Source organism: Talpa occidentalis, unplaced genomic scaffold, assembly GCF_014898055.3.
Source record: "Talpa occidentalis isolate TD23 unplaced genomic scaffold, MPIMG_talOcc4v2.1 talOcc4.14, whole genome shotgun sequence".
In the NCBI taxonomy this organism is placed as follows: Eukaryota; Metazoa; Chordata; class Mammalia; order Eulipotyphla; family Talpidae; genus Talpa; species Talpa occidentalis.
In genome coordinates this window covers 49,762,315-49,906,493 of record NW_023601433.1, presented here as the reverse complement: position 1 = coordinate 49,906,493, position 144,179 = coordinate 49,762,315, and the positions used below count along the sequence as shown (strand labels likewise).

Below are 144,179 nucleotides of genomic sequence, written 5' to 3'. Positions count from 1 at the left end.
TTATAGCAGCACTGTTTACAATAGCTAAGCTTTGGAAACAACCCAAATGCCCAAAAATAGATGACTGGATCAAGAAGATGTGGTACATATATACCATGGAATATTACTCAGCATTCAAAAAAGATAAACACATGCAATTTGCAGCAACATGGATGGCACTGGAAGGGATCATGCTCAGCGAAATAAGCCAAAAAGAAAAAGAAAAATACCGGATGGTCTCACTCATAGCAGGAATCTAGAAAACTTAAATAAGGGACCAGGAAAATGAATATAAGAAAGTGAAAATCAAAATCAACAAAAAAACTATGAACCAGAGACACTTTTGGGGGTTGGGGGGCGGGAGGGGAAGGATTGGGGTCAGAATGGGCGTTTGCAATTGTATGGGGGAATATAAAAATAAATTTAATAAAAAAAAAAAAAAAATGTGTTGGTATTAAGAAAATAAAATCTTTAAGAAAATAAAATCCTTTAACTCTGGAAAGACTAGAAATGTCCACTTTTGCCTTGAGATTTCAATTTCCTTTTGTTATCCTTTCACTTTGATTTTTTCAACCCCCAGCTTCATAATTTTTCCTGTGAATCATTTAGCAAGCTAAAAAAAAAAAAAAGCTGAACATAGTAGGAGGAAACAAAAGAGAAAGATCTATAATGGCTAATATTTATGGAGTATCTATATGTCCCATCAGTGTATAATGTCATTTAATCCTTGCAACTGAGTAAGGTAAGTGCTGTTATAATCTCCATTTCACACAGAAGGCAGGCAGGGAACAGGAGACTAAGTCAAGTGTCCCATGTCACACAGCCTCTGAGTTGTAGTATCAAGATTTGAACCCATACTCCAAAAGCCACTATCATAACCACTGATAAGTAAAGAGTTTCATATAATACGGCACAAATAACGCAAGAAGCAGAGCATTAGAAAGTCTAAGATACGCACATTTTTGCTCCAAAAAACTGATGTCAATGTCAGGGTGCCTTCACTCTTTCCCAGCCTGCATCCACATAGATATTTCTTTCTTTTTTAAGGTGCTCATTATGATCCATTAAATTCATATGGTGACCCATAAAAGGATTGCTACCCTGAAAAACACTAGTTGATATCCAAAATATAAAAATGTCAGTATAAAATATATAAGGGTGATTTTTTCCAAAACATAAATTTTGGGAAACTAGTGTTAGAGTAATATGTGTGTATTCTGGTTGCTGTGTTAATGTACTTCTGACTATGGATCTAAATCAAAAATATTTGAAAGACACTATTATAATCACCCCTTGCCAGAACTTCTCTGTATATTTCATCCTTCAGAATTAAAACCAAGGAAAGAAAATCCCACTTTTAACTTCTTTGCATCTTTCTCAGCTCCAGGATCTGGTTTAAGAGATTTCAAATGCAAGAGTATAATAATATAATAAACATACATTAAACAAGAATTACACAGAATAAAAAAGAGATTGTTCTGAGAAAGAAATAGAGATACAAGTTTAATGGAAGGAAAACCTGGGACAGAGATTGGAGAGCTGGGGTGGGGAGATGAGAGAGCTGTATATTTAATAACCATACACACAATCTTACACATGTCTGCTGTTACAGATTGCAAAATGTTTTATATCTTATTTTGTCACTGCTGCCCCCATCCTTTACTTAGCTAATTTTCCCATCCTTTTATCTCTACTTAGCAGAAACTGCCTCTGAGACACATTCCCTAAGCTGCCTTTGCTGTCAGCCCTGGAAATGACTTTAATTTCCTCTTCTGCTAGACTGTAAACTCTAAACTCTGAGAACTGGGACAAGGTAGGTGGTCTTGTTAAACCTCAAATCCTCTACTTGTAGGTGAGTACCATTCCCTAAGTTGGTACTCAGTAAATATGTGTGGAGAAATGCGTGGGTGGAGGAACTCTAAGACTGGCTATGTTTCTTACTCAAGATGCTCCCTTTTTTCTAAAAGGGGAGGGCACTGTGTCAAAGGAAATAACATTAAGAGAAAATGTCCTTGGGACTCCCCAGTGGCACAGCGATTGAGCACTGGGTTGCGAAGCTGCCAGCAGCCTCTGCAGCGCTGGTTTGATCCCTGGCTGCTCCCCGGCCACTGGAGGAGGGTCCCACATGGCACGCAGACCTCTCCTGCCGCCCGCTGCTCCCCTCAGCAGTGTACTTCGTCAGTCTGCCTGCTCTGCTCTCTGCGCTGGCTCTGGTGAATTCTCTCACCCTCCTGCGCTTCTGACTGTACCCAGTGCTTGTATAAATAAATAAATAAATGTTAAAAAAAAAGAGAGAGAGAGAAATGTCCTTTAGGAGGAGAAACATTTTGGATGACAATAGACCATAATAAAACAAACAAACAAAAAAAAAACTAGACAGTGTCAGCTCTGTTATTAACTATTGTAATATTTCATGCAAGTTGAATAATCTCTCCTAACTTCAAAGGAGGTTAGTCTCACTTAATGTTATTGGTGGTGAATGTCCTAATAGAGTGTTATCTACCAGGTAGACTCTGGGAACTCAGGACAGGCCACCTGGAGCCATATTTGCATGAAGTCCCCTGAAAGAAATTGACAGGCACTGGGAGCTAGCAGTTAATCCACTTAAACAAAGGATGTTGGACAAAGGCCCCCCAAACAAGAAAGAGGCATAGGGAAGTGAGGAGAGAAATGGAAGACAAGTCACTATTGTCATTGCTCATGAGGAACCAAATTCATTGTTGAGTACAAGGCCAGGTGTGCACTTTTGAGTATAAGACTGAAAAAATTAAATAACCAGGTGGTTTGTGTTGGGTTTGGAGGAAAGGGAAGGGAGGTTCCAGAAGGTGAAAAGATTTACAGTTACTCAAGGAAAAAAAAAAACACAACACCTCTCCTAGTAAGCATAGCACTCAGGCAGAATGTTCCAGAAACAGACTTCCAGCTCTTTGTGCATTCTGTTCTTCCCTGAAACCTATTTTCTCTCTCACATCTTAGAAAAGATCTACTCTTTCTTCAGCTGCACATACTATCATTAATGACCTCTGCAAATAATAACCAACTTTTATTGAGCACCTACCTAGACCTAAAACACTGCTGAGTATTCTTAGTGAAATCTTTATTTAATCTTTACAACAAATCTATAGGATGATTACTATAATTACCTTATTTTACAGATGAGGGAGAAAAAAGGCTGAGTGTCTTGCCCTGTGTTACATGCTTAAAGTAATCTGACTAATTTTACCCTTAAATACTTCACTGTAGCTCCTTGGTTTGCCCAGGTGGTCAGATCTCCTTAATGAAACTTTGATAATACATGAGGTTTTAATACATCTGAGATCAGAGTATATATTAAAATCAGAATAATATAAATCAGAATAGTATCATAGTCAACTGATTTTCTTAAAGGTACAAAGCATAATGGTGTACCTTACAATTAATCTTCCATTTAATAACACATAGAATATTACGTTACAGTTATTTAGGCTTCTTTCTCCCCCGCTAAACTCTAAATTCTTTGAAGCCAAAGATTGATTTACTCAACTTTGTGTCCTTGGTACCTAGCACAGTTCCTGGTATGTGAAAGGTATTTGACAAATTTCTTGGATTTGATAAACCTAATAGTTAAAGGTGGGTGCAATCTAGAAGACAAATGTCACCACTGTTGTCATGAAAACTCTTGATTATCCCCAACTGTTGGCCTGGAAAAGCAGAGCCACAATACTCTGTTTTACCCCAATTAAGTTCTATCTGAACTCAAAGGTATGTATGTGATAGTTCCCTTGAGCAATTATTTCAACATGTTTCTTCCTGAATATTTAATTATGTATCCTTTATGTTGATGAATGGGTATTCTGAGGCCAGTTTCCAATGTAGGGAGTGAGGTGTTCCCCACACTGTTGACTTCAAATAAAAGGTGACCCATTATTTTACCAATGAATTGGTTTTATTCAGAAAAAAACATCAAAAAGACAATTTGGGAAATATAGTCTCATAGTGAGACATCAGTGTTCTTCCTACAATCAAAGTTGGTGCCCTGTTATATAACCTCTATTTAAAGGGGTTAGTACTGCACTGGGAAGTGTCTCCTTCCTTCTGATGAGACCGAGAAGCAACATCCTTCCATCAGAGATACAAGGTGTAGGGGCAGGAATGGCACAGGGCAGGTTTTCTGACCCAGGAGACCGGGTAAAGGAGGAGTCCTGGAGCTCTCAGTGGCTTTTTCAGGCTTTTATTGGGATTTACCAGGTACATGGCAGGCAGGGGTGCTGAGGGGGCCGGGAGGCTGGTAGGCCTCCCAGCCCTCAGCAAGACTTCATTCTGTCTGGGCTCTCTGGCGTTCTCTCATCTTCCGTTCATTCTTGGCTTCTGCTGGTGTCCCCGTGATGCCGCCCTTATAAACTCATTCTCTCAGCCCAGGTGTACCCACTTCACGTGCCCGCCATCAGGCATGCATTCAGGACCACAGGTTTCCCTCATCTGTCCTAATGGCAGGAGGGCAGAAAAGCCTGATACTTTTACTTTACCCTACACAAGGCATTTTGCGTCCTGTACTGTAAGTCCTTACTTAAAATTACTGATAAGTTATTGGAACCTGTGACTTTAAGTGGAATGATGTAGAACAAAAGCAGGTCCTTGAATAATGTCACTTTGGTCATTGTCAGCTAGGATTGGTTTTTCTATGTTACAATGAAATGTCGAACAAACTGTATTAATCAAGGGCCTACTTTTTGCTGATTGTGCATGTGTGAGAAGTCTTCTAGGCTCCTATTCCATTTAAGCACGATTTATGTCTTAATTTTCACGTTTCCCCTTTTGATCAAGATCTTTCTCTGAAAGCATTGCTGATTAAGAGTCAGGTTTATTCCCAGGTTCAATGACATTGTTGTCCTTCAGTTCCAGGAAGGGTCTTTCAGAGGTCTCATGTCTCATATTGAAGAGAGAATGCACAGATAAAGAATCTATCGAGATCACATTAAATAACAAGGAGTGGTAAAGGAGACATGTCTTAGGCATTATTCATCTCAATCTATATCCTTCTAATAGACTTAATCCTGACATCTTGGAAAACTGTCTCACCAAATGTTAATCTATTTTAATTGCAGAAAATCTTTATGTTCAGGTTATCAGATGGTGTACAGGTTCAGTGAGATTTGGTGCTTTCTTAAAATGTGTCATGTGAATCCAAGAGTTTATACCCTAAAGTCTGACTGCTGAAGAGTTTGTTACCAATACTTTATAGAAGTTGTTGCAACAAAGTTGAAGCGAATCTTTCTGGAGGTTTCTTTTCTGATAGACAAAATATCCAGGTTGCAGGTTCGGGTTATGTTGCTTAAGGTCTTTGTCTCCCTGGAGCATTCTGTGAAAAGATTGCTCAATCAGAACATGATTATTTTTGTTAGAAGTAATTAGGTTTTTACAGTATTGATATATATTTTCGTTAATCAACTGCAGATCAAAGAAACAGGCTAGGTACGTTGGGCACACCCTGTGACTATCACAAAGGGTGAGAATTCATGAATTTCAAGAGGGACAGAACTGAAAGTTAAAAGGACCAACACCAATGCTTTTGGCCAAGGTAATTGGAGGATCTCTAAAAACTTGGTCACTTGTGTATTAATAATACTATTGGTGTGACCTGTTGAACCAGAGTTGAGGGTAGCAAACACAGTGAAAATATTATAAAACTGGCCAAATGGCAACTTACCAGAGCACCTAGTCAGTAAAATGGGTTGCTTGGTCACTATAAAGTTCAAGATTCACTTTCCAGGTAAGGATAGGTTTCTCCAAAAGACCTTTGGCTACAGAAGAAACAATAGCCTGTTTGCAAGGGAAAGCATCAGTCCAGTGAAAAACATGCAGATCATGACTAAAACATTATTTATATCCATGAGACAGGGCAATAGCATGAAATCTAATTAACAAGGCTTGAATGACCCACAGGGTAATTTAAAATGTCCAGAAGGACAAACCTGCTTTCCTAGGTTGTATTTTAGACAGAGGAACATATAAAATAGGTATCTTTTACAGCTTTTTAATATAATGTGAATTAACCCATGTTGATCCACAAATACAATCAATTTATCAGTGGGCTAAAGCTTTAATACATATTTGGAGTTGTTAGGATCGAAGAGGTTCTCCATCAACAAGCAACTCTTAGATACCAGCAGAGTGTCTAAGAATTCAACTTAAGTCTGTCACTACACAGAGATAGCATTAGATTCCACAGTTTAGGGCTTAGTCTTATAGGACAGTAACAGTGTGATAGCCACAGAAAGGGAAGGCTCCAGGTTTCCTGCCCCTCCCAAAGAAGGGCGGGGCTGAGCAGGGATGAGAAGCTGAAGAAGAGGAAAGAGAAGGAGAGAGATATGAGGAAAGAAGAGGACTGGAGGAGGCACATGGAGCAGAGAGACGTGAAGAATCTCTGCCTACTTCTCAGCCTTGAACTTGTACAAGGGACTTGGGAAACATGGAAGGGACACTTGAAATAGAAACATGGGAGGAAGGACCCATGGGAGGTTGACAATGGCAGCCTTTTTCTTGACTTGGCTTTTGATTTTGGTCCTTTCCTTTAGACTTGCCTGGCCCCTTCTGCTCCTTTCCTATAGACTCCCACCAGAAGGTGCCTTAGGCCTGTGGCAAGCTTTCTGGCCTCAGTGGCCTTATTTTGGGTCAACCCTGTTTGACTGGGCATTTACCCAGGAGGGGATAAGAAACTTTTGGTGTTTGATGGGCAAAGTATTTTAACCATACTCTTTCTCTGTTCTTTATTGTACACTAATTGTTGCACACTAATTATATTAAAGTTCTTTTCTATTGAAGGTCTTACTAAAGTACATTTTGCCTTTATGCAATAGATGGCAGAACCTGTTTAGAGCATGCAGGTTTGGGGGCCGGGGTTACCCCTCATTCTGCCTGCTAACAGGACCACCCCACCTCCATCCACACTTCAGACAGATGTCAGATTTAAGCCCAGGTAGATACCTGAGCTTCTAACCAACTGACTACTGCATCCCCTCCTTAGAAAAATCAGATGCCAGTAGCAAGCCCAGTTTGTTGGCTGAGCTTCTGACCAACTAGCTATAAGTCAGAGGTTCCAAGGACACTCTCTGTGGTTCTATTAATTTGCTAGATTGGCTCACAAAACTCAGGGAACCTGTTTACATGTGAGATTATTAGTTTATTATAAAAGGGTATAACTCTGTAACAGCCAGATGGAAGAGCTGCATGGGGCAAGGTATGGTGAAAGGGTGCAGAGCTTCCATGTCCTCCCCAGGCAAGGAACTACTCTCTCTCAGCATCTCTATCTGCTCACAACCTGAAAGCTCTCTAAACCCTGTCCTTTGGATTTTTATAGCAGCTTCATTACATAGACATGATTGATTGAATCACTGACCTTTGGTGACTGAACTCAATTTCCAGCCCCTCTCCCCTCTCCAGAGAACTGAAAGTTCCAACCCTCTAATCACATGGTTGACTCTCCTAGCAACCAGCACCCATTCTTAGGTGGAGTCCGAAAGTCACTCATTAACTAACAAAAGACTCTCTGCACTTAGGAAATTCCAAGTCTCTTGGGAGTTGTGAGTCAGGAACCAACCATAGACAAAGACCAAATATGTGTGAGAAATAGATTTTAGTCATCCGAATGACCAAATATATTTTTCTTATAAATCACAAGATTACAGTTGGATATTGGCATGTTTTAATTAATCAAAACAGCTATATTGAGGCCAAATAAATTTTTAAAATTTGATTTTACCTCCCCCCAAATTTTCCTATTGTACTTAGACTTTAAACTCAAATGATACTCAGTTCACAGAGAAGTTTGACTTGGTTCACATTATGTTTTTAAATTTTGTAACTGAATATCAGGAGGTAACATATTTTAAAAGTATGCATTTTAATTTCTTCCAAAAAATCAAAAGCTTGGATGATAACTGATCTTCCACCCCCACCCAGGGCATTCATCACTGGAGTGAAACTACCCAATTCAGAGGCACAGATGTTCCCTATTTTCCCATAAAACCACCTGGGGACTATTTAACCTGGCTCCTTGTCCCTGGAGGTATTTGAGATTATGATCAATCTTGAAGGGAAGGCCTTGATCACCTAAGCCTCTAGATTAAGAGAAATCATAAAACCTGTAAAATGAACAGCTTTACCCAGAAATTTGGTAATGCTGTTAGTAGATGACCGAGAATTATCCAGGGACCCAAAACTATAAAAGAGTGCATCCTCTAATGGGATCCAGCCGCTTATGCACACAAAGGCAAAGGAAGTAGACTCTTAGCATGAAAGATCTTTAATAGAGCTATTGTGCATAGAGAGAAGAAAATGATAGTCCTAATAATAGATTCCCAATAAAAATTTGAAAACTCCCCACCCCCTTGAGAGCAAATGCCCAGCCAAACAGGCTAAGACTGAAGCAGTGCCAATGAGGCCAGAAAGTTTGATACAAGTCTAAGATACTTTCTGGTGAAGAACCACAGGGAATGGGTGAAACGGGCCGGGGATGTCCAGGGCAGAAGAGTCAAAAAATATATAAATCAAGATAATGAGGAAAATGTTTCTCAAGTGATGACTTCTGCTTTAGGATCTATACTTGGAGAAACAACTACAACAGTGAAATGTTGACCAGAGGTGTTCACACTAGTTGTACTTTCTGTCAGTGGCTTACTTATACACAGCACCCTAAGTAGTATGCATACCAAAGGAAGCTAGACCTCAGAAAGCCCAGTTTGAGATGCTGGAAAGTACTGAGGCCAAACTTTGTTTCAGGGGCATGAGGCTTTCTTCCTCTCTGTAAATGGGCTACACCAGCCCATTGGGGAAGAGATGAAAAGAATGACAATCACCAATCACTGAATAAGAGAGGTTCTTCCTCATGATTTTAGGTTTGTGTATATCTCCAAGGAAAAGAACAAGAGCCAGAAAGATAAGATTAGATAGGTAGACAGACATAGAGAGATTTAGATTGCTTTGCATCTAAATATTGCTATTGCATTTGATGCCTCTGTAGTGTGAAAACTGAGTCAGATTTAATTTAGAATAATTAAAGAAATTTGATAGATGTGACTTGGGTGTCATGTAACAAAATTGTCAACATGACAAAAACTGATATGTGGTGTAGCAGCAGGAAGGGATGGAGCAGGTTTTCTGATCCATTAGACTGGGTAAAGGAGGAGCCATAGAGCCCTCAGTGGCTTTTCAGGCTTTTATTGTGATTTACCAGGTACACGGCTGGCAAGGGGTGCCAGGGGGCCGGGAGGCTGGCAGGCCTCCCAGCCCCCAACAAGTCTTCATTCATCTGGGCTCTCCAGCATTCTCTCTGCTTCTCTCATAGTTCTCTCTGCTTTTTCTGTTCCTGATTCTCTCTTTCCGCTGGCATCCCCATGACGCTGCCCTTAAAAGCCCAGTCTTAGCCCAGGTGAATCCTATCCACATATGTCCACACCCTATTCCAGGTGCCCGCCATCAGGCATGCATTCAGAACCGCAGGGTTCCATCATCTATCCTAATGGCGGGAGGGCAGAAAAGCCTGATACTTTTACCTTACCCTACATAAGGGGAGAAAAATACCTTATATTTGAATAACACTTAATTTTCATATTTAAGTTCTCATGCTCTACTTATATCTGATTACTATAAAGTTACTCTTTAAGGTTACTGCAAAGCAGAGAAGTAGAGTAATCTCAGTAGAAATTTTGGATGATACCTAAAGAGGTCCAGCAATAAATGGTAAAACCCTCACCTAGACAGGTGAGTACATACACATGTGTGCGCATGTGTGTGTGCACATGCATGTGTTCTGACTCTGTGTAGAGTAAGAGGAGGGAAGAGGGGGTGAGGAGGAAAAGGGAGGTTACCATTACACTTAGTGTAGAGAAAAATGTCCTCATTAGGCATTTTCCTTGCTATCATTAGCTTTGTACTTGCAGAAGCAAAAATAGTTCTTTCCAGTTTGAATTTTTCATTCTTGCCATATCTACTCAATTAAGTGGGTGCCTATTACATTGTCACTTGCACACACGCATACATATAAAATCTAGGTAAAGAGATGCCCAGTTTGGGCCTCCACAGTGGCACAGCAGTTGAGCGCTGGGCTGCGAAGCTGCCCGCATCCTCTGCAGCGCCTGTTCGATCCCTGGCCACTGGCAACGGTCCCATATGGCAGGCAGACCTCTCCTGCCACACCCACTGCTCCCCTCAGCAGTGTACTTCGTCAGTCTGCCTGTTCTGTTCCCCACTCTGGCTCTGGTGAATTCTCTCATCCTCCTGCACTTCTGACTGTACCCAGTGCTTGTATAAATAAATAAATAAATCTTTAAAAAAAAAAAAAAAAGAGATGCCCATTTTACATACTAATACTAAGTTGCTTTGAATTTTTCTTTCATATGTTATTTTTAAAGTTTCTTTTTTAGTTTAAAATATTACATAACCCTTGTCATACAAAATAAACCAGTTTCTTAATATGGGCTTGGTGATCAATTTACCAGTAGTGAAGCATTAAAATGACAGCTGTTAAATTCCTAGATTTCCCTCTCTTTAAATAAAATTGAGCCATTTATAAAAAGCAGGGAACCTGGTACAGTGTCAGTACTCATTTCATGGATGACTAGTGAAGCTTATATAAAAGTACTTTCTCTGAGAAACTAAGGCCTGGTGGGCATGTAAGTGCTGCTCATTTATTTTTATGTTTCATTTTAAGTGTGACATAAAAGAAAATAATAAATGTACAATTCAGTGAGTTTTAACCGATATCTATAGCCACATACCATACCACACAATTTTGATGTATACTATAGACTTTTCCCATCACCCAAAAAGTCCCCTGTACAACTTTGTAGTCAATCCTCTTCCCAACCTTGGTCCCTAGTTTCACCATTATAGATTAAACAGCTATTAACTTTGGAGTACATTTCTTAAATTTTCATTTGTCTTGGATAAATACTTGTAGTGAGACTTGACTTCATGGATTGTGTATCCTTTCGTAGGAAACCACAAAGTTGCTTTGCAAAGCAACTGTAAAATTTTACATTCTCATCAGTAATGTATGACAGTTATAGTTCCCAACAGTCTCATTAACATTTCATATTGTCAATCTTTCAACTTTTACCATTTATTTTCTAGTGTTCTGTCTGAAAAAACTTGGACTAACCAAAGGTCACAAAGATTCTCTTTTGATTTCTTCTGGAAGTTTTATAGGACTATAATCAATTTCAGGTTAAGATTTTATAAGAATTAGATAAAAGGTGAGTTTTTTTTCATATAGATAGCTAATTGTTCCAGCACCATTTATGAAAAGACAGTATTTCCCTCCACTGAATCACCATGGCATATTTGGCATCATCTTTGATAACATCCATTTTCACAAAATCTCATCTAACCAACATTTCCTCACTCAAAACCATTCTTATCACTACGATCAGGTTTAGATTAAAAGAATGAACTAACAACTACAACAAAAATAAAACATAAAACCCCTATAGTGGATTTTGTGACTCATGCTTAGTTCAGTCTTAAGGATGGAGATACTCATTGCAGATACTGGAAGTTTGTGTTGGTGATAGCTCCCAACTATGTTGGGAGCTATTGCTCCCAGGAATTGCTCTCAACTTCAGGAATCAGCCTTACCATAGGGTACCTCTCTCCCCCAGTACAGCTAATATCCACTGACTATGGCTATTATACCCACTGACTGCCTGGAACAATTTAGAATGTTCATTTCAGTCCGCAGAGTTAGTTAACAACGAGAAACTTGACACCCTCTGATGCATTTGTATCACAGCTGAACTTCCCTCTCCTCCCCTTCCCTTCAGTCAATTCCAGGTATTGTTCCCAAAATTATTTCCCATATAAATTGCTACATGCAAACCAAGATTTCAATGATTATCTCTTAGGAAGTCTGCTATCTGATCATCTTAAAGCTGATTATATTATTGCTCTAATGATGTGGGTGAAAAAATTTCAGCCATCAACATTTTGTTTACAGCAGATATATTTAAACTGAAAGATAAATCAAACCTAAAATAAAGGTTAAGGTCATACATGCTAATAACTTACAGAATAAATCAGGAATTGTTATTCTTATATCTAGACTTTTTGCTTATATCTAGACTTTTTGCTATTCTTATATCTAGACTTTCAACTAAAAAAGGTAATCAGGGACAAAATGAACACTAAATAATGATCAAGGGAACAATTCACCAAGAAGTATAACTGTTATTAATATTTGTGCTCCAAATATAGGCACACCTTTTTAATAAAGCAGCTATTAACAGATTTAAAATATTATTGTCAGCAAAAATACAGTCATTGTTGGAGACTTCAGTACATCACTGACACAAAGCAATTGATCATCCAGACACAAAATTAATGAGGAAAATAAATATCTTAAAGGAAGTGATAGAACAGATGGATTTACTGGGCATTTGTAGAGCTTTCCACCCTAAATGTAATGAATATACCCTCCTCTCCAGTATGCATGGATCATTCTTAAGAATAGATCATATACTAGGACATATAATATGTCTCATAAAATATATGAAAATAGAAATTATATCAAGAAGGGCCTCCCTGGTGGCGCAAGGGGTTAAGACATAACCTATGAAGCTATCCGTAGCCACTGCAGCACAAATTTGATCCCCGGCCAGAAAGCTACCCACATGCATAGCAGACTTCTCCTGACTCACCCACTGCTCCCCTCAGCAGTGTATTTCAGTCAGTCTGCCTGTTCTGTTCCCCACTCTTTCTTGTGAATCCTCTCAATGCCCCCCACACCTCTGGCCTGTACCCCAGTTCTTATATGCATAAATAAATGAATCTTTAAAAAAAAAGAAAAATTATATCAAGCACCTGCACAAGCTACAATGCTATAAAGCAAGAAAGTAAACATGAAAGGAATATTGGAACAAACCAAAGCATGTGAAAACTAAACAAAATGCTTCTAAAACAATTCTGGGCCAATGAAGAAATCAAAGTAGAGATAAGAAAATATCTATAGACTAATGAAAATGGAGTGACAAGCTATCAGATCCTATGTGATGCTGTAAACGTAGTACTACATGGAAAGTTTATAGTAATATAGGCCCGCATGGAAAAAAAAAAACCCAAATATTTAAATTTAACAATATAACTCTGAAGTTGAAGAAACTAGAAAAAGAACAACAAAAGCATCCCAAAAACAGTAATAGTAAAGAAATATTTTTAAAAAGAGCAGAAATAAATGAAATAGAAAACAAAAAGATAGTCAAAAAAGATCAGTGAGACCAAGAGTTGGTTTGAAAAAATAAAATCGACAAGCCATTAGCTACAATTATGAAGAAAAGAAGAAAGAAAACCTGACTTAGTAGAATCAGAGATGAAAGAAGCAAAATTACAATCACAGAAAATACATAGACTCATAAGAACCTACTGCAAAAGTCTCTATGCAAAGAAATTGGACAACCTAGAAGAAATGGATACATTTTTAGATTCATACAACCTCCCAAAATTGAACCAGGATGAAATAGAGAGCTTAAACTGTCCAATCCCGAGTGCTGAAATTGAATGAGTAATAAAATGTCTACCTTTGAACAAAAGCCCAGGACCAGAAGGCTTTACCAGTGAATTCTACCAAATCTTCAAAGAAAATCTAATAGCTATCTACTCAAACTTTCAAAAAAAATGAAGAGGGAGGAAAATTCCCCAACATATTCTATGAAGCAAGCATTATCCTGATCCCAAAATCAAACAAAGATAGTACAAAAAAAGAAAAGTATAGACCAATATCTTTGATGAACATAGATGTAGAAATCCTCAACAAAATCCTAGCAAATCAAATAAAACAACATATCAAAAGAACCATTCACCACAGTTCAAGTAGTCTTTATCCCAGGGAAGTAATGCTGGTTCAACATACACAAATCATTGTTATCCACCAGAACAACAAAAAGGAAGGTAAAAACTATATGATCATCTCAATCAATGCGGAAAAAGCATTCAACAAGATCCAACATCCATTTATGATAAAAACTCTATCAAAAATGGGAATAAATGGAACTTATCTAAATATTATAAAAGTCATACATGACAAACCTAGAACCAACATCATACTCAATGGTGAAAAGCTAAAAGCATTCCCATTAAGATCAGGAACAAGATAGTGATATTTGTTTTACCACTGTTATTCAACATAGTTTGGGAAATCTTAGCTGTTACGACTAAGCAAGAAAAAGATATGAAGGGAATCCAAATTGGAAAAGAAGTGGAAATTTCACAGATGACATGTAAATATACTTAGAGAACCAAGAGGCTCTACAAAAGAAAAAAAACTTCTAGAAATAATAAATGGGTACAGTAAAGTGGCAGGATACAAAATCCATACACAAGTGTTGTTAAGGTTGTGGTGAAAAATGAACTCTTCCACTGTTGGTGGGACTGAAAGTTGCTACAGCTCCTGTGGATAACAGTATAGAGATTCCTTAAGAAAATAAAAATGGAAATTCTAGATTGCCTAGAAATGCCTCTATTAAGAATTTACCCAATAATATAAAGACTCTTATATGAAAAGATCTACGTACATAACAGCACTGTTCACAATTGCTAAGTCATGGAACAAACCCAAGAGCCCTTCAACAGATGAATGGAGAAAGACATTGTGGAACATGTACTCAACAGAGTATTACACAGCTGTGAAGACTGATAAAACAGTGGTATTTGGGACAAAATGGATGGACTTCAAGGGGATTATGTTTCAAAAGTGAAAGATAGCGATGTGTTTTTTTTTTTTTGTCTGCCCATTTTTCTATACTAGATGTTCCTGGAATTTAGTACTCTCCAGCAATAGCAAATTGGAAGCTACAGGGAAAGCCCACAGAGCACACGGGGAGGGATGTGGCTGGGTACAAGTTCTGACACCCCAACCTAGTCACCAGCAACCAGGAATCACTTTGTTACAGTGTTTCTACTCTCTGGTTACATGTAGTTTCTGACCGCACACTCTAGAATTGGTCTAGAGTTCCTGGAGAAGGGACTCAGTCCTTTTGAAGCCTGATGTTCAGAAGTTCCTTGCTGAAAAGCTTATTATGGCAACATGAATGCTCATCCCCCTAAACTAGGGCTATACAGGAGTCTTTGTAGACTTTTTGTGAACACAATCCAGAGGTCATCGGTGGGCAGGAGAGGAAGTAGTGGCCTAGAATACCCATGCTGAAAAGTCTATGCATGGGATAAGTTTGACAATGCTATGCTTTCACCAGTGATGGAGCAAGATATGCTCCTGTACTCACAGTTTGTTTGTGAGTACAGGCAGTAGTGATGAGCAGCTAAGATGGCAAGTGGCATATGTGCCACAGGTCTCTGGAAGCCCACTGTCTAAAAGCCCTCTGCAGAAATGTCTATAATATACTCCATGCAATGCTGAATAAGCTCCCCAGCAGACCTGTTGCTTCCCAGTAAACGCCAGTTGGAGGCTGCGTAGGTAGAGAGGGAGGGCTGAAAGTCTTCCTGGGCTCCCCAAGGGCATCACAGACACTCTTGGGAGCCAGACCTGCCGTTTGGGGATGACCACATAGCTGTCTCCATTGCTGAACCCAGCCCCTCATCTGGGTGTCCCTATGGGACAGACTATCCCCTCACAGTAAATAAGGAGTAAACTCCTTTGTAAGCTGGTGTGAGAGTCGGGAACTGTTGGGGGAAAGATAACCGCATCAGGGAACTGGCACCATTTCTAATTTACTGTTTCTCAGTCTTTCCTTTCCTTTCCGATGGTTTCTGACTCTCCTTCATTCTGAGACACTGATCCTCACATTTCCTGATCCTGTTGGTGTGGCTGCTCCTTCCTAGAACTTCTCCTTTATATTCTTGAGGGAAGCAATGACTCAAGGATCCTGTCTGTCCGCCATCTTTACCCCTCTCGACTAATTTAGCATACACAATTTCTCATGGATTAGCTCCAATCATCTCTCTATTCAGCTTCCTCTGTCACCATTGACTTGGGCTTTTCAGATAAGGTCATATATCTATATCCTCAAATTCCCCATGTGCATTTCTTTGCATGTGGTCTTTCTGCTAAGGCTGTAGTTCTACTATCTGCTTACCCTTCCTTTTTGTCATGTCTGCTGAAAAGTCTTCATTTTTTTCCATCACAACATCATGTAACACTTTTTGTAAGAACTTACCATCTAATTTTCAAGCTTACTTGTTTACTTCCCTGACTCTTCTACTAAATTATGAGCTCCTCTAGGCAGGGACTGTATCCTGGTCCCTGTATAATCTTCAGTGCATTACAGATTTTCAGTGTATTTTAAGAATGAGAAATAAGATAAGCTGTGCATTGTGCTAGATAGTTAAAATTTGAAAAATTTTGCTGTACTTCTGTAGCTGTTTTTGCTATTTCATGTGTCTGTATTTTTAAAAATTCTTTTTTTTTTTTAATTCTGTACTACTCTGTTGATTGGCAACAAATTCAAGCAAGTTCTTCAAAATAAAATGAAATCAAAACCTCAAATCTTTAAAATTAGGGGGGGAAATACCAGTTATTTCAGGATATTAAAAATAAGAGAGAAACTTGATTAAATTGGAGTGACTGGTGAAAGACTGGAAACTTTCTTGCCAGTCCCAAGAGGCTTATATTTTATCTTCCTTTTTCACACTGTAGAGTGACAAATTAAATTGCAAAGTTAATTCTCATCACTAAAGAAGGGATTCTAAATGTATTAATTAAAACTGGGTGTTTAAATTTTATTCATAAGACCTAAAAATTTTAAATAATTAGACAATTATCTGTTCTCTTTTACATATTTGTTATTATAGAATATTGAAATTTAACATTGGTATTTTAGACTCTATTTTCTAGAGACTATCATAAAGTAAGAACTATGCTTATTGATATATTTGATTTTATGAATTATAATACTAAAGTTCCCTTGAGAAATATGTTATTTTTTTTTCCATCAAAGATAAAGTCCTTAGCCGAATAAGATTTTATCTTGCAGGAAACCATGAATTCACTGTGGAGAAGAATAATTTGGATTTCATTCTGGAAGAACATGAAGTACTTTTTGAATTCCTTACTGTCTCTTTCAATGATTTATCTTATGCATGAAAATAATTTTTAGCATTCTTCAAAACAGATAAATCTATCTTTATAGAAAATGAACAGTTGCCCTGCAAGAATATCTAAGAGAAAGGGAAACAATATAATTTCATTTTGGTAAGTTACAATAAATAGGCAAGGTGAAAATAAACCAAAAAAAAAAAAAAAAAACACCACATTTTGACTGAAAATGCAGATGTTAATGTTTACATAAAGGTTCTTATTTTAAATGGTGAAGTATTCATTGAAAAAGTTGGAATTGTCCTTTTTATAAATAAACGTTGAGATTATAAATTTTAAATTATGAAAATGTACTCTGAAAAATTATAATCCAGCATAATATTTTTCTATTTCCAAATTTGCTTTGCCTGTTAACATGTATTTTGGACCTGTCTGCCACTTACTGTCAGTAAATAAGCTACTCTAATTCATAGGTAATATTAATTAATTCCATAGAACAAAACCACTGAAAGTTAGAAGTACTTCAGGTATAGCTAAATTGCACTGTTTCAAATGCCACTAACAATTAGAGGATTTTTAATTGTATCATAGGTTTTATTAACAAAATAAAAAGCCTTAGCTTTTTACACATACAGAGAAAATATGTGTATAGATGTACATTGTCCCCTTGGTACCTTGACAGACAGAGATTATTATTAACAATAGTGTAATACAAGCATACAGAGTCTGAAATTCTATTAAGATTTAGAGCCTGCCAGTGGGTAGCAGCTGCTTTAAATTTAAGAGGACAGGAGTGAGTTAGCGACATTTTGTTAGAAATAAATGAGCCCTCAGCACACACCAATTGCTGGCAAATTCAGAAAATGATAAACATTCTTCCTTGAACAAGAAAGCAAGATAGGAAACACACCTGCAAAGACTTATTTTCAAAATAGAAGATGTTGCTGTGGAACCAAGACATTTGCTGAAATTTCTCCATTATTCTATTTTAACTTTTCCCTCATCATTTTTCATTCAGGACCTTCTCCTGATTTCAGTCATTCTCATAAGATCTTAGAGATATTGATTTAACTTAAAAAAACAAACAAAAAAAAAAAACTAAACTAAATAACCCACAAAACAGCGCACAACTCCAAAGTGTTGACTTTAATTTTAAAAACCAGAAAAGTATCCTAAGTAATTTTCCATTAACATTTGCTCAACATGATTTTCTTCCTTTGGTTTATGGTTTTCTGTATTTTTCCCTGTAAAGATACAATCAACATTTAAAAAAATAAAAAACAAAAACATCAAGCAAATAAAAACCATGAAAAAGCAATCAAACCCAGTCCTTAATACAATAAAGGGGCTGCTAATACCATATGAAAAATGGGGAGCATGATTTATGCTTTATCTCATTGTTGGCATTAAGGTGTTGGTGAAAAACTTTGAACAAACCTCTTCCTTAAGTAAATTATGTGAAATTTTAAACTACCAATTTTGTAGTATTTTAAAATAGGTTATAATTAATGTGGATGAGAAAATTCACATTTCTTAATAAATCTAATTTAAAATAAATATATATCTCCCAAGTTGCCATTTTAATTTCCTGAAATAGATCCTCCTGTCACTTAGAGCTGTATAAACTATTTGTATTCCTTTTATCATTGTCTTTAAATCATAATCCAAGAAAACCTTTGAAGAAAAGATCTATATTTAGAGGTCAACTGAAAACTGTGATAAAAATATATGATAGAAGGGCCTCCCCGGTGGCGCAGTGGTTGAGCGCTGGGTTGTGAAGCTGCCCACAGCCTCTGCAGCACTGGTTTTATCCCCAGCCACCGGGCGAGGGTCCCACATGGCGCAGACCTCTTCTGCCGCCCACTCTTCCACTCGGCAGTGTACTTCGTCAGTCTGCCTGTTCTGCTCCCCTGTTTGGCTCTTGTGAATTCTCTCACCCTCCCATGCTTCTGACTGTACCCAAAGATTGTATAAATAAATAAATAAATAAATCTTAAAATATATATATATATATGAGACAGTAATGAGATTCTACTCAATATAATCAAATTATTGGTCTGTGTCATAATTTACTTCTAAAATCAGATGACTGTCAACAAAATAGTACCCTATATTTGGGGTTTCAAAACTTTTATAGGTTTCTACCATTATCAGGAGTATGATGCACACATAAGGAAATCACATAGGTTGAGGTAAATAAACTGAATTAAAGTGGTAGAATGAATTTTGGCCTTCTGGCTACATAATAAAATAAAATACTATATATTACTAAATAAATCCTGTTCAAGCTTTATAAAATGTTTCAGTGAAAAGAATACATATTTTTCATTCCTTATAATGAAAATTAAATTATAAACATTAGGATAGTAGAGAAGGTAAATAAAAATGGTAGTAAAATAATTCTTACTATCATGATTTACATTACTGCTTCTAAATATGACACGAGAAGCATTAGGAAAAGATCTTCATGTACTGTGATTATAAATGTCCACGCATTATCTCCCCCAAAGCACTTAAAACCAGAACTGAAAATTAAAGTAACAACAAAAGCAAATACATAAAATCTCTCAGGAGACCACGTCAGCATTGTGATCCTATCATTTTGATAGTTTTTTTATTCCCATGGCCATCGGAATTAAAAAAAAATTGTCCTAAACTGTTATTTCTGTATAAACACAGACCTGCATGTGGCCATTCCCTATTATTGCACAATCCTTGGTGATAGAGGATGTATTTTTACTTACCTGTCTGCTAGTATGTTGCTATGCACACCAAAGTTCCTTTAAACGCAATTTTAATAAACACAAATAAATAACAGCACATTTTGTCTTTAAAATTAATCACAAAAACATATTAACTGTTGCTTTGAAGGGAAGTATTTAAGCAAAACTAAAAGACAGAAAATGTTACCAAATCCTTTAGCTGATGCCTGGAAGGGTCAACATGATAACCTTTGATGTCTAGTTCAAGTTTTGAATCCACTGGAACAAAGTTTTATAAGCCCTGAAGCCTCAAAGCATGGAAATCCAATTTTGACTTCAATAAAAAGCATTTTGTTGAAAATGGTTTCATACATTAAGAGTCTTTGATGCATATCTTCTAGTAATTTGTTTTTAATCTTCTGGAATAAGAAATAATTTGATATAATCTGTATCATAAAACATCACACAATGACAAAAAGTATACAAATGTAATTATTTCTATTAACTAAATTAGAAGATTTAAAAACTCCATGTAGAGATCTTTATGGCAGTAGGATCAGTAACAATTTAAAAACTGCCTGTTATGCAAAAGGTCAAGAAAAAACAAAACTCACAAGTTGACCATAGATCTGAGGCACACAGCAAGGGAAGGTGGGGTGGGGGGAGCAAACCAGAGGAGGGAAGAACACAAGAGACTATGGTCATGGTTCAGGGGTAATATGGTGGCAGGAGAACTATGGTGACTATACCAGAGGGGAGAAACCAATTACTATACAAAAATGAACAATGGGGCTTCCCTGGTGGTGCAGGCGGTTGAGCACAGGGCTGTGAAGCTGTCCACAGCCTCTGCAGTGCCAGTTCGTTCCCCACTGGCCGTGGAGATACCCACATGGCATGGCAGACCCCTCCTGTCTCACCCTTAGCAGTATATTTCAGTCTGTCTGCCTGTTCTCTTTCCACACTCTGTCTCTGGTGAATCCTCTCACCCTCCATACTTCTGGCCTATACCCCACCTCTTGTATGCATAAATAAATCTTTAAAAAAAAGAACAATGATATAATAAAAATAATTAAAAGATAAAACTTGCCAGTTATGAAATTAACACATATTTCTAGTTAAAATAAGTTGACAATATTAAATTTATTGTTATGTAGCTTAATTTCTTTAAAATATTTAAATTTGTGAAATTAAAACCTGTGTTATAGAATAAGTGATACTTTTCAAAAAATATACTCTAAGATGTATTAAATGTGTTTATTCAACACAGTAACATGTTCTTTTAAGATACTTTGATATTGACTGTATAGGAGGAAAATAGTAATAAGGCATTGATTTTCAAGGATTTTTTCAATTCAATAGAGGTGATAATATAGTAGAAAATAAGTAATATAAGTAACACAACATATAAAACTCTAAGCATTGTTCAATTTCAGTTATGAATATAAGTTCTAAATAAACATTTGGCAATGTAATGAAAAGCCATGGCCAAATAGGTTTATTAAGTGAATTATCCTCTCATATACACATACATGTATATATACATATACTATATATATATTATATTAAATATACAGTTCTTAGAATGTATGTATTAAGTGTTTCAACTGTATTAACTAGTAGTTACTTATTCCACAAATATAAATGATTCAACTTATGAAAAATATCTAGTTTATTAACCATTAAGAAAGAAAAAGGTATTTGTCAATGTATACAAGGAACATATTTGATAAACTTCAGCAGCAATTAATTGAAGATGAAAAAATCAGAAATTATAAAACTAGAAGGCAAATGGCTAAAGCTGTCATTGTTAAAATCAAAAAATAAATAGGAATACCTACTTTATCAATCAGGAGTCAGTCAGTTGGAAACCATAACAATTATGTTAGCAGAGAGAATTTAATAAAATGAATTTTTTTAATTAGTGCAACCACTATAGAAAGCAGTATGGAAAGACTTCAAAAAGTTGATGATCCAACTAAAAGATCCAACAATCCTCCTTTTGGGTATTTGGTCAAAGAAAATGAAAACACTAATTCAGAAAAATATATGCACCCCCATGATCATTGATTGCAGCATTATTTACATTAACCAACCCATGGACACAGCCTCATTGTGTATCAGTGGATAAAAGGATAAACAAATGGATAAATGAATTATATATATGTATTATATGTATAAAATTATATATGTGATTAAATATTATTCAGCCACAAAAAAGAAAGAAACTTGCTATTTGTGACAAACTTGAATATATTATGCTAAGTGAAATAAGTCAGGCAGAGAAAAACAGATTTCATATGATCTCACATGTGGAACCTTAAAAAAAAAAAACACCCAAACTCATAACCCAGAGAACAGATTGGTAGTTGCCAGAGCTGAGGGTGGGAGGTAAAATGTGTAAAAGGGGTCAAAAGGTATAATCTTACACTTGTGAAGTATATAGTTAGGGAGATATAGTGTAGAGCATGGTGACTATAGGTTCTAATATTGTATTTTGTATTTTGAAGAAAGTGAAGCCAATAGATTTTCAGAATATTACTATCATAAGCAAGAAATAAAAACTGACCTAAACTATTAAAGCCATACTGAGAGAAAAAAAGAAAGGAAATTCTAATAAGTGATGTTACAGAAGAACTTATCTTTCTTGTTATTTATCCTTAGTATCCAGAGCAGTATCTAACACAAGCAGACATTTAATGAATATTTAAGTAGCATATTAACTTAATAATTGAGAAAGTATGAGTAATACAAGTAATGAAATAACCAGAAAATCTGTAATTGTCAAGTTATTGTTTATTATTGTACCTACATATATTTGGGTTTATTTTTATACCTGGAAGAATAAAGAGATTGAACACGCTAAAAACAAGAAATTTGTAACTATGGTGATGATTGTTAACTACCGTTTTTATTGTGTTGTCTTGGGTTAGATAATCTTGCAATATATGCAAATATTGAATCAAGTTGTACACTTGAAACTAATATAATGTGTTATGTCAATTATATCTCAGTAAAAATAAAGTTAAAAAAGAGAACTTCATTTGCAGTGTTTCAGCTCTAGCATCAGAAGCATTAATATACATAATTGTTTTAATATACATTAATATACATAATTGATGTATATTATACAATATTAATATACATTAACATACATAATTGTTTTAGGGAATGGGTTAATGCTAAAGGTAATATAACAAATAATTATATAAATTCTGGGGATTAACTTTATTTGCAGAAGATGTCATGATACCGCAAAAACCCAAGAAACTGTATAAAATTATTTTTAGGAGAATTAGATAAGATGGCAGACTATAAGATAAATATACAAATATATCCTCTTTCTTTGAACTTATTGAATCAATTAATTTTGTTACGTAACAAAGCACTCTAGTATTGCAGTGACGTAGAGAGCAAACATTTAGATCTCATTGATGTTCCATGAGCGCTGAGAGCTGGTGTTGGTAGACACTCCTTGAATCTCTCATTTTCTTGTCTGTCTTTCTGAGTTTGCTAAACTTTTAAGATCCTAGTCATCTTTTTACCAGCCATTTTTCAGGATTGTATTTGAGGGAGGAGATAATTTTTGCCTGTGGGACAAGGAGCAGACTTGCTTACTGTTTGATAGAAATTGATGGGATTTCAGATTCAGTGATTCTCTCCTAATGCAATCTACTGTGTGTTCAGGCATCCATCTGGGCCCATTCACATCACTAATATGGGAATGGAGACTCAGGGAATCAACACAAACGTGCTGACACTCTGGCTACTGTCTTTTGTCTCTGATCCAGGAGATTACACACATAAAACTGGCAAGTTAACACTTTAGCTTCAAAGTGAGATAAAATATGAGATCCTTCAGTTTTTGACAGTTGGCTGCTACTGTGCACCAAGCCATGGGTTGGCTTCTGATCTATTTGACAAGAATTCTCTTTTCAGGATCTAGCCTGAAGGAATAGCAGTACCTTGACATGTGAATGCCAGAGAACAGAAGCTCAAGAGGCCAACTGAGATCATACAATCATCCAAACTTCTGTTGGGACATCATTTTGTTATGTTCACTCACACTCAGTGGCTGAAACAAGTCACACGGCCAGCCCAAATGGGAAGAAATATGCTTCATATTTAAGAAAATGTTTCAAACTTTCTACAACATGCATGGTTGTATAAAATCTTCTTACCTACATTATCTACTCCTTCAATAAATGAAAATCCATGTCATGTTACTAGATAGAAATATAGAATATCCAAGTAGTCAAACTGATGACTAACACTGGAGTATATGCCTAACTTTGTGAATATTTGAATGTTGATGACAAAGTACTTATGTTCTGTCCTGAAGTTCATTAAAGGATTTTTGGCTGAAGAATGCAGTGACCTTATTTTTTTTTTTTTTTTTTTTTTTAATTTATTTTTTTATTTTTTTTTTTATAGAGGCATGTTTTTTATTTATTTATTTATTTTATTTGTTTGTTTGTTTGTTTTTGTTTATACATGCACTGGGTACAGTCAGAAGCGTGGGAGGGTGAGAGAATTCACCAGAGCCAGAGTGGGGAGCAGAGCAGGCAGAAGGACTGAAGTACACTGCTGAGGGGAGCAGCGGGCGGCAGGAGAGGTCTGCGCACCATGTGGGATCCTCCTCCGGTGGCCGAGGAGCAGCCGGGGATCGAACCGGCGCCGCAGAGGCCGCGGGCAGCTTCGCAACCCAGCGCTCAACCGCTGCGCCACCGGGGAGGCCCCAGTGACCTTGTTTTTAGAACATCAACGAAACTACCAATTACTTTAACCTTTTAAAATTATTAACTTTCATTGGGCTTTGGCAAACTGAACAGATATATTTGGAATTTTATATGTAGAACCTGAAATTTTAAGAGGTAAACACCAATATTAATGTCTGTTAAGTATGCTTCAGGCAATTACAACCCAAAACCTGCTATAAGGAAAGCAAATTGCTGTTTTGAAAAATAGCCTCTTCTCTTTCTGACTTCATTAATGAAAATGATTTCAGGGAAAAAAACGTAAAATTTCATTTGATTTGCTTGCAGAATAAATTCAGGTAATAATTTTCTGATATAGTTACAGAAAATTCTATTTGGAAGTTTGACAGGAAATTTTTATTCACTCACATTTTGTACTTCCCAAACCATCCCCCATTGGAGGTTTGAGGAGTTAACTCTGAATTGAAGAGTTGTAGTTCCAGAAAGCTATTTGGAAAATTTTTAGATTAAAAACAAGGTTTTTTATTTAATTCAGACGTGATCAGGTCTTTACATGCTCTCATCTAATTCTCACTGACTATGGTTGTGACACTTTTTTCTTTAATTTTTACATTTCTTTTCTTTTTTTAAAAAAAAAAAAGATTTATTTTTTTATTTATACAAGCACTGGGTACAGTCAGAAGCACGGGAGGGTGAAAGAATTCACCAGAGCCAGAGCGGGGAGCAGAGCAGGCAGAAGGACCAAAGTACACTGCTGAGGGGAGCAGCGGGCAGCAGGAGAGGTCTGCGCGCCAGGCGGGACCCTCCTCTGGTTGCCAGGGCCACGGAGGCTTCGGGCAGCTTCGCAACCCAGCACTCAACTGCGGCGCCACCGGGGAGGCCCAATTTTTACATTTCTTAATGTGAAAATAAGGCAGCATGATAGACTTGATGTTAAAAAATGGCCTGTATTGGGTTCTTGCTTCCAAAGTTCAATAGCATGCACATAAAATCACAATACTAAGATGAATAATATAGATCTTAATTTTAAACTCTTCAAAAATACAATTGCTTGGTTTTAGTTGTTGTTTTCATTAATTTTTTTTTTAAAGATTTATTTATTTATTCATTCATTCATTTATTTATTTATTTATTTATTTATTTATTTATTTATACAAGCACCGGGTACAGTCAGAAGCGCGGGAGGGTGAGAGAATTCACCAGAGCCAGAGCGGGGAGCAGAGCAGGCAGAAGGACCGAAGTACACTGCTGAGGGGAGCAGCGGGCGGCAGGAGAGGTCTGCGCGCCATGTGGGACCCTCCTCTGGTGGCCGGGGAGCAGCCGGGGATCGAACCGGCGCCGCAGAGGCCGCGGACAGCTTCGCAACCCAGCGCTCAACCGCAGCGCCACTGGGGAGGCCCTGTTTTCATTAATATTATCATTAAAGGAAACCATGGATTTGAATCAAGGGAATCAGAATGATTCTTCCCTTGTCTTTTGTGTTTTGTTTTGTTTTTTGCTACTTCAGAAAATGCAACTTTTTCTGTAGCTGATTACAGTTCCCTGTACACACAGGCCTGTGAGCCTTCTTTGATTATGCTTTTCTTCCCGGAAGTTCACTTCTTCTCAATTTATTAATAAAGCTAATTCCCTCTTCTTCCAGTTTCAGATCAAGTAATTCTTGCTCTAAAATCCTGTGTCAGATGGAGTTCTTTCTTCTATTCTCCAAAACACCCTGCTCAACCTTTCATCCTAGCATTTCCCACAAACTATGCACTCCACACTGCCAAAGAACACATTTTATTTTATTCTATGTTCTATGTGCAGCCCCATGCACAGTGTCTGTTGCATGCTTGTCTCTCAATATTCATTGGTTACCACATATTTATAGATAACTATATGCAGGTACATATGTCATAGGTTTTGATGATTTTGGACAATCAAGAAAATCTATACTGAAGGAGGACTTCAAAAAGGATTCTAAAGTGAATAGACTATGCCACATGGAGGGTGAGTTTGAAGCAAGATGAGGGGAGAGACAGGGAAAGAATATATAAAAAGGAAGGGAGAGAAGAGAGGATTGGATGTAGGTAAGGGTGTCAAGATAAGATAGATGGGGATTATTAAGGCAATGGGGAGTGGTAGAGGTTGTATTGAACTAGAAGATACATGCTTCATTTAAAGAGGGGCGCTATTACCAAGCATTTATATATTCTTCTCATGTAGGTATTTGGAAACTAATATCAACGTATCTTTTTTTGAGGGAAACTAGAAAATCAGATATTGGTAAGTAGTTCTTAACATAGGCCAGAACACACATCTTGGACTGAATTTGTCTGCCATTTCTGTCATTGTTGCCCATAACAAGCATGTAAACAAGCTGTCGTGACACATCAGAAAAGTGGCCAGGTGGTGGGCAGGGGATGACAGAGAAATAACCATTTGATTTCTGTGGTGTTTCCTGTTGGACAGCACTTTGTCATCAGTGTCCTCATTGCTAATGTTCTCTCTCACTGAGAGCACTGCCAAATTTGTGGGGAGCCCTGAGAAATGTCACACTCCTGACTGAAATGGAAAGATCTGGAAAAGCCCCTGCAGATAGTTTAATTGACACTACAAGTAAATTACCAAGGGAGACGGCAAAGGGGGAATAATAAAAGGCCCAAGATCTGGAAGAATACCTAAGTTACATTCAGGGCACTTGAGGAGGAAGAAAAGGAAGGTAGAACAAGGATAACAAGGAGAGTTTGCCATAGAAGCTGAGGGAATAAAGTCTATTATTAAAATTTTTCATTGGTTAACAAAAACAGTTGTTTTTGTTAATCAAGTGACATGAAATGTAGTTTTAATGACTGTTAAACTGTTTCTGCAGCATTTTTTTGCCTGTAGGTTCAAGAGTTAACATTCCCTGACAAATAATACAGTATGAGAAAAGAGATTGGAGGCAAGTTTCACATCTGCTTTACTTTAATCTTTCTAACAGGAAAAACAATCCTGATGACTTTGCCCAGTTTTTAAACTTGGAATTGTCTTACATGGAACTGAAAAGTCCTCATACACGATGAGATTAATCTCATGGTGTCGAAACTTTTGGAAACCTGGGATGGAATTTTTTCCTAAGATTCGAAATTCACCAAAGAAAGATCCACGATTAATAAACAAAGATGGGGAAATGTTCAACCTCATCTGCAATCCAAGATACACAAATAAAAGCAGCAACAAGATAACCTTAATAGTTTGGAATAATGCTGGTTTCTAGAGCTGGCTGCTTTGCTGTTACTTCTGCTTTGAAACATTGCTGGAGGTAGTTCAATTGGGACAAACCCTACAAAAATAATTTGGCAAAGCATTTCAAGAACCACAAAATATCCTAGTTTTGTATATTTTGGAATTGGATTTTGAAATCTACAAAGTAAGGGAAAAAATACATGTCTAAACCTTAGGGTTTTTATGTCATTTTGTAAGATAGTCAGTGTACGTAGAATAGCTAATTTATGAGTTCAGTAGATTATCTGAAGTTCGTGTCCCTATAAGCAGAGCCTAAGATGGCAGTTGCTGTGCAGTGATTTAATGAGAGTGCTGGTAGGTAATACATAGAAGGGAGACTGGGACCCAGAATAGGGCTGAAGAAGCAGCTCCATGAATAGTCTCTCATTAGTCTGAACCCACAGAGAGCTCTGGAATGTGAACAGCCCAACAGCATTGTCCCACCTTCAACAGTGTCAGTCATTAGCTGAATGTCATCTCTGAGGTAGGGTATAATTTCCCTACTTTTCTAGGTGTGGCAGCTCCTATGAATGCTGGAGAAGGGTTCAGCTCATGATCCCTGGGCAATGAATGCACTGGCTTGGTATAGGGGTCTACACACTGGCAAGTACCCCTCTTCCATCTAGCTTGGACAATAGGATTGATGTGTAGAACCCAGCTCAGTTTGTAGAGTCCAGGTTTCATCCTAGATGAATGAAGGATGAATCATCTAGGATGAATCCTGGACTCCAGTCAGGCTTCATCAGTTGACCCCTATCTCTTTTTCTTTTGGGAACAGGGTGTCCCTATATCTGAAAATGGCTTCTTCTAGTGGGAATTGCGCAATTGTTTCTCCAGCACATCCCACCGCTTTCCACCCCACCTTTCTAACACTCTGACCATAGATGAATAGCTGAAGAGATTAACAATAAGAAGGAGACATTGGTAAGAGGAAGGCAGAAGTGTGGCTTTTACTACTTTAAATGTGGAGGACTATGCCTGTTTTTCTTATTAGTATCAAATCACAGTAACAGAATGGATGAGTCAGATCCTGGTCCAGTCACCTTTGGGAGCATCTGTCCAGTTCTGTTGCAGGATGTGGGGTGTGACTTGTAATCCAAAAATGTGCTCCCTTCTGCAACCGTTGAATGACACAGGTAGTGGAGAATCAGGCTGGTCTTCTGCAAAAGAGCTTCTTAGCATTAATTCCTACATCTAATCCTTTTATTTATCTTCCAGGTAGTTTTATTTTTCTTTATTGAGGCTTAAATGAAATTTTAAAGTAAAATTGGGAGGAATCTCCAGCTATCAGGAATGGTCAGCTTTCTGTCAAGTTAATTCAGAAGAGTTGTTAAATGGGAAAAATAGTATTTGCTAATTTGAGAACTCAATTAAATTGATGTCTTTTTTTTCTAAAGACATCTTATTTAAAACAGACATTCTTATTTCTACATGCGCTTTAAAAATTTAAAAATGATAAACATGCAAATTCAAAAATAAATGAAAAGCATGGAGGTTTTTTTTTTGTTTGTTTGTTTTTTGTTTTACCTAAACACTTAAAAAATATTTAAGAGACAGGAGAATCCAATAAAACTTGAGATGATAAAGAAGCATAAATATTGTACTAAGGTATTATTAAAACACTAAATCTTTCCAAGTCTCAGTTTCTTCAGTCATATAATGGGAATATTTCTTTCCTCCCTGGGGCAACAGGGCTGTGGTGACAGCTGGAGTTGTTTATCCTGAAGACTCTTGAGCTCGAATGCTTGGCTGTGAATGTTGGCTTCACACACACCAGCAATATGACCTTCAGTGCATTAGCCCCCCTATGCCTCAGTTTCCTTTCCTGAAAAAAAAAAAAAGCATAATAAAAGTATTTCTTTTCTGGGGATGGATTTGAGGATTAGATGAATTAATACCTGAATCACTAAAACATTTAGTTGAATACTTGGTGCACAGAGGCATTAAAGTAATGTTGGCTACTAATTTCTCAGATATCATTATGATTTTTAAATTAAATAATGCATATAAAGAAAATAATGAGCATTCAATAAATGCTATTACAAAGATTTGATCTGTATGTATTGTTTAGCAAGGGGTACATGCTATATGAACCCACGTTTTTCCAACTTGAGGTCATCATCATTTATAGCGAATGGATCACCCTCCAATGGACAATTAAATGGAGGGTTTACATGTGAAATATCAAAAGATCTCTCTGAGTTCATATTATTAGTATCATGTATCTTATTTCTTCATTTTTGTTCAAGAACTACAAAATGTCCACTTAGCATAATGGATCATACTGAAAACACAAAAAGAGAATAATGACTAAGAAATGGGCTTTAATAGAATCTGTTCTTCTCCCCAAAAATTACAAGAAAAAGGAAGGAAGGACAGAGAGAGGAAAGAAGGAAGGAACAGAGGAAAGATGGGAGGAAAAAGAGAAAGCATGAGCATGAACAAATAGGTCATAAAAATAAAATGGCTTCATAAAATTTAAAATCTAAGATGTAGCTCAATGGGAATATGTGCTGAGAAACTGCCATGTAGCCAGTACTTGCAGTTCATCCTAGAACCAGTCAACACTGAATCAGTGCTATCTAGCATGAAAGGGCAGAACATCATCTCATTCATTTCCAGACCAATGACCATCTAAGTTTTTTTTTTTTTTTTTTTTTTTTTGCCATTTCAAGTATTAGAGTAAGGACTTGAAATTTATTTACAAGATAACATAGATACATTGAAATGAAGTGTTTCTGAAATCAGGTGTTTCTTCTCTAGTTGATGTTTCCCTATAAAACCTGTGTTCTGCAAAACTATGTACAGAGTAATTGAGTTGATGAAGAAATAAGGTTGGAGCAGGCCACTGGAACTATACAATTGTAACCAGAGCAATATAAGAACAAAAATTGGTTCCTGGAGCCATAACCTCAAGAGCCCAGTTAGGCAGCTCTTGGGGAGTCTAGAAAATGCACAGTGAACAAAAGTGTGGCCACGAGCTGAGGAGGCAGGGCTGTGGCAGTGCAGGCGGGGAGAGCTGTGTGCTGTGAAAGGTGCACCCCAGGGAGGCACTGCTACCTGACCTGAGGTGGAGCCATACTGGCTGGCTTTACTTCTCTGGGGAGGGTGCCCCAGTGGCTGGCAATGTTTATTTTCTTAAAAATACTTTTTATTGGTTCCTAGCACTAGTGTTGTAATCAAGCTGAGTTTTTGTTTTCCTTTTTTCTGCTGTTTATTGCTGTTAAAACAGTACCCCTTGCCTAGAGAAAGATCATGAACCAATGTACTTTCTCACTACTCTCATTTCCTGTTGATCAATTGCAAATGAGTTAATTTGCACTAATATAATCAAAATGGTGTTCAGAAATTTCATACTTTTCTAGACACACTGAAAACAATTTATAAAGAAAACATTGCTTTTGACTATCTGAAAGAAAGTTATAATTAAAGTGTTGGGGATCTTTGAGGGAACTGAGAAATAAGCAAAGGAGTCAGGTAAAAGAAAGCAAAATGATATTACTAAGGCCCATGCTTAGATATCTGTGTCTGACGTAATCTGGGCAGGTTCTAAATGTTTTTTATGGATTAACCCACTTAATACAGCAATCCTTGCAAGGCAGTTTTTTACTACCCTGCTTTTACAGATGAGGAAGCTGAAAGGTAAAATCACTGGCCCTGAAGCCAGAGACTGCACAGCTTGCCACATGGATCATCCTTCCACAAAGCTGCCTAACTCCTGCAGTGGCTGCATTTGTTGTGGTTTTTGCATGCAGGCTTGCAGTAAACCCCTGAATTAGGCAGAAGTAGCTCCCCCCAGGCCACAACAGAGAGATGAATTAAGAGGGAGCAGCTGTGAGAGAGATTTTGTTACCTGAAGCAAGGAGGAAGAGAAAGTATGCTGTGTGCTTTGTCACCTGTCACTTCTTGTTCTTTATAGATGCCAGTCCAGAAAGTTCTATGCTTTTTCATACTTAATACCAGCCGTGGCTCCTGGGAAGAAGAGAGTATAGCCTTTTTTTTGATTGCTGTTTAAATAGACACGGAAACAGTTTTTCTCTAAAATACAAAGGAATCTTTCTAGAGATCTTTAGAAGTCTCTAGATCCAACATTAGTATTGTCCCAATTTCCTTCTCTCTTGGGGAGGTGGGCTGGGATGTGAGGAGCACGAAATGAAGTAATTAAACTGATCTAGGAAGAAGCACTGCTAGAGAACCCAGTAGTGCCCAAAAGGATGAGTCCTGGGATTTGAGCAGAAAGGGTTTGTATGGGCCTCCTAGGAAAATGGAGAATACAGATTAGCATCCAGGCCTCAGGTCCAGTCGCACGCATGCTGAGGAGGCTGAAGGAACAGAGGGCCTTGAAGACTTCAGACTTACCATCCATGGATCTTTGTTCTTTTACCCTCAGCCTATTTCCAGCTGTTTCCAACTTCAAAAGGATTAAAGGATTGTGGCTAACTTCAGGAGTTGGAGAGTAGGAGGGTATTTATGACTGATCCCAAGGCTTAGGAGTCAGAGAAGGAAGGAAACCTTGATCCCAAGAAACAGGTGGGTACAGTGAAAATCAAAGCAATGGGAAAAACCCAAGAATTCTTGGAAGAAATGGAATTAATTGATCCAAGGCAAAGGAGCAACCCAGAGGACAGCCATCTGGAGGCTAAGCCCCCACAATGCCCCGCAGGGAAAAGAGACTCTGGAATCTCAATTTAGAACTGGAAAGCATTTTCCAAAAGAGAATTGGGATATACAAATGCAAATAATGTAAAAAAGGAAGAACCTGCAGGGCACCAATTTTAGTTCAATGACGTAAAATGAGGAGGTAAAATGGAAAAATAAAGGATATAATAGGAAAGAATGGAACTTAGATTTAAAGGAGGTGATACTTGAGCTACCAGATGTGCTCTAAATTTGAGGATGGGAAGCAGGAAGTACCACTCTAAAATGGGAGATGGGCATTTGTAAGGTGTACCTTGGCAGCTGGCAGAGGGGTGGGGTTAGGCCAGTGTCTTTCCATGCCCCTCTGACCACAAGCATCATACTCGCCTGGTATCCTGGTTAACAGGACAAAATCCTGTACTTCTTCCCAGACTTCCTAACCTAGACCTTCTGCTGGTGAGGCCCAGGCACCTGCATTTTAACAAACACTCCAAGAGTGTAAAATTCTCCTATGTACTACTACTGGAGAACCAGTAATCTAGGTTTTCTTATCTAGAAATATTGGTGCCTGGATGATAAATGAGAACAATGATCCAATTATTTTCCAGAACTATGAAGACTAAACCTCCATGAACAAATCATGTGTTAAAACTGAAAAAACCTCAGGGCCTCCCTGGTGGCACAAAGGGTTAAGACACAACCTATGAAGCTGTCTGCAGCCTCTGCAGCAGACCTCTCCTGTCTCACCCACTGCTCCCCTCAGCATGCACTTAGGTCAATCTGCGTGTTCTGTTCCCCACTCTGTCTCTGGTGAATCCTCTCACCTCCACCCCCCCTCCTCTGGCCTGTACCCCAGCTCTTGTATGCATAAATAAATAAACCTTTTGAAAAAGGAGGGGAGGGACTGAAAAAACCTCATTACAATTACAATGTCCCTAATGCAAATAACTGGTGTTCTGGTGCATGTAATTAGCGGAATGTGATCTGTTTACCTAAATGATTGTAATTCACATTACCTTAAAATATTTCAAGCCTGAATTTTCAATTCAACAGGAGAAAGACAAGCAGGAGCTGGAGAAGTGTTGTAAGGATACAGTTGAGGAACACCAACTCTTACTAGCATAGGATCCAGGCAGTTAAGTGTGCTGTTCCTACAGTTGAGTTGCCAGGGAGATGAAAAGTCTTAATCTCTTCCCTCTCTCCCCTATCCCATGAGGGTGTCCTCTAAGAACCCTAACTCCTGATTCCTTTCCAGAAGTCCAGCACACTCACCACTGAACTTCCCGGGGCCCTGCTACTCTCTTCTCACAGCCTGGGCGGCTATCACGAGCAGGACAGCAGTGACTTCACATCCCAGGAGAGAAGAGCCATACGCTACCCTTCCCAAATCTCTCAATTTGCTGGTAAAAAATGAGGTTCACAAAATTTACGTGTCTTACTTGAGAACAGGACTCATTGAGAGCCTCTCTGTACCTTAAACTTAGGTCTCCTAACTTCTAACACACTCCTTCTTTTCCATCATGTGCTTGAATTTAGCTCCCACTGTGCAGAAGGTGAGCAGGTGGTTTTGGGGAATTGTCAGCCAGGCACTGGTGAACCTGCTCTTTCCAGCACCACCAACTAGCATATTTTTTTTTTTTCTCCTAGGGATTATACCATTTTCCTGGCATATTCATTTATTTACTTTTTACTGGCATAGTTAAATCACAACTCATTTTGAATCATTATTGGTGGCAGGATCTTACCCACTGATGAGAGCAGCAAGGCATGTCTGTTTCTCTTATGTGATTGTTGAACATCACTCTTTTGACTCCTGCTTGCTAGTTTCTAGCACTGTAACCACTGTAGCCAAGGGGACCAAAACCAACATTGCTTGTGGTAATTTTGAAAGGCTGAAGTAATGTAATTTGGAAATAAAACGAGGGTCGGGGGGCAGACGTGACTACACTCAGTCCAGATGGGCTCAGCATCCATGTGTTGAGGTAATCAGCAAGGGTTGGGAACTTCCTGGGACTATACTTGGTCCCTGCCCATGAGTACTGTGTTTCCAGAGAAGTTTATGGATTGTACAAGAGTGTCCTCAAGCTTATAGGAACTTTACACTTAAGAATAGCCATGTCCCATAAGTTTAACAGAGAATTTGGGAGAAAATAATCAAAGCCTTTGTTACATCTCTACTCAGTAGCCAAGTAGCGCAGGAAACCATGAGGCATATGTATAAAAAAAAAGTCACATCTGTTCTTCTCTATATATATGACCTTTGTTTCAGCATGACTAAGTGGACATGAGGCTGTCTAGCTGTCGGTTGAAACAGGTACTTTACAAGGCTTTGTCCTCAGCCTGACAACTCCCTGAGACATCACATAAGTGTGCTTAGCGCCTGTCAAGTGATCTTCTATTGCTCTGTGGAGGGAAAGCAGGCCTTCACACACCCTTCTTTCTAGCCAAGTACGAGCAATTTGGCAAGTTTACCAGGGCAGACTGCTAGATAATTCTCCTGGAAGTTGTCCTGGGATGGTGAAAGCTTCGACTCTGAAGGCCTTATCCAAGAAATCCCCGAAGGTCCCACACCATGAACTTTACATTTTTCTTTTTGGAATAGATAAATGATCCTGTCAAAAATAGACCCCATGGTCACAAGGAGAAGAGAACAATTTTTTTTAATAGAAATTCAGTCATCCTTTCACTCCTCTGCAAGAATGAAGGGGGAGAAAGGTGTTAGTGGCATATAACCAAATATAATAGCTTTAGCTATGTGAAACTCTTTATACATCTTGGAATTTTTGAAGCTAAAGCTGTCTATGCCAAGATACACTTGGGCAATACAACCTGAGAAAACAAAGTTTTAAATAAAGCATTCTGACATCTTTTTCTAATGACACATGCAATTTTGTAATATACCAAGCTGACGTCTTTCCTTCCAGCTCAGGAGAGTGTAATACCGTATGCATCTGGCTCCAAACCAGGAAGAAAGCTGGGCTTGGCCTCACCCCTAGATTCTCTATGGCAGTTGATCCAAGAGGCCTAGATACAGAAGTTTGGGGGACCTGGTCCTGTTTCCTTGGTTTCTAAATATAAATATGCATAGACGTGGTCTGGAAATAGGCAATGAGGATGAGAAGTCATTCTGGGTCCAAATGTAGATGGGATGAGGCTCCACCATGCCTCTGAAGTCACCCAGGAAACCTAAAGTCATCTTTCTGTAGGCTGATCAAAGTTTCTGTAGTCAAGCTCAATTTGATTTTCTACAGTTTAAATGTTCTAGTTAAGTCCCTGAATTTATTTTTTAGAAGAAAGCAAGCAGACATTTTTTCAGTTAAAGAAATGGCATATCTTTGGCTTGCATTAGAGGCTGTTGGGCCCCCACGCTCTGTTGGAAATTCACAACATGGGAATTTACAGAATTTTCATAAAAGCAAATGAAATTACAGCATCTCTATGAACTCCCAGGGTGTACTTCTATTAACAAAAGATGTTTTGCTTTACTCACACCTGCTATGTTCTCCATGGGGGCTCAAGCGATACACATTCCAATCGAGCAGCGTCAATAAAATCAAAGAAAAATTTAGTTCCAAGGAATGGAATGAAGATATACAATATTACCATCCAAGGTACATTTGAAAAGAAGCTGACCTACTTGAACTGGCTTCTTAAGTAGAAAATTGTTAAAGAAAAATAGATTTTTGAGCCATAAATCATACAATTGTGAATTTGTTGAATTTTCTATCTGCCAGCTTTAACACATCTCCTCTATGTTTGTATGCATATGTATGTGGGGGTCGGGGAGTAGGAAGTAGGGCCAGGAATGTTTGGAAGAGAAAGGAGAAAAAAGAATAACATGATAGGAATCTCCTTTTTCCCCCTCTTTGCATGTTATGGAAAGAATTAGAGAGTCTTCAAAAGGTCTGACTAAATTAGTGTGTTTATATTCATTCGATTTTGGTCTTAAAAATAAAAAACTTTATGTTTTCTTTGTTCTAAGTCCATGAAATCCCACTTTTCTAAAGACACTCTGTCCAAAGTACAATAAGGTAAGAATTTAATTTCCTCTAATGGCCAACATATTCCTACCTATACACAATATCAATATTTCTAAGGTTTTGTTGTTGTCCTGAGACTCACAAAACAACTAAAAAGCCCTCTCTTTGCAGAGTATTATGTTGGTTGTCATCCCTCACCAGACACACAAGCGCACATGGACCATGTTGAATTACAAGGAAAGGGCATGGTCCCTTGCTTTAAAGAGATTACTCCTTTGGGGGAGCAGAAAAGTAACATATTACTGAGAAAAAAATTTTATTTGTGAGACAGAAAGATTCCTTTTTATTTGTAATTTTCTGGCTGCATTCTAAGGAAGGAAGCTCATAAAGAGAGTCCTTTGCAGAATAAAGTGACAGATGTGAGGATGACAGATGGGGAGAGGACCATAGAGTTCTGCAAGGGAAAGGATGCACTGGAGGTAGAGAGCATGGAGCAAGGAGGTCCTTGAAGCAGGAACAGATGGCTCAGAGCTGTGAAGCAGAAGGAAGGAGGGCAGAGATGCACTGAAGAGAAGCCCTGGAAGAACAGAGATGTACTATGGAGACTTTTCTCCATCTTTCATTCATTAACTAATTCACTTGTTTGAATATCTTTTCTAAGCATCTGCTACATGATGGGCTCTGTGCTAGATATTGAAGAAAGGTAGACACTGACCCTGATGAAGCTTCAGTAAACCATCTCATGTCTCTTGGAGGCCCTGGGAGGTGAATTTTCTCTTCCAGAAAATAAGGAAGGACTAAGAGACCTCAACAAAATTAGCCCAGTATGAGAAAACAGGAGATTGCCAGGGAACACAGCCACACCTGCTTTACTCACATGTCTGAGGATGTTCAGAAAGGGAAAGCACAGAATGTTGACCCTAAACTTGTCATTACTGACTGGTGAGCATCTAAGGGTAGGAAGCGCATGTGCAGTTGTGCAGGATGGCGGAAGGAAGGGAATAGCTTGCTTTGGATTAGGTTAGTCACTTCTCAATGTGTTATACTGGGTTTATTTAGTTAGGTTGTTCTTTTACCTTAGTATGAAACAATCTTTGTAGTTTAAACCTCCAGAGCAACTATTCTCAATGGAGGTAGCCCAACAAACTGGTGCACTGGAATAAGCTGTGTGGAGTGCAATATTTTCTTACAATAATAAGTTCCAAAAATGTGCAAGTGAATCACCATAATTTTAAAAATGAGTATTGAGAAAACATGGATAGTTAAGAAGAGATTCCTTCTCTCCCCAAAAGTCTCAATCTTCTCCATTGCTGTGACACATGTGATTGTGCTTACTTGCTTGACCTTACGGGCAGTCCTTGCTCAGAGGCTGTAACTTCACTCCTTTCTGTGCCACTTAGAAAGGAAAGGCAAGTGAATGTGAGAGAGATTATTATAGGCATTATTATTCCATAAAGCTAATTCTTTATGGAATATTGTGGAGAAAGAGTATTATAATTGATTGATAATGTCTGCCATGGAAATGGAAAATGGGTGGGTTTTCCAATTTCTGAGTTGGAGTACTTCAATGAGTTCTGGTGTTGTAGATTTTAATTTGCTTTATGCTGTGGTCATTTATAAGGTTGTATCTTACAAAGTTTCATCCATAACACTTAGCCCAACTAGGTCTTGCACCCAAGGGGGTTCAACAATTATTGTCAAGAATTGATCTTGTACACCATTTAGCTGAGTGCTTCTAACCTGTGTGTTCTCTTAAAGTTATTGAATAGTTTCACAAAGGCATCCTGTGCCCATATAACAATCAATATGGGTAAGTATGCAAAATATTTTTCTGAATTATTGTACAATAAAATATAATAAAATTTGATCAATAGTAAAACTTTTAATCACTAGAAATTTCAGGAAATGCAATATTTTGGTTTTCTTTTTTTCAAAGTCAATGGTTTTGGGAATCCATCAAGCATCTGTTCACTTTTCTAACTTGGTAAGCATAGTCCAAAGGACAAAATGGAAGCTGTGGCAGCATCTCATAGACTTCACTCTAGCCTTTTGATGGAGAAATTTGAGTCAAAACAAAATGAACTCAAGATAGCCACTAGAAGTTGTTCTAGATTCTCAGAGCATTTTGTAGATAATGTAGATTCTCAGAGCATTTTGTTGATAGTGACCTCCTTATGAAAAGACCAGCTAGAGAAAAACAAATCCAGAATGAACATTCTGGTAAGCCAGGGTTTTTCTGTCTTGTTGCCTGAACATGGATAAGAGGTCAGAACTCTGAACTATCAAACTGTTGATAGTTCCACAAGACTTTAATTCATTTTGAGGTAATTTTTTTAAATAAATTTTATTTTTATATTCCCCATACAATTGCAACCCCCTTATTTTGACCCCAATCCCTCCCCTCCCCGACCCCACCCCTCATAGAGTATCTCTGGTTCATAGTTGTTTGTTGATATTGATTTTCACTTTCTTATAGTTATTCATTTTCCTGGTCCCTTATTTAAGTTTTCTAGATTCCTGCTATGAGTGAGACCATCCGGTATTTTTCTTTTTCTTTCTGGCTTATTTTGCTGAGCATGATCCCTTCCAGCTCCATCCATGTTGCTGCAAATTGCATGTGTTTATCTTTTTTGAATGCTGAGTAATATTCCATGGTGTATATGTACCACATCTTCTTGATCCAGTCATCTATTTTTGGGCATTTGGGTTGTTTCCCAAGCTTAGCTATTGTAAATAGTGCTGCTATAAACATAGGGGTGCAGGTGCTCTTTGGAATTGATGTTTCTGTGTCCTTTGGGTAAATACCTAGGAGTGGAATTGCTGGATCATATGGAGAAATGGAAAGACATACCCTGCTCATGGATTGGAAGAATAAACATTATTAAAATGGCCATCCTACCACAAGCAATATACAGATTCAATGCTATTCCAATAAAAATTTCAATGTCATTCTTCAAAGAAATAGAACAATTATTGATGAAATTCATATGGAATCACCAAAAACCCCGAATAGCCAAAGCTCTCCTGAAAAAAAAAAAGAAGGGAATGGAGGCATCACACTCCCAGACTTCAAACTATACTACAAAGCCATAATCATCAAAACTGCATGGTATTGGAACAAGAACAAACACACAGACCAGTGGAATCAAATAGGAAATCCAGAAATAAACCCACAGATTTATGGTCAACTAATCTTTGACAAAGGAGCAAAGAATATGCATTGGAGCAAAGAAAGTCTGTTCAATAAATGCTGCTGGGAAAACTGGGTCGCTGCATGCAAAAGAATGAAGCTTGACCACTACCTCACACCATACACAAAAATCAACTCAAAATGGATTAAAGAACTAGATATGAGACCTGAAACCATAAAATACAGAGAAGGAAATATAGGCGAAACACTACGTGATATGCACATCAAAGACATCTTTACAGACACATCACCCAAAGCAGTGATAGTGAAGGCAAAGATAAACAGCTGGGACTACATCAAATTAAAAAGCTTCTGCACAGCAAAAGAGACAATAACAAAAACAAAGAGAAACCCCACCGACTGGGAGAACATTTTTGCACACAACACTAATGATAAAGGACTGATCACAAAAATCTGCATTTTGAGGTAATTTTTGTGTATGGTGCAAGCTAGTGGTAGTTTCATTCTTTTGAATGTGGCTGTCTAGTTTTTCCAGTACCATTTATTGAGGAGGCTTTCCTTTCTCCAATGTCTACTCTTGGCTTTGTTGTAGATTAACTGGCCATATAGGTGTGGGGAATTTGGATGTTGAACCTTCCTTCTCCCCCCGGAATAAATCCTACTTGGTCATGGTGTATGATCCTTTCAATGCATTGTTGAATTTGATTTGCTAAGATTTTGTTGAGGAATTTCATTTATGTTCATCAGGTCTGTAGTTGGTCTGTAGATTTCTTTTTTTGTGTTGTCTTTGTCTGGTTTTGGCATCAGAGTAATGTTGGCCTCATAAAATATGTTTGGAAGTATTCTCTTTTTCAACTTTCAAAGTTAATTTCTTAGAGGGTGTAGGGTAAGGAAAAATACCAGGCTTTTCTGCCCTCCCGCCATCAGGATAGATGAGGGAACCCTGTGGTCCTGAATGCATGCCTGATGGCGGGCACCTGAAATAGGGTGTGGGCATAGGTAGATGGGATTCAGCTGAGCTAGGACTGTGCTTTTTAAGGGCAGCGTCACGGGGACACCAGCAGCAGCAGAAGCCAAGAAGCCGAAAGAGAAGTAGCAGAAGCCAAGAGAGAAGCAGAGAACACCGGAGAGCCCAGATAGAGTGAAGACTTGCTGGGGGCTGGGAGGCCTGCCAGCCTCCCGGCCCCCCAGCACCCCTGCCTGCCGTGTACCTGGTAATCCCAATAAAAGACCTGCAAAAACCACTGAGGACTCTGACTCCTCCTTTACCCGGCCTGCATGGGATCAGAAAACCTGCACTGTGGCCATTCCCGCCCTTACAGAGGATAAAATAGTGATGTTAGTCTGGGGTCCGCTCCAGAGACAGAGTGAACCTGAAAGGCAGGCACTTAGACCTGAGAATCAGTACCAGATAAAAGCTCAGAGAAGTTGTGAAGCAATGTGATAAAGGGTCAAGTGAAAAGTGGAACTAAGGAAGGAAGCCAGAGGTTAGCCTGATGGAAACAGTATCAGACCACAGGTCAAATGGACAGGAAACAGGTCTAGGGTCATGACCTAGGACAATCAGGAACAGCTGGGAAAGGGAAGTGGTCAACATGATGGACCGAGGCAAATATTTCAGGATGCAGTCTGGGAGCATAGAGAGCATGCTGGGTAACTTTTGACTACGTGCTGACAAAGTGATGTGGAATAGGTCAACTAGCTTAAAGGATTTTGCAAATGACTTTGTTAAGGTATTCTCAGGTGCAATATTTATACCAGATTGTATAAGGTACAATATTTATATGAATGCATTTACTAGTCTGCATTAGTAGGGAATTGCCATTTCTTCAGGAACTTCACATAGACCTGTTGAAATTTGAGATTGAAATGAGTAGGCCTGAAATTTAATCTCTAATACCTCCTCTTCTCCAGGCCTCCATACCTCAGTTGAAGATATCTTTGGGGACAGAACTCCTTTCATAAAATGAAATTATGCCCATAAGCGACATAAGCAACATTGCTGGGCATCACAGAGTTGAATGACCAAAGTTTGCTACACATCACGAGGGCCAGTTGTACAAAACTGAAGTTGCACAGGTTGACCTCAAGCTAATTTGTGACCTTTATTCCTTTCTTTACTCCATTCTCTTTGTGGTCAGCATTATTCTGCCTTCTAAACCACTCAGTTTATTAATAGGTGTAGGGTAAGGTAAAAGTATCAGGCTTTTCTGCCCTCCCGCCATTAGGATAGATGACTGAACCCTGTGGTCCCGAATGCATGCCTAATGGCAGGCACCTGGAGTAGGGTGTGGGCATAGGTAGATGGGATTCCCCTGGGCTAAGACTGTGCTTTTAAGGGCGCCATCACAGGGACACCAGCAGAAGCCGAGAAAGAAGCAGAGGAGTGGAGAAGCCAAGAGAGAAGCAGAGCCATGAGAAGAGCAGAGAGAACATGAGAGAAGGCCTGAGAGCCCAGAGGGAAGACTTGCTGGGGGCTGGGAGGCCTGCCAGCCTCCTGGCCCCACAGTGACCCTGCCTGCCTGGTAATCCCAATAAAAGCCTGAAAACCCGCCGAGGTCTCCAGGACTCTCTCCTCCTTTACCCTGTCTGCATGGGATCATAGAAAACCTGCTCCGTGGCCATTCCTGACATTACAGCATAACAGCAGCTATGTCCACATTTTGAGTCTTAGTATGTGCCAAACACAATGGATAATTTAATCCTTGCCACAACCATAAGGGGAGGTAATACTATTATTCTCCATTTTATGAATGAAGAAATTTAGATTCATAGAGGTCAGTTAACTGGCAATTATACAAGGTCACTTAACTGGCAATTGGCAGACATGAAATTAAAGGGAATTAAAGCCGTGTCTATTTGACACCAAAGCACAGACTTTTACCACTCTCCTGAGGTCCTAATAAGAATGAGTTACAGCTACTGATGGATTAATTACATCCAGTGGATGGAAGTTTTAGGCAAAATACTATTACTTTCATAATTTGTGTTATTTGATGTTTTGTTTTCAATTATGGAACAAAAGTTTGGATCACAAGTTAAGGAGAGCAGAAGCAGAAGGAAGGAGACTCCTGACTGATAAAGTGGGCAAAATTGGGTAAGCCTGGCATTATCAGTTGGACTGATTTTTTTTTAGTGTGATCGGAGTGTGTGATCTGAATAGGTCGGCAGAACCTGCCCCACCTCTTCCAAAGACCCAGGAGGAACAGCTCAAGACTGGCCCCCCCACCCATGTTCTGTTTTCAGAACCTGTACATGTTTTGGCTAAGTTTCTTATCAACTTGTCCTAAGGCCCGGAAGTCCCTGAGACCTAAGACAGATACGTATACTTGGACACTTTTCCTCTCATTGTCCTTCCTCTTTGCTCCCCCTGAACATTTCCCTTTCCATAGCCTTTTCCTCATCTGGTCTGCGTGAAACTGCTGATAATAACAGTAAACACTTAGATTACTATCCAAACTCTCTGCATTTCCCAACTCGTGCAATTGTCTTCAGCATTTTAGAATTATTTTTCTAAATAATTCTGTCTTCACTTTATCCCAAAGTGCATTCTTAGTAGGTACCTTGTATTATTTTTTTTACTTCTGATAACAATGTTTTTGACAACAAAACATGTCACATAATGTGCCCTCTTTGTCAAGAGAGGTACAGTATTGAGCACACTTCCATATTTTCCCATAATCCCTGCTTTATCCCGCCACCCTCCTAGTCACCTCCTAAGTGCCCTACTTTGTAGCATTTGCTGCATTTTCCAGCCTTATCCTTCTCTCTCAACCCACATATTGGCAGATTTCTAACTGTCCCTCAAAAGTGGCTCCAGGCGTTTCTTCTTCTATTTATTTACCTTGCATGAGTAAGGGCATCAGCCATGAAATCCAACATGGGCTTTAGATACTGTCTCTTCTCCCTTGTCTCCTGCTCCTGCTGTTCACCAATCTGTAAAGCGGGATTAACCACAAATGGTAGCAGTTGTACCCCATCCTCTGAGGAAAGTCTGTGAGCTACATTAAGGATACTCAAAGTTTCTACTCTTCCTTTTTTATTCCCTTCAAGAAAAAAAGAAAAATCACTCAACAGAGTTCTATGGACCTCCAAGGGCCAATGAAAGAAAATATTTTAACAATATACCATGTCACCATGAAATGCAGGCCATCATATTTATGGATTTGATAAATATGAGGTATGTTGACATTAGAGATCATAAATTTGGGGGTTGGGAATTTGTTCTTGGATTAATAGACTGTTGAATGACATCTCTTATTAAAGTTAATTAAAGGAAGTAGAGATGGTCATCTAGTAACAGAACCTAGCCCTCTAAGGAATAGTTTATGATTACAAATGTACAATGTAGGTACAAATTTGCACATACATATGGGCATTGTATGTGAAGAGATATACAGTTTGTGTCTGCATTTATACACATTTTCTGATACAAGTAATGACACCCAAAGAGGCTTATTTCCCTATTTGTGAATTTGTTCATGAAAATAATATTATAAAGTCAATGAATCAAACGTATTTCATTGTATGATTAATGCATATTATTAAAGTAAAGAATAACATTTTGTAATATTTTATATGTTAAAATAATTGACACACAGTTATTTATGCACACAGAACATGCTTGTTTTCTCATGTTATAATTCCCATCCTCCTTTGGGCAATTAAATCAGGACATTTATTTCAAAAGATCACTATCTTAAGACTTTTAAGAATCCCTTACAGAAGTCTGCTTTACCAGACCACTGGTATCTTAAAAAAGTCAAATATAATGAAACTCCATTTTTAATATTAAAGATACAGAAAGGATATAAAATCAAAGGCAGAGTAACCCATTCTGTCTCTTACTTTGGAAGAAGTAAGTCTCCCTTTGAATGTAGTCTCTCCTGTATTTACATTAAGCTATTTATTTTTCATCTTCAAACTCACCAACTTAATGGGTCCTCCAGACACTACTTATTCCTAAATCTTTAGGAGACCCATCAGCACAATATTTTGTAGGTCTCTTCTGAATTCTTTCTGCTCTTATATAGACTGAGTCCCTGGCATACCGAAGCTGAAAGAACAATTAAAGGTGAAGAGATAAGGAAAAAGGAATAAGCTGCTTCAACTGAATTGCCTAACCAAAAAAGATACTTTTTGAACCAGACCAAAAGGTTTCCTAATGAAATCACTACATACTATTCTAGAACATTATCAGAGAGTTAACATAAACCTTAATTGCTATAAGCAATATAGAGAAATTGTCTATTTGTGTAATATGATCAGGATGTGAGGCATTGAGGAGCAAAGTTAATTCCTTGACTTGCCCAAGGCTGCAACATTCTCTGTGGACATGGTAAACTTTAACCACCTTACATGCCAGCTGCATTTCCACCTACTGGTGGTGGTAACACAAGCTGAAACATCTAGTTTAAAAAACATTCTAGAAATATGCAGTGAGAGTCATGACACTTTTTAATCTGTCTTTTAATGTAGAGATATATCTTCTTAGAATTTATCCTAAAGGAGTGGAAAGACAAATGCATAATTTTCATTTCATCTTAATTTTCAATCTATATTTTAAACTTGGCACCAATTCAACTAAAGTCTTCTGATTTTTCTTTCAAGAAACTATTTAAGACGTTTGCTTGGAAAGCTTGAGCTTTAGAGTCCCACAGTCTAGTTCCCAAATCTTAGTTCTGCTCAATAGGTTCTATCTTTATTTTCAAAAGGAAACTCTTGGCCATAAATTATAAAACCCAACAACAAGGAAATGGTTAAGTAAATGAAATACAACCTTTGAGTTAAATATGGTACAGCCGTTTAAAACGAAGGCTGTTTAGTAAAATCCAAAACAAAGCTTAAGATGTGGGTTGGTTGCTAAGATATCTTCCCCTCAGCTTGGAACCCACCTTGCTCCTGGCACTGTACCTAGAACTTTGCACACTTTCTTTTTTTTTTTTACCCACCAATAGGGGGCACTAGAAGAAATGGAAGGTAGGAGTAGGGCAAGGGACAAGTTCTTTCCTGGGTGCTTTCTGTCTTATCAGTCACACCACCACAGCCCTTCCCTTTAGACTGTGGTCATTGATTCCAGTCTCCAGCTTTTACCCTTATCCAGAAGCAGCTGCTTCACCCCTCCCCCTCAGAGCTGCTGCTCTAGACCTGGTGGGGTCTCCTCCCCATGAGGTCTTGGTCCAGGTTGTGCTGCCCTATCCCCCAAGCTTCTGGGTTCTGATGACTGAAACTTCTTCCCTTTGTCTGCCAGCCCTCTGGGCCACAGCTGCTTCCTGTACTCATTATCTGTTTTCTTTCAGGGTCTTCTTTAGGCCATTGCAGTTCTCCAATACTTATTTACCCAATTTCTTATATTAAATTTTCTCTGCTAAGTAATGAGTGTGATTTCTACTTTTCTGATTGGTAGAAAACCTTAGGGACTAAAATTGTATGTATACTGAATATAAGCCCATGAAACTATGTAAAAACAAATGTATAGGCACAAGTATTGGAGGGAAATTAACCAAATTCCTAATAGTGGTTGTAGGAGTCTTCTGAGTGATTTTTTTCCTCCTTCATCCCTACTTTCTAGATTTTTGGTAACATGGTTACATTACTTTCACAGTAAAGGCATACGCTTACATATTAAAAAAGACTTAATTTCCAGTAAGAGAGTATGTGGCCTGAAGAGTGTTTGGCCTGGGTAATGAAAAGCAATTGAAAATGTAATCATAAGTCCACTGGGGGTATCTTTTGAAAGGGAAGAACAGTGTGAGAAGACTAGAGTGAAGCATGTGATGTCAACAGCTTTTCAGGGAGGGAAAATGGCATAGTTCAGAAATAACAAAATATTGATGTGACTTTTTAACTAATTCTAAGAGAGCCTACTACATCGATGACTTAAGAACACTGGGAGAAAGTCTGGATTTGCGGAGGCCAAATTATGCCAAATTCACTTCATTTCCTTAAAGTTTATGTTGGGTTATTATATGAGCTGATCATGTATTCACTTACTTATTCATTTATTCATACAACAAACATTTATTATATAACTGTTATATTCTAGGAACTGACTTGGCAATGAAGATAGAAAGACTAGCATTTAGTAGGAAGGAGAGACATGTGCCATTTAGATGCTATGTTCTAGAAAACAAATCATTTTAATTTAAGCCTTTTACTTTACCCAATAATAGGCAAAACAGACATTTGTACTTCGTACCTAAATCCCACACGTCACTACCATCTTCTGATGGCAGATGGATTCCAGGGACTAGAGATAATGAGGGAGAGGTTTTGGGAAAAGGCAGGGATTGGCATGGATGGGAGTGAGGAGGGCACAAGGCTGGGTTTAGGCACCATCTGGCAACCAAAACACATAAAGCCAGGTGGCATATGTTTTTCACATTTGCTCATCACAGCAGGGGCCATCAATCATTCCAAGTAAGTTGTCTGCTCATTCTCTTGATTTCACATGAGTCTCTGCATTGTCCCTTAAAGTTGCAATGGTCAAATGCATTTACTCATTTCATTTTAGATAGAGATACTTCCTGCTTTTTGGGTATTCTTTCTTATTTGGCTGCTCTAATGATTTAGTAGAGGACATCAGAGATCAGAGTAAGGGACTATTTTGTTCATAATATGATTCTTACCTCAACTAAAATAGATTTCCAGCTAGTCTTTTGGTGCTCTCAGTTGTATATACGTACTTTATTCTAAAACTTCATTATAATGATGGTTGGAAGGAAAAGACTAAAACCTCTTAGTGGTGAAAACTCTAATAGATTTTAGTATATCTTCATTACATTTCCTCTGATGCTAAAGGGACTATGCCCATAAAATTACAGACATTTAGAAATGAATAAAGTGGAAAGTGAAAGTTTCCCACAATTAGCAGTGGAGGGAATAAGGGAGTTTGACTGAGCATGATATTTGGTAATTAATAGTGGTTTTACATTTTCCCATGGTTAAATTATTAGTGTTGCATTGAAATTCTCTGCTTCATGGCAGTCAAATCAATCAAATCCTTGCATAAAACACGGTAAAGATTCTAATAAATGATCAAGAAGCAAACAGTGATCATCACAGCAGAGTTGGAGAGAAATGTTGGGTGGATGTGAGGCTGAAGGTTGGAGCTAAGTCATTGCTTATATTACCATCCTTAGCATTCAACAATAAAACAATAAACAACCAACTAAAATATTCAACCGTATTTTACAACATATTGAAATTTATGAAATAAAAAAAAGAGAGTAAAAATAAGTAAATTGGGAACATGGGGAAAGAAAACTGGGATAGAGAAAACAAGATGAACCCATGGCTGAAAATTAACATTGCAGAGATAATATACAAAAATAATTGTAGATGTTTTCCTATGTATTTGCTAAATTTGGTTCCAGCTTTCAGACATGCATTTTTTAAAAAAAGAGAACTCTTATCACATTGTCAAGTACTTGATTAATTTACTTATTTAATTACTTAAATATACAAACCAGTTGCCCAAGTAAAGCACAACTCCTTCTGTTACTGAGACTAGAGAGATTATTTTTTCCCCCCATGGGTCTTCATAAAGAAGGCACTGATTGAAATAGATACATGGCCTACTGGTATTTTAAAGTAAAAAAGGCTGTGAGTTTTATGAAGATGTTCCTTATATCAGTTGTCAAGGGGACTGAAGTGAAAGTACCATCACCCAGTTTAGGACAAGAAACCCCAGGGTACTAAACATTGTGTGTTATGAATATATCACTTCTTCTGGGGAAAATTTTAGACCAGTAGTTCCTAACCTCTTCTGAGTTATGGACTTTGGAAAACTTTTTATTGACTCAATTTTTTTTAACTTGATCATCATTTAATTTCTTGTTTGTTTTTTTGAGGTAACATTGGCTTAAAACATAATTTGTGATTTAGAGATTTGGGGAAGCCCAGCTGCATCCTTTCTAGATTCATCATCATGTTTGCACCAAGTCCACCACCCCCAAAGCTGCTCCAAATCCCTGTCAGTGACTGAGCACAGTAGGGCGAGAGTGCTGTGGTGTTCCTGCCAGATTCAACAGTCCTTGAATGAGTAGCTTTGGCTTCTGGACTTCCTAGGTCTGGCCACACCTTCCTTAGAGCTGCACTGTGGCCCAAGATTCTTCCAACCTGATCTTTCCTTCCTCCTTTCCTAGGACTCAGACCTGAGCTGTGGTCTACAGTTTCTCCTGCCTCTTGTCCCCAATCCTGTGTTCTCCTCCGATATTTTCACCCATAATCTTGGCATCTGCTCTTCTAAGGAGCTAACCCTCACACATTGTCGTTACCCTGACAGTCAGGGATCCTGTTCACACAGAGCTTACTGTGGGAAACGACACGCACAAGCAACACCTCCATAATAGAGAAAGAGCCCAGATAGTAATAAATACTCTAAAGAAAATAAAACATTTTGTAGTGGAAAGTGATGAGAGGGAAGTCTATGTTAGAGTGGGTTGTCAGTGATGGCCTTATTTATTAAGTGATATTTAAACGTCAGAAGCCTGTTGCAGGAATCACAAGGCAGAAGTTTGGGTTTTTAAGGACTGAGGTATGTGTGGTGAGCAGGGAGAGGGAGCAGAACAGGAGGAGAGGCTGACAAGCACAGTGGGCAGGGGTGAGGTCTGTTGGCTCTGGAGAAGAGTTTAGATTTTATTTTATTTTATTTTATTTTTAAGTGTCATGGAAAATAACAAGCAGGAATCAATTTTTAGGAGACTTACAGACTGAAACTTATTCTTAAGACACAGACTCAAATTATAAGTGGAAATGCATATGTTTATGCTAATTGCTCATAAATATTTTCTCCTTTTAAAAAATAATTTTATTACATCTGAAAACATGTTACATCTTTACATTAAAAAAGTGCTAAGTATAAAGAACAATATGAAGTAGAATGTAAAAGCATCTAGATCTCGCTACTTAGAGGTGATTATTGATAACATTTGGATGAACAATCCTCATTTTTATACATTTCATACTGAAACATTTAACTATAGACTTATATATGCTACATATATGTATTACTATACATCTTTTTATTATTCCTCCTCTTGGATATATACAATAATTCATTGATTCCAAAATGCTTTATTTTTATTTTTATTTTATTTTTGCATTTTGCACCTGGACTTGGATTACATGTTAAAATCCATGGTCTCTGGCCAGGCAGCAGTCATTGCAGACACATTCAGAGTCACATCAAAACAGAGAAAAAAGTGTTAATGACTTAGGAGGAAATTCATCAGCAAGAAGTGAGTTTGCTTAGGAACAAAATTTTTGAGGAAGTAGTATAAGAGGTAGCTTGTTGCCAGTTAATCAAGCGGTTTGTCAATATTTCTGAAGCAGAAGTTTAAAGTTGGCCATTTCAACACAATTGCAAAACCAGCTTATGTGCCAACGACTTTATCTCTTTTATGTATTTATTTTTTATTTTTATTTACTTGTGCATACAGGAACTGGGGTGTAGGAGGTGAGAGGACTCATCAGAGACAGAGTGGGGAGCAAAGCAGGTGGATCTACTGAAATACACTGCTGAGGGCAGCAGCTGGTGAGACAGGAGAGGTCTGCTGTGCCATGTGGGTCAGCTCCCTGGCCTGGGATCGATCTCATGCTGCAGTGGCTGCCCATAGCTTGATAGTGTTGAGACTTTTGCCACCAGGGAGGCCCTCTCTTTTATAGATTTTTAAGAAATTCAGCATCCAGACTATGGAACTGAAGCTTCCAGAATGGGGGATGATTGGGAGAGGGGTGAGAACAAGTTGGGAAGGAAGCACAATGGACTATGGTGGTAGACTATGGGTGATTTGGTGGTGGGAGCACTACTGTGGTACTACCTGATAGGGTTATCCTAATATTACCTCAATTAAAAATGAACAAATAAATAAAATCCACAAAAAAGAAAAAGAAATTCGTTATCCAAATACTGTTGATGGCATCAAAAATACACATGAACATTAATAACTGAGTTAAACCTTCAGAAGAGTTCAGCTAAATGTGAAGATGTTTCAGAAACCCATTTATCTGGATTTTTCTCATGTATGCATAAGAGTGATAGGCAATAAAATTATGCCAAAGTATAAAAGAGATAATAAGTCTAAAAGAAAAATTCTAGGTAATAAGAAAGCCAAGCACATACAAATTCTGTCCTTTTGTCTGGACAACTTGTTCCTTTTAGTCTGGCATTGCTATAAGTTCTGCTGTAACATCCTTTACTCCAAAACACCACCTCTTAGGCTAGGTCCAGTGCTGCTAAGGCACCGCACGTGCTGTCACTGATTACTTAGCACATTTTGGAACAACTGCTAGGAGAGCCATCACACATATAGTAGGAAAGTTTGTACTTTCCAGGGGGCACCATTTATAGATGACCCTTGAATAAAACAGGGGTTAGGGATATTCACTCCAGTCCAGTCAAAAATCCACATAAAATTTCTGACTATTTCAAAACATAACTTCTAATAGTCTAATGTTGACCAGAAGTCTTACCAATCCCATCAATCAATACATATTTTGAATGTTATATGTGTTATGCTGTGTTCTTACAATAAAGTAATATAGAGGAAAGCAAATGTTATTAAGAAAACCAGAAGGAAGAGAAAATACATTTTCGGTATATACTGTATTTATCAATAGCATAGGTTTATGTTGTCAGTTCACAGGAAGAATCATCTGCTGCCGTACCTACATCAATACTGTATGATACAAAATACTTTAGATGGTGTAGTAACACTTGACATCAAAAATGAAAAAAAAATTAAATTTATATTTACAGGTATAACAATTCACACATTGCTAATGAAGAATCAGCAATATGATTATCTTATGGTATCTTAAATGTACTGAATAGGAGTGCCTTACAGTAGCCTAGCCTATACACTAAAATTTTTATGGCATATAGTATTATAGTCATTATATTTGTGTATATTTTGCAGTAGTAAATGATAAAATAGACTATTATCTACATTTATTTTATGCATTCCTGACATGCTTAATTTTTTCAATATTTCTAGGCTATGTGGTTTATCTGCAAGTTTTTTTTTCAAATTCTTGCAAATCTGAAAAGATTTTCCAGCATATATTGAAAACATTCCGTCAATAAGAAGACACTCTGGGTTCAAACCCACATTGTTCAAGGGTCAGCTGTAAATTATAGTCTATATGAATTAATGGCCCCAGAAGTTGACCAGTGCGTACGTTACTCGACTGTACATCTCTACTTTGATTGCTTATTTTATGGTATGTTTCACTCCATTACATTGTCAACTCCAAAAAGACCAGGATCATGTCTCTCTTGCTCAAGATTTTGTTCCCAACACCTAGCACTATTGCTAGTAACTATTAGCATTTAGCATTTTATAATTAAAACATGTTTTGTTTTATAATTAGATTTAAATTGGTAAGATCTGCAGTAGCATTTTTGTGCTGCTGCATTAACATGCTGCATTAACATGACCAGATTGTCCCCCTCTATTTTCTTTTTGTGGTTCTTATTTTTTTTATTTAAATATTTTATTTTATATAATTCTTATATCTTTTTTCATCTTTGCACAATGTATGCATTTTCATTTTGGTTATATTCCCCGTACAATTGCACCACCCCCCTTATTTTGACTCTAGTCCTTCCTTTCCCCGCTCCTCCATCCCCCCCCTTGTTTCTGGTTTATAGTTGCTTGTTGATTTTGATTTTTACTTTGTATTGATTAGTCTTTTTCCTGGTCTCTTATTTAGGTTTTCTAAATTCCTGCTATGAGTGAGAACATCTGGTATTTTTCTTTTTCTTTTTTTAAAGATTTATTTATTTATTTATTTATACAAGCACTTGGTACAGTCAGAAGCGCGGGAGGATGAGAGAATTCACCAGAGCCAGAGCAGGGAGGAGAGCAGGCAGAAGGACCGAAGTACACTGCTGAGGGGAGCAGCGGGTGGCAGGAGAGGTCTGCGCGCCATGTGGGACCCTCCTCCAGTGGCCGGGGAGCAGCCGGGGATCGAACCGGCGCCGCAGAGGCCGCGGGCAGCTTCGCAACCCAGCGCTCAACTGCTGCGCCACCGGGAGGCCCTATTTTTCTTTTTCTTTCTGACTTATTTCTCTGAGCATGATCCCTTCTAGCTCCATCCATGTTGCTGCAAACTGCATGTGTTTATCTTTTTTGATTGCTGAGTAATATTCCATGGTGTATATGTACCACATCTTCTTGATCCAGTCATCTATTTTTGGGCATTTGGGTTGTTTCCTTAGCTTAGCTATTGTAAATAGTGCTGCTATAAACATAGGGGTGCAGGTGCTCTTTGGAATTGATGTTTCTGTGTCCTTTGGGTAAAGACCTAGGAGTGGAATTGCTGGATCATATGGAAGCTCTATGTTTAGTAGGTCCATAAATCTCCACACAGCTCTCCATAGTGGTTGGACCAGTTTGCACTCCCACCAGCAGTGCAGGAGAGTTCCCTTTTCTCCACCACCCCGCCAACATTTATTGTTGCTAGTTTTTTTAATATGTGCCATTCTCACTGGTGTGAGATGGTATCTCATTGTAGTTTTGATTTGCATTTCCCTGATTACAAGTGATGTTGAACATTTTTTCATATGCCTGTTGGCCATTTGCATTTCTTCAGAGAAGTTTCTTTTTAGCTCTTCTGCCCCTTTTTTGACTGGATTATTTTCTTTGTTTTTGTTGAGTCTCATAAAGTGGCAAGATACAAAATCAATACGCAAAAATCAGTAGCCTTCCTATACACAAACAATAAATCTGAAGAAGAAATTAAAAAAAAACATCCCTTTTCTTATAGAAAAAAAATAAATCAAATACTTAGGAATATGTCCCACTCTATTTTCTAATAACCTTTCTAACAATTCTCTGGAAGGGCAGGCCTTACAATGGCAGGGACTTGAGCTGACCAGTTTTAAAGGATCACCAATCTTCTGAGAGAGGATGAAAGGAGAAACTTCTCCATTGGAGTAGTCAAGAGCATTCAGAGTTCCATCCAAGAACATAGACTCCCATCTCAGTGCTCCCTGCCCTTCCATCCTCAAGGGAGTCTGGAAAATGAGGGTCTTTTCCTGGAACACATTACTGGTAATAAAGGAGAATGGATAATAGATAATGGATAGCATCCAGAAGTCCTGATGCAGGCTCTAAAAGAAAATTTTGTCAAAATCTTGAAATGAGGACAGATGACCACTTTCTATTCACCCAGCTTAGAATATCTACAAATAAAATAAAGGCTATATTTTGTTGTGGTGGTGGTCACTGTGCAGACCATTAGTATTGAATAAAAGCAAATCATCCTCTATTCTCCCAGAGGTTCTGTTTATATATGTTAGGAAAACTTCACACTTTGGTGAGTAAAACCATTTCTAAAACAATGACCTCAAGGGAAGAATTCTATTTTTTAAAGATTTATTTATTTATGCATTGGGGTACAGGCCAGAGGTGTGGAGGGTGAGAGGATTCACCAGAAACAGAGCGGGGAACAGAACAGGCGGATTGAAATACACTGCTGAGGGGAGCAGCGGGCAAGACAGGAGAGGTCTGCTGTGCAATGGGGGTAGCTCCCTGGCCAGGGATCAAATTTGTCCTGCAGTGGCTGCGGATAACTTCATAGATTGCTTCTTAATCCCTTGCACCACCAGGAAAGCCAAGGGAAGAATGCTTCACCTTCCACATTGTTTCATGTAGGACCCAGTTTTGGCCTGCCCTTCAGATCCCAAAGATCCCCCAAATCTAGTGACATTCAGAAACAAAAAGTTAATTTGCCCTTTGTAAAGGGCAATGTAAGAATTTAACAGAATTGTTTCTTTTAAAGCAAAAGAAACAAAACCCTATTTTGGGGAAATCTATGAAAAAAAGAAGAAGAACATGAATCTAGAAAGGTTGGGTTCACTTTGATTCAGAGAAAGTGGCAAGATGGCCATTTGTTACATTCAGATGGCAGTTGGGAATTTGGGAGTATTGCCTACTGAGGGTCTTAGAAAATGGACTTGTTAACTAAGGGAGAGTAGGAGCACAGAAACAAATACACTTTTGGAGGGTTTCATTCACGATTTGTCCACATGCCTGGTTTTATAAAAATTATCAGAACCAAATTCTTTCCTACCCAATCCACATCTTCAAGGAACCAATGAAATAATAGTGTCCAGGTACCAGAAAATAAAGAAATAATCTGCAACTAAGAAACACACAATGAAAAATGATGTGAAATGAAAAATCCTTTGTAAAAAAACATGCTAAAGGCATATACACATATATATATATATATTACATTATACATTATTTACAATGTAATTGTGGGGTGTTTTCTTCCATCTGAAATAAAACTTTGCAATTTAATGCAATTCACTGTGACAAAAGGTCATTTATTCAATAAAACAACTATTTCTTTACAACATTAATCATCTTAAAACTCATGATTTCTCCAGAGGGATAACCCCCACTTTCTTTTCCATTCATATTATATTAACAGGAAACAAATGATACTACTAGAGTTGTCTCCTCATTGATATTTTAAGCTGGGACTTAGAAATAGTTGGACTTTGTGACCTCCCTCTTGGTGCCATTATCATCAGTGTAAATGATGCTTTTTTTCCCTGCACACAATAAAAACTACATTAATGAAAATGACTGAAGTGTACCTGAATGCTGATGGAATGCAAATGAAAAGGTTTGTAAAAGACTTGTCTAATAGCAAGATCCTGATTGAAACTCACTAGTTACAGTGTAATTCCAGAATTTCACACAACAGTGTAGCACTTTGAGATACCTAGCACTCTTTTAGATACCTAGATATGTATGCTGTCAAATCTAAAACTAGCTGAAATTTTCAACTGAGCATGGCACCAGCAAAAATTATGCTGTTGGGCCGCCCCTGGTGGCGCAGCGGTTGAGCGCTGCACTGCGAAGCTGTCCGCAGCCTCTGCAGCGCCGGTTCAATCCCGGCCAGCCGGCGAGGGTCCCACATGGCACAGCAGAGCTCTCCTGTAGCGCCCGCTGCTCCCCTCAGCAGTGTCTTCGGTCATTCTGCCTGTTCTGCTCCCTGCTCTGTCTCTGTTCCCACCCTTCCATGCCTCTGACTGTACCCCAGTTCTTGTATAAATAAATAATCTTTAAAAAAATTATGCTGTCAAAGGAATTCTTCATGCACCTCAGTAGTCTGTGTCTATCATGAAATATGCATTCACTGCATATTTCAATATTTTCTCTTTCTTTCTGCACCATAGATGGCAAACAAATGGCACCAGGTCCTTGTCCTTCTTCCATTACAGACATCACTAATCAATCTTGGCTCAAGTTCTTGAAGCCTAGACCAGCTTTCTCAAAAGCAGTCAGTTGGTGGATGCAGGTAAAACCTATTTTCCACTCCTGTTCCCAAAAGCAACTCTATATACCTGGTTTAAAAGGTGAGATATGTTCCCATATATTAATTCTCTATGAAATTCTTCTGTTACTGTCAAAAATAGGTTTCTTAATAGACTATTGTGAAACCAGATGTGATTTGAATATAATTAAAACAATACTAATCTTCTAAATTCACTCATAGAAGATAAAATATGATAAAATGGCCAGTGTACTAATTTATAAAAACCAGAGTGATACTTTTTAAAATATATTATTGTATGATGTGATGAACTAATGCAGAAACTAAGTTTTGTTGGTTTGTGAAATATCAGTGTCTGAGAGGAGACTGATTCATCACATGTTACCACTGCACTTTTCCCACAGAAGCCACTATCACCACAACATCACATAAATTCAAAAAATAATCTTATCTAAGAATTTTGTTTTATGTTAACATAAAATATGAAAAAACTTCATCACTTAGGCAAACCATCTCAGCAAAAGAGAAGCTTCTAATGTCGTGTTTTTTTTAATAGCTTTATCAAATCTATTCCCAACAAAATCTTTCCCCAAGAAGAGTAACTTCCAGTTCTAAACATCCATCAACCGCAAGTGCAATGGTCATTATTTCTTGCCCTTAGAATAGTTGAATCATAAGAACAAAGTTACTGTATGCTTACTCAGGCAGCAGGGAAATAAATCCAAACATGACTGGAAATCTTAGCTGCTTCTTCTGTCCTTAACCATTTTGCTTTGCTCAGGCTGTGCAAGAGGCTGGCAGGCATGGAGTCTGCTATGGCTGCTTGCTCCAAAAGGCCTGCTGGGGGAAGCTGCTGTGTGCTGTCCCTCTGTGTCATTTTCACTTCACTATCTTTTTCTGTTGAAACCCAAGAAGAAAACAAATAGAGATGGGAGAGATGACGTGTTACCTTAATAAAGGACTTGTGTCAAATGGAGAGCCAAAAATCTATCATATATATCCTGGGATATAAGCCAACTCTTCTGAGGTTAAAACAAAACACAAACCTTCTCTGCATTTGCAGTCAACTTGGGAGCGAAGTGTCTGACTGCTAAATTCTCTGTTCTCTGATACAGAAGCATGAAATCACCTGAGAACAGCGTACCCTGCCTCCTGCCCAGGCAAGCTGCAAAAACAACTGTTAGACCTAAGGAATTGCAGTGGGGAAGAAACATGAAATGAGGGTCAGCCCACCCATTTGACTGTTCGGGGGATTTAGCAGCATGTGGCATATTTTCTTATCTGAAAGATCGGATAATGATGATTCTGCACTGCCTGCCTCCTAGTACCAAGGGAGGGAAGGTGGGGGAAAAATGGCATAATGGATGTGTAAGTGCTCTGTCAGCTAGGGGAAGAGTCCCAGAAGAGGTATAGCAGTGTTATGTATTATTTTATTATTGTCATCCTCATCATCTTATCTGATATATTTCAGGGCCTGCAGTTTTTCCTTTGGCTTCAGAGAAGATAGAAGAAAGAGAAAGCGTAGTAGTGTCAAATTCACCTTTTAGTTTACTTCCAGCTACTATTTACCCATAGTTTTCAACTCGGCTAAGCATTCAATCATCAGTTTAGGTTTTAGATGACACATACAAATGTCATGCTTTATACCCCAGGACTGGACAGGACCCATTTGTTTGTGTTTTTAAAAAATTCTACTAGTAATTCTGATGTCTAGCCAGGGTTGATCACCACGTGTGCATAGTGATCCAGGGCAGTCGTATCTTTCCTATATTTTCCTCAGACCCCAAAGTCCTTTTCTCCCAGGCACAGGTCTGGGTGCAATGGAGATGACACTGTGGGATTCCCCTGTCAGAGACTTCCCTTCTGCCTTGGCTTCTCCTTCCTAACCTTACCTCCCCAGAGAAGAAGCCTGGGAATAATCCAAGGATCTCTTCTGCTCAAACCCCCACCCCCAACTCCTCTTTCTCTAATTAATTGTGATGATGAGTTGGAATGAGAGGCACCTGAAGTGAAATGTTGGCTCCATCCCTCAGCATCTAATATCTGATATCATCACAGTTTATAGTATAATGGCTAATGAAACACAGAACAAAATTTATTATACTAAAAGATACAACAGTACATTTAAAATAAGTGCCTGGGATTACATTTTGCTGAATTCCAATTTTAAACTCAGCATTGAACTTATGTATCTTTTTTGTTCCAGTTAATGACTGCATTAGCAAGACACAGATACTTTGATTCGTACTAGCCCGTTTCTCTTGGATGAAAATACTTTATTATTTTAAATTGTTTCTCTCAAAGTCATCCATTTATAGGCTGCATAAATTTAGCAGGGATAATTCAGCTCAGCCCTAGAGAAAGATTTTTGAGCCTTCATAAATCTTTCCCTCCCCCCCCCACCGCCGCACAAGAGCTTGTTTTAAATTAAATAAATCTCTGTATACCTTTGCTATTAAAATCTTCTCAGGTTGGTACAGGTAAGACCATCAAACTGACTGCTGACATCTAAAGTGTTGTTGTTCTTTTCATTTCCCCTAAGTTTTTCAGCACGTTCATACAGTAATATTTCCCAGCTGGTAAGGAACCCAGCTTCTGGAAGAGGAAAGGCAAGCAACTCAGCCTAGCTCCCCAGCTGCATGTTATTACGTTATTCCCAATTCACAGGAAATGAACAATCATTTAGTCTTGACAGGTACATCGAGAAACTCACTGTCTTCCTTTTCAACCTGGAAAAAAAAAAAAAATCATGGCCTGCAGAAGTTAAGCATTAGTCTTAAAGTATGCTTCATATTTTTTTTGCCAGCATTATGAGGATATCTTGTGAAAGCTTTTGCAAACACTCTGGGAAATGGCTGCCAATAGGTTTAGAAACCTGGGAGGAAAAAAATAATCATCGGAAATACTTTCTGTTCATGAAGATATGTAACTTAGTGGTCCCTTGTGAGTTGGTGAAGGTTAGACATATGTGCTGGTAATTGGGGTGTAACCCAAATGGCCTTTTTAGTAGACTATTAGACTTAACACAGAAGCAAAGTTGTCAGCAGTAGACGCCCCTCCAAATCAGATTGAGGATGTACTAAAAACAATTAAAAGTATGCTAGGGAGGTGTTTTTTAAACGTCCCTTTATTCTGATGGATTTGCCCCTCGATTGAAAATATTTCCATTTTCTGAACATAGTTTTCCGAAGTAGAAACACAATCAACACAAAAAAATGTCTTGTTAGCCTAAAATTCACAAAATACTTTCAGGGACATTATTTATTCCTCACCACCACCCTGTAGTGGAGGTTGGCCTCCATTTCACAGATGGCTAAAGGGAGACACCAGGGAGGCTTCACAGGCTGCCTGGAGTCGAGTTTCCTAAGTGGGAATGCTTGGACAGACAGCTGGGTCTCCAGGCTCTTAGGCCAATGCTGTTTAGTCTATCTGGCTGAGGATTTGAAAACATTTACTTCAGCTTAACTCACTTTGCCCCCTATTATGGCCCATTTGTGTGTGTCAGTCTTTATCTCTGGACCTAAGACAAAATTCACCCCTTGTCCCAATTCTTCCTGTTTCAGAAGGAAAAAAAAAAAGTCAAAGCCTGGCCTAAATGGGGAGCACACGTGCTTCTCATCTGGGCTGCTTAGAGGGGATGCGGAAGCCAGAATTGTCGTTGCCTCTGCCCTGACGTTTCGACATGCCCTTGCGCTGGGTTCTGCCGCCACCACTGCTGGCCCCAGTATGAAGCTCTACATTCCACATCAACCTTCCATAGTAAGCGTTGACTCCACTCTCATCTTTTGGTATTTTGTGTTTATTTAGAGGCTTGCTTTATTGGAAAAAGTTACTTTTGTCTTTATTTAAGGTAGATTTGGAGGTGTGCAGAGAGGATACTTGACACCTTTTGCATAAAGACCTGGAATCTTCCACCACCTCTCCGACTGGACTGCACTGGCAGCCATGACTCATGGTGAGGTCATGCATTCCCAGGCAAAGTTTATAGTAACCAGGAGGCTGAGCTATTTGCAGGTGCCCTACATACTGAGCATTCTAATTCTAACTCACCTCCATGTTATACTGGCATCTTTTGATGTAGAACTTCATGGGGTGAACAGGAAGACTACAACATTTTTATTATAGTTGGCTTCCTTTGCTGAATTAGCGTTTATATTTTCCCAGTAGAAATCCCCAAATTGAAAATATAGAGGTGTCAGCTAGCACCACTTTAGTTAAGGTTGTGTCAACATTTCCTATAAACCTTGTTTTTCTAGGGTTTATAACTAGACCATAAAATTTTGCTCAGCTCTGAAACTTGGCATAGAAAATAAACCTGGGAGTGAATTTTGCAGAATTTGAAGAGGGAAAAATAAGTTCAGCTGTTTTTAACATGTGTCTGTTCTAAAATGGAAATGATTTTAAGGTGTATTTTCTTTTTGTGTGACTCAAATGAAAAAAAAAAGTTTAAAAAGAAAGACATCCTCAAGAGATTATTATCATTAATATGGGTTAATAGCACTTGTTAATTTTTAGAGAAAAATGTTAATGATTGAGGTCTTTAACTCATGCCCACTGTGCATCTGCAGTTACCAGTTTTTGCAAAGTGGTTAGCTGCGCATTAATGATGTGATTTGGCAAACAACACACCTTTAAATGTAGGAAACCGCCAACACTTGAAGGAATCATTCTGATAAGAGGTTAACGAGACCTTTCCAAAATACACACTCAAGATAGCATCCCCTTATTCACCTTTACTTAATCTATAGCTATAGGCCATATTTATCAATGGCCCCAAAAGCAGCTTGTGGATTGTTTACAGGAGGAAACATTGGATTCCTCTGAAAATCTACCTTTTCCTGAGGGCAAGGCTCATACTCTGAATCCCCAGCAGCTCACATATCCTTTTTGCTGGGCTGCCAGGATACGGGTATGTTGGAAGCAATTTGTCAACGTGTTACCATATGCCTGGGGTAACCTAAGTGCATTTGTCTGTTTATATCAGGCCTTGGATTCTGGGAAAATGGAAGTTCCTAGTGACAGGAACACCAGGAAGGAAGGAAAGAAATGCCAGACTCAAAGCTGGAAGAGTCAAGTTCCAGCATCCTCTCTCACCCTGACAGACTTTGTCAGCCTGAGCAAGTCAGTCCACTTGTCTGGAAATAGCTATACTCTGCTACCTTAATAGATTAGGTGATCAACAGAGTCCACTGAAATCATTGCATATGTGGAAGCACTTTTACAACTGTAAAGTGCCATCCTTAGGAAAGATGGTAGTGCCATCCGCAGCATCTGGTTCCCGTAGATACCTACGAAGTGTTGTTAGGATGTAAAGATATGTCCCTCTTTTAGCTGATTCATGGGGAAAGGCCCTAGGCTTCCCAGCGTAACAAGCTGCAACCACATGAACCCAGTTCCAGCTTTAATTCATTTCATTGCAGTTTTCTGCTTCCACTTCTCTTACTTGTCACTGCTGATCACAGACTCCTTTTTTGATTGAAGAATGTTCCAGAGTCGTGGCTTCATTTTCCATGAACATCAACCTAGTCCAGCCCCAGGAGCTACCTTTGATGTCCTCTCATTCTGCCACCCCTTCCATACCCCCACCCCCATCCAGCATCAGGACTCCTGTTGCTTTTGCTAGTTAGTTGCAACATGCAGTTTGGGGCACCTTTAGATTTTCTCTGAGACCATCTCCCAATCTGTCCTAGGGTCTTCTTTCCTCAAGGGAAGAACATGCTGCACATCTCAAACATAAAGTGATCTACATTTGTCTGGGGAATTTTCTGGCAGAGAAAGTTTTGAAATCCCATATGGTCAATCATCAGAAATCCCCTGCACTTGGTTTAATCTCTGCTGCCACCATCTTGAAATGTACTTTTAATAAGGAGGCCCACATTTAATTTAGTTCTGGTCCTGGAAAATCATGTAACAGATTTGATCCTATCTTTTCTTAGCTAGTCCTGCAAATCTTAACCTGGAACAAACCTGTTGAGGGCTAGAATCAATCCTGACTAAGACTGGTGAGAATTGAGGCCATCTGTACCAGGCAGCAGAGGTATTTAGAGTTAGTCTTGCTACCCATCTCCCTGGCTGATGTTTGCCTCCTGTCCTAGAGCCCCCCACACCCTCACACCTGCAGCATATAGGAGTGCTCTCTGTTTTAGATCCTTGCTGAAACAAGAGCCCTCTCAGCTGACTTGGCAGGAGTCAGACTCCCCGCCTAGAATTTCCAGTCCCTCTTTCAGAAGTCTGGATGCTGATGTGGGCATTTGTAGTTTCCAGCAGAGTCCTAGTCCAACATGAAAGGGACACTGGACACCTTGGAGAGTCACCATCTGGAACTGAAGGTCATCAGTTCTACATCCAGCCTCCTGGGTGCCATCCACATATTTGACCAAGGTTAACTGAACACCAACCAGTGCCAGGTGCTATGTGGGTCCTGGAGGCATCCGTCAACAGGCAGATGTCCCTGGCCCTGGAAAATTTACATTCTAGTGGGAGGGAGCAGACAGCAAACAACATTAAGAATAAGCTCATTGGCTGGAGAATGAGTGGTGCTATGGGAAAGTAGATGGAGAGTTGGGAGCAGTTTACATTAGGAAGGGGAGTCTGATCCAAGATTTGAAGGAGCTGAGGATGTTGACCTGTGAATTTCTAGGGAAAGGGCATTCCCCAAAGGGGGAGTGAGTGTGGCTGGGGTAGCAGGCTGGAGGAGATAGGGATGAGAAACAGGAGATAAAGCCAGAATGGGGCAGGGAGGGGGCTGTCTTGCAGAGTCTGGGAGTGGCTTGAACTTTCACTGAGTGAGAAGGGGTCAGACCAGTTTGGAGCCCAGGAGTGACAGGATTTATTTCTAAAGCATCCCTCTGGTTTCTGTGCTGAGTACAGATTGTAGAAGGGCAAGCATGGAAAGAGAAAGACCAGCCAGATAGCAATTCAATAATCCACAGGAAAAACCCTCATTCCTGATGAGGGTAGACCCAAGTCTCTGAGCTCCTTTGAATGCTATGATTCAGGCTGTTGGCTTCCTCTCTTCTCAGGAGGCCTCAGGAGGTCTGTCTGGCTTGGCCCAACCGCAGCTTCATCTCTTCCCACTTCTTTCCCACAGTCTTATTGTTGGAGGCCTCAATAGCACTTACAGCTAAATCCACCCAAGAAATCCACCACCAAGGTCTGGAAAGGGATCTCTTGGGCTAAAAAATCCACTTTTAAAAAAGGGTAGATTTTCACCTGGGAATCGTTTAAATCTGCAGTTGGGGGAGGATTTCATACTTTATGCCTCCTTATGACCCCTCCAGGCCATTAATGCTTTTTCCAGCCCCTCACTCTTAGCAACTGCATTTGTGCTAGTTGGCTCACCCATAAGTTTGCTTCCAGTGAGCCCCCATGGACATTAACTTAAGTCAGTAAAACACCTTTGCAGGCAGTAAAAAACTATCCCTCTGAGGTCAGAAAGCTCACTGGACAGGAAAGTCAAGTAAAATGAAAAAGTTGAGTCCAACTCAAGGCTCTGCTGGGGGCCTGATGCCCCAGCCCATCCTGTACTCATGACCTGCAGGGAGGCCTTTTTCTCTGCCTTTTGTGGATTCATCATATTTTGTCACCTGCCATCTTTTTTTTTTCTTTCTAATATGTTATTGTACTTGTTAATGAAAATGAAACCTTTCACATTGATTTCCAAATTGGGTCATGAATTAAAGAAGAAAATCGTGGAAGTATTTTGTAAAGATGAAAAGCACTCTCCAAAATTAAGGTAACATCATTATCTGGGAAAACAGACCCCAACATTCTCCTTAAGTGTTTGGAAATAACATCGAATACTTTCCAAACAATTAAAAACCATCAAGCTTTTCAAATTGTAGTGTTCTAATAATCTGCCAGACTCTCTCAGCTTTGCTCCTGAGGTCTGCTTGGACCCAGGATTAGCTACATTTTTTATGTCTGGGAGGATGGGTGGCAGGGGACCAAAATGACTGGCAGAGGACTGGGCACTGGACCAAAAGTCAGAATACCCACCGAACCCTGTCATTTGGGGTGAGTCAACTTGCCAGGGGCCAGCTTTTTTTTCTGCAACCCTTTGTAGGTTTGGTAGAACCATGTGACATAATGCATAGGAAAGTCTTATGTAAATTGGACAGTACAATGCAATGCTAGTCAGTCACTTTGAAAGCTGATTCATCTGCAAATGGCACCACAACATCTGTGTTGTTTTCCTAGAAACCCCAAGATCCAAGTGTATATTAAATATAGACATTTTAGTGATCCCTCTGCCTTCTTTTCCTTAAGGGTTTTGTTTGTTTAGAAAAAAAAACAAGAAAATCAGTTGCTGAATCAAATTGTTCATCAAGTTCTTTTAGTAATCTTAAGTGCGAAACATCATATCACAGGTCACTGTAGTCATTTGCAAGAATGAATTAGAGTTAATGAATTCCATAGATTAACAGCAAGTGAGGGGAAGGGCAGGAGTGGGTTGGGGTGGGGGGAACTTCAATAGCTAAAACCTGAATAAACCACGTTACCAAACTACTGCTGTATGAGGTGTTTCAGGCTTCTGTTGTATAGTAACAGCTGGCCCACTAATCAGTGAGTTCCCTTCATGCGGAAGAGCCTGCATTTAGGACAGACTAACTCCCCACTCAGTGCTACACCGTCCTGCCACATGGTGCTTCTCATTTAAGATTACTTAAAAGAACTTGATGACCAGTTCATCAATGATGCAGCAACCTGACTTTCTTGTTTTTCTAAACAAGAATCCATCAAAGCCTGTTCTTGTTTAACAAAATTATGTTCTTTCAGTTAAGAATGCACAAGTATTTTTGGAAATGTCTTTATCTCCTTCAGCAGCCACATAGCCATAAAAGGATTTTTCTCTGCATATGGAATTTAGGAGGGATTCCTGACTTAGGTGTGTGATATCATATGCTTGGTCTGGAAATAAAGAAAGGTTCACTTGGCTAAAAATGGGTTTGTTACAAGGAAAGTGCTTTCTGGGTATGACATTGATAGTCACAAGTCTGAGATAGGCTATTATTGTCTTCATTTTATAGATAAGGGACGAGGGCACAGAAAGGTTAAGTTATATGCCCAAAGTCACACAGCCAATTAATAGCAGAAGTGGGATTCAGGAGCAGGCACTTTCTCACTGCTATTCCTCTACCTCCCTTGAAGGCACTCCACAGAGAGGGCTTTTGTACTCTTGCCATCCTATTCATCTTCTGAATGGTCCTGGCTCCTGACTGAACGACCACTAAAAGACCTTAGAAAATGTACCACGTGCACATGTCAAAACTGTGAGCCAAAATGGATTAGGTCTACCTTATGGGCACTACTCCGAAGAACATTGAAATAGATCATCTACTTGCATGTGACTTTTCACACTGGAGAAAAGCTGAAGTGAAAATATTTTATTCTCATAATACTTTACTAGAAGTAGCCTATCTGGGTGGTTTTGTAGGGATTTCATTGTGTATCTTAATAAAGAATATATTAACTACAAGCTTGACCTTGAAACATCATCTAATATGAAGGTCTGCTCCAATATCCAGAGTCAAGATTTTAGTTTCTGGTAGAAAAGTGAACACTCAGCTTCCCCCTTCTAAATTGACATACCTTGTGCCAACCTTTTAACAGTCTCTGAGGGTATCTTCGCGTGATCTAATAAAATCATCACTGTGATGATATACTGCATACGTATGGAAATCAAGGTGGTTTTACTAAGAGATTTTTTGCTTTATATAGGGAGTTAGATGGTACAAGTAATTTAAGATAACAAAGGCCTCATTTTGTTCAGCATTGGCTACACTGCTGATTCAGCTTTGGAACAGGTACATGTTGAACAAGGAAAGTAGGCAGAAGGCATTTTAATATTGCCTGGTGACCAGGTCTCTCTGAAGTCAAAGTCCTGTCAGTGGTGATACTGCCACACCATTATGATGTTAATGGTATTATTTTCTTTGGCCATTAGTGTGTGCTGCCCAAATCACTGCAAAATGCTAAAACCTGCAGCACTCTGGGGTTCTCCTAAGTAATGGGCCTGTGAAAATTCATCTCTAGCACCCAAATCCAGTTGTTCCAGGACCCCTGTGGCAAGTGTGTATTCCCTAATGCTCTCTCACATGTCAGAAGGTTCTTAGAAAAAAGAACTGATTCCTAGGAACAGAAGCAAAGGAAGGGTTGGCCTCCTGAAAAGATCCTGCTAGGCTGTGAAATATTTGTACTCGGGTACAGCCAAACCAGTTTTGGGGACAATGGCAAAGCAGAGCCCACTGGTGGGTACCTAGTCTGGGACAGGCAGGCAGAAAAATGTGTTTCATTGTCATCTGAGACATAGTCAGAACCAGAAGGCGTCTGATAGGTGTGGGTAGAGCAGCATCCAGTTTTTAGAGGCTGGGACAACAGTAGGTGAGGGATCAGGGACTGACTGTTAGCCAGGGAATTTCATAGAAGGAAGTTGCTCAGTGAACTTGGATTTAGCACCCTACTGCTCAATCTTCTGTTAAGCATCCTGCCCAGGAGAGTATACTACATTCTCTGAGGATTCATAATAAGGTCATAGACTAGTAATGTCATCAAGGACCTGGAGTCAGGTCCTTGCTCAGGGAAGCATTGCTCAATTAAGACTGTTAGAAAAACACCCCTGACAATTGTGTGTGTGTGTGTGTGTGTGTGTGTGTGTGTTTAAGATTTATTTACCCATGCATACAAGAACTGGGGTACAGGCCAGAGGTGCGGGGAGTGAGAGGATTCACCAGAGACAAAGCTGGGAACAGAAGAGGCAGATATACTGAAATACACTGCTGAGGGAAGCAGCAGGCAAGACAGGAGAGGTCTGCTGTGCCATGTAGATAGCTCCCTAGCTGGCCAGGTATGGAACTTGACCTGCAGAGGCTGTGGATAGCCCCACAGTGCTGTGCTCCAGGGAGGCTCCACACCTGGCAATTCTTAAAGGCCTGACAAGACTCCACTTAGCTGGAGGATCACAGGTCTGGTAAGGAACTGGAGGACAGATGAACACTTGTATCTTCCTCCCAAAGTAATCGCTGAGCTCAGGGCAGGGAAGACATGAGAGGACCCCCTTTTCCCAAATTTTGCTCACCAAGAGTTCCCAAGGCCCCAAATTTCCAGGTTCAAGTAAACCTCCCTCCAGAAGAAATTCTAACCAGTTTTTATAGGAACCTTAGCCCTCAAAATTGGGAAACTAGTAGATGGGTCTGGAGTTGGTCTTGCCCATCAGAGCCTAGCTGTTCTCAGCTTCCATGGACTTAGTCAAAATGATTTCCATACTCTCTGTATAGTTCTGTATAGTTTCTGTATCTTCAACTTTCTGTATAGTTCTCTGAATAATTCCCTTAGCTCTGCCTTCCAGTTCAGTGAAGCTCTCCTCAGCTATGATGAAGCTGCTGTCTTGCAGATCATTGAGTTTTTAAAGATTATATTTCTCATTTCTAGAATTCTATTACTTTTCAAGGCTTCTTGTTGTTTTTTTAAAGATTTATTTATACAAGAACTGGGGTACAGGTCAGATGTGCGGGAGGGTAAGAGGATACACCAGAGACAGAGCGGGGAACAGAACAGGCAGACTGACGAAATACACTGCTGAGGGGAGCAGCGGGCGAGACAGGAAAGGTCTACTATGCCATATGGGACCCTCGCCAGCCGGCTGGGATGGAATTGGCACTGCAGAAGCTGCGGACAGCTTCACAGCGCTATGCTCGACTGCCTGTGCCACCAGGGGAGCCCCTTCTTGTTTTTAATTTATTCTTTCCTAATGGTTCCTATGTCTTATTTTATATACTTATTTTATAATCTCTCCCTTAATATTCAATCACCTTCAGTTTTTCTTTCTCCCATGGTGGTTTAGTTACCTGTATGTGTGTGTGTGTGTGTATTCTTGTACCAGCTCATTTTCAGTAGAGGTTATCATTCCCTCTACTGCAAGGGAGTATCATGCACTGTATACTGTGTACTATGTGGGTTTTAAGGCATCTACTCTAGTTCTGTGCAAGCATCAACTATCAGACATCAAGCACTCTATAGTTTGCACCTTTTATTTCTTAGTGAGAGAGTCCTAATTCATGGATGAAATGTAAATTCAGATCCCAGACTTGAACATAAAGCTCAGTATTGGCTTTCAATTTTATTCTACCTAAAGCCCTGGACAAACCAGAAATATTCATTAACACCTATCTGGGTCATTAAATTAGAACAGTCTTTCAAGAGTTCTGGCTTTAAGATAAATCATGGGGATATAATGTAAAGCATGGTGACTATAGTTAATAATATTGTTTTGCATTTTTGAAAGTTGTTTAACAAGTAATCTTAAAATTTTTCTTCACAAGGAAAAACTCTGTAAATATATATGATGATGTTAACTAGACTTAACTGTGGTGATCATTTTGCAATGCATACAAATATCAATTCATTATGTCATACCTCTGATGCTAATATTATGTTTCATATCACTTATACCTCAATGAAAAAAAAGAGAGAGTATTCTGGTTTTAGACCAGAAACCTAAAACCTCTACTCTAGTTCTTCCTCTTGGGTTGACACAAGGCCATGTTTCTTCCCCACACATGGGAATTATAAATCTTGCTTTCAACCTCCTGGGCCACAGTGACTTCAGCTCAAGTTGACACTTATAATCTGAATTCACTTTTCGCTTCTTCCATGTGAGTTTCCATTTCTTTCTTTTGAATTCAACTTGTATTAAAAGCAATAACAACCTTTCAGAAAAATTCTATCTCATCTGGAATCTCTCTGTTTTTTGCAGGAGGGGTGACCTAGTTAACTAAGTCTATTGTGTTGCCAGAAGTTAAGTCCACAAACTAGCTTCTGGGCATTGAATTTCACATTCCATGTTCCCAGTCATTAATTGGGATCTTGCTCTAAACCAGTTGATAATCTGGAACTTCCCACTCAATTTCAGCATCATTGCTTTGTACCCTCTGTTGCTAAACTCATCCCACAAATGATACTCATGTGTCCATCTGAGTTAATAAAATAATGATTACTTCCCCCCCCCCCCATCCTGGACTGCTTTTGATGGCCAGCTAATTATCCTCTGGTGAGTCAGACACGGAGGACACATGTGAGGAGAGGGATTTGGTTGGTTGCAGCTTTGTCATTTCTCCTCAAAGAGCCTGTTCAGGCAGCCTGCTGGACAGGAATCTCTCACCCTACAGAATCCTCTTCCTATGAGGGGGTCACAAATCTCTTTGAATATCTGAACAAAACTATGCATTCTGTCTTGAGAAAAATGCACTTACACGCACATCTATGTGAATTTTAGGGTAGCATTAACCACCACCCCCGAATCCCATATTAAGAACTTCTGCTTTGAAGGCTGATTATTCTTTGGTGAATGAAGAAACCCAAGTTTTCTGGCTTTATTCAAATCAACTTTAATGAAAGAACCTTGCTAAAATGAGACACTATGTCATAATAACAATCTTTTAATTTTTCATTCATTTGATGTCACTTGGAAACATCGCAGTGGCACTGAGAGAAATGTCAATAATTAGTGACTATTTCCTATAAGTTCTTTTTTTTAAGAGTGCTTTTTATTAAATCATTGAATGTCACTGGAGCATAACTTCTTCAAACACTACTTACTGAAAATTATGTTATCTACAAGGCAGAAGATGCTTCAGGAAATGAGGCAGAACTGATGAGGTACGGTCGAAATATAGCTGGATTCCAAAATTAATTTCTGAGTTTGAAATCTGGTTTTCCTGTGAAGAATCTAGTGACTTTGGGATATTCTGAATCTTCCTAGATTTCTTTTTCTTCCTTTATAAAGTGAGGATGTTGGCCTTGATCAAAGGTTAGCAAACTAAAACCCACCCTCCAAATGCAGGTTGTTGCCCATTTTTCCAACAAAGTTTTGTTAAAATATAGGCATACCTGTTCATTTTGTGTGATCTATGAATGTTTTCATGCTACAGTGACAGAGCTGAGTAGCAGCCACAGAGACCCACAAAACCTAAATATTTTGTAACCAGTCCATTACAGAAAAGTTTGACTTTTGGCTTAAATGATCTCTCTACCCCTTTCCACCTCTTCATGATCTATCTGTGATTCTCAGAAACAATAAGAACATAACCCAGTCCAAATGAGGACATGTGAAATAGAAGCAAATTATGATAAGCCAAGAAAAATACTTGTATTCTTTTTTTTGAAGCTGTTCGCTCAATAACTGTTGCTTAGGAAATCTAGTAAAGAGTCAAGTGGAACTACTTAAAACAATCAAACTTCATGTGTGCTCCAACTGGTTTCATAATCAGGCATTCAGGGATTCAGAAAGGTCTTCTCTCAGTGAATCCAAATCCATGAGGTTTGAAAAAATTATTTACTGTAATAATATACATTAAATACAATTAAAATTAGGAAATAACTGATAGGATGGCATTTCCAACCCTTGCAACCAAGTCAATTTCTGTTTTTGAAATGAGCTAGAACATAAACAACCAACAGGAAATGTAGCTTGTTTTGGGGGGTATATATGACAAAGGTGGTGTTCACCTGAGCATGAACTTTCTAGCCTGAACATTCTGGAGACTGATACATTTTTCTATCCATATTGTCCAAAGCATGGTTCCCTAACATCATGGAGTCACAGTGCCATAAGACCACTGCTGTTGTGGCTGACAGCTGAGGCGAGGGCTTCCCACTGAGTCAGACTTTCAACAATCTCACTAGATGGGAACCTATCACTCTTGAAAACTGTTTTCCTATTTTCTCTTCACTTAGTTCATCTAAGAAGGGATTGTACACACTAAGAGGCAAAAAGCTCTATTTTTCCTGAACTTATCACATTTTAATGTGCTAATTATCTGTATTAAGTTCTTAAGAAATGAGACAAGGACCAGTTCTACAAAATTCTAGGTCCAGAGGATTGGGAAAGGTCTATTATTGATGCACACTTATCTCACATTTTCAGTATACTATCCTTTCTCTTCCAACAACATCTTTAAATATGTTAATATTTTGTGTTTTGATGCAATGGAAATTATGCAGTACAGGCTTTTTCTTAATTGACTCTGAGAAGCTCTTTCAGAATAGCTTTGACAAATCTCTCACCTACCATTTCATTCTAATGGTGGCAACAGGAACAAATTGTTCCAAATGATAGGACACATGTGGCGACAATGGATATAGTGCTTGTCATAGGGAGACTGGACCCAACTCTGCTGGTGCAGTGCCTCAGGGGTCATGGGTAGTGTTCAGCATGTAGACTCAATAGGTGTCCAAACTGGAGGGTGAGCAGAAAGTCAAGTTACTCCTGATGAATTTGAAGAGCACTGGAGACTTTTCTGTTCCCTTCAATGTTAGGTAAACTGGGCATAAACTACCAGTTTTGGCAAATTGTGAAGGCCTTGGTCAAGCCTGTTTTTACTGTTTTGCCAAGAAACTTGCCTTCTCCCTCCAATCTGACCTCATCATACACATTTTTACTTTTTGGTGTTTTCTTTTCTTTTCTGGAGGATTCCAAGCTTCATGTCATGCACACCTCACAACAGTCCTTTGCCTTCCTCTTGGCCCTCTGTTTTAATTCCTTTCTCCAGGAACATTGGTTTCTGCTTTCTCTTTCAAAAGGACCCCAGCCCCAGACAATTTTGTAAATTGAAACCTATTCTTTCTCATGAATTGTGGCTCCATATTGTTCCCCTCCTCCATCTCACCTCACCTCACCTCACCTCTTACACTGGCTGAACAAATTCTCAATCTCTTTTGCCATTTTGGAGCAAAAATAATTGGGGAATTGTCTTGGAGAACTAATGCTGCATTCAGAGCTGTGGTATGGGGGTATCTGGGCATGTAGCTACTATGTGGCTCATACCTGCTGTGTAGGATGGATACCTGACTTTGTGATAGCTTAGTCTGTTCAGAATTTCCTGACATTTACAGTCAATGTAGACAACAACAAAATAGCAAGTTCTTATGATCAGCATCACAAACCAATGCTTTGCTGCCCTTGATAATTTTTAATTTTTCTAGTAAAGAAATTTTTGCATTGCCTTGTTTGACACTGGAATACTGATCCTATTCATGGGCCTGCTATGAAGTTTTTAGTTCCAGTATCTATCTCTGTTCAAATGTTGGGTCTATATTTTGCTTTACTGTTTATGTTTTTATATTTAACTTCATAGTCTAAACTCTGTCAAGGTCACCTTCAGTCAAATACAGTTATAATACTTTCTAAATTAAGGATGGCAATTCTCAAAATACAGCAAATTTATGAATGTTCTTTACACAAAGAAGACTGCCCCCTCTAGCTTCTGGGTGGCAACATCAGAACCATTTGAGGAAATGAAGTTTTGGCAGCAAAACCAGAGTTCCTCACATTTAAGCTTCTGAATGGCAACTAATTTCCCATAGAAAGTTTTACACATGGTGGTCTAGCTCCAAGATCAGCCTACAAAAGCCCGATTAAATCATAATGTAGCTGAAAAAGAATGAAAAAATACAATTAATAAAATAAGTTTTTGCTAACATGTAATATTTCATTTTCATTTGGGGTTAAATTTGCACAGCTACATTTATTACTGTTTCTATGGGAAAATGTTTGCTCTGGCTTCCAAAAACTGATTTACAAACAAACCCTTGGAAGAAAAATTTGATCTAAATTTAGAACTTCCTAGATTAGTTTTCGTTTTCAGCACATATTTTTTCCTTTTGTTTGCATAAGTCAGCTGGGGACAGGTTTACTGAGGTTATGTCTGCAGGCAAAACAAACTGTCAGGTGGGCATCTGACAGTGTAAGGTGTAAGTCAATCAGGTGAAAACAGCCTGAAGAAAAGGGGTCTTTGTAGCCAGAGAAAGAAGTTTTAGTTTCAACTTGGACTGAATTTTCTGGGTTACCTATTAAAATGCTGTCTTCTCTCTAGTAGCATGCATAGAAAAACCATCAGCTAGTTTTGTAAGTTTTCTCTTAATATCTTTTTAATCATCGGATTTTTTTTTTGCTACTAAGAGTCTTCCTTAATACAAATAGTACAAAACTTTCAAATTGGCACATCAATAATATGGAACTAATGAAGCTGGATTTATCCAGAACTCTTCCCTTCTGCAGACTTCCTAAGGAGCACCATCACTGTACGAGAACACGGTGTTTCGGCCTTTCTAATGGTGTGTTCACCTGCAGAACAGAGGGGTTTCTGGAGTTGAGTTAATTCAAGAAAAGAGTTCCTCGTATATATACGTTGCACTCAGGACACAAACCTGGATTCTGGTCCAGCTACTCTAGGAGGACTTGCTCTCTAGGCCAAATCACTACAATAGCTAAGGTGTACCTTATACTGACACTGTAGCTCTTTTGTTCAGGGGTCTTGTTAGTGACATTTTATTTAATAATGACGGGGAGAGAGGGCATTTCCTGATCCTTAATGACCAACTGGAGGAATTGTGGGCCTGAGGCAATGCATATATTATGCTATTAAACTCTGAAATTTAAAAATGTAAAGAAAAATAATTACCTTCTTATGCATGTTGTCACGGATACCGAGGGTTGTTTATAGTTTTAGTTTTTTTCCTAGAGGTTAAAGTACAGTTGAGCAACCAATAGGAAACATGAATTTCAGTCTTAATTTCCACTTTGTAATATTTGACATTACCTTGTTAGTGTATGTTTCTATAAGAAGTTGCACATCACCCCTGAAATAGGATATGTAATGTGATATGGATTGTCATAATAAGTATTCATATTTTATTGAACAGTTTGACAATCAGTATTTAAAATCAGGTAACCTTGTAGACAATCAAATTTTGTTTCTCCAGAGTGGCAGTGACTTTCATACCACTCATTTCTTTCTTACCCACCACAAAAGAGTGAACCATTTTTTAGTCTTCAAATTGCATGTACGTATTTTATGCATTTAGTGCCAAAAACATTTTTTAAGTTGGATTTATTATTACAGTGCATCAACCAGAGATTAACATTAAGGGTGAATGTAAAAATACCCAGAGAAGCACCTAATATTCACAATTCACATGCTATTAGTACTTCACTTTTAAATATCTTGGAACACTTTTTCTTTTCTAACTCTTAAGGAAAGATAGCATTACAGGGCAACTCTGGGGAAAGTGGGGGTCACCTGGGTTGTGAGTCCTCCTTATCCATGTGGTTAAGAACCAAGGATAAGACCCAAAAGCAGATATACAGAGAGAAAATTTTTTAAAGGTTTATTTACAAGGAGAACAAGAAGAGGTAAAGTGAGAGATGGAGAGAGAAAGAGAGGGATTAATCGCCCTATATGTGACTGACTGCTGTCTGTCCTATCAGCAGCATTGTCTGAGCTGAGCCCAGGGTGTGATCAAAAGTCAGAAAAGCAAGAGCAGGCACATATTCAGTCTTTTAAGCCCAACATGGCGATTTAGCTCTGCCCCTAGCTCCCAGAAGCCCCCATTCAGGAAGTCAGGTTCATGACATGCTGGGATTTGTAATCCTTGGTACCTGAGAACTCCTTGGCATGGAGATGGAGTGGAGTGCAGGAAGATGTTAGGGAGCTATTCAGGATGTCACCACTGATTCCGAATTTGATACTCACTGTTTCCCTAACAATAGTACTGAATAAAATCACTTTCACATACTGCACAAGTACTGGACCAAATGAATACAACTTACCTCATTATCTACTTTAGGGATTAAAAAGAACCCTTGGGAAAATGTAGGAACTTAATTTCAATGACAGCTCCATGCTTTCTCCACAGTTATTCTTTACATGGTTGTTAACAAGATTTATCTGCTTTTATTTTCCTTTCTTCTATAGTAATCAAAGAGTAATATAGTAAGCCTTTATCAAATACTAAATACAGAAATGTTGTTCATTCATCTATTCACCAATTCATTAATTTATCTGTTATTTTTAAAGAGTATTTAGCTCTGATACATGCATGCAAATGAAAGAGTCAAACTCCTCACCCATGAGGAATTCTACCTGTGAGGGAGACAGACATATAACATCATTTACAGATATCCACTGAAAGTGTGATAGTAGCTGTGTTAGGAGCACAAAGAAAGGTGACAGAAAAGCTCCACAGGACTCAAGAAGGTATCTCAAAAGAGGTGACAATTACTTTAGATGCAAACTGTAAAGTACTGTAGACAATGATAACATTATTATGACTTTATGTCCTTTACTATTCTTCTGTAGGAATACAAAGATGGGCAAGTTTCTAAAAAGACTACAACTCATGAGTCAAATATAAAAATTGATAGCAGTTGTAAAGCATATTTTGATATACCACCCTCCTGAATTTCTTCCAAATATTCTTAATTATAATCAGTGCTAAATCCACATGGATAACTATGTCTTGACAAGAGGATACTAGGATTCCTTGGGACACTAGGATACTAGGACATCACCTTGATTTCCACATTGATAGTGCAATGCTGGAGCTCTACCTTTCCTATCTTTACAAGGAAATTGAGAAGTCCCCAGACATCTTTCTTTGAATGATTTTTATCTCTAGACACCCAAAGTCATGCTCAGTGCCATTGTGATTTATCTGGGTCCTTAGAACCACAAACTAAAGGTATAAGTTCTGAGGAGGAAAGTAAAGTGATCATAAAAGAATTCATTAGGGAAGGGTGCCTAGACTGCTCAGGTTACAGTCAGCCCTCTCGGGATATAATAATTGTGAACATATATATTCACTAGGAAAGTCTCGTGTACAAAAACATCCAGACAATATCCAGCCAGTCCTTGGGGGTTACAGAAAAAGTAGATTAACTTCCCTGGAACAGAAGGGCTAGCTGGCTGAGGAGTAAGGAGAACTTAGATTAAAAAGATAAGGGCAGGAAGGGGAGCAGATGGCAAATGGTCCTGTCATTTGCTTGAGGAGAGTAGATGGATAGGTGAATTGCTTCTAGCCTCAGGACTCTACACAGACATCATCTCTGGATCATTTTCCCTGATCCCTGCCCACCCCAACCCTTAGGTGGGCCTTGTCTCATAGCACTTAAAATGTTGTACTGAAATGATGTTTAAATATGGATTGATTTAAACATCAATACCTCCACTTGCCCTGCATCCCCAGCTCTGATATCCTGCAATGCAATTACTCTGTTCTACTGCAGGCTCAGAGCCTAGCATGGTCAGAGCCTAGCATGGTCTCTGTCAGTGGAAGGTTGACCCTGAGGCCACACTGATTGATTCACCAAGAGTAACCAAGGGTCACCCCTGTGCTAAAACTGCTCTAGCAGCTGAGGAAATAGTGGTGTAGAAGAAAGATTTTTTTTTCTGATTATATGGCATTTATATGCAGTGGGCTTTAAGGAACCATAGAATCTTAAGCAGAGTATACCTGAAGAAATTGAAGTGTTTTGGTTTTTTTTTTTCCAGTTCTGCATAAGGGGAGGAGCTTAAAACTCAGGCATAAGACTTCCACTGCATGACATTAACCCATAAGTGACATATGAGAAGCTAAATCTGGCATGATGAGAAGCAACCCAAGGCATACATAATCCATCAAACGGCAAATCAGAGCTGAAATGGCCAATACTGAAACACCTTATTTTAAACAGTAGCCTTTTCAATGGAAAAGTCTAGAGGAACGTGCAAATGTTTTTTGAAAGGAAGAGGAAAAGTACTACTTCATGTATTTGATGTCAGAATGCATACTGATGAAGCAAACAGGAGGGCTGGGCTTAATATTCTCATAGACCAACTCCCCAGACACTGGCTAAATCAATTGTGGAGGCAGTCTGGAGACAACCTAACCTAATTGAGAAAGCCACAGGCATAGGAGAGGCAAGGTCTGACTCAGGCTCCAACAATCTGGGCTAAATCACCCACCGTAGCACTTTGTTCTCCTTGCCTCACCAGGCAGTCCACCCTCTGCTCCCAGCCTCTGCAGCCCTCATTACAGTAGGACCACAGGGCGCATGTATCCTTCCTTCAAATTCAAGGAGAAGGAGGGTTTTTTTTTCTTCACAGTATTTTAACTGGAAACTGCTACAGCTGCCAGGATCATTCAAAGCATGAAGACCAAAGCTGGGAATGGTAGGTAGGTGAGGAAGAGAAAGGGAGGTGGTGTTGTCCTGGGACCATGTCTAACGACAAAACCACACAATGAGTTAGCCCATATAAGTCTTCAAGTAAAAGATCTAAGGAGTTTGATAGGATATGGAAAATTAGTTCACTTGCCTCAGAAGGGTATACAAAAACGGAGAACTAAGTTCTCAAGTCTTTACTCAAGTCCAAAGAAGAGGTTCACAGGCCCAATTCCAGAAGAATCAGGCCTGTGAACATGGCTGCGGAGACTCATTGCACAATGAGTGTCAGCAAATGATCATGGTGCATTTCCTTTATATTCATCCCCTTGATGATACTCAGCATATAGCCTATACGGAAGTCACAGGAGAGTGCAGCTTGTTCTGCTTTGTGTAGCTACAACGCCAGGTTGGACAAACTTGTCGAAGAGACTTTCTGAACTACTGCTTCAGATCAATAAGTTTTGGTCATGAAAGAACCAAGAGGGACTATCTTGTTCTTTTCCCAACTGCTCCCAGGATGGAAGTTTCTCACTGATATAACAAGAACTTAATCCGAAGCAGCAAGGAAGAAAACCCTACTCTGCTGATTCGTCCAGTCACTCAAATATAAATGGATATGTGAGCAAGCAGACAGCTGGGGACAAACCAATTCCACAATTCCTCTTCTCTGCCCTGAGCTCCCCCAAACCTCATACAGAGCTGCTACTGGATAAATATAAGTCATAATTCAAGCAAATATTCTTAGATTTTGGTAAAAATGAATCATATTTTTTAAGTCTCTGCAGCTGCCCATGGAATGTGAACCTCAGCATGTATCTGATTATTAAACATCTGCTTTATCAGTGTGGTTCAGTTTCAAGCACCAATTGAACTGAAAAACAAGCCACGTATGCAAGGAAACCTTAGGATTCTGAAAATGAGTAGATGAATCTACAAATTCTCCTAAAGTTTCTGACCATGTATCAAAATTCTTAGGAATGCCTGCATCCACTAACTTCATGATGAAAGAGCTAATAGATAAGACCTACTGTGAAATGCACTCTCTTTGTGAAACAGCTCACCTCCAAGCTGAAATGTGAAATCGGGGCTGGGAATCTGCCTTCTGAGGTGAGATGCACCCAGACTGCATCTAAGTTGGAATTCTCAAGAAGAGTTTACTTTGTGACATGTGTACATTTGATCAAAATCAGTCGACAAGAAGCTTGTAATTATACAGTTTGGTATTAATAAAAGTAAAATTTATGACTTTTTTACAAATTTTTTTTCATTCATAGTTCTCAACAACCTATGTATACAAATGATCTCACCTACAGAGGCTACACCTTGGTAATAGCCCAAGTTTCACTGGCTACTGTAAGTCATATTCCTCAGAAGCAGTTTATTGATTCCATCTATTGGTACCATTAATTGTAAAAGGAGAAGGAAAGCAGGATAAGACAAAAGGGGAAGTTGAGATATGATACAGTCTAAGTGGAAGTCCTAGTCAACCCACTTAGTACTCTGGACCTGGGTAGCCTTCTATCCTAATTTGTCCCAATTTAAGGCAAGAGGCTTATTCAACACAGACTGCCCTGGAAGGAGCTTTCCTTGGATGAGGCCAACCCTACAGGCTAACAGCTGAGGGCTGTCTTCCGCCAGCACTCCAGCAGCTGGGGAATAAGGCCGTCATTCCTGAACAGGAATCTTCCCGAATAGGAATCTGGGCAGTGCCTCAAAGCATCTACTATAATCTACTCCCTGCAATGCTTAGATTTTCTACTCATAAGTTCTGGGAAAAGCTCCTCTAAGACACCAGTGAGCCTCTGTTCTTAGAGGGAACTTAGGAAAGGAAAGTTAGTGAGACAAATTCTACAATCTACAAAGCTGGCTTTAGTGTGACAATGGATACTCATCTTTCCCCTCTTCTATTATCCATTGACGATTTCTCTCTCAACCAGCCCCACTGCTGATCATGTTGACTTTTCTGGTGCTAAGACCCATCTCTCAGCCCTGAGGGGTCTGAGTCCCTGGTCTTTCTGGCTTTAGTTTGTTTTCTTTCACAGTTGGAGAAGAGAATACTGAGACGTGCCTAAGTCAATATAGGCTTACCTATATCACAAGGAAATATAAACCTATATTCTCTCTTCCCTAAATATAACAGTAGCCCTCTCTCTTCCCAATGACAGTTTCGATTATTTCTTTCAAGGGAGCACTGCCTCGCTTTTGGCCCCTTGATGCAAGGATGAGGATACAGAAGTGGCCACAGATCAGTGATACTAGAAGTTGAATGGGGGTGGTTGCTGTATCCCATGAGAAGTATTTCCCTTTGAAGAATCAAGATCTCAAAATTTACAAGGCTCAGTGTTGTGAAGATAGGAAGCCCAAGTCCTCCTGATTCTATTCTTTGGTTGCTGGACTCATGCATTCAACATAGTAAGCACAACTCCAAATAAAGTTCTTTGATTTAGGTGTACCCTGCCTTCTGAAGAATGACATTCCATCCTCACAAAGAATCAACTTTGAGGTGGGTAAAAGCCAAGTTTTCAATAGTTTGGTGTTCAGCCCTGACTGACTAGCAGCTTCTGCATGGTATTGAGATATATGCATCTATTCCAGGAACTCCTCTGCTGAAAAGTGTGTTCCTTGTTGTGACGTGATCTTATATGAGATTCTGTGACAGTGGACTTACTACTCTGTCAGCCTTGGTTAGTGCTGCTGGTTAAGAGCCTAAAGGCAGGAAATGTAAACATATATCCACAATATATTAAAATGAATTTGTTTCTTCTGGATGGAAAATGTCCACTGTTGTCAATTTGCCAATGTCTGGCTGGCTTCCTTGAGGGATGGAGCACTCTCTGCAGCTGGAATGTTAGCCATTTGGCAGTAGCAAGAGCTAGAGAAATTTTGGTAAGTGGGTGTCCATGCTAGTGGGCCCATGCCTGACCTCCATCCCTGCACCATGACTTCTCAATTTTTGTGGCTAATGTGCCATCTCTGCAGTGGCTGATGACAGAGGTTGGCTGCCACCAGGTGGTTAATATCTACCTCCACCTGCCTGCTTAGTGCCTCTCTCTTGTGGGTGCTAACATGCTCGTGCTCATGTTCTTACGCAGGTCTATTCACATGTCAACTCTGTGTTGCCAGTCTGCTGACTTTTCTCCATCTAGGCCCAGGTATAACTTCAGGTCCCTTCTCCTGCAACATAAAATGCATGCCTAGGCACACCTCCTGCAGCCCTCCTTCACCCTGTCTTTCAAGACCACCTCTGAGTGGGTCTATAATGCAGCCACCATCCATTTTCAGCAGCAACCATGTACAGAGCTGGCCCATCCATGAAGCAAGCTTGAGCTCCTTTCTCCCTAATCAGTTGATCATAAAGGGTCCTCCATGTGGCCATGGGTGTGCGCTGAAGGGAAGATGCTGATTCAGTAGCAGCAGGTGACATGGATCGCTTATTGCAGTCTTAGTTTGCCCTCTATCCTGCTTGTGCCTATTCCCAGATACCAGGCTGGTCTGCAATGGAGTATTCCTTGGTCTACCCTATCTAAAATGTAGTGGTTCTGACAGAACCCAGTCAGATGGGCTGCTCTGGTCATGTGGTCATGGGGGTGTTCCATGCTCAGGAGATCTGTCTCTGCTGGGTCACCATAGCATGCCAGAGCTAGTGTTAAAAAGTTGTAGACTTTGTTGCTGCAGATTGACATAGGTTCATTCTCATAGCCTGCAGCATGATTTTCTAATATATTTTTAAAGATTTTATTTATTTATGCATACAAGAACCAGGGTATTGGCCACAGGTGTGTGTGTGGGGGGGTGAGAGGATTCACCAGACACAGAGTGGGGAACAAAACAGGCAGACTGACTGAAATACACTGCTGAGGGAGCAGCTGGCGAGTCAGGAGAGATCTGCTGTGCCATGTGGGTAGCTCCCCGGCTGAGAATCGAACTTATGCTGCTGAGGCTGCGGACAACTTCATAGGCTGCGTCTCAACCCCTTGCGCCACCAGGGAGGCCCTGCATCATGATTTTTTGATCGGGACTTGCCAAAAACTCCACGTGATATCTTTTCCCACCACTAACACCTCTAATACTAAAAACCCGTTGGCTCATATGATTGAGTGGTGGGATTGCATGCAATGAAACCTGGGCCTGAGGCAAACCCTTGTCTTTCTGATCCTCTGAAAACTGTTAAAACCAAATGACTGAAATAGTTTTCCCAGGTGTGGAATTTGCTTCTTCCAGAACTCACATATACTACTCAGGTTTCGTACTTCAGCTTTTTGTGGTGGGAGCTGTAAGATGCAAAATTTGTATTTTACTTTGGATGTGACGTCCTGGCAAGAACCTCTTCTGCCACCCCCTGCCCTGCAACCACTTTCCTGTTGACCCTAGAAGGAAGCATGACTTGGGGTAAGAAAATGTCCCTCAGATGAAGCAATCCCCAAAGAGGATTGACAGCTGGAGGCAGTATTTCAGGGACATTTCTAGCAGTTGGAGGAATGGGCTTTATTCTTGGATGGAGATTTGGATGGCACCTACAGGTTTTCTCCACTGTCTGAAAGGAGAACATTGCTATATGGTATGATTTGGTAGCTTATTTTTTTGTGTCTGGGAATGCTATTACCATTAATTTATATGGAAAAACTTTTGAGCATTCCCAGATCAAAAAAATAACCTACTAAATCATAACAAATAGGAACATTCTACTTTTGGATAGCAGGGGGACGTCTCCATGTCCAGCACACTTGCTCTTGATTCTACCTGCTTAATGTGGATCCTGGTGTTGTCAAATCTAACTTCCTTCAGAACAATTATTTCTGACCATCCTTGGGATCTGATGGCTGAATTCATGGACCGTTTTCTCAGTTCTGCTTTGCACGCCCTTATTCATGCCACCTGGCGATTAGAGCACTTCAAGGGTGTTGGGGACACTACCACAGTTCTCTGTGCACCCAGCAAACCCCAGAAAGGTATCCCCAAATCTCTGCTCCCACTACCTTCTGAGACTACAAGGGTGCTATTTCCTTGGGACCCAGAGTTGAGCCTATTGGGATGGGACAATGACCAAAGACAATTCTACATTGCTCCTTAATGCAGTTCCCCTCAGGCACGATTGGATTGTGACATATCTTCTTTCCCCCACTAGCAAGATCCATATGTAAATAGGCCCTCTCAGTCCCCTGACAGTTCTGAGGCCACATTAAATTACAGTTTGGAAGTCAAGTTAGGATGCTTGTCTATTGTTTTGAGTTTACTTTCTACTACTACACTTAAATGTTCATTACTGTTAACAGTGCTTCCATGATAACCCTTTAAGACTTCATGTGTTACCCACATATGCCAAATTCTGATAATGTGACCCATTACTGACACATACCCAAACTTCTTGTAATTTAGATTAAAAAAATATTAAAAGATGAAAGGTGAAGTTACAACTCCACAATCAAACTGTGAGTCAATGATAGACTATGCTTTTTGTTATAATTTGTATCTTTCCCATCTACTGCTTACTTCTTCAATATCAAGAAAATAATCATAAATTCACAAATATGAATTCAGAGGCTTACGAGTGATTAAACAAATTTATTAAATTATCTCCTTAAGAAAACAATAAAGTTTTTCCACTGCTAATTTTAAAAACCACGATTTTCTGAAAAGTTTTGTCACATGGACAGAGTAATATATGTGACTCTAGGACTTTGGGCATATGATTTTTTTTAAAAAGTCTTACTCACATGGTTCTTTACTTATTTATATCCTTCAAATCCATAAATAGAGCAAGATAAAATGAACAAATAAAAACTTTGGAGGAAGTTAAAAATAACAGATTGGAAAAATTAAACAGAGCCAGGTTAAAGTTAGTAGACAAAAGCACATGGCCAAAGTTGTTGGCCAGATGCCAGACATGAGCTGCAGACTTCATCCTGGGCCTTCTGTGACTGAAACAAAGACAATCACAGTTCACCACTTTCACTGAGATGATATCCAAAGTAAGGCTTCAGGTAACCTCATTACCCATTTCAAAAACATAGTAATTGCCTACTTACAGTGAAAAGAGGGCTGACATGAGGGGGTATTGAGATTGCTTAGATTAGTAAAAAAGAAAAATGACTAGGTCTTAGCCATCTTCTAGCTGGCAGGCCCTGAGACAAAAGTTTGAGTTCTAATACTTCAGTGGGGAGTGTTATGTAGTGGGCAGGCGTAAGGGACAAGATGAACCAAGCAGAGAAGATGTAAAAGCAATACAAGGATGAGTTACGAGGTTGGCATGGCTTCTGGTGGTGTCTGGCTCCTTCTAGGCTGCCTGAGGAGTTGTATGAAAGATGTCACAAAATTTTCCCATCTAGGGGAAGAAAAGTAAGTATTTGTCTATTATATTTGCTTATGCTCTATCAGTCAAAGTTTTGCCCCCCAAATTTACAGTTCTGCATGTCATGTCAGGGTTAGTAATTAAAGGCCCCCTGGCGCACCCTGTTATCTCTAGCAGAGCATAAAGCCGTCGGCATGGGTTAATAAAGCTGTCAGGGTGCAGCTACAGGCAGCTGCTTAGCGCCTGCGTCACTGGTTGCAATAAAGGGACAAGGAACAAACCCAAAGGAGAGAGGTTGTACCCAAGCAGAACCTGCCATACTCTCAAGGTCTACAACTGGATGTTGCTTTTAAGCATCTTCTGAGAATCTTTTGATCTTTAGTAAATTGCTGATCTCTAAGTAGTAAATTCCTGTAAGAGTTAAGTAAGTGATGTCAGGATATTGGGGCCAGACACCATTTTGGACATTGAGTTCCAATTCACGAACAGAGCCAGTATATGAAAACTATGTCCCTTGCTTGCTGCTTCAAAATATGAAGCTTTAATGAATGTATTGGAGATTATACCTAAAAATAGTTATTCCAAACCTCTATTGCAGCAACACTGCCCAAGTTAATATCTTTTGCAGCAAATAAATAGTTGGAGTAAAACTGCTCATTTTATACCTAGGGATTAAAAATACATCTCTACACTCATTTTCATAGCCTCTTTGGATTTCCATAAGTAACTTTCTTTTAGCTTGGCAGTTTAAGTGCAATTTCAAAACAATGTGAATTTTCACCTTGTACTTCAATATCTAGTCCCTGAAATTTTTTCTTCTCTTAAGAATTCAGTATTGATTTTTTTTTTCCCATGGTTGAACTGAGCTGTAATGTATAAGGTAAAATCCTCTTTACTTTTCTACACAGTTTCTACTGTTTAAAATAATATGGTTGGGCCTCCCTGGTGGCATAGGAGGTGCTATCACTGTGCTATCACTGTGTGGCCTGAGTTCGATCCCTGGCCAGGGAGCTGACCCACATGGCACAGCAGACCTCTTGTGCTGCTCCCCTCAGCAGGGTATTTCAGTAGATCTACCTGTCCTTCTCCCCATTCTGTTTCTGGTGAATCCTCCCTTTTATCCCACCACACCTCTGGCTGACACCCCAGTTCTAAACAAATAAATAAAAATAAATCTTTTAAAAAAATAAAATAATATGGTCTTCTGCATCGTAACCCTGTTGCTGAGGAATGTAGCATTTGCCTACTGGAAAACTGTAGGCAAAATTTTTATTCTTGATATATAATTATTTCGCCACTCCACTTTGGGAATAAAGTGTAATGAAATCACAACTTAAATTTATTTAGAGAGTTTGGTAATGCTGTTAAAGAAATGGAATTCTTCTAGGTGGACAAGGAATGAAGACGACACAGAGCACTTCATTTAAGCTCAGAGGCAGCAAGCAGGGGAAAAACTAGTTCCTCAGCCCACGGTCCACTGTGGTCTTGCTCCACTAGTATGAGACTTAATTAACTTATGTGAGGTTGGATATTTAATTTTTAATTACTCAATTGCTAGCATTTAAATAAAATTTTTACCCATCTAAGAATGCAAAATATAAACAAGAGCTTTTAAAATTCTTAACACCGCCATAAGTTAGATACTATTATTTCTATTCACAAATGAAATGACTAAGGCACAGAGAGATTAAGCAACTCTTCTGAAATCACACAGCTAAGAAAGTGGTAGAGGGCCTCCCCTGGTGGCGCAGCGGTTGAACGCTGGGCTGCAAACCTGCCCGCAGCCTCTGCAGCACCAGTTCCATCCCCGGCCACCTGCGAGGGTCCCACAAGGCATGCAGACCTCTCCTGCCACGCCCGCTGCTCCCCTCAGCAGTGTTTCGTCAGTCTGCCTGCTCTGCTCCCCGCTCTGGCTCTGGTGAATTCTCTCACCCTCCCGCGCTTCTGACTGTACCCAGTGCTTGTATAAACAAATCTTTTTTGAAAAAGAAAATTTACAAAAAAAAAAAAAAAAAGAAAGTGGTAGAGCAAAATTCCAATCCAAAATTCCAATCCAGCACTGTGCCTCCAACACCTCTTTAATCATATCCTGGAGTCTCTCTTTACTGTCAAAATATAAGGCACAAACATGTCACACCTGTAGCAAAGAAACCAAGGATGAGGCCAATCAATCTTGTTAAATTCTCCCCATGTACCTTCCAGGGGCCTAGGAGGAGCTGGAGGAAATAGAGCAGCAGCGTAACCATTTAGCCTCATCTGTAGCTCCCAGCTACAAAATGTTACTAGGTGCTTCTGCAAAGAAACACTCTGTGTTAGAATGCCAAGCTCAGGAACATTACAGGCTGTATGAAATCTTTAAGTTCAGAAACCCATCAGAGCGGTGCATTTCCCCAGATTTAGTTCATGATGTCAGTCCTTTTTGTGGAGCTCCCCCCTGACACGGATTCTGCAGAAGCAATCTCTGAGCTGAAGAATACCACATGAGATTCTAAACCATGGCAATTCTGTTGTCCCAGTGTCCTCAAAGTAGAGAAGTGGCAGTCTGGCTTTACGTCCAAAACAGAAAATGTAGGAATGGATCTCTCATTAAGAGAAGTCTGATTATTATGTTCACCAAGCATCTAGGGAGCATGATGGGACACTGTGCCAGATATAAAGACTCAATCCACGAATAGAAAGGCCAGTTTCTGCCTAAGGAACTTGGAGTTTTACAGGGATGATGAGCCTTGTCCAACTGTGCATGTCCTGCTTATTAATGACAGAAGGTAGTGTGAAGTGCTACAGGATCATGTAATGGGAGGACCTTACGTGGAGAAACCAGGGAAGCAACATTTCACTTGAGTCCTAGAGAATGAGAAGATCAACAGTGTGCGAGTGTGTCCACGCAAAAGGCCCTTCACCAAGTAAGCTTCGACTCACTCTTCCAGCCTAAACTTGACATCCTCCTGTTTCTAGAAGCCAGGTTATTCCACCGTACCCGTGGCATTTATTAGCCAGTCATGGTTAGCTGTTTCCTTGTGCTCAGCACCCCTGACAAAAAAGGGCTGCAAGTCTTGTTTCTTTATATCCCCAGTTCATCGCCTGGTATGGGGTGCACAGGGGCATTCACTAAAATGTTTGTGAAAGTTAGAGTAGGAGGGAAGAAGGAAAGGCGGGAACAAAGTAATTAATACCTAGCTGGATGCATTAGTTGTATGTTTTCTACATATATTGAACAAAGAACAGCTATACTCAGTGCTCACAAGGAACTTCTCCCCCTCAGCCCCCCCCCATTAATTTAGTCTCTAAACATTTGTGTTAAGGGCAGGAGACACAATGGTGAATAAGATGCAATGTGGCTGTTTAAGAAGTTTATCATCTAGTAGTAGAAAGGCAACAGAAATGTTCATTTTTTTCCTCCTTTCTATGTTTTGCCCAAATATGAAGCAGAAAAGGCAGGATGGTTTTTGATGTCAACTGTCCAGGCAGGGTTTTGGCCCTGCCCACTGACGGCCAGCTTAAACACTGCCAGCCCAGAGACCTGCAGGAGGAAGAGCGCAGCTGGATTCCTGGCTCTGGCGACAACAGACTTTGCTGCCCATTCATTTGTTCTTCCCACAAGGGTGGGAGTGCCAAAAATCTGTCTGCCCCGAGGAGAAGAGCCCAAGGGGCTGCCCAATCCGTCCTCACAGAAGGGAATGGTCGCACCCAGCAGGTTCCAGGTTTAGCCCCCACTCCCCTGAGTCCCCCCTCCTGCCCCACTCCCGGGCCGCAGCACCCCGCTTCCTGCAGACCCTGGATCCAACTGTGCGTGCAGGCCCCCCCCACCAGCGCGCCCAGTTCCCCCACCTGCCCCCCTCCCTGCACGACGTCACCCAAGTCACGTGAGAGGCCACCCCCTTCTCTCCCCCAAGACTCAGCTGGGGGGAGCTGGGGGTGGACAGCGCGTCTGCTAGGCCCCTTCCCGGCCCCCTCCCCCCGAGTCAGAGGAGAGATTTAAGCAAAGGGCTCTGGTGAAATTAAAACCAGTGTTCTAAATTAAGGGGAGCAGATGTCCCTGTTTTGCTCGGGAGACCTGGGTGGCCTGCTGTTCAGACAGAAATCGTTGAGGCACTGACCTTCCGGGGCTGCTGTCAATCTCCGCGTGCAGATGGCAGCCCAAACCCTGCCCGCTCCTCTGCATTGGAAATGCGGCAGCAGGGGGATCCCGGCAGCTTGAGAGAAAAGTCTGCATGGGGGTGGGGAAGAGGCCCGGGGGAGAGAGAGGGCAGGAGAGAAAAGCCTGTTCCGCGCACAATGGAGCCCCCATGGCGGCCCCTCTGAGGACAATGCAGTCCCCCAGGACCCGCGATGGGCTGCGCCAGGCCGACCGGCCCGCGCTGCAGCTGCCTCTTCAGAACAAGGCCGCGCAAATGTGCCCACTTGATTTTAAATCCTCTTAGGCGCTATCCTTGTGAACGGGGAAAGGGGTGGCTGACAATCCTTTACAACAGAGGCCTGGGAATCCCGGTGCTGGGCAAAATGTTTGCACCACGCATGCAAATAGAGTTGATCACTCGGGAGAAATGAGCAGACTTTCTGGCAGGTAGTCGGTGAACAAAACCATCCTCCTGCAGTAAACACCACTCTCTGGCCCTTCGGTGCCACACCGGGTCCTGAAAAATTTTAAGGGTGTTTCCCCAGGAAGAGACTTCCCATTAAATGTTCAGAAAAACCTACTGAGCTGCACAGTCATTAGTCACCCAGGTATTTACACTGTTTTTCCTATTTCCTTTCTCTCTTGGACTCTGTGGTCAGTAGTATAAAATTCCTAGGAACTCCCACCTAAACACCAGTTTCCTGTTTATGTTCTCTGTGGCTTCAATGTTTAGCTGTTAAAAGCAAGTTGAACAAAACTCTATGAAACAATCAGCAGAGGTTTGCAGGTGAATAAGGGGGAAAAATAACAACAACCAAATGGGTAGGTCAAAGGTCCAGGTTCATTTTTAATCACTTATGTCAAAATCACAAGGGGAGGTGGGAAGGTAAAATTAAAGTGTAACTTAATGCTTAAGATCTCGGTTCAGTTTCATTTGGCTCCTGTGTCTACATGAAGCTATAAAACATGATACACTAGGCTAAAGTATGAACATTTTCATTTCTAATACTTAAAGGCCTTTTTTCCCCCCAATGTGGCATGACATTCTTTTGTTATTGAAGGTTGAAGGTCACACATAAATACAACCCGTGTGCTCCTATATGTGCCTTACACCTCGCTATGGCTGTTCTCCCTTAAGTTCCTGAAGCAAAATATTACATTTAAGTAGCTACCTGAATTTCAGCCTCCCTGACCGGAAAGAATCCTAGAGGACACCCTCACCCAGCCCTTTTCTAACACAGAATTCCCAGTACAGCTCTGAGGGATCCCTCTAAGGATAGGACACTCCCTACCTCAGAAGGCATCTTTCTTTCTTTGACATATTTTTTATAATAAAGGTTCTCTCTCGCTCTCTTGCGCTCTCTCTCTCTATATATATATGTAGATATATAGATATATAACTGGAATCTTTCTCCATTTCCAAAGCCATGCAGAATAAATCTAATTTCTCTTCCACATGGTATTTCTTTCAAATACTAGAAGACAGCACTCATGTCCCCTAGAGCCTTCTCCCAGCTAAACGTCTTTAGATCCTCCAGCAATTTTTCTCATGGGTCTCCCTCAGCATCCCTAGTTATCTCAAGTTGCTCCAGATAGCCAAGTCCCTTTGAAACTGAAGGTGGTACTTGAATTCATGCTGCAAGTCAGCCTAGGTGTCAGCACTGGAGGGATAGGGCTTAAAACCAACAGGGCAATCAGTTGGACCTTGTCGCTGTTATGCAGACAAAAATAAATGTTGGTTTTCCATTTTAGTGTTTCTGCTCTCTGTCAGTAATGCCAGACTCTATGAAGCCCAAGGAAAAAAGAAAAAGCCATCTTGTGCGCTGGCACTGTGCCTTTCACGTCCTTGCATTGTCTCCTTACAGAAATCCTCTGAGTAGGGACTATTGTAATTCCTCTTTTACAGCCTCAGGGGTCAAATAGCCCACCCAATCCACAGCTAATAATCCACAGTAATAGCAATAGAGTGTAGTCCCTAACCTTAACTTGCTCTTCACATTAGACAAAGCTACTGCTATCCCATCCTATAGTTAAAAGTAAGGTCCTGAATTTGTTTTTCAGCATATTCTGTGACATATAGCTTTAATACAAGGCCAGTATGTAGACACCGTAGCTATACAATTGCCAAAACTTTTGAAATACAAGAACTTTAAGCTGATAAAAATTCTTTCTGGAAGCAAATGAAACACAAATTCCAAGCTAAAACTAAAAATCATCCCAAACATGCTTTCATTCCAGTGGCATTACCTAATAACAGAGTGTTACATTATCCTTGTATTTGTTTGCCTAGGCTCAGGCTGGTCCAGGTCCTTGATGCTGTTTAAATTGTTTCGTGTATTTCAACTGTGTCACAAGCAATGCCACTGCCCCTCATGCCTGCTCTCCAATATGTCAGTTAGGCAAGAAAAGGAAGAATATGTTTCCCATGCACACACTGTAATTTTTTTCCAATGTTGCTCAGCCTGCCAGAAAAGTAAAACCACAGAAAGATTTAGATCAGCCTCTTGATTGCCCTGCTGCTCTTTTACTGTTTCAGGAGGAATTGGACATCAAACATTTGAAACTGTCATCTTCACATTCCTTCTCAGAAAAAGCAGCATTGGCATCTACCCTTGCTAAATTATCTCCTACCCCCAAATTTTGGAAACTGTCTCCAGGAAAATGCTCTACAGAAGGCACTCTGAACTAATAGAGTTAATTCTGAGAAAGGCTCTTAAGTCTACAGTGAACTGTCATGTGCTGACATCCGGCCAGGTGGATTCTACGCCTTAGCAGATAAGTTGCTTAGACGTTTAGATGTTTCTAATTTGTATGCTATTATAAATGGTGTTTGAGAGACCTTTTCACTCATTGCTCTGAGTACCCCTGGAATCACTATCACATTATTTATTTTCTTCATAGTACTCATCGAAACTAATACTTTATTCCTTACATCTTTGTTTATGGATCTTCCTTCTCTAGATCATAACTTTTGCATGAGAGAAGTTAACTCTTCTAGCTTGGTTATTACCTAGCATATAGTAGATCCCCAGAAAATTTTTTTGAATGAATACATCTTTAGTGCATATATGTTGTTGTTCAGTCGTCAAATTTCTAGCGCAGAAAGTTGAAAATAGTTATCAGGGGTTAGTGATGGGGATGGTGGGGAGTTAGTGGCTAGTGGGTATAAAGTTTGAATTGGGGAAGATAATAAAGTTCTGCAGACAAATAGTGGTGATGGTTGTACTAAAATGTGAACGTATTTAGTGCCCCTGAACTGTAAAAATGGTTAAAACAGTTTTATAGTACATATTTTTACTATAGTAACAATAAAAAATGTTTCCAATTGGAATTTTAGAGCTATGTAAGAATGCATACTTTGAATTTGGTGATGTATAACTTCCTGGCAGAAGTTACAGCAATTCCATTCCAATTATTAGTGCCTAAGACCATCCATTTCTCAACCAACCATCAGCACTGTTCTCTGTCTCTTTTGTTTGTATTTGATAAGCAAGTACACTTTAATCATTGTTTTACTTGTGTAACTCTACTTCTTAAGGATGGAGTACATTTTCATATGTTTGCCATGTTTCTCATGAAAAACCTATATATACCCTTTCCCATTTTATTGGACAATTTGTTTCCTTTTATTGATTTGTAGGAGCTGTGTGTGTAGTAAAGAAAATAAATCATGTAATAACTATTATAAAGTCTTCAAATAATTTTTCCCTGTTCTTTCTTTTTTTTGACACATTCTTTTTTTTTAAAGATTTATTTATTTATTTATTTATTTATTTATTTAATTTATTTATTTATTTATACAAGCACTGGGTACAGTCAGAAGCGCGGGAGGGTGAGAGAATTCACCAGAGCCAGAGCGGGGAGCAGAGCAGGCAGAAGGACCGAAGTACACTGCTGAGGGGAGCAGCGGGTGGCAGGAGAGGTCTGCGCGCCATGTGGGACCCTCCTCTGGTGGCCGGGGAGCAGCCGGGGATCAGCCAGGGATCGAACTGGCGCTGCAGAGGCTGCGGGCAGCTTCGCAACCCAGCGCTCAACCACTGTGCCACCGGGGAGGCCTAATTTTTCCCTGTTCTTTAAATGTTATTTGTGATTTTTTTCTGCTGTATCAAATTTAAAATTACATCAAAATAAATTTAAAAAAAAATAAAAAATAATAAAAAAAATTATATAAAATAAAATATTAAAAAAATAAAGAAAACAAAACAAAACAAAAAAAATAAATAAAATTACATCAATACAATCTTATAATCTTTGAGTGATAAAATCTTCTTGGTAAGTTACCAAGATAGTTAGGTGGTAACTAGTGCCATAAATCCTATAGACTATAACCTCTGTGTTTGTGAATTAATTGAAAATTTTAAATTTAAATAGACAGATTTCAAATTATGTATAATTATAAATGGAAAAGGGATTACTGGAAATGCATACCCAGATCAAGAATTTCCTCTGTAAGTAGACTTTAGCATGACCAATGGTAGAAAGGAAAGGTTTGGTCGGAATGCTTGGCATTGTGTCAGGGTCTGCCCATATAGCCAACCCATGTTCAACTTTGTTATCAGTGTGGAGAACAGAGAACTGGTAAGATTTGTCCTCTTAGCATTGGCTTCTGTCTGCCACTTACGAGTTTTAAGCTCTTGGGTAAGTCAATTAAGCAAGCTGTTTATTCCAAGACTAACAACTGCTATCAAGCATGCTAGTTATAAAGATTATACAGTACATTTAAATGCACTCTAGAAGTGATCATATTCCATACATAAAGATAAGTACTGTCATTATTATTATTACTACCACTGTTTGAGGAGAGGGATGGTTTCCCTCCCACATCTTCATGTTTCTGCCTGTTCACTGTGTCTTGGCCTTGCTCCTTTCTGTGAGATACCCTTGTCCTCCAAGGAAAGAATGCTAACAGAAAGCAAGACTCAGTTAATGATGGTGTGACCACCACATGTGACTTGGTGTGGACCCAGGTCATCTCCCTTCTGCTGACATCGCCTAGGACACTGCTAACTTCGTCATTTGGGTCAGGATGTGCTCTGCAGAGCAAGCCTTCTTTCTTGAACTTTCTCTCCTTACAGATGTTCTTAATTTACTAGGCCTATGATTTTAATTTGGGGGCAGGGGGTGAGGAGGTCTTCATGGTAGATTAGGCATTCTGTCCTTAAATCTAAATCACAGGTTCCAGTCCAACTTAATCAGAACTTTCTGGGGGGGCAAAATAAAGTAGTAGTTTGCTATTCTGCTATTATTCCTTGTGTGCTAATACATACATCCCCCTTATGTGTCATTACACACAATCAACCTCATGGGAGGAGGTCTGAATGCCAGAGGATCCAGTGATAACACCATCTTGGGCTTCAAACCCTCATCTCTCTGACCATTAACCTCTGACCATTAGCAGTCCCTAGCATGGGTCAGTTGTTCCCATGAGGAGGATAGTCTGTACAGTACACATAAGAGCTCAATAAATATTAGTTAACTATTGCTATTATTATTAGCTCCGCCCCTACAGATGCATGTATGTATTATCCTCTATGAAAGAGCACGCCTCAGTGACCAGGTCCACATCTCTATAACCTTGGCCTTTTACTTGATTGCTGGCTCTTCACATTGCCTTACCTCTCGTCCCTCTGTATTTCCAGGGCCAAGATAGTACATTTGGCTGCTGCTCGCTCTCTCCCTTCTCCCTCTCTCTCTCTCTCTCTCTCTCTCTCTCTCTCTCTCACCCCCCTCCTCACCCCCACAGATCCCATCCATTCTTAGATCCCATCCCTCCTTTGCCTCCTCAGGTTTGTCTCTGCTCCTCAGATTCTGTCTCCATTTCTGAGTGGTGTTTCTCCAGGCAGCTTTCCAGAGTAGATAAAAGAAAGTCTAATGAGTGTTCAAGGCATCCGGAGCAGAGCAGGAGAGGATCTGAGAGCTGCAAGGCCAGCAGAGAACTCTGCGAAGGACAGGCATCCTGCAAACCACTGGCCAAGCAGCACTGACATTGGGCTCGACTCCAGGATCATCGTTTCCTTTCGTTCCTTTCTGTGCCACAAATTGGGAATCAAAGGTGGTGAAGACAGACAAGAGTCTAAGCCTTAAGAACTTACAGTGCCATGCAGGAGGAGACAAACACTATAAAACAAGTAAATGAAACAGCCCAGCGTGGCAAGCACTGTCCAGACACAGCAGCACACTGAGGTCAGTACTCGGATGCCTTGAAAACTTACTTTGGGTCAGGGGGCAGAGAAGCTTCTTTGAACCCTTTAATATGACTTTCAACATAAACTATTTTTCTCAAACCATAAATATTTGGAATTTTTTTCACCAGCACTTTCACATATGTGAGTTTTCTAATGATAAACAAACAAACAGAAAAATCACAGCGTGATAAGCTAGAGAAACCTAGAAAATAGAACATCACTATTTCCAGTCATATTTCCTCTTCTTCTGCCCTATGAAACCTTTTACTTGATTGCTTTTAGGCCCGGATTAATTTTTTCTGGCCCAGGCCCATGCTAATTTGCATGGCTATTTTATATACGGGTCAGATCCACAAAGACAGCAGGCCAGCCTGAATTCACAAACAGACTCACATCCATCAAGTGGCCCGAGCTCAATATACTTGCTGGAGAAGAATAGAGGATAATGAGAAATCCTACCACGACCTGAAATCGTGACTCACCAGGGTTGCCCTGTGGTCAAGCTTATGGGTAAACCACTCCATCATCCTTATGTTCTACTTGTCAAACACTTGTGGGATTCCATTTTGGGTTTTAGACATGTAATTATGGTTCCATTGTTTCCAAAGTCAGAATTAAACCTCAGATTTTATAATTAATTGTAAGTTAGGTGGAGTGCCTTCTTTCATTTTACACTCTCATCTGTGGTGTTAATATAACACCATGGTTGTTTTGTTCAGTAATTTCATATACTTTTGAGCCACACTAGTCTATAAAATAGACATTAGTGTTGCCATATTTAGCTGTTGTTATAAATGGCAACTTTAAGGTTTACTTACAACTGTACTTTAAATCCATGAAGGGAAACACTGTTCTTACTATTTGTTGACATAATCAACTATACTTCTGGTCACCTGAAGGGTTTGTTCACTTAGTCACATATTCATTCATTTATTCCATCAATCAATGAGTGTTGTCTTAGGGTTATTATTGAGAGGAACTTTGCCAAATGTGAGGTAAAAGAACATAATGTCTACACTCAAATTTGCATAACCAAGATGGTGCTAGCCTTGGGGCAGGGAGTAGAGGTTGCTATGTCTGAGTCACCCGGCAGCATTGTAAGTCATATATACACCAGTTCACCCTATCCCAACTGCCTTCCAAGATCTGATTTGGCAGATCCAGAGTGAGGCTCGACATGTAAGCATTGAAAAAAACTGGGATTATTCTGATCACACTCTGGGGTTATGAACCACTTTCTAGTCATCTTACCAGAACTCTGTGGAACTTAGCTTCTTACGTGGGGCAGCGGGGCCATGAGTCCCTCTCTACCCAAGTTAGAAAGTCACCTGAAGGCTAACAGTGCCTGCACTGGGCCAGCAGTGATGCCTGACTCATGGCCATGAGAATCTGCCAGCACCCCACTGGCTGTTCCAAGTCACAGCATGAGGCCTGCTTGCGCCCCCTGTTCCCATGCCAACTCTTGGCAGATGTATCTCTGTTGACTTAGACCGAGGCTATTTTGGCCCCTCTACACTTAATCTCCCTGGTCACCTGACCTCTACATTTGCCTTTAACTCCCTGATTTTTGGTGTTAGCTCTATAGTTACTCCTCATGCTGTCCTATTCCCATTTTAGTCAGGTGGAGAGCCAAGGCCCCCCGATTTTAGACAGTAGACAGCTAGGTATTTGGCTGAACACTATTTTCCTGCGGGTTGAGATGTGGGAATGGCAAAGTGCTCAGAAAAGTGGCACTTAGAAAAGTGTCAAATCCAAAAAGAGGAGATAGGCAGAAGGCTTCAGTCACCCAAAGAAGCTTGTCAGAGAGGGAGAGCTTAGGACAAAGCCCCAGGAAAAGAGTGGGTTCTAACAAGGAAGGATCACATTGGTGGGGTATGGCAAGCTAGTGTTATCAGGTGTCCACAGGTGTGGCAAGGGCATGGCAGGACAGTTAGAGCCTGACAAGAAAGCCGACTTCAGAAACGCCCAGCCCTGCATGCCACTCCATCTCCACTTTGGTCCGTTCCTATTCCTCCCTGGCTGCCTTCTTCTTGAGGCTCCCAGGCCGGCTCCCTCCTGCTCTGCCTTGTTGCCAAAATATCATATTTGAGTGACTGGCAATGGTTGGTCTCATGCAAACGCCACTGCCAGCTAGTGAATTTGCATTCTTTTTTCTTTGTAAATTTCTGTTGCCAAGTGTGATTATTTTGGATATGATGTTCTGCCCAAATATGGCCAATATTGATGACAACTCAGAGACGATATATTTAATATTTTGAATTATGTTTTAATTTTGCACATATAACATTTGGCACAATAAACTAGGGTTTAGGTGCCATAAATCCCTTGAATTGATAAATGGAGTCAATCAATAAAGTCTCACTTAAACTAATATGCTTTATAAGTACAAATAAAACCAGGAACATGAATAGCTACTTTTATTTTTTTTTCCGCATTGTGACTAGTTACTCGTTCTTTTTTTTTTAAAGATTTATTTATACAAGAACTGGGGTACAGGCCAGAGGCATGGGAGGGTGAGAGGATTCACCAGAGACAGAGTGGGGAGCAGAACAGGCAGACAGATCGAAACACACTGCTGAGGGGAACAGCAGGAAAGGCAGGAGAGGTCTGCCACGCCATGTGGGTATCTCCCTGGCCAGCAGGGAATCGAACCTGCACTACAGAGGCTGCGGACAGCTTCACAGTGCTGTGCTTAGCCCGCTGTGCCACAGGGGAGACCCTAGTGGTTCTTGACTTTAAATTATAACATCTTTTTGTGTCATGTCATGTAGTATTCAATTGATCAGCTTCTAGTGAATACTTGTTTTGTGGGATGACCTGTGGTGCTTCATAAGCTGGGTCCAATCTCACCTCTGGCACCATCCCCCCCACATTCCTGTCATGTCTCCCACGCCCACCTCACACACATACCGCCTGGTTCACCAGCAGTATATACTGAATGCACATGGTTCCTGTCCCTCAACATTGTCCAGTCAGGTGAGGGTGACAGTCACATATTTATTTCAAGGTGATGAAAGCATTTAACATGGCCTTGAAGGATGCAGCGACAATCAGCAAGGACAGCTCTGTCGAGACACCAGGTGGCAAGCCCTGGAGACCGGTGAGCAGTGAGGTCAGGGGAGGGTCTGCCTGTGTGTTGGGGTGCAGGCTGGGAGGGCAAGTTGGCGGGCATCTCTGTGCCCAAGCAGGGTCTGAGTGGTCTGTGAGTGGCTTATTCTGAGTGTGACAACCCTGCCCCTCTGCCCCTTCACTGTGGTCAGATTCCCAGGTCACATACTCTCAGCCACCCTCCATGGCTTGCTGCTAAGGGAGAAGAGAAAGCTCAGGCCTTTATTCTTTTTTTTTAAAAAAAATCTCCCCTTAGGTGCATTCACCATAGTTTTCCCACTACCAAAGTGCCCCCAGCCCTCCTCACACTCCCTCATGCTCTACACTTCTACATTCCTTTCCCTTCCCTCGCCCCTGAGTGGCTCAGATCTAAGTCTACTTTTAAGAGTCAGTCTTACAGTTGTCTTTGTCTGATCCTTTGTTTGGTTTCTCTAGATTCCACATGTAAGTGAAACCATCCAGTATTTATCTTTCTCATTCTGGCTCACTTCTTAGAATAATCTCTTCCAGCTCCATCCATGTTGCCACAAATGACATGGTTTTATCTTTTTTGATCACCAAGTAGTGTTCCATTGTGTATGTGTACCGCATCTTCTTGATCCAGTCGTGTTCTGGGGCATTAGGTCGTTTCCATTTCTTGGCTATTGTAAATAGTGCTGCTATAAACATAAGAGAGCAGGTTTCCTTTCATTCTTGAGAGACAGGGAGGGAGTTTGTTGAGGGTGCTTATTTCTCTTTCTTTTGACATTAAAGCAAACCACAGTTAACCGCTGCCTGGACTTCTCTTCAGGTGTGTAACAGACCTGCAGCACACTGATCTCATCCTGAGCGTGGCCTGGCCTCTAAGAAGACTTAGGTTTGAGTCCTCAGAAAGGTCTGCAGCACAAGTCTAAAAATAGGCGAGCAAAGAAGCACAGCTCAGGGATAAATGCTCTTACCAGGCACCAGGGAAGCCAGCTGTATCAAGTTCAGGCTTCCTCCCAGCCAAGCCACAGGGTCATGAGAGACTTCCCATCTTGGCTTAGGGAGCTGGGAAAGGGGAGGAGGAAGTGGAGAGGCAGGATGTGGTGGCGGGGGCAGCCTGGAGGAACAGGGCTCAGAGCAAAACTCCTCCTTAGAACCTTCTGAATGGAGCTAACCAGTTAAAAAAAAAAAAACAAAAGGGAACACACACACTCACACACACACACACACACACACACACACATTCACACAGCCCCCAAACCACTCTTTGATTATGTCTCTTTCAGTTGAAACTGGGATTTGGGATATTTCTTGTGGGGTTGGTCAGTGCATGATTTTCAGGTTCCTAGTCAGCAAGACTACAGTATTCGCCCTGATGAACTCACATATGCCCTGGGGTTGTGTTAATGAATGATTAACAATGGCTTATCAATGGTGATTAGCAAAGAACCTGGTGGAACTGGGGTCTGTGGTGATATCTTGAGTGCCATTTCTGTCCCTTCTGTGCCAACATCTCTTCCCTCTGCCTTTCTAGTAGCTGAGCATATCCGCTCAAGGGCAGGACTGTTTCATTTTAGGGGATTTGGAGACAAAGGGTTGGAATTATAGTAGGCTTCTGGCCTGACTCAAGATGTTCTAGGGAGGAAAAGACACTTCCTCTTTGCTTTTGACCTCCTTCCAAAAGAAAAAAAAAAAGAATAGTCACTTCCAGGAAGATATAAGAACATGTCACCACGGGATCCCCAGGGATCCATTTCAGGGGGCTCCCATCAGCAGGTGGATGAGCTATTTTCCAAGTGTGTTAAATATAAGAAGCTTTGAGCATATTTCTGTGAGTCAGACTGAGAGGGTGACTAGGTTTTTAGGCTCCGACAAGGATCATTAGCAAAATACCTACTGCTACTATCATCAACATTTTGGGACTCATACATTTAGAAATATTGAAAAGTTCTGCTAACTTCAATTTGTTTATTTTTATTTACTTAAATTTACTTTACTCAACACACTTATTTTTCCTCCCAGCTTTATTATGATACAATTTACAAGGCTTTAGTCTTTTATATCCTCATGCAACTTAGAGGGAAAGATCTTCTCAAATAGATTGATCCTTTGCTGTTTCATAACCCTGAAAATAGTTTTTCTTTAAAATATATCCTCCGTAATAGCTTTGAGACTTGACTGACAGCAAAGGATGGGAGAGAGAATTAGTAATTCCCAAGTGACTGAGGACTGGATTCCAGGTCAGTGAATGGTCAGCAGAATTCTTACCTGGGCAGGGCCCCTCCATCAGAGTAGGAAGCCTGGTAGCAGGGTAGCTGTGGCTAAGACTTTAGCCTGAAGTCTTGCTTCAGGCTACAGTCATATTTCAGTTCATATTTCATATTTCAGTTCTGCCCCCTCCAAGCTATGTGTTTTTGGGCAAGTCTTTAATCTTTGCTATTCAATTGTTTTTTTGTTTTTGTTTTTCTTTTCTAAGTTGGAGGAACTGAGTTGCGTACCTTGTGGACAAGCATGTGGCATGGTATTTTTTTTGAAAGATTTATTTTTATTTACACCAGAACTGAGGTACAGGCCAGAGGCACCGGAGGGTGAGAGAATTCACTAGAGACCAAGTGGGGAGCAGAACAGGCAGACAACGGAAAGCACTGCTGAGGGGAGCAGCAGGCGAGGCAGGAGAGGTCTGCTGCGCCATGTGGACATCTCCTCGGCCAGACGGGGATCGAACTGGCGCTGCAGGGGCTGCAGACAGTTTTACAATGTTGAGCTCAACCCGCTGCGCCACCGGGGAGGCCCACAAGTGGCATGGTATTTGGCATAAAATGCTCAATAAATGCTAATTCCTCCTCCTCCAATTATTATCATTTTATAGCCAACAGACCTAAAAACACCTATATTAATTAAACACTTTGATTCATTTGGAAAGAATAGCTTGTCACTATATGTAACTGACAAGAACTATGACATGCCGATGCATATTTTGGGTGTAAGGGTGGGGATAATGCGGCTCATCTAGCAAACATACAGTTTGCTTTGGGGCAGAGAAGAACATGTTACCAGTCTATCTCCCCTAGCACTTCTGCACTCACAGAGTTAAAGTCTCCCAAGTAGAAAACAATCTCCACTCCCAAAGGGTAGTTAACTTACCATTTGGATCAGGCTATTTACTTGATCCTTCTCTTTTATTTCAAAGAGACTTTTTGCAGTTATTCAATTTAGTTCTAAAGACCTGAAGTGTTATGGAATAAATTTGCTTATGGTGATAGATGGGTGTTTTTGACAACTCAGGGCTTTGCTTCTAAAGCATTTTTATTACCACTCAATATCACCAAACAGTGAAATAGCACAGGACACCAATCAATGAGGTGCAGATACCTCTTAGGTTGCAGAGGGATCAGGTGACAAGTTTAAACTGCCCAGCAAACTGGTGACAGGCAAATTGGGCTACCATTAGGCTACATTCTTTGTATGGAGGTAAAATGAAGGAGTTGGTCATCCTCTGTCCATATGTCTTTAATTAGAAACAAAGGAAGTCAGGACTCTTTATCCACTTGAGAAAAACAGTAAAACTTTAAATTGAAAATCCCTGTCACCAAACGTCTGTGTGATTGAGCTTCTGAAGGGCTGCTCCAGTGGTAAATATTTGCAACATGGCTGTCCACTTGTGGTGGTTGCCAAGAGTGAGAGTTACCAGAGAATCATGAAACAGCTGGAAAAGGGGTGGAAGGGAATAGGGCTGTGACCTAGCCTTCCCAGCCTTCCCCAGAGTGCTGGGGGCAGTCATTGACCTTTTGCTCTGTTCTTCTGAGGAGAAAATTGTACCACATAATTTTTCCAATTCAGACGCAAAACCAAAAACTCAAGTCCAAATGTTCTCAGTCAAGTGAAAATGCTCTGAGACCTCAGAAATGCTCATTCACCAAACACCATTTTCGTGACTAGTAATTTGGTCAGTTGTCACTGGTTTTAGAAAGGTTCCGGGTGGTCCAGTTTCCTCTGGGAACTCTGTAGGTATCATGGTTTCAGTTTCTGGAATTTTCTGCTTGCCTTAGAGTTCCAGGGAAACTAAATTTGGTGAGGAAAAGTGAGAGCCAACAGTTCAGCTGTGGAAGGTAGTTTAATGCTGAAGAAAGGAAATCCTAATTAGGATTCCTCCCTTTTTCTTCATACAAGGCACAGGCATGAGCACTCTCTGGGCAGAGATAGAGGCTTTGAAATTGTGATCCCTGGCACACCTGACTAAGAAAGGTGCCCAAGTTAAAATTTCAAAACATTTTATAATGATCTATACATTTTTTATAAGTGCCATTACATCTCCTTACACCTCTTTGGGGTGTCAGAACTGCTAAGCCTCAAGTATTTCCCACCCTAAGGGCCGAATCAGTTGTAACTGGGGAGGTGTGAGTCTCTAATTCCTACACACTTTACTGCAGTCCTCTAATTTAAAGTATGCAAATGAGGTTTTCTCCCTTCGGAACAATCCCATGCAATTTGGTTGAGGAGCTGTGAGCATTTCACAGCAAGAGGATAGGGCCATCCAAAAGAGATGGAAATTGCTCAAATGAACAATTTGCATTCACTGTCCTCCTGGGGAAAAATAAATGCAAAAACATCTGTTGTGAAAGTTAAAGTATAGTCTTTAACTCCTCCAAATTTCTTAGTCCTTGTTTGGTATGGCAGAGCACTTGCAAAGGCAAAGCGGTTTTGTCTGTATGTTTGTTTGTTTAATGCACACCAGAGAGGCTGATCTATAACAAATAGTCCAAGGCACCATGATGGAAACTGAGAACATGAAAGTGGAAAGCAGGCCAGTCAGCTTGCAGGACAAGCAGTGGAGGGAGCTTCTGTCGACAAAACTGGTTGGGAAGTGTTAGCAAGCATTTTGGGAAGCTAAGGGCTGTCCTCCAACCAAAGCAGGCCATTGTTCTGCTCTCTGTAATACTAAACGTCAGAAAGCACATCCCAATCTCTAAATGAACCTTCTCACACTTTCCCAGCCCCATCAAATATTCTTCTTCCTAAGGAAGGAAGATTATGTGCTTCTTGAAGCTAATCAAGCAGAGCATAGTTTAAGAAGCCAAGTGGAGAGTCACCTCTTGGACGTTACTAGCTTCAGTCTTCATTGTTCTGGGAGAGCCCATGTGGATATCAGATGGAATTTCCCCCTCAATCCTGGGAGCTGCTGTGGGAAGGTCAAGCCATGCCAGATCCAGACTCCATAACCAATCAGTGCATCAGGTAGTTTATCAAACGTCAAATGCAAGTTTTTTTCTTCCCCTTCAAAGTTTTTCTTTTTTTTTTTTCTAATTTCATTATGTCCCTATGGCATCGAGACCAATTAGAACAAAATAAAAATATACCTACTTGGGAGTGTCTGGGGCTGAACAGATAAAAGCTGTCACTCACAGATCACAGTGGAGCGTTCTGGCAGGAAGACTCTCCTGCAGCAAAACCACTTGGAGCTTATCTACACGATGCTTTGAACCTCCAAGGCAGCAGATATGGCTGCTTCAGTCTGAGTTTTTAAGCTATTACCTTGACTTCTCTCTTCTTTGTGTCTCTTCAACCAGGTCACTTCCTGACTATCGTTTGGTTTCATAGTTAAAGATGTTAGAGGCAAGCTTTAGGCTCATATCTGTCACTCAGTTCCCTCTCCTTGCCCCTAAGGACAGAGGAATTCTGTGCAAAGGCCTTATCTTTGCTGATCTTGGCACATTGTCATATCCTGCATGTGTGGGTCCCAGACAAGCCCCAACTGTGGCCAGCTGGATGGATGTCACAAGGGAAAATCTCTCATCACAGCTGGTCACTTCCTTTCTCAGGCTACAGCCCCAAGAGCTATGTCAACTGGGGCTAGGGAAAGTAGGCCAAACCAAAACTGGCTGCAGAAGGAAATCATGCAGAGTTTATCTGGAGGTGTCTGCAATCCACAGTGACATTGTTGCCTCATCTCTGTTGCGGGTGACTTTGAAATTATCCCCATTTGCCTTCTATTTCCAAAGGTCATGTTATAGTCCAAATCTTGTAATTCACCAAAATTAGCACAAATGAACGGGTTTCCACATCCAAATTTCTATGAATCACAGGGTTTATCTTGTGTCTTCTAACATTGCCAACTAAGTGTGCCTAGAATATGGAAAGGCAGGGTCAAACTTGGGTTGCCATCTGCATGAAGCAACATTCATTATATGTCCTCCTCTGCAGTTTGCTGCTTGAAATCCTTAAATAGGAAATTAAATCTTTAACTTTACCATCTGAGAACTAAGAACTCTGTGCTAATACGTAGAGGATGCACATTTAAAATGTCCCACTGAGTGCAAACTGGTCCAACCACTATGGAAAGCTGTGTGGAGATTCCTCAACCTGCTAAAGATGGAGCTTCCAGATGATCCAGCAATTCCACTCCTAGGTGTTTACCCAAAGGACACAGAATCATTAATTCCAAAGGACACCTGCACCCCTATGTTTATAGCAGCACTATTTACAATAGCCAATCTATAGAAACAACCCAAATGCCCAAAAATAGATAACTGATCAAGATGATGTGGTACATATACACAATGGAATATTACTCAGTAATCAAAAAAGATAAATTCATGCCATTTGCAGCAACATGGATGGAGCTGGAAGGGATCATGCTCAGTGAAATAAGCCAGAAAGAAAAAGAAAAATACCGGATGGTCTCACTCATAGCAGGGGTTTAAAAAATCTAAATAAGGGACCAGGAAAAAGGCTAATTATAATAAAGTAAAAATCAAAATCAACAAGTAACTATAAACCAGACACACATGGGCACAAGGAGAGGGGGGTTAGGGGGAGGGTAGGAGGGATTAGGGTCAAAATAAGGGGGGTGGGAATTGTATGGGGAATATAACCGAGATGAAAATGCATACATTGTACAAAAATGAAAAACGATGTAAAAAATATACAAAATAAAATAATTTAAAAAAATGTCCCACTAAAATAGCAGATTCCTGTCTGAGGTCAAGATTGTTAGGGAGTTGGTGGGGGGTGGTCAGGTAGAATGGTTGAGAGTAGGAAGTCCTGGAGTCCCGAGAAAGGAACAGGATATCTGGATGTGCATAAAAAAAATGCAGAGAAAATGAAGACAATTCTACTTTCCCTACAATGGGCCTGTGTGCCTGCTCTTTCAGTTATTGATTCTTCTGTCATCAACAGATCAGAAGGTGTGAGCCTCCTTGAGAGAGGAAAGTCGCCTTTCTTTTGGACACCAAGACAAGTAGCATGCAAAGCTGGGTGTGTGTTCCGTTCGTCCCCAACCACAGTGAATTCCACCTCCAGCAGGGCCAGGGGTTGCTGACTTGGCGGTGAGGTGCAGTCTTCTCTCAGCTGGTTACAGGGGCAGAGACTCAGTGTTCTGGTTTCCAAGCCTTTGCTCATGTTGTGCCTGAAATCTAAGAGCAGGAATCCACAGTCCTGTAGTCATCCTGAGTATTCAAAAGGGGTCAACTGATTTTAAGGCAACTTTGCTCTTGACTCATCTATCCTGATCTTTCTATCAGATCTTCCAAAAGGGGAACTAGTCCATATCAGAAAAAGCTCTGCAAAAAAAATGAACTAATTTTCCCTCCTTCTGTCCCCAGAATTACTTGATCTCTTCGCCTGACTTAGCTAAGTCCTTTCACCAGTCTGTCCTTGATGGGCTGGTGGGAAGGAAACATAAAGAACACATATCTAACTCTTAAAATCATTCCTAATCATTTTGTCAAAAAGCACAGGTAGAGCATGGGATGCATAAGTACAATGCAAACAACATTAAAATGGCTGGGGACATACTTGGTCTGGACTACCTGGGACCAGGCTGAAGAAAGTGCATAACAGCTGGTTAACCCTTCATCTTAAAAAAAAAATCTACAAGTGTTGCTAGAATCCTCAGTTGTATTTAAAATATTGGGTTTATCGGTAGAGTGATCAGTTTTTGGTTTCCCTTTTAACATTTGTTTCAACATAATTAAAGCCATTTCATTCCTTTAAAAAGGTGACAGTCTTATATTCATATTTACAATTTGAATTCAACAGTGATTTAATGCTTTTACATTCCACCTTTTAAAAAATCATCCAACAAATGAAAAGAAAATGGAAAGATTATTCACTTGACTGAAATCATCTTTGAAATGACTCTGAATCTATTTCCTAACATTTCCTGATTGATTGACTAGAAAATAAATAACCCCAAGTGGTAACATTATATTTATATTTCTAAGTTAGGAACATTTCTTATTGTACCACTTCTAAAACAGATTCCCAAGAAAGTGTGTAATATATCAAAATAGCATTTTCAATATCTGCCAAACCTTAACGTTTGCATCTCAGCAAGAAAGTGTGTAACTAGTGAGTAAACTGCCTCTTTGTCAGACATAAATGTGGCAAATTCTAAGGTGGCTCCTTTTCAACTAAATTGTCTCAGCATGCAGAACAGTAGGGAGAATGTTTGCTATAGGACACAGGCAAAAAACCAATCTTTAGATGATTTTTCTGGGAGGATATTACATTAAGTTCCAGAGAGAAATAATGAGATCTTCATGGTGAAATGGCATATTTCTTTCAGAATCACCTGCTCTGTTTAAATGGTTTAAATGTGCTCTATTCATCAGAACATGTCCAGAACGTTCCATGAGTCCAGCACAGCCTCCTCTCTGCCTTCCCTCCCCGCTCTTCTTTCCCAGGATGGTAATGAATTTTGCAACATGACTCCTTGCTCCAGATTTCCATGCAGCCTGACCATCTCTACACTTACCTTGTCTCCACACACATGCTTTTCAAGAGGCACAATTTTGTCTTGTCTGGAGAGCAATGTAATTAGAAAGCAATTTGGGCCACATGCACAGTTTCCATAGTCACTTGACACAACCTCAACCTGCCTCTGGTGGGGCTAGATGTGTTGTGTTGACTGTCCTCTGAGATGTGTAGTAGTTCAGGAGTCCTAGGCCTCCCTGCTCTAAACGTCAGCACAGCCAGCATCAAGGACTATTGGATACTGGCTTCTTGGAAGCACTGGGATGGGGTGGGGATAGGGAGTGGTGACATTGGCATCTGCCCAAGTCCCACAAGGCCTCAGGAATATACAAATGACACTCAGCAACCTGATACTTGCAGCCTAACCACTCCACACAGAATGCCGAGGGCATAGGCAGCACATTCCAACCCACAAGTTTCCCTTATGATATTGCTCATTAGTTCTGTGTGCATTCAATAAACACCTGGCCTCCAGGTTGCAAGTTGGAAGCCATTTTTATTTTGACTCTCTCCATTTCTGTCTACATTCAATAAATTGTTATGTCCTATAACTTGGCTTTCTCATTTCTGTTCTCAATTCCCTAACTCAGGTTTCTTATCCAAAATACTATCATAGCCTCCCAGCTGTTATTTCCATATTCAACTCCACTTGCCCAAATTCTAGCATTATCCTATGGCCTGATTACTTCTCAAAATTTATAGTTCTAGTAATATTATGTCACCCTCCTGTTCAAAGATCTCCAATGGTTTTTCCTGGCCTATAGTTTCCTTAGGTTGGTGTTCTGGTCCACTGTTTATGATATAAATAAAGCGTTACTGGAACACAGCCATACTCATTCATTTATATATTAAGGCTGCATTTATATCACAGTGGCAGAGCTGAGTTGTAACAAAGATGCTGTGGCTTACAAGGTTTTATAATATTTGATCCTTTATAGAAAATGTTTACTGACTCCAACTCTAAAATATGGTCCCAAATCTCCTTTCCAACTGCATTTCCTTATTTCCAGTCTTTTCCCCCCTCAATGTCTTGCTAACACTAGTGTACTCTCCGCTGGGAAAACTCACCCCTTCAGACCCGTGTAAGTGGACCCTCCTCCCTGACATTGTCTTGGTTCCAGTTTCAATGTGACCTCTCTCCAAATGGCATGCCCTTCACACTTTGTTATGGGATTTTACAGTACCTGACTTTGATTATAAATATTAATGTGTGTATCTTGTTTCCTCCCTCTCACTCAAGTCTCAAAGCTCCCTGAGGGCAGTATTCATGTCTTAGCCATCTTCAGCTCTTAGCCTGCCTGGCTCTCTGCACATAGTACTTGGAAATGTACTTGACTCAAAAGCTAGGAGTTTTTTCTTCCAGCAGCTGGAGACAGGCATGGTAAAAATTAGGCAGAAGTAGATACAACCTATTCTTCCCCATGAAGTAGGAGTCTAGAAAAGGCTGGGAGAATCCAGAATCATCTCCAATCTCAAGAAGCATAACTTAATCTCTTCTGTAAAATCCTTTTTTGCCATAGAATGTAACACTCACAAATTCTAGGGATTAGTACCTAGATGTCTTTGAGAGCCAATATTTAGTCTAGAACAGGAAACTACTAAAGAAAGAAAGAAGCTACTAAAGAAATAAATATTCAGTCTACCACAGAAAACTACTGTACCTACTACAGTAGGTACTCAAACAGAAAGGGTGGTACCTCCGTGAGGTCAAGAGGCTGTGGAAATAGGAGATACTGGATGCCGGTTAAGTGTGGAATGGGGGGAGTAGGGAGAAATTAGGTTATTGAAAGACTATGTGGTGCAGGCACTGTTCTTAGAACAGGGATACTGGCATGCCAGAGAGCACAGAAAGGAGTATGGGATTGGATGAAGATAATACACTGGCAGCAAAACACAATGTGTAGTGAGGCAGAAGCAGATCCAAGGGGACAGTAGTTGAGATAATTTAAAGTTGAGACAATCTAAAGTTCAGACCTTCTTTGAGAAAAATAATACAAAATCACACACATAAATTGGTATGAAAATGAAAGTTTATTTAGAATGAGAAAAGAAATCATAAGCAATAAATTGTGAAAAATGAACCAATGCCCCAAATATTACATGATCCAGAAAGATAGTTTCACGAACTGCTTGATGCCACTTTGTGACACCCACTCCCTATTTTCTCATCTATGTACTTTTTGAATATCCCTTTTAAAACAATAATTTTGTAATATCTTCTTTAGAAACATAATTTAATTACTCCTTTTCCACGTGACTGAGCAAAATGTGATTCTTATAATATTGGTAATTATTATCAATTATGTACTACAATAATATTGATAATTTACAAAAATTTCCATGATCTTATCAGCCATTCTTAATAATAGCATGTAAATTTTTAGGATCATTATCAAAATTGAAAAAAATCACTTTCAAGTTTCTTTGCTATAAAAACTATTAAAAAGATACTACCTCTATATTTACAACAGCATGATAATTGCTCTAAGACAACAGGGACATTGATTCATTTCTATTTTGTGAAATTTTCATTGAAAAAGAACAAAATGTATGGTGCTCTTGTAACTGTATATGCTGTATTATCAGGTATAAATCCTGATGGAAGATGCCTTCCATTTTGGTTCAACATTGATGAAAAACATGTTTTCTATTTGAGATTTTGCACATTTGATGTTTGGAAGAATTTATCACAGATTAGTCTATGTTTCTGTACATGTCACCTCATTTCTCATTATAGTCTCATATCTACTTTGGGTCATCATGTTGGTGAGTTTCCACAGTGGGCGGTAAGTAGTATTCCCAGAAGTATTCCCATACTGGAATGACTAGTAGTAATTTAGCTATACTCAATGAAAATACACACACACACACACACACATCCTTCTAAACCAATCTATCACCAACTCAAATCCCCCTTAGCCAGATTTCCAAAATACCTGCAGGCCCTCCAGCATCACCCAGCACAAGGGGAGAAAAGGTGGAATGGAAGTTGTACAGGAAAGAGGCAGTGGTATTAACTGATTTTGGTTAAAATATCATACTTGTGTAAATTTAAAAAAAAAAAGGTCACACTGTAAGGGCCCTTGTTAAGGCCTTGGAAGGAGTCAGTGCAAGGGAAGGCCTCTGTAGCACATCTTCATTAACTTCACAGTCAATTCACCTCTGTGTCTAGAAGTCACTCAGGTGTGAACCCTTTAATGAAATTGCTTAGGAAAGAGATCCAGAGATAGAAAGAGTCACTTTGTGCCAGTGAGGGCTCCATATCCATCTGGCACACAAATCCTTCAGGCATTTTCATGGCATAGTGAAATATTTCCTCTACATTTTTTCTTTAATCTGAGTTTTTCAAAGCTTTCAGGTTTGCTATGGTAAATAGTTTGACATTTCTCAAAAAGCTAAATTGAGATTTTTCTACATGATCTAACAATTCCACTCCAAGTTATATACACAAAGGAATAAAAAACTGAAATGATAACAACACTGTACACCCATGTTCATAGCAGCATTATAGGTAAAAGATAGGAGCAACCCAATGTCCATCACTTGACAAGTGGATAAACAAAATATGGTATATACATGCAATGGAATATTATGCAGCCATAAAATGGGATGGAGTTCTGATATATGCTACAGTATGACTGGACCTTATAAACTTGTAAACATTATGATAAGTAAAATAAGTTAGGCATTAGAAGATAAATACTTTTTGATTCCATTTACATGAAATATCTAGAACAGGCAAGTTTATAGAAACAGAAAATAAATTAGCCCCCAAGGTTGGAAACAAATGGGAAGGAGAGGAAAAATTATTGCTTAATGGTTAGAAAGTTTCTAATTGGGATAATGAAAAGTTTTGGAAGTAGATGTGATGATGGTTGCACAACATTGTGAGTAATTAATACCACTGAATTATACACTTAAAAATTGTTAAAAAATGTAAATTAATATTATATATATTTCACCACATTAAAAAAATACCTTCCAAAACTCAAGGTACTGTTGAGCATCAGAAATTAACTTGTTCACATCAGGTTATTAAAGAATAAATAATGTCTGGCAGAATATTTTCACATGTAAATACATATCTAAATGATTGCAATCTCTGAATTAAGAATTCTGTAGCTCTCACCTTACATTGAATACATTTATATTTTACAAATCTTGTAGATTAATTACTAAGTCAGTGAAAATTGATATTAGTCTGGTATATAGTCACTTACACTCTCTGCATTTGTCAACAATCAATTATGGATGAACTCAATTGCAGCAAACTCAGGTTTCTAGATATTTACCACTATTATCTTCTATAATAGAAAAACTTACCTGAAGGCAATAAACTTGTACTGATATCTTTCAGACCCTGAGATTCTTGACATTGTCAGCCTACTGGATTGAGTGCTGTCCATGCAACCTTCCGAGGTTTTCACCTAGAGCATAAAAATAGGGGAGGGAGGCTCATTAAGTGAATGAGGGTCACAATGCTAGGTGAACATTGTGAGACTTCTCTCTAAATGTATTTGCTATCCCTGCCTCTCTTGCCTCACCCCGGGTTCCAGTTGCTTCATCTAGGATATAATCAGAATCTGGGTTGGATAGGGTTATATTGCAATTTCTATTGTATTAGATAACGGCTATATTGCAACTAACTCCAGAATAGCTTAGCACAATAAGAGTTTTCTTTTTCATTCAAGCAAAATCTGATGTGGCTATTCCTACTAGGCAGGTGGCTCCTTTCATCTCCTGGTGCCACCATCTCCTAGGGCTTTGGTGTTGTCTTCTGGACCCTATGTACATAATCAGTAGATGGGAGAGAGAGGGAGGTTGTAGGGGTGGCTAAGATGGTTTTAGTGCGGGAAGTCTGGAAGAGATGCACTTCTGCCTGCCTTCTGCCCGCATTACATTGACCAGAACTCAGTCACATGGTCTCTCCTATCTGCAAATGAGTATGGGAAATGGATTTTGGTCCATATATGACAATGTCTCAGCCACAAGGCTTTTATAAGCCGTAAGACCAAATGCCTCTCCAATCTCCTGAGCTGTTTTATCTTCTCTGCACCACCGTAAGATAGGAACAGTCTGGTTTTCCAAGGGGAAGAAATGAAAACATAGAAATCTTGAATGTAAGCCTCCAAACTGGATAAAGAAGCCTAGCCTTTTGACTGTGCTTAGGATCCAGCCCCTTCACTTTCCTGGCTGGGTATATGGAGTGCCTTCTCTCATGATCTGCCCTGAGCTCTGGAGCAGATTAGGACAGTCTCTTCTCATGGGGAACACTTGGAACATCTGGGATCCAGATGCTGCTAGCTTCATTCATGGTATGAGCACAGTGAAAGGTATTGGTCTTAAGCTCTAAAATCCTGCAAGGTCTGCTTTCTGTCTCTGTGAGATCTTCTCTCCCCTTTTGCACTCTTAGAAGGCTACATTCAGTGAAGCCAGCCTTATTTGACAGCTGAAAGGGAATTCTCAGTGGAGGACAGTTGATTTTGGAACAATTCCTGCTGTCAGTCCAGTAAAACCCAAGTTTCCTGACCTATAGGGCATGATGACAAACCCATCTGGTTTTGCAGTTAGCCATTCGAGGGGTTTAATTGTGAAAAGCTTGTCCAAAGTTAAGCTGAGATAGTGCACAGAAAATGATGAATTTATTTCGCTGATCATCTCCCTTTCTGCCCTCTTCCTCCTGACTGTTCTCACAGGCTCAAGCAATGCCTATTGCTGGGATGTCAAAATACAGTTAGTAGGAAGTACCCTTTGCCTTCTCTCTGTGCAGATCTCCAGCTGGTCATCTGTCCTGGCATTCTATTTCCCATGAAAGTCCCCTGGAGATGAGATTTGCTTCTACTATATGATCTTTTCATTCATATTATGAATAGCAATATTAGAATTAAGTAGATTCACGGCTGTCAAGCCAAAATGTGTTTTTAGGGAAAAGAAAAAGTGCATTATGTTTTAAAATTAGAATTTAACATTCAGAGATTGAGATTAAGATCACCACACCTGGGTCTTTCATCCCCATGTATCCTTTAGTCACAAAGACTCTTGAACTGGGTGAACTGTATGGACTCCTGAGTAAGAAGGCTTTTTTTATGCTCACATCTAACACTATTACTAAAGATGCTTTACACATGACTGAGAGAAAGATAAATTCTTTTAAAACACAGTATGTAAGAGCAATGAGGCTCAAAAACATACTTGCTATAAGATTCAGGAACAGAGCTCTCATGTGCACAGGTGAGAGGGGTAACATCTGTCTTCCAGATGTTTGTCTCACTACCCTGGGCATTTGCCTATTTAGGTTTGCCCCTCCTGTACTACTATGGAGAAGGAAGGAGGATTTTGGGGGGGGTGGGGGAGATACTTTCAGATGCAAGGTATAGCATGCCTGATCAAAAGTGGAGTCTACTTCACATAACAAGGACATCCTGGAGGCAAAAGGAGTCAATGTTGGCTGATCCACTGACACAAAGGCATGAGTTTTTTTTTTTTTTTTTTGCTCTGCACTCCTCAACCGTGCCTGCTCATAGTCACAAAGTGGCTATTGCAACTCCAGCCATCACATACTCACATAACTATGGCCCAAACCTGCAATGTCTTTTTCAATTTTCATCACCTTTCTTAGAATGCTCTGCCCTGTCACTTGTATCTCACTGGACTACAAGGAGTCAATTCTTAACCTTAATATAATTATTTGCAAAAGGGAATGACTGATTTAGAGCAGTGGTTCTCAAATGTTAGCTTGAATTGGAATCTCCCTGGGTCTTGTTAAAACAGACCGCTGTGCTCCACCTTCAGTTTCTGATGTAGTAGATTGGGGTTGGGACCTGATAATTGCATTTCTAATATGTTGTCAGGAGATTCTATTGCTGCTGGTCTGGGGGATTATACTCGAGAAGTCCCTGTTTAGATCAATCTTTATTCATTTTGGGGGCCTAGGGAAGAGCTGCCTTCTCTACACGCAGATTGGGATAGGGGTAATTGCAGAAAAACATCAGAACTGAGTGAAGAGAGCTGGTTAGGTTGTCATCCAACCCCACCTACTGCACGATTTCCTGTATTTTCTCCTCTATTTTCTGAGTTACCATACTTTCTTTTGACCTCCCCCCAGCACTTTCGATTAATGTGCTTTTTTTTTAATAGAGGCATGTTTTATTTATTTATTTGTTTGTTTGTTTATACATGCACTGGGTACAGTCAGAAGCGCGGGAGGGTGAGAGAATTCACCAGAGCCAGAGCGGGGAGCAGAGCAGGCAGAAGGACCGAAGTACACTGCTGAGGGGAGCAGCGGGCGGCAGGAGAGGTCTGCGCGCCATGCGGGACCCTCCTCCGGTGGCCGGGGAGCAGCCGGGGATCGAACCGGCAACGCAGAGGCCGCGGGCAGCTTCGCAACCCAGTGCTCAACCGCTGCGCCACCGGGGAGGCCCTCGATTAGATAATGTTAATGAAATATTTTCATTAAGTTGATTCCTATAGCAGAGATTTTTCCTTCAAAACTAACACAAATTTTAAGTTAATCATAGGTACTGCTTAAATTATGTAGAGTTTAAATCATTTCTTTCAATATCTATTATTTTTCTGTCCTTCTCCACAAAATGTTACCAAACTTCATATCTGTTCACTCTTCCAGGTTTACTAGAACCATCTTAAATTCCTCACAAATCTCTTTAGCTCATATGAACCTAAATACTTCTGTGTGATCAGCAAATATTTCCACACTTCACTAGGTCATTAATAAGTATATTACACTAAGTCACAGGAAACATTAAATTGCATTTTGGGCATTTCAAGCAATTTCCCAAGGTGACAGCAGCTTGACAGCATATGTTGCTCATGTTATAAAAAAAAAATCCATATTTGATTCCATTCTTTCCTGTTAATAGTTGCAGTAGAGGTAAAATATATCTAAAGATGTCATTTCATTTTATAAGGCAGTGTATATGGCTTACCATGGAAAGATTTGGAGAGCTGTTTTGAGAGACACCCTTTCAATCCCATGATGGAAGAACTAGCAACTTAGTATCACATTCCACCATTGGAGAGTCATTTTTTGGAATAAATAATCATCTCTCTTGAAGTAAAAGTGCTCTTGAATTTATCTTTTTTGATTGCTGAGTAATATAGCAATCCAGATGTGTACATGTAACACATCTGCTTGATCCAGTCATCTATTTTTGGGCACTTGGGTTGTTTCCATAGCTTAGCTATTGTAAATAGTGCTGCTATAAACAGAGGGGTGCTGGTGCACTTTTTAATTAATGTTTCTGTGTCCTTTAGGTAAATACCTAGGAGTGGAATTGCTGGATCACATGGAAGCTCCATCACTAGCATGTTGAGGAATCTCCACACAGCTCTCCATAGTGGTTGGACCAGTTTGCACTCCCACCAGCAGTACAGGAGAGTTCCTTTTTCTCCACATCCTCGCCAACATTTGTTGTAGCTAGTTTTTTTAATATGTGCCATTCTCACTGGTGTAAGATGGTATTTCATTGTAGTTTTGATTTGCATTTCCCTGATTACAAGTGATACTGAACATTTTTTCATATGCCTGTTGGCCATTTGCATTTCCTCTAGCTCTTCTGCCCATTTTTGGACTGCATTATTTACTTTGTTTTTGTTGAGTCTCTTCAGCTCTTTGTAGATTTTTGTGATCAGTCCTTCATCATTAGTGTTGTGTGCAAAAATTGTCTCCCAGTCGGTGTGGTGTCTCTTTGCAGCAACATGGATGGAGCTGGAAGGGATCATGCTCAGCAAAATAAGCCAGAAAGAAATGGTCTCACTCAAAGCAGGACTTTAGAAAACTTAAATAAGGGATCAGGAAAAAAGACTAATTATAATAAAGTAAAAATCAAAATCAACAAGCAACTATAAACCAGAGACACGATGGGGGGGAGGGAGGGATTAGGGTCAAAATAAGGGGGGGTGGGAATTGTATGGGGAATATAACTAAGATGAAAATGCATACATTGTGCAAAAATGAAAAACGATGTAAAAATATATAAAATAAAATAAGTACTCTTGAATGGTTCAAAAGGTAGCCCTAGTCACTTATACCAACTTCAGTGTGAATTCACCTAGTAAAACCCTTACTCCTGAAGGGACAGAGACAGAAGAAGCAAGGAATGATTGATTTGGGAATTTAGGGAAGCCAGCCTCAGTGGGAGGTAATTCCCAGGAGGCCCTGGACAGTTGGGCAGGTGGTGGTGGGGGCTGGGTGTGAAAGCTGTAAGGAAAAAGACCTCAGAAGGTAGCAGTGGGGACAGAAGCGGTGGGAAAACAGGGAAGATCTCCTACAGTTTGACCAAAGAAAGTCCTATTTAGTACCATAAAACACATGCTCATAAAAAATAATAGAAATTCTTGGGGTGTATTCCTATGGGGAAAGAACATTAATACCTCAATTCCAAGAACCAGACTTTTTTTTTTTTTAACCTCACCTTTTGGTCAAAACATGTCAATGGGGCAATGACTGTTTTTAAGCATCCTTATCCTTATTCCCACCAAGCTCTCAGCAGCTTCACGATGTAAGAACACATGATGAAGAAATCAAGGTAAGAAAACTTCTAATTAAAGCACCAGTTAAAGGCAGAGCTAAGATTCTGGTGGCCAATCTTGTTGTATTATACTATATAGTCTGCAAGATCAGGGCTGCTGTGGATGGTTGTTCAGACTGTATACTGCATGAAGGCACCCAGATAATAGGTGACAGGGACATAAGAGCCAGGGATGCTTTATTAAAAGTAGCACAAGAGCTCTGAACACATACCAGAGACCTTGCTATACAATATTCATTATCATTTATTATTTTCCTGCAAATAAGGCATTTCTTAATAGACCTAATTTTTTATGTCTGTATTATACTTATTTATATAAAATTGGTGCCTGCAGGACTGGCCCTAGATACAAGAACGTTTAGATTTCTTATCATCTCCCTGAGTAAAAAAGGAGTCCCCCCCCCCCCCCGGGTGGCTGAGTTCAGAGACCTTGCTAGTGCTGAGGCACCTCACCTCTGCCTGCAGCCTGCTGGGCAGCTTCCAGCCTAGCTGTGCACAATTTGGTAAATACTGAAATATGTGTGCATCCATGGAGCCATCATCGCAATCAAAGTCATAAATGTGTCCACCACTCTCAAAAGTGTCCCCCTGTCCCTTTAATCCTATTTGCCTCTTCCTTTCACATTCTGAACCCTACAGACATGCTTTCTGTTACCATAGGTCAGTTTACATTTTCTAGATTATTATATAAAGGGAATCATACAATATGTGCTGTTTTAGTTGTTCTTTTGGTGTTGAATACAAAAAAATCTTAGCCTAACCTGAGACCGCAAATGTTTTCTTCTAGAAATTTTATATTTTTAGTTTAGATTTTAAATTCATTTTGACTTAATTTTTGTATCTAGTGCAAGGATTGAACCAGAGTTAATATTTTGTACATAAGGATATCTGATTATTCCATCTCCACTAGTTGAAAACATTATACTTCCCTGAATTATCTTTATACCTGAGTGCAAAATCAATTGACTTTATAGGTGTGATTCTATTTCTGGACTTTCCATTTTATTCTATTGATCTTATCATCTATCTTGACACCAATATTATTCTACTTTAATTATTCTGTTCCACTGATCTATTTATCTATTTTGATGCCAATACTACAGTATCTTAATTATTGAGATCCTATGATAAATAAGGTTAGGTAATGTGAAATCTTTGTTCCTATTTTTCAAAGTTGTCTTACAGCTCCTTGATCTTAAAAATGTCTTTTCCTACAAGACAAGATTTCTACCAAATGAATTTTGATTGAGCATGCAGTATTTCTATGGATTAATTTGGTGGTAATTTGACTTATTACTTTACTGGTAAATCATTCCATTTATTTGTTTTTTATTTCTCTCAGCAATGTATGGTAGTTTTAACTGTACAGAAAATATATATATTTTGCCAGATTTTCCAATGATACTTTACTTTTTTATATTATTATAAGTGGAATAAAATATTTTAATAGCCAACTGTTCTGATAGTGTTTAGAAGTAACTAATTTTTGTGCATTGATCTTGTATTCTGATAATCTACTTATTCTCATAGCTTTTTATAGATTCCATAAGATTTTCTACATAGATGATAATGTCACCAACACACAGAAGCATTTTCTTTCTTTTCCAATCTGGATGCCTTTAATATATATATTTTTTTCTCTTGTCTTTTTGATCTGGTTAGAACCTCCAGTATAACATGGACTAGAAGTGGTGGGTAAGCATTCCTGCCTTGGTCCTAATCTTAGGGGAAATTATTCAGTTCTTCACCATAAGTATGAGATTAGCTATCCATTTCATTGATAGCCTTTATCAGGTTGGGGGAATTCCCAGTTTTCTGACACTAGGAACTACAATTACACATTCATTGGGCCATGTACTATTGTCCCACAGTTCATGGATGCTGTTTATGGTTTTTGGTATTTCTCCTCTCATTTGTTTAGTTTCTACTGCTTTGTCTTCAAATTCATAATCTTTTCTTCTCTAATGTCTGTTTTAATCACATATATTGTATTTTTTATATCAGACTTTGTAGTTTCAATTTGGACCTTATATTTTCCAATTATTATTTAAATGCATTTGTCCACCTTTTCCATCATTGATGTCATTTCCAGATCACTTTCAACTGATTGACTTCTTTCTCTGATCATGGGTTAAATTTTCCTGCTTCTTTGCATGCCTCATAATCTTGATTGTATGCCAGACATTGTGGTGCTACATATTTTGTGTTACTAAGACTAAGCTTGAACTCTTTTCTAGAACACAGTTAAATTATTTGGAAACAGTTAAATTATTTGGAAACACTTTTTTTTTTTTTTTTTAGGTTTGCTTTTAAGGTTTATTAGGCAGAATCAGGAGATAAAGTGTAGCTCTGATTTTACCACCCCAGTCAGGCAAACAGTTCCAAGTTATGTTTTTGCTCTGGCACCCCCATGTCTCTGGAAAGTGTGTTTTCATAGACTTCCCAGATTCTCATTTCTACATTCTTAACTCAGGGAGATCACCAGGATCTGCCTGTATTTCTCCTCCTTGCTTGAACGTGGTCTTATAGATCTGGGACAATTATAAGGCTCACGTGGTTTGTTTAGTCTCTCACAGACATTGTCCTGTGTCTTTCAAAGTCTTGTTTCATATATATTGTCAATGTTTTCAGTTACTTCAAGCAGGAGAGTAAATTTGGTCCTTGTTATTCCATTTTGGCTATCCTGTTGTTTTTTTTTTTTTTTAAAGATTTATTTATTTATTTATACAAGCACTGGGTACAGTCAGAAGCGCGGGAGGGTGAGAGAATCCACCAGAGCCAGAGCAGGGAGCAGAACAGGCAGATGGACCGAAGCGCACTGCTGAGGGGAGCAGCGGGCGGCAGGAGAGGTCTGTGTGCCATGGGGGACCCTCCTCCGGTGGCCGGGGAGCAGCCGGGGATCGAACCAGCGCTGCAGAGGTGCGGGCAGCTTTGCAACCCAGCGCTCAACTGCTGCGCCACCGGGGAGGCCCGCTATCCTGTTTTTAAACCTTTTCCTGGAACCAAAACTTACCAGCCTCAGGTACCTCTCCTTAGGCCTTCTTTTCTAATGTAGCAACTAATCTAGGAAAGCAACCGATTCAGAGCATAACCAATGAGCCTCCACATCAATAGTACTTCATTTTCATGGTTTGATGTTGAAAATGGCAGATTACTTACCTGCTCTGAACCCTAGTTTCCTCATTTATAGTTAGGAAAAATAATAGTACTGTGAAGGGTTAATTCTCTTACACTCTACCTCTTTCCTCCATAAATGCAACAGTAGAGCTAGTGAGTATCTTGGGAAACTAAAGTTGGGGGAACCCAAAGCAATCACAGAGTGAGATTGTACTGGTAATCAAGGGAAGCTTAAATACCAAATATTTGTACTGAAAATCGAGCAATATTTGTATGTATCAGTTTTACATACACCCAGCAAAGCAAGATATAATAGCTCTGACTTTCCATTCTGGAAAGAATTAAACCAGGCGAACCACCTTTTGCTAAAACTATTTAAATTTTGTTCTTCACAGATTACTATTTACACTATCACCATTAACATCAAAATTCTGGCAATGTGTTTTCACTATTAAGCATATCTATGACAGATTATGAAGTAGTACTTCAAGGAGAAAATCTGTGTGGATCTTCATTCTATAAAACTATTTGCTCAAGTAGATAACTGTATTAAATCAGTTATAGAAATAGTAACTTAAATAATGGATGAGGTCCTACCACTTTCTGTAGACAAAGGGATTTAAGCAACATGAGAAAAGATGATTATATTCATTCTAGTAAATATGTATAATTTATAACAAAGGAAAATAGTGGAGAATAATGTTAGGAAAATATTGGATATTTTAATTTATCCAGTGTTCTATTTCTTTTTTACAGTGGATTTAGGACATTGAAATGCATAAGTCAAAGCAGTTGAAGTTTTAAGTCCTACTGCATTCTGACATGTGACTATTTTAGTCACCTAAAAATTTAGATTCCTTGCTTAGAAAGAGACAAGATAGTAGGAATAAAAAAAGAGACACCTATTATAAGCCAAGGATGAATTTTAAAATGGTACTTTAGCCATTTAACATTCATGATTGAGTCATGTTACAAAACTGGCACAAATAAACAGTAAATTAACCATCTAGAATAAATTTAAGAATGAAAACTTTGGTAGAAAGGAAACGATACTGTGTATTGTTTGGTAAGTCTCATTTTTCTAAAACTTTTGACTTTATATTTTTATTGGATTCCTCTTGCCAGATTTTAGTCTCTTTAGTTAAGTCATTATAACTAGTAAAAATAAAGCCAAATCCATGCAAAAACACAAAGAATAGATTAATTTTTTTAATTAGAAGTTTTTTTTTCATTTTTTTAAATTTATATAGTTTTTACATCATTTTTCATTTTTTGCACAATGTATGCATTTTCATCTTGGTTATAGTCTCCATACAATTCCCACCCCCCTTGTTTTGATCCTACTCCCTCCTCCCCCTCTTAGTGTGTCTCTGGTTTAGAGTTGCTTGTTGATTTTGATTTTGATTTTATTATATTTATTATAATTAGTCTTTTTCCTGGCCCCTTATTTAGGTTTTCTAAATTCCTGCAGAAAATAGTAAAGTTAACATACCTGGTATAAAACATACTTGGACCACTTTCATATTTAATGAAAAAATGTATTCCACTGAGTATTAACACTAAATAACATTACCTAGAAATCCAGTAATAATTTTTCAGCTTATTGCAAGACTGAGATTTTGCTTTTCCCAATATAGCAGAGTATTACATGAAAATGCCTTTAAATCTCAACAAGTAACCCTAAAGTCAAATCATATTACTCCCCACCCCCCATCAGTGGAATGTACTATTAAGAAAATATTTCAAGAACATCCACAGAGACATTAAAGTTACTTAGACACTAAATCATCTAATATAAGATGGATGGATTTATGGCCAGAATAGGAAGATTCTCTAAAGAGAACAAAGTACTTATTTAAAGAGTCAATCATGGGACACAGAGTGGGTTTATAACATTTCTGTAAACTGTTACGTTCTCATTTCAGGGAGTGCAAACCCTGCAATTTCTTCTAAACTGTATTTTATGTGTTCAACAAAATACATATCACCCTATACTAAGAAATAAACTAATAAATAGTGATATAGACTTGGGTTTTGCCTTCCTCCCTGTTAAATGTCTCTGGAATTTCCTGTTCCTCTTTTATGCAAGGGATTTCTTTTCCTGTATCTTTACTTTATCCATAATTCTTTTAAAGCTTATTGGCTTGTATCATTTTTAAGCATGGGTTTTTCTTTAAAAATATCAGATTAAAAAATTCTCAGTCTTACATTGTCTCAGGAAGATTATGCTCTGATTAAAAACAGACCCAGATTGTAGATGGGCCTTTACTTTCTTCTGAAACACAAACAAGAACAATTTCAATAAAAACATTCCATTTTCCACCAGAGACGCGGGCAGTGGTAATCCAGGTATTACCCTATCTGAAAATATGCATCCAACACGAAGGGCCTGCATGGAAGTATTTAAAAGGCTTAACCTAAGATTTTCATATTAAGAATGGAATGTAGTAACTTTTGATTTCTTTAAACCCTAGTTTTGAAGAAAAGCACATTTTAAAACGAACTGAGTAATAACCTGAGACTGTTAACAGGTATGCTGGTAAATAATGAGCACACCTTTTTCCTTTCCTTAGTTCTTTTTGGAAGTGAGTAGACAGCAACCAAAAATGCATGAGGAGGGATGTTCACTGAAGCACTGTTTATAATAACCACAAATTGTAGTCAGTTCTGACTACCCTTATGAGGGAACTGATGAAATAATTTGAAGTTAGGATGTGTCCCACAGGAAGGTTTAAGAAGCATTGGAAGTCAGTTGCCTAGTTATGGATCCAGTGCCATTATTCAACAGCTATGTGACCTTGGAATAGTTACTTAAATCTTACTTTTGTCATCTATAAAATGGGGACAATAGCAGCAGTTAATTCTAAAAGTTGGAGTGAAGCACGAGATAATAGTTATTAGTATCTGCAGCACCTAAAACAATGACTTGGCATATAATAGGTGCTCAATAAATATGTGTTGAATAAAAATAAAGAGATTGCAAGAGTGCCCCTCAAATAGTTGACACTCAGAAGTAGCTATTATTGTGGCATATCCTTAAATGGATTATTAGAAACTAATTTAATACTGCATATATCAGCATTACACTTATATCAATGTGTAAAAAGAAACTGAAAAATTAAATATAAGAAACAAATTTAAGAAGTACAAAATGCTATCATTTTTATATGAGAAAATGACCAAACTTGGCAGATACCTAAACACATATTTTTATGCACACATACTCACACTCACACACACACACACACACACACACAACCATCTCTGGAAGCATTCACAGGCACTAATATGCTTATTCTCTTTTGGAAACTGTTTTGTACCATTTGAATTTTGGCCACTTGTATATATGACAGGTTGTTTTTTTAGGAAGTAGATTCTGGAGAGGATTTTTGTTAGGGAGTGCTTTTATAGAGGGGGAAATAATGAACCCAGCACAGAGCAGAAGGAGGAGTTAATCTGCGATGGATTACCCACAAAGGCTTCCAGGATTTGGAAGTTGGAATGGCCCCTCAGAGTTGCCCCAAGATGAAGGGAAAGGACAAGTCTTCATACCCTCAAATTGATCAGTTCCCAGAAGCAAGCTGTCCCTGGAAGGAGGAGAGTCCTGGGTGACGTGGTTTTCTTCAGCTGAGGCAATCCTGAAAGAGTGCTGATGGCTAAGAGCCTCTTCAAGCACATCCTTAAACCTGGAGGATCAGTCCCTCCTTGAAAGGGGTTGGGCAGCATACAATAGCATCCATTACATTATTTGTTCTTTCAACTAATAATGACATAAATATCAAGAATTTAATTTCCAGTCTCAATAGTCAAAAGACGGAACTAGCATGATCTTGGAGATCATGGCAACCTCTGTGGTATGACTTAAGTGTGCCTCAGGGCTATCTGCCTCCACTGCAGTTTTTCCTACATTATCTTTTATCAAAAGTACGGGAAGTTTTAATAATTTGCTGAGAGAGGACTTAAGCAGTGCTTCCTATGGAAATTTATTTGTGCCTACTAGCTGTGTAATAGTTAATAATTGTTCATCTTACCAATAATTCAGGAGTACATGCATTGACCAATAGGGAGCAAGATAATAAAATTGTCCAATTTCTCTAATTTAGATCCTTTAATATTAGTAGGAGTTCAAGATAGATTCTCTAGACAATCAAAGGAACATGACTACAATAAAGAGCAATGTTCTACAAAATGGCATGTGTGCACTGCAGGGGGTACAAAAGACACCCACTGGCCATCACTTTATAGAAATAACTTTTGCTCTGGAAGGAAATTTAAGAACTTCTACATATACATAGTTTTGTCTTAAAAAAGGAAAACCAAGGAAGAAAGACACTCCCCCCGATATTTGAGAAAGAGGGAGGATAGCCTCTTACTCAATCTACAAGCTGGTCTGCTGTATTCCAAGTGTAATAAAAGAGAAAGCCCTATCTACAACACCAAAGAGAGTAACAAAGTTGATCTTGCTTTTAGATTCTTATTTTGTGGTTAACTCATTCTCCGTGAACTAGGATTTTTTTTTTTTTATCTAAACAAATCTTCACAAAATTATGTGGCATTGGCTATTGTCTATCTGGCAACCTGGTGTCTAGAAATGGATGCTGGAACAGAAAAAAGGACTTTTATGTTAGAAGAGGAGAAATTAAATTCTGTAGTTAACAATGCTTTACTAATGTTAATTTCTTAGTTTTGATAAATCTATTATAGTTATATAAGGTGTGAATATTAGGGTAGTTACATAAAGGGTATATGTGATCATTCAATCGTTGCAACTGGTAAATCTAAAATTTCTCAGATTAACAATTTCTTTAAAAAAACTTTTTGAAATGTAGATTTTTACATCTATTATTGTTAATAACAACACTGACCTAAATGTTTAGTGTCCTTTGTGATTTCAGAAGATGATAGAACAAAAAGGCCAAACTATTTGAAGTGAAGAGAATCAAAAATATCAAAATAACAAGCATCTGGTTTTGTTCATTATAAAGTTGTATGATTCTCAATCCAGGATTTTAAAACATTTTAAAATGTTTTCTACATATTTAGAAGCCATTCTTGACATTTCTTATTTAATAGCAAAGATGCCATTGGAGAAACTATGGTAGAGAAATAATATACATAAAGCAATGGTGAAAAATTAAAATACTCTCTTTAGATAGAAAATCCTTAGGAAGATACAAACCCAAATCTTAGCAGAAATTACAAACTATGAGATGACTGCTGAATGAATTGTTGTTGAATTAGTGTAAGTTGAGATGCTTCTAAAATAACTCCAAAATGGAGCTGCCAGATTCTGTTTCAATAATAAAATAAATGCAGACATGCTTTTATATGGCCTGCCAAAGAAAATATGTACCAGGAAAAATACATTCTCCACAGAGAATGGCTCCTTTAATTAAGAAAAAAAAAAAAAGGTGGGAGGCAGTATCCCTATAAGCATAACCACTCACAAAATAGAGACCTTGGCATAATTAAAAAAGAAAAGACACAGAGGAAAATACACAGACACGTCCCTCTAGTGACAGCCATTGACTGCATCAGTCATAAGAATGTCATTGCAGGCACAATGCTGAACCAGAAATCCACAAAATGATACTGGATGTCATCAATGCAATTACTTGAAAGAAAACTAGAAGTAGAATCTTAATGAGCGAGGGTATGACTGTGAAAGTCTTTTGTCCCCGCAGAGGGTTACCTAAGTTATCTCATGGCAAAACACTCAAAAGCATTATTAAACTTCAAATACTTATTCTTTTACAAATACAAAAATTCCAAATATGGTGGCTTTTTTGGTGGTTACAAAAGCTGACATATAATCTGGCAGATATTTTCAAAAACTGAACATGCAAACTGTCCATTTGAGATAGAGGTGGAGAGAAAATGATGCTAAAATGCGCGAGATAGTACGTAGTATTTACTGACAGAAACGATGTAAAAACTTGTATCTTCATACACACAAATCCGAGATCCAAAATTTCTAGTCTGGCCCTAATTTCTCCAAATGAAGAATTTGTAATGCTTGAAAATACAGAAGTATAAAAATGTCATGCTTTCCAAATAACTTGTAACAATAACCATTTGACATGCAGAAAAATGGAAATTTACTAACTCATAACAAATCTTAAGATAGTAAGTGGGTAGAATAAAAAAATAGTATAATTTGTAAGTGTGGTTAAAAATATGCTTCTTCCACTTGAATCTACAATCCTTTGTGAAGAATATTTTCAGTCATTATAATTAATATTATGAACTCAGGGGCCTCCCCGGTGGCGCAGCGGTTGGACGCTGGGTTGCGAAGCTGCCCGCAGCCTCTGCAGCGTCGGTTCCATCCCGGCTGCTCCCCGGCCACCGGAGGAGGGTCCCACATGGCGCGCAGACCTCCCTTGCCGCCCGCTGCCCCCCTCAGCAGTGTACTTCGGTCCTTCTGCCTGCTCTGCTCCCTGCTCTGGCTCTGGTGGATTTTCTCACCCTCCCGCGCTTCTGACTGTACCCAGTGCTTGTATAAATAAATAAAAATAAAATAAAATAAATCTGTAAAAAAAAATATTATGAACTCAAAACCAATCTCACAAGTTGTTTTTAGTCTTGCTTTATGACTATGTTAGACCAGAATTTTCACTTAATCAGACTTTTAAAATCTTAGTTCAATTTTCAGTATTTTATAATATTTATACTATACCAATATCCAGTAAAGTATGTAAATAAACATAGATAGTAAATAGAAAAGATTTCTAAACTACACATCCTCAATAAATTTTTACTGATAAGGTCACACAATATATTACAGCCTTAAAAAAAGGATAGCTACTCAGAAACCCCAAGGAAAATGCATTGTTTTAGTTCTTTATAAAATCAACTGTAAAAATTAAATGTTCCACACAATAAACATGAACACAAAAAGCAAACACAATTGGAAAGCTAATTACGTAAACATGTTTACAGTTATTAAGCAATGTCATCTATTTGTCTTTGATTAAAAGTCACATTTGTGGAGCATAGTCCCAGATTCTGATTCAGCAGGAAAACCTGTGTAGGCCCTAGAATTTGGATTGTTAACAAGAAGTAACACCTCATTTGAAAGACGGGGAAAGTAATATCTAGGGAGTTAAATTCATTTGGCCAATGGTAATTTACACACTAGAACCAAGACGAGAGCCCTTCCAGATTCATCTTTTCCTTTCCCTTTTCCGTATCCCCCCTTTGGGTAGGTTCTGCTCCAAAAGTGAAAATCTGGTGCCTGCCCTGCTTAATATTAGCAGATTGGAGGAAAAAAACTGATTTAAAGCTTCAGCTGGAAACCACTCTTCACTTGCAAAATATCCTTTGAATTTTCTGGTGAGACTAATGGCCACATTGCTTTAGAGAACTAAAGACAAAAGGTTATTGTTGGGTTTGTTAGTGTTGCCATGTTGCTAGGAGAGTCTATGCGATGGAATTTACCATGCAACACTGGCTTGATTTCCCCAGTACAACCCTGTCATGTGCAAAAGACGCTGCCCATGTGCAAGAGGCGTGAGAGCAGACATCACAAGGCCAAGGCCGGGACACCACATGAAAGGGAAGCTTTCCTCCAGGACCCGACATGAGTAGAAACAGACCTCTAACAAGTACTGACATCACAACAGGGTTCTCACAATTAAAAAATAAGCATCTGTTAAAATCTCAGATATGATTTTGTTTTTGCTTTTGTGATATCCAAACCTGTCCATTTCTCCTGGACAGAAGCTATAACAACAACAGGAAGATGGGCCTGAAATGTGTATGAACATATTTTGCTGGAAATAGATCTGGCTCCACTGACCTGGCCCCAAGCTTTATCTTCCAGCCTTGGAACTTTCCAAGCATGGTGGTGCAAGGGTGGGATATTAGCCCCAACACCTTGTTCATCAGACATAGGCAAAGAGGGGAGCAGAGGACGCAAATGAGCAGAAGAGACATTTCATGTGGAATGTAGGCAACAGAGTGCTAAGTTGTGTGCAGAAATAAAGAACACATATCCATCTCCTTTAAGTACCAGAATTCCAAATGCCACACTCTTTGCTTTGTTATTTATGTCCTAGAAAATATGCCTCCAATTGTTATGTCTGTGCATGCACACACACACACACACACACGTGCGTGCACGCGCTCACACTTTCATTGTGACACAAACCAGAAAGAATAAAGGGAGATTAGACTGATGGTCTAACATTTTTGAAATGTTTGAACACTGCTTTTGAAAAAAACAGTATAGCTCTTAGAAAACATAACTCATTTTTACTTATATTCCTGCATTTTTGGAAGGACTTGTTTTATAATCCCCCCGAACTAAGTATGGTTGTCATTTTTGGAGTCTTTCTGCTGAGTGATCATTTAAGGTCATTTACCTATGACTGTGGGCAAAGGTCCCAGCCACGTGCTCCCACACTTGCTTCTAAATTCTAAATTAAGCAGAAGACCAGACAAGAGGATGGGCAGACTCTGTCCTTGGGAAAAAAATGGGGAAACAAAAGTAGCAAGAAGGATAGTTATTATTATGGGGATAAGTTTCATATCCAAAGTGCTGGGGATCCTCAGGACTGAGGCCTCCATGACTCCAGGGTATGGAAATTCAGCCCACAGCCCTGCACCCTGGTTCCACCCCTCCTCTGGAGAGTGACATATTCCAGCTAATTATTGAGGTGTGAGGGGTGCCTCCTGCTGAACCTGAACCCTCCCTCCTCAAAATCTACTAGTCTGGGGCACTGCTGTCTTTTGCATTGTTCTCTTGCATGGCTGTTGGCTGAAATGAAGGCTGAAGAGGGCTGGACAGGGTGGAAGGGGGCTCCTGCCCAGCTGCCTAAGGGCTGAAGAGATCAGTTGTCAATACACCGAGTCACCCAAGTGGCACAGAGGTTGGGATGCTGTTGGTTCACACCGTGGGCCTCTCTGTAACTCAGGGATGAAAGCCCATGTCACTTATTAAAGGATTCAGTGGGACATGGCACCTTCTTAGTGGCCAGGAAATCATGGTGCCAGTCTGTGTCGTTGTAGGCAGTCAGGGTGTTTTCTTCTTGTCGGAAAGCAGACACTGCAAGCACTAAAGGAGATCATAATCCTGCAGGGCTGAGAAAGCCCAAGTAGATACCCTAACTGCATGGGGTCTCTCCTTTACTAGGGGAGAAGGAAAGGTAAGTCCTGAAGGCCTCAGGTGCTTCACCAAGCCCCTGGCCTCCCATCTGCTGGGGAGAAGGCTGGGGGTGGGGCACTGTTTGGCCTTACCCTGCTACCAGAACTTGGACATTATTGACGCAGGTTAGAAACTCCTGGAGTAGCTCAGCCCTCAAAGTGTCCCTGTGTGTCTGATCGTGGCCTCGCACTGGTGTCTCCTGCCCATTTCAGTTATGCCTCAAGGAAGGAGTAGTTCGCAATACATGCGATGGATTTGTATCTGATAATGAGAAAGTAAAGGAATACTGGTGGTCCCATCTACAGAGGATGAACACACCAAATATGCTCAAAGGAGGGTGGTCTTTCATCTCCCTTAACATTGTCTGACAAAGAGGAAGTCATTTCATCACATTCTGAAAACAACCACCCCTTGCCAGCCACCTATGAAATTCAGAGCATTTCATGTACCAGCTCCAAGATTCAGGGAGAGTGGTTTCATTTATGACTGAGTAATTTCAAAGTGAGCTGACTGCCAGACTAAACAACAAAATTCTGTCCTTGTTTCCAGACTTTTATCAGTGTGAGTCATGTTTTTGTCCCCTCTTTTCTAATAAAAACCTACTCACCTCACGATTCCATGACTCTGCCAGGATTGGGCTGCAACTGAGCAGCAGTGGCCAGAAAGCAGGGCACAGAAACTAGGTTAGGAGATCCTGTGGCTCGAGAGACACACACAAGTTGGGAGAGGAAGGGATGAGGGCTCCATCCTGGGAGAGTGAGAGCCCAGGGGACTTGACATCAGGCAGTGCTTCAAACCTGGGAAAAGCAAGACCCCAAAGTCCAGGAAGTCCGAAAGCAGAGATGCAGCTGAGTAGAAAGCTTGGGGCAGAGAGCCAGCAATAAGCGGAGAGCAGGGGAGGCCAGGGCCCTGGGGTGAATGGAGCTTGACATGGACCCTGTTGCTGTCACATCATTCCCTCTGTGTCCCAGCTTAGAGGCTGGTCCCATCCTGAAGCACCGCTGTACCCACAGTCTGGAGCAAGGAAGGGGAGGATGCTAGCAAGACTGCCAGCTGCTCAAAGGGAGTGGCATTGTTCTCTCTTTGCATTAAATGCAGGGCAGTTCTTTGGAGATGCCCACGCATCTCACTGTTGTAATGTCTGTGTCATCACAACATAAATGGCCAGGATGGAAGTTGGAAAAGAGTAGATGTAAAATTCAGCTAGTGTAAGGAAAGAGTATCGTTGTAGAAGGTGACGGCAGCAGTGATATAAAATAGTGAACTTTGGGGGAGAGATAAAGTAAAAGATTATGTTTAGGGCAGGAAAGTTGGCTTGGTGTTTTTTGTAGCATGGTTTCCCCTGCTATGGGATCGGAAAGTACAAGTTCCTATTTGGCATGATTTAGTAGGTTATTTTTTGAGACCTGGAATGTTTTACCACCAATCTGGACATATTTTTAGTGTTCTCACACAATATCCTCGCACCTGGAACTTGCTCAAATGACAGAGCTGAGGAACTCAAATTAGAAAACTGGTAAGAAACAAAGAGAAATGAGGTATAACATGATAGTATTTGGATCACTTCACAGATCTGCATTGTGCACTGCCCCACCCCGTCACCTGCCTGCCAAGCACCTGGCTCCGAACCAAACCTAAGGACACTGCTTGTCAGGCTGGATGAGCCAGGACCCCAAGGGTGGCGGGAGAAGATAAGTTTATTCTTGTCTTCAAGCTCCCTTTAATGCATCTGGTCGGACTGTCCTTTTGTTTCTGGGGTAAAACACAGGAGTCCCTGACTTTCCTCATCTGTGGATGTGACAAGTGTGGTGGTGGGAAAATTATGGGACCACACCCGAGGAGAGAAATGAGCTAGCATACAAAAATGAACAACGAGGTAAGAAAAAAAATGCCCCAGGCATTTAAATCCCCAAATATCATCTCATTTCAATAATGACTATGGCTAATCAGATGTAATAAGAAAACGTTCATGATTCAATTAGCAGTAAAACTCCTGATGCACCCTACTCCTTCCCACCCCCCATACTGACCTCAGGCTAATGTCTGCAGGAGCCAGTTGCTCCCACCTCAGTCCAATTCACACTCACTCTGTGGCTCTGACTCTGCTAGTGCTAAGAGTTAGGGTGGGGAAAAGGAGGAGGAGGAAAATTAGAGAAAATCAGGAGATTCTCTCCATCTACATGTAGTAGTTGGTTTGCAATCTCAGTGAATGTTCCAGCACCTTCTTTCTCCTGCATGCCTTTGCCAGTTCTCTGGAGACCCTCCAACTCTTCACTCCCAGCTTGGCAACTGTCTGAGACGTGTCTCCAGTGCAACCCCTTGATGCTGTGAATGTATCTCCTCTGATTAACCAAATTTTCTCACCTCCTGGAAATCTGAAGTCACATCCTATTAGGGTGACCTGATTCTCTTCTTGGTCCTCTTGCTACTTCTTTCTTTGCCCTGAACAACCTCATTTTACCCACGGCAAACACTGACTCCTTTGCCCCCAAGTTTGAGTGAAAGTGATCCCAGGCAGCTACCTCTCTTTGCTTTGCCATCACAGCAGTAGACCAGCGAGGCTCTCCCCTTTGGAGCACTCATTCACACTCCAGCACACTGTGTCTGCAATAAATTCTGTCTTCCTGTAACGTGGATCAGGGCCCAGGTGTCCCAATGTATCAGTAGAGAGTCTCCTAGACCTGAATTTTCTAGGTCATAGAATATGCATATTTTATTTATGCATTATAATCTGGTATTGTGGCTGTGGTCTCTGTAGCAGATATGCCTAGTGCCCCATCCACCTCCCCTCCATGCAAGCTGCCCCAGCTCTTTGTCTGAGGTTTCCTACAAATACCAGAGTTTGTGTGGAATAAGTGCTCCAGTGCAGACTTCATTCATGACCTATGGGAGTGAACAGATACACCTTTGCCCTTTGTTAACCTTGGTTAACCTGGTTCATGCCAAGGTTTGAGTTTTACATTGGATCCCAGTTTCCAGCTGCCACAGTGGTAACTTGATTGATAACGCACTCCGGATAGATTTCTTTTCCTCTGCTCTCTTCCTCCATGGTTCTTACCCCAAGTTCCTCCCTATTCATGTTTCTTCCCAAATGAACCCTCCCATTCAAATCTTTGTCTCAGTGTCTGCTTCTGGAGACCCAAAACAAAGACACTTCCGCTTATTTCTGGAAGAAAAAGTTTATTGTTTAAATAAAAGTGATATATAAACCTAATATATTTTTAATTATAAAAAGATAGAAAATGAAAGTAACATCTTTCATCTTCTTGTCTCTCTACTAGTTTAATATAATGCCTATTAGCAATTATTTATTTCCAAAAAAAGATACTATGCAAACATACAAACTTTTAAAAGGTGTTTGGCACCTTTTTCCACTTAATGACATACCTTGAAAAGCACTTGTATTTGCACACACAGATCTTCAACAGCTTAATGGCTTTGCATTGGGTGGCCACACCATAGGCTTCTGGACATTATCCTGTTAGAGAATATTTACAGTTTCTAATATTGTACAGTTATAACCATGCTGTGGCAAGTATTTTTTGTACATATATCTTAGCTCATTAGAAATAATTTAAATAAATTTATAAAATTATTGGGTTGGGGCCTCCCTGATGGCAAAAGGGGTTAAACGTCAGCACTATGAAGCAATCCCCAGCTACTGCAGCATGAGTTTGATCCCCGGCCAGGGAGATAACCCACATGGCGCAGCAGACCTCTCCTGTCTCTCCCATTGCTCTCCTCAGCAGTGTAATTCAATTAATCTGCCTGTTCTGCTCCCCATTCTGTCTCTGGTGAATCCTCTCACACACCCCCCCCCCACTCCACTCACACACCTCTGGCTTACATCCCAGCTCTTGTATGCATAAATAAATAAATTTTTAAAAAAATCGTTGGGTCAAGGGGCATGTGCATCTAATATATTTTCTTTTTTAGAAATAGCTGTTTTTCTCTCTTCAAATTGGTTGCATTGATTTGTACTTCTACTAACAGTGTATGAATGAATGCCTGCAGTTTTGTTTGTTTGTTTTTACTTCTCCAACAATGCAGTTATCAAACATTTTAATATTTATTAACTGTTAGGACAAAAAGGTATTTATGATTTTATTGTGCATCTATTCATATATTTATTAACATTTATAGTTCTTATATGAGTTACATGTTCAAATTCTTGACCCATTTTTTTAATTGGATTTATCTTACTCCTTTTTATTTCTAAGAACTTTTATACAGTGTACGACTACTAGCCTGTAGATGTGGAACTTAAATTTCTCTCATTCTATAATTTAACTTGAATTTTTAATAGTGAAGTTATTTTCTCATAGAAAGATTTTAAATTATTAAATCAAATCTATTTTTTTAATAGTTTCTGGCTTTCATGTCATGTTTCTGAAGTTTATCCTGCCTTGAGCTTTTAAAAATATCCATCTATATATCTCCTAGTTTTTTAATAGCTTTATTTTTACATTTAGATCATTAATCCATCTGGAGTTTATTTTTGTGAATGATGTTTGTTATTGTTAGAAACTACAGAGAAATGAGAGACAAGCAAAGCAATCCTGGCTTAAGAGAACTGAATGCTTGGGTGGTAAGATCAGGGAGTTCCCACTCACCAGGACCTGCTGAGGTTCTTTCATGGAGAGGATGAGGCCAGGCCCTTCTCAGGGTCTGTTGCTGCAGTGGTGTCTGGAGTAGCTTGGACTGGCTCACAAGAACCAACTTTTTTTTTTTTTTTAAAGATTTATTTATTTATTTATACAAGCACTGGGTACAGTCAGAAGCGCAGGAGGGTGAGAGAATTCACCAGAGTCAGAGCAGGGAGCAGAGCAGGCAGAAGGACCGAAGTACACTGCTGAGGGGAGCAGCGGGTGTCAGGAGAGGTCTGCGCGCCATGTGGCCGGGGAGCAGCCGGGGGATTGAACAGGCACTGCAGAGGCTGCGGGCAGCTTTGCAACCCAGCGCTCAACCGCTGCGCCACCGGGGAGGCCCAAGAACCAACTTATTATATACAGCTATTTAAAAAGTGTAATTCTCTGATAGAAGTAAATGCTTTTTAAAAGGTAAAAATATTCCAAATTCATCACATCCTAATTATTTTACTACATTTTACTATTACCTGCACTCCTGAGGCTATTTAATTCTATCCTATCTATAAGGTGGAAATACCTCATAATGGTGTCATTATGCTGATAGCTTAAATAGTCTTGGTGGGAGTGTTCACACCAGAGAAATTGACAAGTGTCACATGTCATGTTCTTTTTTCCTTTCTGGGTTGCTGATGGCTAAGCATTTAGCAGCACACTACTGATCTGGCCCATCTCCAGGTATGTCTATTCGGAGAAGAGACTGGCTTGTGGCAGAGTAAATTCAAGCATCACTTAAAGAGAATCAGACTTGAGGGCATATTGATCTCTTTTATTCCTAATACTCTATGATTCTGGGGATACTCAGAATCACCTTCTATGGATATACTGCCAAGGGAATTTAGCTCAGAAATAGCTGGTTTAGGGAATTGCCTCACAGTCTCCACATTCCTAACCTGGATCTCATTTTGGTGTAATTCAGTCCTTTGATGAGTCGTACTCAGGATTTTCCCTGTAATGTCTCAGATTTAGATTCCAATGTGGCAAACTCACAGAAATAGATAGCATCATTTATCATCACTCATCTGTTTTCCATTTAATATTAAGTGTTCTTCAAACATCTGACTCTTTCTCTAACTGCTATCAAAGTAGCCACAATGTATTGACATTTTTGTTCACTCCCATTCACACGTGCCTCACATTTTGTAGAAAACAAAAAAAAAGTTGGCTGAAAGGTGGCCAGAAGATGGAATCTCACACCCACTCTTGAAGTAATAAAATCAGTATTTATCCCAGTTATAAAGAGAGGCTTTTGTCTTGCTTCATAATTTTTCTTTTTTTTTTTCTTTGAGAAGAAGCTAAAAACATTTAAAGATACATAAAATACACATGGAAAAAATGTGATATTCAAGGAGCTGTTATGTGATCATATGAGAATCACCTCACTCAAAATATGAGAAAGTTACTTTTTTACTTTTTTTTTTGTTTAAACTTTAGAGAGACCTCTAAAGGTGTTTAGCACACATTTAGAAATCCCTACTGAATCGATTTCTGTAATAACTTCATACACTGTTCATTCTGCAACAAATCCACAAACCACAACAACCATATTAAGATGTTGGAGAGAGGAGGAGGTACCTTTTACCAACAGTTTTAATTCTCTTTTACAAGTATACCTTCAAAATCATTTTGCCCACATTTCACAGAGGGCCAGATAGCTCTGTTCACTTTAATCCAAACATTCCAAGCTAATTTCCAGCTCTCCTCCCTGCCTGAAATTCTCTCTCCTCTTTTCCATGCAATCATCTCAGTTCTTCAAGGTTCTTTTCAGGCTTCCCATAATTATTGCCAAGTTTAGTGATGGATTCTGCTTCAGAACGCACAACTATTTTCTACATCACTCATTTGGCATCTAATGATACTTTCCTTTGTGACTTACATTGTTAGTCAATTTCTGCTGTGTACAGATTTATTGCCACGTTTTAAGCTAAATAATTGAATAGGTACAACATAGATCTATTGTCCACCGATTTGCTATCAATTAATTCCTTATTTTTTGAACTATGAAAGAGTGACAATAGGATTGCCTGTTTCTGGCTCACCATTGCACTGAGCATATATGAAAATAAAGATGTCAAAAAGTTTTGAAACATTTAAAACAATAACTTATGGTGATGACAGTTCACCTTGAGAATACAGTAAGGCAATTTTGTGTTTCTGGAGTTCACCATCATTTGATTACCTTTCATGAATCCCTTTCAAAAGAAGCAGAGCTTGGGAAATTTTTTCCCTCAACTCCAACTTCAAGAACATCTATTTTCACTATCATTTCTCATCCAATAGCTCGTCAGCGAAACTTCTTTATTCCCTGGTCATCACTCTTCATTCTTTGATGGTTTTTATTTCTGGATTAACTATATTAACAACAAATGTATTATTTTCTAACTCTTATAGCTCAACATCTGAAATGGGTCTCACTGGGCTAAAATCAAGTTGCTGGCAGGACTATGTCCCTTCCTGGAGGTGCTAGGGAAGAAACCTCCTTTCCTGGCCCTTTCCAGCTCACAAGAATGGCCCCCATTCCATGACTCTCGAGCCTCTCCCTCCATTTTCATAACCAACAAACAAAGATTTTTATATAGCATCATTCTGACTTCCTCTTCTGATTTCTATTATAATACTTAGTGGTTTCAATATTCTTGCAGATCCTCTTTTCAGCATCTTTACCTCTTAGAGCATGAACCTTCTCCCCTCCAATGATTTTGTCCTCTACCCTACCTAAGCCATCCACTTCTATAGTCATACCCAAACCTTGACTTTACCAATAACTACAGCCCTTTAGTGACACCCCACCCCTCCACCCCCCACAATCACACAAGGTGTCCTCATCTGAAGCCCTAGAATTTCTGACAGTGCTGCATTATACAGCAAAGGAGAATTAATGTTGCAGATGGAATTCGTGCTGCTAATCAGCTGACCTTAAATGAAGAGGCTATCCTAAATTTTCCCCGTGAGCCCAATCATAAGAAGGAAGCAGAAGAGGAAGTCAGAATGATACTATATAAAAATTTTAGGGCCTCCCCGGTGGCGCAGCGGTTGAGCGCTGGGTTGTGAAGCTGCCCGCAGCCTCTGCAGTGCCGGTTCAATCCCCGGCTGCTCCCCGGCCACCGGAGGAGGGTCCCCGGCCACATAGCGCGCAGAACTCCCCTGCCGCCCGCTGCTCCCCTCAGCAGTGTGCTTTGGTCCTTCTGCCTGCTCTGCTCCCCGCTCTGGCTCTGGTGAATTCTCTCGCCCTCCCGTGCTTCTGACTGTACCCAGTGCTTGTATAAATAAATAAATTAATTAAAAAAAATTTTACCCACTGTTGTTGGCTTTGAAATGGAGGGAGAAGGCCCAGAGTCATGGACGTGGGTCATTCTTGTGAGCTGGAAAGGGATTTGTCCCAGAATCTCCAGGAAGGGACATAGATCTGCCAGCAAATTGTTTTTAGTGCAGTGAGACCCATTTCAGATGTTGACCAATAAGAGTTAGAAAGATAACAAATTTTGTTGTTTTAAGTCAATAAATTGTGGTAACCTGTTACAGCAACAATAGGTAATGAATAAACCTTGTTTCCAGTAGCAAATAAGATCAAGGTCAAGTTTGCCTCTGAGCCACCCACCCATTTACTCCCTCTTATACTCCAACTCCAACATTTTTTGACCCTATGAAAAATCTACAATCCATTGATGTTACAGCTTTTTTTTACTCTCCCTCAACCCACTCATGTCTTCTCTTCCTTAATTATACAGTTCACGATCTAGAATTATAATCACTTACTTGCAACTTTCAACTCACATGATCTCTCTCCCTTTGTCCTGCTCCCCTGAGAAAAATTTGAACTCTGGTTAAACTCAAACTTCTACCTATTTTGTATTTGAAGCTGCTATTTGAACATGGATGGAGAAAAATACATACTCAACCTAACTGGCTGCACCTTGAATTTAAAACAGTAATATCAAATAGGACCTTAGCGTACCTGCAAATCTCTACCAGGATTCTGTATCCCCTTACCTTCTTGTTTTCCTAAGAGACTATTTCACAACTGTTCTTGGGAAATCTCCAAATTCTCTTTCTCCATCTTTACCCTCTTCTGATTTTGTGTGTTTGTGACCTTTCTTCCTATTCCAGTGAAATGGAATAATCACACTTTCATCCTTACCTCCCCTTGAAATTGCTTTTGATCACATCCCAGGGCTTCCTTGAAGCTAAATCCAGTTTTGGGTCCTCATCTTACCTGACCTATCAACAGCAGTTGACGCTATCTCTTGCCTGCATTTTGCAAAAAATTCCTAAATGGGCTCCTCACTTCTATTTTTGCTGCCCTTGGGTCTATTTTTTACTTAGCAGTTAGAGCATTTCTGTTTTATTTTGTTTTTTGTAGATCAGGTCATGTCACTCCTTAGTTAGCAACCCTCCAATGCTTTTCAACTCCATTTGGTAAACGTCAGAATTCTTACAGTGACCACAATGCTGTACAGTCCCACTACCTTCCTGTCCTCACCTGCTGACATTCTTCCCTGTGTCACTCAGTTCTGGCTTCAGGGGCTCCTCACTGCCCCTCCCACATCCTGTTCCTACCTCAAAGATTCTGCCCCTTTGACCACTGCCTGCATGACCTTCTCCTCCCTTCCTTTGGGGTCTCTGCTCAATGTCATCTTATCACAATGCCTTTCTCTGATGCCAACCAACATAAAAGAATAACACCCCCTGTTTCTGCCCGCCATTCTCTTTACCTTAGTTTATATTTTTCTATGGTATTTATCGCTATCTGAATTTATATATTTATAAATATATACACAATATATGTTTTCAATTTGTACATTTATATATTTATATACAATATGTGTCCATATGACGTTTTAATGATATATAAAACATTTATATAATGATTTTATATATAATTTATACACAAGAAATGTAAGAAGTGACAATGATATAGAATATAAACAAATGTTATACTATCAATTAGTCAATTATATATAATGTAATTAATTCACTTATATTGTGCTATTTTCATATATTTTTTAAATTGTATTTCAATAATTAATATAATTATTTAATTAAAATATGAATAAAAATAAGTCAATATATTTAATATTATGCATTATTATTTAATTACACAGTGAGTTTTAAATAATATATTAATGTATAGCACATAACAATGTAAGTGTAAATAAATAAAAATTGCTAAAATATAGAATACAGTAATATATACTATTATATATTAATGTAAATATCATTTTTATGTTATGCTGTATATTATATATATTTATTTTTTCTTACACACTAAAAGAGAAGTGCCATCAGCTTATTTTGCTCCCTTGTTTTCCCTCCAGCATTTAGAAAAATATATATGTATAGTTGAATAAGTTTGTTGAATGGATATAAGAATGAAAGGAAATTTAAAGTAAAATCGAGCCCACATTTAAATTTGTTATAGCTCGACTGTGGATCTTTGTTTTTGTTCTTTTGGCAGCAGGGCAGGTAAGTGAATTTTCCCAGCTTCCCATGTCTCAGCTTTAGCTCTCATCAAATATTGATGTTTGATCCTGAGAGTTAGTCTACCTAACTAATGCATCTCAATCTCATGAGGGATCTTCTCCAGGGAAGTCCGGGAATCCTATGACGTCACCACTACCTAGAATTCTTTTGCTGTCTCTTTACAATCTTTCTTTAAAGGTGCCATTCTTATGGCATGAGAGAAAGGAATAGAAGTTAATTATTGATGTAGTAGGTGAATGTTCTCTTTGATATCTGTGAAAATCATTACCTTTTTAAAGAAAAAGCTTAACAAGTAAAGCAGCACTGCATTTCCTGCTGTGGGAGAGAACAGCTCAATTCCAAGACACCACTTGAAAATTGCAATTGCTCAATAATTACCATATAATGATTGTACTAACCCAATGCTATTCTACTTGTTACTTGGAGTAAACATATACTCCTTGGGAAATCAAATAAAATATTTTTCACCTTTTATTTAAGTCTCAGCAACCCAAGAATTTATGAGACATTTATAGCTGGACGATTATAGTGGGTTTCAGTTTTAACTATGCTGCGTTTCCATCTAGTCACAAGGTAATGTTACTGATTCCTTGTAAAATGGGGCTGGGAGCAGAAAGAATTGTTTTCCATTCCCTTATTTTAAAATAATGGATACATTTCTGCAGAAACTTGGGTTTTGTAAATATTGGATTTACTTCCAACCACTTTGGGGTAGAAAACTATGGAATTTTGAGCAACCCAAACACTTCATGATCTGTATCATTCCCTTCAAATGAAAAAGTACACACAGCATATGTAATAGTAGGAGGTGAACACTGAGGTTTGTTAAGGCTTTAGACAATGAGTTTATGACAAATTTAATTTATGAATATTAAATAATAGACAAATTATACTTTAAAGTACCCGTAACTTTAAAGTGCATGAATGATGCTATGTGATGGCTGACCGATAATGGTCTGTGTTAGTACCGACTCACTGGGTACTAATAGCATCATGATTATAACTGTCTCACACTCTAGCTTATTTCATAAGCTATTTCTGGACTGTAGATAGGAATTTCACCAGCTCCGCAGTCCTGTCAGCATTGACTTTGATAGTGGTGGCAAAGTAGTTTAACCCAAAGGATTCAATTGAGGAGCAGACAAGAATAAAATTAAGTCTAAGTGTGCCAGAACCTGACATGAAATTAATTGATGTACAGCGAGGTAAGTACACGGGAGAGATTTTACAAATTGGAGAATAGATGAATAACCTGATGGGGAATCACAGAGAAGCTTATGGTAAAATGAGTGTTCATGTAAAAAGCTATCATTTGCTCATGTTTTCATTCACTCAACAAGTGGGTTTAGCGCTGAGGAAATGGGCCTCCTGCATTCTGTGTGTGTGTGTGTGTGTGTGTGTGTGTGTATATGTGTGTGTGTGAACGTGCATGCGCATGCGTGTCTGTGTCTGTCTACAGTGGCTGTGGAAAATTCTCCATATTTCCCATGAAATGCCTGAGTCACTGCTCAGTTTCAGGTCCTCGGAACTTGCTAGTCCCCAGTGAGGTGGAACTCTTTCTCCTTGCTAGAGCTCAAAGCCAAAGAGGAAAGGTTTGGATTGTGAATGAGGAAAATATCAGTTGTAAACACAACCTTTTAAAATCCATTCACAGGTAAAACAAAATGCTGAAGGGCATGCTTTAGTTCTTTCTGAAAATCCAACACTCACAGGTTTAGAAGCATTTTCTATTGATATTGGATGACTCCTGTCTCATCAGGAAGTCATACTAAAGCTGGAGGTTTCCTATCATCCCCCAACACAGCAGAAGCTGTGCTGTAATAGACACCCTAGACAGATCGCACTGCCAGCAGCACAGATGCCAGCAGCACTATCAGCAAAGCATATGTCTACACTGCCCTCTTGCCCAGTTCCTAAGGCAGAATGCTTCTCAGGCTAGATCAAGTAGCGCTCTTTTAAGACCCTGCCAGAGTCAACCCTCTGACTTAAAAAAAAAAAATAGTTATCTTGTATGAAACTATTATTGAACTAGATTTACCTTCACCCTTGACCCTGAGACTAAAAAGAAACCTGTTATCTGACATGTCTATGGCAGAGCAATAATTAGTGTTGTGGGTAGATCGCAAACTCTGGGGATGCTTCTGTCCTTGTGCACTTGGGCAAGATGCTTAGACTGTGCTTCAGTCTATACTCTTGTAAAATGGGAGAGGAATAGTTCATTGAACTGTTGTGAAAGTTTATGTGAATGCGAACAGAATTACCTTATTAGTAGCAGGACTTCTGGTCCACTGACTGGGCAGTTTGTAAGTAGCACCCAGAGGAGAGGCAGCTGCCTACAGAGTGTGACACAGAAGCCAAGGCCAAAAGGCAAGTTCAGGAGCTCCCTGGAGGTCTGCATCCTTTGGTTGCCCATTTACTGACTCTGGGACTTAGGGCATGGTATTTAATCAAGCTTTAGCCTTTTCATCTGTAAATGGGTTATATTACTTAAATCATAGGGTTCTTTAAAGGATTAATTTGTTATAAGTCACTGAACATTATCCTGGGGGTTGCTCAAGGAATAATGGCCCTTATCATTATCATTATTGTCATCTTTCCCACCTGGGAGCCACTCCCTGCATCATAATTCTCCTTGGTTATGACCACCTATCTAGGCATGAGTGAGGGTCCCGCCCATCCTTTTTCTATTAACACGTGGTAGCAGATTTGTACTTTAAAATGGTTGTTTTTGCGGTGGGAGGTAGTGAGATATATGGAGGCAGACACTGGAGTAAAATGGGGGGAGTCCTTGGGTTTGGAGACAAAAGCTGCATGTTTGAATTTTGGCTCTTCTACTTGCCAGCTGTTTACCTCTAGCCAACTCACCCAGTCCCTGAGCCACCCTACCCTTCCCTATAAGACAAGCCCAGTGCTTCCACGGGGGCCACTGAGTGCTTGTCTGAATGTGAATATGAGGGTAAAAGGGCAGCAAGTTTCTGAGGAGGAGGCCAACAGAGGTGGGAGAGAGTTTCAGTTTTGCCCATATGCTGTGGCATAGTCTGCCTGAAGGACAGAGTCCCCTGAGGCCTGAAGCAAGGCACAGAAATGGGCTGCAGATGAACCCTCCAGTCATCACTGTGCCCCTCCCTCAGGGGAAACACGTTTTGTGACAGGAGTGGTGGGGAAGGAGTAGAGGGTTCTTTCTGCACAGCTCTGGCTATGGACCTCAGCCCACAGGAAGAAATACCTGGGCAGGGCCTCATGGTGTGTACCTAAAGAAAAAAAAAAAGGTCTCTCTTCCTTCCGCCTCCCCTCCTCCTGGATTAAGTCTACGGTCCTAATCATTCATTCATTTATTCACTGAATTCCAAACAGAACCACAAAGAGTCCCTTCACACCACTTTCTTGAGAAGTTAGAGGATGAAAAACTAGACTATGGAATTGCCCTGAGACAATGAAATCCTGCCGGCCTGCCTCCAGCAGCTGTCGAAATGCCTCCACCTCCCACAACTCCCGCCTGGCAGGCTGCCCCAAAGTCACATTCCTAGCAGGTCCAGAGTTAAGAAAAATCCATCAGAACAAGAAGTGCTGGGAGTTCTCTGGTTACCAGCAGGTGGAAGGTGTGGCTGCTTCTGATGGAAATGGTTTTGACAGACCTCCAGAGTTCAAGGGTGTTTCCCACTCAGCAGGTAGGGCTGCGTGCCAGACCCAGAAACCACCATTTTTTGTGCAAGGACACATTCCTCCTTTTCATAGAGACATTACTCTTGAACTTTTTCAGGCTTTTGCCCACACCATTTGTCTAGTATGACAATAGAGAACGTTGTGTCCCTTTTCTGTCCTTTGCACTAAAAAGATTTCCAAAGGAAGCCAGTGGTCAAGGGTATTTCCCTTCCACTCTAAACCTGGCTTTGTGAGCTTCTCAAAAAATATACTAAACCTGGGGCTTTGTGAGCTTCTCAAAAAATATACTGTCAGCTGGGAGACAACTGGATTTCACTTGACATTTCCACTGGAAATTATGGAATTGAATTGTTGAATACTAAATTACAAATCATTTGCCCTTGTGGATGGATTGGGGTGTGACTTCTGTTTTGTTTCTCTACCTCGTACTTGGTCACCATGGGGATGATATTGACGATATTGATACTGACTTAGAGTCATGATCAGGAAGGATAGTTTAGTCTCTAAAACACAATGATGATCCACAGGTTCCTATCATCTGCTTTACTAGGTGTGCCAGCAATTTCCATGACTTTAAGGATTGGGTTTCATAGGAATGCTAAATTGGAAAATTCCTAATCTCCTCTGTTCTCTCTCTCTCTCTCTCTCTCTCTCTCTCTCCCCCTCCCTCCATGGAAGATTTCAAGGTATAGCATCACACCCTTCAAGTGTATGTTGCCACACCATACCCACAACCAAGCACCTATAGTCCATGCGCCCCCTCCCCACTTTGCTCTCCACTCTCTCTCTCTCTGGTAGCCTCAGTTCTATAGTCAGTTTCTAGGGTTTGTCACTGGAATTGGTCTCATCGTACCCTTTTTTTATTTCCCCAAGTTAGTGTTTTTGTGTTCTTTTTAATTTTATTTATTTATTTATTTATTTAAATAATAAATTTTATTTTTATATTCCCCATACAATTGCAACCCCCCCATTTTGACCCCAATCCCCCCCTCCCACCCCCCACCCCTCAAAAAGTGTCTCTGGTTCCTAGTTTTTTGTTGATTTTGATTTTCACTTTCTTATAGTTATTCATTTTCCTGGTCCCTTATTTAAGTTTTCTAGATTCCTGCTATGAGTGAGACCATCCGGTATTTTTCTTTTTCTTTTTGGCTTATTTCGCTGAGCATGATCCCTTCCAGCGCCATCCATGTTGCTGCAAATTGCATCAGTTTACCTTTTTTGAATGCTGAGTAATATTCCATGGTGTATATGTACCACATCTTCTTGATCCAGTCATCTATTTTTGGGCATTTGGGCTGTTTCCAAAGCTTAGCTATTGTTAACAGTGCTGCTATAAACATAGCGGTGCAGGTGTTCTTTGGAATTGATGTTTCTGTGTCCTTTGGGTAAATCATCGTACCCTTTTTTATACAAATTATATTTCTCTTTAATAAAAAGCACATTTAAGGCAGGTGGCTGCCTTCAGCCTCTAGGTACTCACTGTTCTAATTCTGCCCATGGTTCCTGCTGGTTGCCTCTGCCTGTGGCTGTCACTTGCTCTGTTCAGGGCAGGCAGGAGATGTCTAGGAGTTTATGCCCCACATCCCTGCAGCCCCCACAAATGAATGGGAATCAACAAGACCCCTCCAAGGATGTGCTACACCATTTCCCTCAGGTCCCCAGCAGGAGCAGTCTAGTGTGTGCCATGGTATCATTCCCATTTGTGCATAAATATCAGCTTCCTCCTCTTCTTTGTCCCATTTCCTCCTGGGAATTTTCCTAGGAACATGTCACTAACCTCAAATCCTTATCTCACAGATGTTCCCAGAGGGCTGCGAACTAAGACAGGCAGGACAGGGGAGTAGGGGAAAACACAAAGGACCCTGTCACAGCCCAACTGACCCCCACCCAGCACCCCATGGCTTCTACATTCCTGCGGCCCCTTTGCTACTAGAAGCAGCATCTGAACACCTTGTGTTTGGGAGTGTTACTCCTCCACCTCACCGTGCTGCCAGCCCAAGGCGGTCCCTCTCTCCTCTAGGATGCCTGCAGTGGAAACACATCTCCCAGGAACCCATTCACATTTCTAAAAGTACCAAGAACTTAGCACTTATGTGTACCAGTGTTTGAGTCTGCTTTGCCTCCTCAAAAAATAAAAAAGAACTGTCAGGTGCTGCATAGTTGGGGACCATGGCCAATGGTTTCTTTAGTGAGTTACCATACCTGTCACAGTTCTGATAATATAGTAGGTATGTAATCAGTATATACATTTACACATTTCAGCAAGTATGTACTGAGCACCCACTTTGTTCTAGGTTCTAGGGATACATTTCTCCCAGCTTAAATGCTAGTGTGGAAGACAGGCAGCAAAAGGTAAACAACTTATCACACCATGTGTTACGAGTTTTGCAGACACGGAGGAAGGCAGGGAAAACCACAGGATTGCTAGATTTAGGGAGTAGGGAAAATGTGATTTAAAATAATTTCTGTGGAAGACTACACTGAAGAAGTTCCATGTAAGCAAAAAATTTGTAAAGGAGGGAAGAAGCTTGACAAATCTGAATGAAAATCATTGCAGGAAGGAAATAAACAAATCCCAAAAACCTAAGAAGGAAGCAGGAGTGACTTATTCAAGGCATAATAAACATGTTAGTATGGAGGAAGCAAAGATGAGAGTATTGCAAAGTTAGAGACGCAGTCTTTGGAGCCTATGGTCACAGTAAATACTTGGGCTTTGGTTACAAATGAGATGACGTATGAGAAGATTTTACTGAGAAAAGTGATGTCATCTGAGTTATATTTAATGGGATCATTCTGGCTACTGTGTGGATAGTAGGCACAGGTGGAAAAGGAGAAAGCAGAATGGGCTCTGTGGCAGCGAAGGTGATGATTTAAAAAATCTGTGGGCTTTCAACCAAGATGGCGACAGAGGAGTTTTCTTGATTTGTACCCAGGAGGATCATCTAATAGTTAAACTAAAAAACACAACGGCTAGAGAGTTCCTTGGTTTGGGACAAAACTAAAACACCCACTGGACATCAGAGACCAGCACAGACTGCACCAGATGCGAGATAGAGGAGATTCCTACTTCACTGGACAAGAGGTAGATGGGGAAATGGCTGGAGGCTGTGATCTGGGGCAGGGAATACATACAGCAGTGCAGCTGGTTCAACCAGGGTTTCTAAGGAGGGGAGCGCTAACCTGTGTGAGGTACTGTAAGGGGCAGGACCGGACACAATGCAGGTTTTCTGATCCCATGCAGATCGGGTAAAGGAGGAGTCAGAGTCCTCAGTAGTTTTGCAGGTTTTTTATTTGGGGTTCACCAGGCATATGGCAGGCAGGGGTGCTGGCTGGGGGGCTGGGAGGCTGGAGGCCTGCCAGCCTCCCAGCCCCCAGCAAGTCTTCACTCTATCTGGGCTCTCTGGCGTTCTCTGCTTCTGCTTCGGCTTCTCCTTCAGGTTCTGCTGCTGCTGGCT

General features: G+C 39.7%; 2 long non-coding RNA genes across 4 annotated transcripts; both read right to left on the bottom strand.

Annotated features, from left to right (window-relative positions):
* Positions 1-3,969: 3,969 nt before the first annotated feature.
* On the bottom strand, positions 3,970-7,379 carry LOC129145763 (uncharacterized). Its single transcript, XR_008551785.1, has 3 exons — positions 7,355-7,379; positions 5,666-5,778; positions 3,970-5,317 (listed from the first exon to the last, which is right to left on the bottom strand). It is a non-coding gene; the product is annotated as an uncharacterized LOC129145763 (long non-coding RNA).
* An 18,394-nt stretch (positions 7,380-25,773) lies between these two features.
* On the bottom strand, positions 25,774-130,411 carry LOC119244631 (uncharacterized). 3 transcript variants are annotated; one of them, XR_005125095.2, is made up of 4 exons: positions 130,322-130,411; positions 109,448-109,551; positions 31,513-31,631; positions 25,774-29,484 (listed from the first exon to the last, which is right to left on the bottom strand). It is a non-coding gene; the product is annotated as an uncharacterized LOC119244631 (long non-coding RNA). The 3 variants fall into 3 exon arrangements; XR_008551782.1 differs by lacking the exon at positions 130,322-130,411 and adding an exon at positions 126,153-126,236; XR_008551783.1 differs by lacking the exons at positions 109,448-109,551; positions 130,322-130,411 and adding an exon at positions 87,094-87,271.
* Between the last annotated feature and the right edge of the window lie 13,768 nt (positions 130,412-144,179).